At 43.6% G+C, this 144179-nt stretch overlaps 5 protein-coding genes and 1 pseudogene across 7 annotated transcripts; 2 read left to right on the forward strand and 4 right to left on the reverse strand.

Moving 5' to 3' along the window:
- Window positions 1–11848: 11848 nt before the first annotated feature.
- On the forward strand, window positions 11849–14358 carry LOC123402046 (myb family transcription factor IPN2). 2 transcript variants are annotated; one of them, XM_045095904.1, is made up of 6 exons: window positions 11849–12372; window positions 12460–12536; window positions 12657–12714; window positions 12830–12899; window positions 13025–13121; window positions 13409–14358. In XM_045095904.1, the coding sequence occupies exons 1-6, from the start codon at window positions 12174–12176 to the stop codon at window positions 14012–14014; spliced, it is 1107 nt and encodes a 368-aa protein (XP_044951839.1). In that variant the 5' UTR covers window positions 11849–12173; the 3' UTR covers window positions 14015–14358. The 2 variants fall into 2 exon arrangements, with proteins under 2 accessions (XP_044951839.1, XP_044951840.1); XM_045095905.1 differs by having other exon boundaries at window positions 11850–12372; window positions 13025–13097.
- A 21371-nt stretch (window positions 14359–35729) lies between these two features.
- Window positions 35730–44535, reverse strand: LOC123406071 (succinate-semialdehyde dehydrogenase, mitochondrial). The gene is made up of 19 exons (XM_045099563.1): window positions 44328–44535; window positions 43416–43515; window positions 42545–42593; window positions 42367–42454; window positions 42162–42272; window positions 41819–41881; window positions 41617–41727; window positions 41143–41208; window positions 40942–41019; window positions 40255–40332; window positions 39579–39645; window positions 39416–39501; window positions 38067–38099; window positions 37950–37982; window positions 37473–37573; window positions 37223–37308; window positions 36336–36442; window positions 36178–36255; window positions 35730–36106 (listed from the first exon to the last, which is right to left on the reverse strand). Exons 1-19 carry the CDS (start codon window positions 44442–44444, stop codon window positions 36074–36076), a joined length of 1485 nt encoding a protein of 494 aa, XP_044955498.1. The 5' UTR covers window positions 44445–44535; the 3' UTR covers window positions 35730–36073.
- A 7925-nt stretch (window positions 44536–52460) lies between these two features.
- LOC123405215 lies at window positions 52461–55268 on the reverse strand (annotated as a pseudogene).
- A 23760-nt stretch (window positions 55269–79028) lies between these two features.
- LOC123403189 (putative disease resistance RPP13-like protein 3) lies at window positions 79029–110056 on the reverse strand. Its single transcript, XM_045097142.1, has 3 exons — window positions 109618–110056; window positions 91044–91262; window positions 79029–81575 (listed from the first exon to the last, which is right to left on the reverse strand). Exons 1-3 carry the CDS (start codon window positions 110031–110033, stop codon window positions 79292–79294), a joined length of 2919 nt encoding a protein of 972 aa, XP_044953077.1. The 5' UTR covers window positions 110034–110056; the 3' UTR covers window positions 79029–79291.
- Window positions 110057–130967: 20911 nt separating this feature from the next.
- LOC123400983 (ALA-interacting subunit 3-like) lies at window positions 130968–134302 on the forward strand. Its single transcript, XM_045094701.1, has 8 exons — window positions 130968–131486; window positions 131782–131840; window positions 131928–132002; window positions 132085–132198; window positions 132386–132456; window positions 133093–133393; window positions 133617–133906; window positions 134008–134302. Exons 1-8 carry the CDS (start codon window positions 131402–131404, stop codon window positions 134060–134062), a joined length of 1050 nt encoding a protein of 349 aa, XP_044950636.1. The 5' UTR covers window positions 130968–131401; the 3' UTR covers window positions 134063–134302.
- Window positions 134303–134362: 60 nt separating this feature from the next.
- On the reverse strand, window positions 134363–138486 carry LOC123400982 (ribosomal RNA large subunit methyltransferase I). Of its 2 annotated transcripts, none has more exons than XM_045094699.1 (8): window positions 138296–138486; window positions 137211–137436; window positions 136996–137130; window positions 136467–136689; window positions 135923–136109; window positions 135546–135730; window positions 135040–135177; window positions 134363–134740 (listed from the first exon to the last, which is right to left on the reverse strand). In XM_045094699.1, exons 1-8 carry the CDS (start codon window positions 138435–138437, stop codon window positions 134612–134614), a joined length of 1365 nt encoding a protein of 454 aa, XP_044950634.1. In that variant the 5' UTR covers window positions 138438–138486; the 3' UTR covers window positions 134363–134611. The 2 variants fall into 2 exon arrangements, with proteins under 2 accessions (XP_044950634.1, XP_044950635.1); XM_045094700.1 differs by lacking the exon at window positions 138296–138486 and adding an exon at window positions 138108–138280.
- Window positions 138487–144179: the final 5693 nt, after the last annotated feature.

The raw sequence follows: 144179 nt of genomic DNA on the forward strand, positions 1-144179 counted from the left end.
CCGGTAATCAAATGAGGTCATCCTATATATCAATCTTCGTTTCCGGGCCATTCCGGAAACCCTCGTGACGTCCATGATCTCATCCGGGACTCCGAACAACATTCGGTAACCAACCATATAACTCAAATACGCATAAAACAACGTCGAACCTTAAGTGTGCAGACCCTGCGGGTTCGAGAACTATGTAGACATGACCCGAGAGACTCCTCGGTCAATATCCAATAGCGGGACCTGGATGCCCATATTGGATCCTACATATTCTACGAAGATCTTATCGTTTGAACCTCAGTGCCAAGGATTCATATAATCCCGTATGTCATTCCCTTTGTCCTTCGGTATGTTACTTGCCCGAGATTCGATCGTCAGTATCCGCATACCTATTTCAATCTCGTTTACCGGCAAGTCTCTTTACTCGTTCCGTAATACAAGATCCCGCAACTTACACTAAGTCACATTGCTTGCAAGGCTTGTGTGTGATGTTGTATTACCGAGTGGGCCCCGAGATACCTCTCCGTCACACGGAGTGACAAATCCCAGTCTTGATCCATAATAACTCAACGAACACCTTCGGAGATACCTGTAGAGCATCTTTATAGTCACCCAGTTACGTTGCGACGTTCGATACACATAAAGCATTCCTCCGGTGTCCGTGAGTTATATGATCTCATGGTCATAGGAACAAATACTTGACACGCAGAAAACAGTAGCAACAAAATGACACAATCAACATGCTACGTCTATTAGTTTGGGTCTAGTCCATCACATGATTCTCCTAATGATGTGATCCCGTTATCAAGTGACAACACTTGCCTATGGCCAGGAAACCTTGACCATCTTTGATCAACGAGGTAGTCAACTAGAGGCTTACTAGGGACAGTGTTTTGTCTATGTATCCACACAAGCATTGTGTTTCCAATCAATACAATTATAGCATGGATAATAAATGATTATCATGAACTAACAAATATAATAATAACTAATTTATTATTGCCTCTAGGGCATATTTCCAACAGTCTCCCACTTGCACTAGAGTCAATAATCTAGTTCACATCACCATGTGTTTCCAACGAATCCAACACCCATATAGTTATGGGGTCTGATCACGTCTTGCTCGTGAGAGAGGTTTTAGTCAACGGTTCTGAAACTTTCAGATCCGTGCGTTCTTTACAAATATTTATGTCATCTTATAGATGCTGCTACTACATGCTATTCGGAAATGCTCCAAATATCTACTCTACTATATGAATCCGTTTCACTACTCATAGTTATTCGGATTAGTGTCAAAGCTTGCATCGACGTAACCCTTTACGACGAACTCTTTAACCACCTCCATAATCGAGAAAAATTCCTTAGACCATTTGTTACTAAGGATAAATTTTGACCGCTGCTGGTGATTCAATCATGGATCACTCTCTGTACCTCTCAACAGACTTTGAGTCAAGGCACACATCAGGTGCGGTACACAGCATGGCATACTTTAGATTCTACGGCTAAGGCATAGAAGACGACCTTCGTCTATTCTCTTTATTCTGCCGTGGTCGGGTTTTGAGTCTTACTCAAATTCACACCTCACAACGCAACCAAGAACTCTTTCTTCGTTGATCTATTTTGAACTCCTTCAAAAACTTGTCAAGGCATGCATCTTGTTGAAACTTCTATTAAGCGCTTTCGATCTATCTCCATAGATCTTTGATGCTCAACGTTCAAGTAGCGCAATCCAGGTATTCCTTTGAAAAACTCCTTTCAAACAACCTTGTATGCTTTACAGAAATTCTACATTACTTCTGATCCACAATATGTCAACCACATATACTTATCAGAAATTCTATAGTTCTCCCACTCACTTCTTTGAAAATACAAGTTTCTCATAAACCTTGTACAAACCCAAAATCTTTGATCATCTCATCAAAGTATATATTCCAACTCCGTGATGCTTGCACCAGTCCATTGAAGGATCACTGGAGCTTGCATACTTGCTAGTATCTTTAGGATCGACAAAACCTTCTGGTTGTATCACATACAATGTTTGCTCAAGGAAACCGTCGAGAAAACAATGTTTTGACATCCTACGTGCAATATTTCATAAATAATGCATCAACAACTAACATAATTCTAACAGACCTTTAGCATCGCTACGAGTGAGAAAGTCTCATCATAGTCAACTGTTTGATCTTGTCGGAAACATCTTTGCGACAAGTCGAGCTTTTCTTAATAGTGACTTATCACCATCATCGTCTGTCTTCTTTTAAAGATCCATCTTTACTCAATAGTCCTATGACCATCAAGTAGTTCTTCCAAAGTCTACACTTTGTTTTCATACATGGATCCTCTCTCGGATTTCATGGCCTCCAGCCATTTGTCGGAATCTGGGCCCACCATCGCTTTCTCCATAACTCGTAGGTTCACTGTTGCTCAACAACATGACCTCCAAGACAGGGTTACCGTACCACTCTGTAGTAGTACGCGACCTTGTCAACCTACGAGGCTTGTAGTAACTTGATCAGATGCTTGATGATCACCATCATCAGCTTCCACTTCAATTGGTGTAGGCGCCACAGGAACAACTTCCTGCGCCCTGCTACACACTGGTTGAAGTGATGGTTCAATAACCTCATCAAGTTCTACTACCCTCCCACTCAATTCTTTCGAGAGAAACCTTTCCTCGAGAAAGGATCCGTTTCTAGAAACAAACACTTTGCTTTCGGATCTGAGATAGGAGATGTACCCAACTGTTTTGGAGATCCTATGAAGATGCATTTATCCGCTTTGGGTTCGAGCTTATCAGACTGAAACTTTTTCACATAAGTGTCGAAGCCCCAAACTTTCAAGAAACGACAGTTTAGATTTCTCTAAACCTCAGTCTATACTGTGTCATCTCAATCGGAAATACGTGGTGCCCTATTTAAAGTGAATGCGGCTGTCTCTAATGCTTAACCCATAAACGATAGTGGTATTTCGATAAGAGACATCACAGCATGCACCATACCAAATAGTGCATGGCTATGACGTTCAGACACATCATCACACTATGATGTTCCAGGGGGCATGAACTGCGGAACAATTTCCACATTGTCTTAACTGCGTACCAAAACTCGTAACTCAGATATTCATTTCTATGATCATATCGTAGACAGTTTATCCTCTTGTTATGACGAACTTAACTCCGAAACAGAATTGAACTTTTCAATATTTCAGACTTGTGATTCATTAAGTAAATACTCTAGTATCTACTCAAATCGTCATTGAAGTAAGAACATAATGATATCCACTGCGTGCCTCAGCACCCATTGGACTGCATACATCAAAATGTATCACTTCCAACAAGTTACTATCTTATTTCATCTCAATGAAAACAAGGCCTTGCTCATGTGGTATGATTTGCATGTCACTAGTGATTCGAAATCAGGTGAGTACAAAGATCCATCAGCATGGAGCCTCTTCATGCAATTTATACCAACATGACTCAAGCGGCAGTGCCACAAGTAAGTGGTACTATCATCATTAACTCGTATCTTTTGGCACCAATATCATGAACATGTGTAACACTACGATCGAGATTCAATAAACCATTGAAGGTGAATATTCAAGAAAATAGAGTAACCATTATTCTCTTTAAATGAATAATCGTATTGCAATAAACACGATCCAATCATGTTCATGCTTAACGCAAGCACCAAATAACAATTATTTAGGTTTAACACCAATCCCGATGGTAGAGGGAGCGTGCGGCGTTTGATCATATAAACCTTGGAAACACTTCCAACACGTATTGTCACCTCGCCTTTAGCTAGTCTCCGTTTATGCCGTAGCTTTCATTTCGTGTTACTAATCACTTAGCAACCGAACCGGTATCCAATACCCTCATGCTACTAGGAGTACTAGTAAAGTACACATCAACATCATGTATATCAAATACACTTCTTTCGACTTTTGCCAGCCTTCTTATCTACCAAGTATCTAGAGTTGCTCCGCCTCAGTGACTGTTCCCCTCATTACAGAAGCACTTAGTCTCGGGTTTGGGTTTAATCTTGGGTCTCTTCATTAGTGCAGCAACTGTTTTGCTGTTTCACGAAGTATCCCTTCTAGCCCTTGCCTTTTCTTGAAACTTAGTGGTTTTACAAACCATCAACTATTGATGCTCCTTCTTGATTTCTACTTTCGCAGTGTCAAACATCGCGAATCGCTCAAGGATCATTGTATCTATCCTTGATATGTTATAGTTCATCACGAAGCTCTCAAAGCTTGGTGGCAGTGACTTTTGGAGAACCATCACTATCTCATCTGGAAGATTAACTCCCACTTGATTCAAGTGATTGTCGTACTCAGACAATCTGAGCACACGCTCAACGATTGAGCTTTTCTCCTTTACTTTGTGGACAAAGAATCTTGTTGGAGGTCTCGTACCTCTTAACAAGGGCACAAGCATGAAATCACAATTTCATCTCTTTAGAACATCACTTATGTTCCGTGACGTTTTACAACGTTTTCGGGGCCTTGCTTCTAAGCCATTAAGTATTTTGCACTGAACTATCGTGTAGTCATCAGAAACGTGTATGTCGGATGTTCATAGCATCCACAGACGACGCTCGAGGTGCAGCACACCGAGTGGTTCATTAAGGACATAAGCCTTCTGCGTAGCAACGAGGACAATCCTTGGTTTTACAGACTCAGTCTGCAAAGTTTGCTACTATCAATTTTCAACTAAATTTTCTCTAGGAACATATAAAAACAGTAGAGCTATAGCGCAAGCTACATCGTAATTCGCAAAGACCATTAGACTATGTTCATGACAATTAGTTCAATTAATCATATTACTTAAGAACTCCCACTGAAAAAGTACATCTATCTAGTCATTTGAGTGGTACATGATCCAAATCCACTATCTCAAGTCCGATCATCACGTGAGTCGAGAATAGTTTCAGTGGTAAGCATCTCTATGCTAATCATATCAACTATATGATTCATGCTCGACCTTTCGGTCTCATGTGTTCCGAAGCCATGTCTGCACATGCTAGGCTCGTCAAGCTTAACCCGAGTGTTCCGCGTGCGCAACTGTTTTGCACCCGTTGTATGTGAACGTTGAGTCTATCACACCCGATCATCACGTGGTGTCTCGAAACGACGAACTGTAGCAACAGTGCACAGTCGGGGAGAACACAATTTCGTCTTGAAATTTTAGTGAGAGATCACCTCATAATGCTACCGTCGTTCTAAGAAAAATAAGGTGCATAAAAGGATTAACATCACATGCAATTCATAAGTGACATGATATGGCCATCATCACGTGCTTCTTGATCTCCATCACCAAAGCACCAGCACGATCTTCTTGTCACCGGCGTCACACCATGATCTCCATCATCATGATCTCCATCAACGTGTCGCCATCGGGGTTGTCGTGCTACTCATGCTATTACTACTAAAGCTACGTCCTAGCAAAATAGTAAACGCATCTGCAAGCACAAACGTTAGTTATAAAGACAACCCTATGGCTCCTGCCGGTTGTCGTACCATCGACGTGCAAGTCGATATTAACTATTACAACATGATCATCTCATACATCCAATATAACACATCACATCGTTGGCCATATCACATCACAAGCATACCCTGCAAAAACAAGTTAGACGTCCTCTAATTTTGTTGTTTGCATGTTTTACGTGGTGACCATGGGTATCTAGTAGAATCGCATCTTACTTACGCAAACACCACAACGGAGATATATGAATTGCTATTTAACCTCATCCAAGGACCTCCTCAGTCAATTCCGATTCAACTAAAGTTGGAGAAACTGACACCCGCCAGTCATCTTTGAGCAACGGAGTTACTCGTAGCGATGAAACCAGTCTCTCGTAAGCGTACGAGTAATGTTGGTCCGAGCCGCTTCGATCCAACAATACCGCGGAATCAAGAAAAGACTAAGGAGGGCAGCAAAACGCACATCACCGCCCACAAAAACTTTTGTGTTCTACTCGAGAAGACATCTACGCATGAACCTAGCTCATGATGCCACTGTTGGGGAACGTCGCATGGGAAACAAAAAATTTCCTACGCGCACGAAGACCTATCATGGTGATGTCCATCTACGAGAGGGGATGAGTGATCTACATACCCTTGCAGATCGTACAGCAGAAGCGTTAGTGAACGCGGTTGATGTAGTGGAACGTCCTCACGTCCCTCGATCCGCCCCGCGAACAATCCCGCGATCAGTCCCACGATCTAGTACCGAACGGACGGCACCTCCGCGTTCAGCACACGTACAGCTCGATGATGATCTCGGCCTTCTTGATCCAGCAAGAGAGACGGAGAGGTAGAAGAGTTCTCCGGCAGCATGACGGCGCTCCGGAGGTTGGTGATGACCTTGTCTCAGCAGGGCTCCGCCCGAGCTCCGCAGAAACGTGATCTAGAGGAAAAACCGTGGAGGTATGTGGTCGGGCTGCCGTGGAAAAGTCGTCTCAAATCAGCCCTAAAACCCCACTATATATAGGAGGAGGAGGGGGGAGACTTGCCTTGGGGTCCAAGGACTCCCAAGGGAGTCGGCCGAGCCAAGGGGGAAGGTCTCCCCCTCCCAAACCGAAATCCACTTGGTTTGGAAGGTGGAGTCCTTCTTCCCTTTCCCACCTCCTTCTTTTTTTTCCTTTCCTCTTTGATTTTCTTTCCTATGCGCATAGGCCTCTCTTGGGATGTCTCACCAGCCCACTAAGGGCTGGAGTGGCACCCCAAACACCCATGGGCTTCCCCGGGGTGGGTGCCCCCCCCCCCCCGGTGAACTCCCGGAACCCATTCGTCATTCCCGGTACATTCCCGGTAACTACGAAAACCTTCCGGTAATCAAATGAGGTCATCCTATATATCAATCTTTGTTTCCGGACCATTCCGGAAACCCCCGTGACGTCCATGATCTCATCCGGGACTCCGAACAACATTCGGTAACCAACCATATAACTCAAATACGCATAAAACAACGTCGAACCTTAAGTGTGCAGACCCTGCGGGTTCGAGAACTATGTAGACATGACCCGAGAGACTCCTCGGTCAATATCCAATAGCGGGACCTGGATGCCCATATTGGATCCTACATATTCTACGAAGATCTTATCGTTTGAACCTCAGTGCCAAGGATTCATATAATCCCGTATGTCATTCCCTTTGTCCTTTGGTATGTTACTTGCCCGAGATTCGATCGTCAGTATCCGCATACCTATTTCAATCTCGTTTACCGGCAAGTCTCTTTACTCGTTCCGTAATACAAGATCCCGCAACTTACACTAAGTCACATTGCTTGCAAGGCTTGTGTGTGATGTTGTATTACCGAGTGGGCCCCGAGATACCTCTCCGTCACACGGAGTGACAAATCCCAGTCTTGATCCATAATAACTCAACGAACACCTTCGGAGATACCTGTAGAGCATCTTTACAGTCACCCAGTTACGTTGCGACGTTTGATACACATAAAGCATTCCTCCGGTGTCCGTGAGTTATATGATCTCATGGTCATAGGAACAAATACTTGACACGCAGAAAACAGTAGCAACAAAATGACACGATCAACATGCTACGTCTATTAGTTTGGGTCTAGTCCATCACATGATTCTCCTAATGATGTGATCCCGTTATCAAGTGACAACACTTGCCTATGGCCAGGAAACCTTGACCATCTTTGATCAACGAGGTAGTCAACTAGAGGCTTACTAGGGACAGTGTTTTGTCTATGTATCCACACAAGCATTGTGTTTCCAATCAATACAATTATAGCATGGATAATAAACGACTATCATGAACTAAGAAATATAATAATAACTAATTTATTATTGCCTCTAGGGCATATTTCCAACAAAGAAGGCCCCGACCACGGTGCCGGCGCAGCCGGTGCGAGGGGGCACGAGTCCTCGGTGACGGGCGAGCCACCGCCGACACTTGGAACGGGCGCCGCCGCGGGGGATAGCCCGGGCGGCGCACCGGACCGCACCCGGCGAGAGGGAGAGCGTGGCACGCCGGCCAGAGAGGGCGGTTGTCGCAGGGCGCCGGCGGCCTAGTCACCACCGACCGTGCCCGCGACCGAGCCGGACGAGTCGTCGCCAGGAAAGCCCCCAGCTGCTACGGCGCGAGGGAGACCGGGAGCTCAACCGGGTCCAAATCATCATCTTCCTCCGCCCAGTCCGCCCAGGATTTCAGCGATCGCCGGAAGCAGAGGGACGGGCCGCAGCGAACGTCAGGGGCCGCCTCCGGCGCGGGAGCCCTCCCCGGCGACGAAAGAGGGACCACCATCAGGCACCCTGCCGGTGGCAGTCACCGTGGAGCCGTACGCCTAGGGGAATCGCCACTCAATCACGCTCTCATCAGTATTTCCTCTTCGGCACCACTTTTTCTTTGGACATAAAATAACTTACATGCATGTACCGAGAAACCTCTATAAGAGGCACAACACAATTTCATGAGCTCTCTATGGAACCAATACTCTTACTTCGAAAAGGCTACAACCAAATTCTGTGTATTTGTAGGACATCACTACTTTGATATGACTTAGTGCAGGTCCTAAGAGTCACTAGACTATATGTAGATGATTTGGTTCGCACACGCCCATAGGCTATGCCCCTCAAACTATGTAGCATCACACATCAACACCATCGCATGAATCGTCATTTTTCAGCCACTCTTGAGGATCTCCGCCATTGTCTGGCTTCTCTCTCTGTGACATCTAGGCCCCGCCTATGGGAATTCTTTCTTTCAGACATGTTACCCTCTAAAATCCATGGCCACTTATTGACATACTCCTCAACATATTGTCCACCTAATAAACTACTACGGCAGCCTTGATAGCTGGGTCCCACCAGTCATGAATGTTGTCAAACCATGCTTAGGCTGGTCATAGTGGGAAGTATCATATAGTAGTATCATGCATATGATACTATTGTATGATACTACCTCTATAATGCATAGTAGCATAAACTACTCCCTCCGTCACGGTTTAGAAGGCACAGTTAAACTTGCGTGCCTTTCCAAAATACACAAGGTTTAAGGCGCGATAGCAATTACTCTTATTAATTAGTAGTGGTACTACTTATGCATGCGCCCTTCCAATTTGCTCCTTACGCATTAGTAGTAGTATTTTCTCAGTTGATTAGGCGCATTAGCATCTACACCTGCTACATCTCACAACCAATCGGTGACTACCTTTGTCCCAGAGATTTTTCAAGCGTGCCTTCTAAACCGTGACGGAGGGAGTAGTATCATAGATGATCTCGTTTATTGACATGCATGACAAATTATTGCATAGCATTTAACATGTTATGGTATCTACCTATGTTACTCTAACCCCCTCTCTCTTCTTTAATTATCTGCCACATCAGCATGTTTGCTAGTCTCAAGTATATGTTACCATCTAAGTTACTTCCACTATTGCCAGCCTTAGACATGTGTCAATGCTAGTTTCTTACCACGGTTTCATAGGCATTTTGCTGGCGTGGAATAGTAGTTAATGAAGAAAGAGATTGATGTTGTATCTTAACTAACATACAACCCTTGTACGTCATGTTGCAAGCGGGACGGGAAGCGGCTGCTCGCCAAACTGTAAAGTGGGATAGTGTTGCGTCTGCGGGCGCTTGCGGCTGGCCGTCACACACCGCCAGAATCAACGCGGGCAGTGCGGCATCCCGCATCAGCCCGCATACACCCGCATAAGACAATTAGACACAGAAAAACATTATGCAGTTCGGCCAATGCTTGTCTAATTTGGCGAATCAAGCGGTCTGTCTCTAATATCAGCACACCAACATGAAGGTGCAGAAAGACAAGATAGTAGCTGCAGCGACTTCTCCAGATGAGTCATGCCCATGTTCTTTCCCTCCTTGCAAACTAAGGCACGCTAAGCTAGCTCAGCCGAGCGCTCCACCGGCTTTCCTGCCATGTCCAGTCGCTCAGCTAGCTCAGCCCTAAGCCATGCACGGTCTCTTTCCCTGGCACGCATCGTCCGCCCATCAAGCGTCGGTCGCCGGCAGCACGCAACGATGACGCGCGTCGACATCCGGAGCCCCTTGCCCCTGGCCGCACGCTCCCGCCGTGGAAGCCGCCGCCATCCTCCTCGAGAAGTGACACCCCGACGAAGACTCCTTTGGCAGCTCGCTCTTCCTCATCCATGCGCAGGAGCTTCTCGGCACGGCCATGCGGAGTCTCGAACACGAGCTCCCGAAACTCCTCACCTCCTCTCAACATGGCGTTGTGGGAACTTTCTTCGTCAGGAGATATTGGTATTTTTCTTCAGAGAATGGGCCTGAAAAGCGTTACACGGGATATGCGGGACGCCCAGCGGACAGAGCGGCGTGACCGCGTCAGCCTGCTGGAGACGACGCAGACAGCCCAACGGTGTTTTGCGAACCTATTTTGCGGGGCGGTGGGGTGGCTTAGTGGGAAGTCCCGCGCCGCTTGCATCCCTACTTGCACGTGGTCATAAGCAAAAAATGGTTCTAACCCAATTATATGCATGCATTACTCTAAATTATTAAATGTAGATACAACTCATAAAAAACAACACATTGATATGGTTGTATTTTAAATTATTAATGCTTTTATGATAACGTGATAAGAGACGATGCACTCACACACGCCTTAGCCTCCCATTATTGATACTAGTTGATATTTATGAAGAGCTGCCTCGGGACGGTGGTTTGTTGGAAAAAAATGGTTAAAACCAGCGGTTTATAAATACCTAACAATAATCGTCGAGGTTTTGTGTAACTTGCTCAGTTTGTATAATCCGGTTAATCTTACTACATGTATAAATAGCTAAATAACTATGTTTAAACCTAAATAAAATCCAAATAACTATCCCGTAAAAAATCTAAAATCTATAAATAAATAACTAAAAGCAAGGAAAAGTCTTCGAATTAACTGATGGATATCGCGAAAACGTCCACCATGCCGTATGCTCAACACGTATCCCACGGACCCAGTTTTGTCTCTGAAACGCCGCACCTCTTCTTATCCAGTCATTTATCACAAACCTCTTCGTCTTCGTCGCCTACCGCCAGGGCATCGCCGCTGCCATGCTCCTCCTTGCCTCGCTCGCCACCAAGGGGCTCACGCTGCGCCCCATGGTCGTCGGCCGCTCCGCCGGCTCGCCCCGCCTTGCCCTGGGTCGGCCCTCGCTCCGTAGCTGCCACTTCGCGTCTCTTCCCCTCTGCTTCATCTCCCTTTCCTCTAACCTTGCAGTCATTCATCCCCTCTTCAGTTTTTTGCAATGCGGTCGTTGTTTCTATAACGCGGCTGCTGTTTCAGGAGTTGGAGAAATTGTTTCTGCAACCCGTTCGTTGTTTCAAGAATCGTTTCTGCAATACGGCCGCTGTTGCAGAAAGGCGAACGGAAAAAAATCTGCAACAAAGCGATTGTTGGTGGAACTCGGCCTTTGTTTCAGGAATTAATGGATTCAAAGTTTATTTTTTGCAACAAAGTGGTTGTTTCTGCAACTCGACCGTCATTTTAGGAATCACTCGGTGCCAACCGGAGCCCCGCGCACGGATCGAACGGTTGTGCGTGTAGATCGGACGGACGTCAAGGTGACGCATGTTTAGACCCGTAGCAGCCCCCTAAAAGCAATATATAGCTAGTTTTTCTTCTGTCTTGCTCTGATATTATTAGCTTATATAGGTATCTGTGAACAGTGCGGATGCTCGACCGTATTGGACCCATGAAAATCATACTAGACGAATATCACTAATTAGCAAACTTCGAAAGACCCCACGACTCTCCTCTTTTGCCAAAGGCGGGAGGGGGAGCCTTGGAGCTGGTTGCTTTTCTGCGCCATGATAGAATATCACCCATGGGGGCTTTGTAGGTGAAGACTCCTCGCAAGAAAGAGGGGGGCGGAAAAAGAAAGCAAAAGCCACGCACCCCGACCAAGTAAGCGAAAGAAAGAAGACATCACCCCAACGCAAACCTAGCTATAGCTATAGCATAGCTAGCCCCACACACACACACACACACACCCCAGCGCCACGACCGCGAGGGCAACAAGAAGGGGTCTCTCGGCGTCGCCTCGTAGCGCGCGGGAGGCGGACGATCGAACCCTATTCCTTGTCCTTGAATCTCCAATCCACAATCCCCCTACCGGCTCAATCCGGGAGATCTAGGGAGAGAGGAGACTAGAGGCAGCGCAGGGGAGAGAATAGTACAAGACAAGAATGTTCTCTTCCAAGAAGGCCACTAGCAGCAGCGCTGGCGCGGTGGTGGCGGTGCAGGGCGAGAGGGGCGGGGCGCCCATGTGCGTGCAGGGCGACTCGGGCCTCGTCCTCACCACCGATCCCAAACCACGCCTCCGGTGGACGGTGGAGCTCCATGAGCGCTTCGTCGACGCCGTCGCCCAGCTCGGCGGCCCCGACAGTACGGCTCCAAAACCCTTCATGTGCTGGGTGCTAGCCACTTTTTCTTTTATTAGTTCCATCGCTGAGAACTTTGTGTTTGTTGTAGAGGCGACGCCGAAGACTATCATGAGGGTCATGGGGGTCAAGGGGCTCACTCTCTACCACCTCAAGAGCCACCTTCAGGTGCGTCCGGCCGTATGTGTGCTGTTGCACCCTCTAATTAGGGTTAGGTCTAATTCTTGTTGGTATGATGCGCTCACACATATGCATGCTGGCTAATCTGTTTGGCCTTTTCATGAGCAGAAATTCAGGCTGGGAAAGCAGCCACACAAGGACTTCAACGATCATGCGGTCAAGGATGGTACGTAAGAGCCAACTTGTCCGATTCAATTGTGAATACAGAATTTTGCATAACTACATCTACCAGTATATAGTTATGTCATAATTAATCTTCGTGTTTCTGAACCTTTTCGCAGCTGCCGCAGCAATGGAGATGCATAGAAACGCGGCCTCTTCTTCAGGCATACTGGGGAGAAACATGAACGAGTAGGTTAACCAGTTAATAAGAAGTAGAATATGCATGTTAACTACTTTGCGTTCACTCATGTCCCAATTATTAAGCTTTTCACTCGCTCCTCTTTTCCTTTACCGTTTGTGGATCCTATTTTCAGCCGCAACGTGCACATGAACGAGGCCATCAGGATGCAAATGGAGGTTCAAAGGAGGCTACATGAGCAACTAGAGGTGATTAATCAACCAAGAATCAAAGTACGCATGGGTGGCTGCTAAAAAGACCGTCAATTTCTCATGAAGTTTAATTTGCTCCCTTTTAAAAGCATTAGGAAGTTTACTCAACTCCCCTTTCTGACCCTTCCCATGCAGCTCATGATCCTCAACTTTTAGTTAGATCTTACATGCATGCATGCATGCATGCATAAACACTGTTATTAAGTTTAATTTGCTTACTCTATTATCACTAATTGTGTTGCTTAATTATGCTTAAATTAGTTAGCTCGTGCATGCATAAACATGAGTACATGACAATTGACACGCAGGTGCAGAAGCACCTCCAAATGAGGATTGAAGCCCAGGGAAAGTACATGCAGTCCATCCTGGAGAAAGCATACCAGACGCTTGCCACCGGGGACGTCGCGGCGAGCCCTACTGCCGGGTACAAATCCCTAGGCAGCCACGCCGGCGTCCTCGACGTGTGCTCCATAAAGGACATTGGCCCGGCTTCCATGGGCTTCCCTTCCCTGCAGGACCTGCACCTCTACGGAGGCGGTCACTTAGACCTGCAGCAGCAGCAGCCAATGGAGAGCTTCTTCGCGTGCAGCGATGGCGGCGGCATTGGGTCGTTGGGGAAGAAGAGGTCCAGCCAGTACGCTGGAGGCAAGAGCCCTATGATGTGGGGTGACGATGACGACGGCGACGAGGATGACAAGGGCGACCAGCTACTTCAGATGGCGCCGCCGATGATGGACGACATGGACTCCATCGCTGGCGTGTACGAGGCGAAGCCGATGATGACCATGTCCGGCGACTCAACTGGGAGCAGAGGCTTCGACGGTGGCATGGGTTCCAAGCTCGAGAGGCCGTCCCCCCGGCGGCCGCACATGGGAGCCCAGAGGATGGGCAGCCCGTCGGTGATCTACGGGTAAATCAATCCATCGATGGAGTTAAGTTAATACTAGAGCTTTTTGTTTAACCGGGTGCATGTGGCTAAATAAGTATAGCTTGAGTGCATGGAATCAATGGGAAATTATAGAAGAAATTATGCGTCGATCAGGTCATCAGGATGATCTTACAGATATAGTGATGCCCAAGGTCTAACAAAAATGATCTGTTGTGTAATTGTACGTCTTCCTAATTAATTATAACGGTTGTAAATTTGTAATCTAATTATTTGGTGATCTAGCATGCTGAGGTGGCAAGCTTCCATTGATCCTGGGACATATGTATATCGTCAAAAACATATTGTTAATTAATTCTTATTGGTTGGGTCTGGAACATGTGCATAATTTTGAATCCTTGCATTAGTGTGTGACTTATGGAGTTGTGGTGCAAATATAACTTCGGACACTTGCCTTCGTATCAACTAATAGAGCTAGTTATCAAAAAAAAACTAATAGAGCTGTATTTTTCTTGAATAAAGGAAGAATATCAGGATTCTTTTTCTGGTAGAATATCAGGGTATACAGAGAGAAAATCTTTTGATCGTCACTGGGGATCCCGACAACCAAATTATTGCAAAACTGAGGAACACGGGCACAACATATATGATATGTGCTCGCACGCACAGGGCTATAAAATGTATTGATGACGTGCTATCTCGTCGATTTAAAACAGTATACCTCTTTGGATGACTGAGGAATACACAATCCAATGCCTATGTTTATGTTCCAAAAGTTCGTAATCGTAACTCTAGCTAGGTAGTAATATAGTAGTTCTTATGTTTTTAAATATAAGTTTTTTTAAAGGTTTCACTAAAATACTAAATACGGATATATATAGACATACATTAGAGTTTAGATTCATTTATTTTGCTTCGTACGTAGTTTTCTATTAAAATCTATAGAAGTACCTTCAAGGCAAAGCTTGCAAGCATATGCATGCATGAGATAGTACTCCATCAATTGAATTTGTAAGGCTTGCATGGGCTTTTAGCCTTTTAGGTCTTCAGTTTGACTAACAAAGTTGTGGTATATGCCACTACAAATGTATTTACCACATGTTTCGTTAGTGAAGTTGAAAACCTAAAAACTCGTGCCCACCATACCTTGCAGACCCGAGTAGAAGGAGTAGTATGTATTAGGCTAGTCGTAATGGGAGTATCATAAGTAGTATCATACATGTCAATTACTAGACAATTTTGATGAGGTGAGATAGAATTAAATATAGAAAGTGATGGTTGAGTATCATATCATGATACCGTAACATATTAAATGTTGTCCTACTATGTGTCATGCATGTCAATAAATAACATATCCTATGATACTACTAGTAACATATGATACTATGCATTACGGATGTAGTATCATACACTAGTATCATATGCATGATACTAGTATATGATACTCTCCATTACAACCAGCTTTAGTATCCTTGTCGCAAAAAATATATCCTTGTCTTGAGAAAACACTAACATCCAAAAGAAAATCTACTCCCTCCGATTCAATCGGAGCGAATACTTCTACAATTACAACTGAACATGTGTTCGAAAACATGCATGTTTCGGAAAATACAATTCAGCATGCATTCTCGCGGGAAAAAACATGCAAAGTGTGCTGCTAATTTGTGGTATCATGAAAAGCCAGAGCAACTGCCTACGGTGACTTCGTAAATTTTAAAATGATATATCAGTTCAATCTCAATCTCTCGAAGATGCTCATAGGGATAGGGTATGTGTGTGTGCGTTTACAGAGATGAGTTGTATGCGCGTATATATAAGTGATTGTGTTTGTACTGTATTAAGAAAAATAGTGGTATCATGAAAAGCCAGAGCAACTGCACGCAATGTGTAGAACTCCTAAATGTGGATAATGTACAATCATGGAAATTGTTTCGAGCGAAGCTGGGTCGTGTAGATCGCGTTAATGCTACAATGTACACTTACGGAAAATCAAATTAAGTACATGCACTCAGTACCTGAGGTGTGGGCCAAACAGAAATGATGGTTCTACCGTATTTAAAGAGGAAAGGGTGAAAAAAGAAGGGAGAGAAAAAAGTTGTCAGGATGCTCCTACTTCATGCACGCAAGGGATGTGTGTATTTTGGAATTTGATTCGACCAATCCATTGAATGAGTATGAAAGTTGGCCTGTTAAAATTTCTATCGAATGAGTATGAAAGTTGGCCTGTTAAAAGTTGTCAGGATGTGTGTATTTTGGAATTTGATTCGACCAATCCATTGGAGTTTGATAGTAACTTCTATTTCAGCCAGAAGTGGTTTATATATACGGTGAATTGAAGCCCCCTCCCCTTCCCTCCCGAGCCCGTCCTAGCGCCGCCTCCCGGGAAGCTGCTCATACGTCCCAAACGTATATATAATTTATGTTTGCTTCATGCAAGATTTGGGTGATATTGCTATGTGTTTTATACACTTTCATACATTTTTCAACATATTTGAACTAACCTACTAATTCAGTGCACCCAGTGCCAGTTTCTGTCTACTGATGTCTGTGAATTGCACGTTTATACCCATATTTACAGTGCCCGAAAAATTCCACAAAAAATATATAAAAATCAGTGTTCTAGAAGACTCCACACGGCTGAAGGAGGTCAGAGGGGGATCACCAGGCCCCCAGGCGCCCTGGTGGCGCGGCCTGCCCCTGGCCACGCAGGGAGGCCGCCTGGGTGAGGCCCACCTGTTGGAAATATGCCCTAGAGGCAATGATAAATAGTTATTATTATATTTCCTGTTTAAAGATAACGTTTATTATCCATGCTATAATTGTACTGAATGAAAACATAGATACATGTGTGGATACATACACAAAAGAATGTCCCTAGCAAGCCTCTAAATGGCTAGCCAGTTGATCAAGGATAGTCAAGGTTTTCTGACTATATGCAAGTGTTGTTGCTTGATAACTGGATCACATCATTAGGAGAATCATGTGATGGACTAGACTCAAACTATGAACGTAGCATATTGATCGTGTCGTTTTATTGCTATTGTTTTCTGCGTGTCAAGTATTTATTCCTATGACCATGAGATCATATAACTCACTGGCACCGGAGAAATACCTTGTGTGCATCAAACGTCGCAACGTAACTGGGTGACTATAAAGGTGCTCTACAGATATCTCCGAAGGTGTCCGTTGAGTTAGTATGGATCAAGACTGGGATTTGTCACTCCGTGTGATGGAGAGGTATCTCGGGGCCCACTTGGTAATACAACATCACACACAAGCCTTGCAAGCAATATGACTAAGTGTAAGTCACGGGATCTTGTATTACGGAACGAGTAAAGAGACTTGCCCGTAACGAGATTGAAATAGGTATGCGGATACCGACGATCGAATCTCTGTCAAGTAACATACCGAAGGACAAAGGGAATGACATGCGGGATTATATGAATCCTTGACACTGAGGTTCAACTGATAAGATCTTCGAAGAATATGTAGGATCCAATATGGGCATCCAGGTCCCGCTATTGGATATTGACCGAGGAGTCTCTCGGATCATGTCTGCATAGTTCTCGAACCCGCAGGGTCTGCACACTTAAGGTTCAATGATGTTTTAGTATATTTGAGTTATATGTGTGGTTACCGAATGTTGTTCAGGGTACCAGATGAGATCACGGAGGTCGCGAGGGTTTCCGAAATGGTCCGGAAACGAAGATTGATATATAGGATGGTTTCATTTGGTTACCGGAAAGTTTCGGGCAATTCCCGCAGTGTACCGGGAGTGGCGAATGGGTTTCGGGTGTTTACCGGGAGGGGCCCATCTACCCGGAAGTGATCCCAAGGCCCTAGGGTGGCGCCACAGGTCCTTAGTGAGCTAGTGGAGTCAGCCCAAGAGGGCTATGGCGCCACATAAAAAAAATACCAAAAGAAAAAGGAAAGAGGGAGGTGGGAAGGAAGAGAAGGACTCCTCCTTCCCAAACCGAATTGGAGGAGGAGTCCTCCTCCTCCTGGCGGCCGGTGCACCTTGAGGGACTTGTCCCTCAAGGCTAGCCCCTCCCCCTCCCTCCTATATATAGTGGTGGTTTAGGGCTTTTTGAGACACAACTTTGCCACGTGGAACTCTAGCCTATAGCACACAGTTTTACCTCTAGATCGGATTTCAATAGAGCTCGGGCGGAGCCGTGTAGGAGTAGATCATCACCACCACCGGAGCGCCGTCACGCTGCTGGAGAACTCATCTACTTCTCCGTCTTGCTTGCTGGATCAAGAAGGCCGAGATCATCGTCAAGCTGTACGTGTGCTGAACGCGGAGGTGTCATCCGTTCGGCGCTAGATCGGAACGGATCGTGGGACGGATCGCGGGACGGTTCGTGGGACGGTTCGAGGGACGTGAAGACGTTCCACTACATCAACCGCGTTTCTTAACGCTTCCCGTTGTGCGATCTACAAGGGTACGTAGATCTAATCTCCACTCGTAGATGGACATCGCCATGATAGGTCTTCCTGTGCGTAGGAAAAATTTTGTTTCCCATGCAACGTTCTCCAACACCACCCCCTCTGGTGCCCTACCTTGGCTCCTATTTTTACCCCCGTGGAGGAAACCCTGATTTCGGAACCCTTTTCTCCAAAAGCAATTCCGATCTCCGCCGCCATCACCAACAACACCAGAATTCCTGTGTCGGCACCCTTGAAAGTGCAGTCATGCCCTTAATCGTGTTTTGGTGTTGCTCACAACACACATATAGATAAATAATCACTAATCCCCTTTAAGCTGTTGTTAATGATCATGTGTTGATAAGGACAAGCTCATGTGCTAACAAGGACAAGATCGAGATAAGCATTCCTGAGCACTACATGCTTGATTCTTGTGGATGTTCACATGGTGGACAAATGAAGATGAATACATAAGCTAGGCTTTCCACATTGTGTATGGGAGAGCTACTTGAAGACTTCATCATGTCTTGCTTTCAACTTGAGCCAAGAAGGAACAACAACATCAAGCTCAAGTGAAAGGGCTAACTCAAAGGTATCAGTTCCTTTGACGTTAGTGGTGCGGAGTGATGATCAGTGAATAAAAGTATACACTCAAGTATGGATCATCAGTACCCTTTTATGATTCTTGAGTCTTTAGGGATCCCTCACTATTAAGAGGGTATCACAGGTTTTGCGATGAACTTGCTCAAACTACATCTCTACTTTTCTGCTCATACCACATCTCCACTGCTCTGCTTTTATCTGAAAACAGAACCAATGCCTCGGACATCCGGCTTCCTCCAGACGTCCGAGGGCCGGACGCCCAACCACTTAGGAAATCTGGAACCTTATACCAGAGAAATCCAGACTCAAATAACTCGGACTTCCGGCTCCCTCCGGACGTCCGAGGGCCGGACGCCCGACCACTTCGGAAAACTGGAACCTTGCACCACAGAAATCCAGAGTCAAATAACTCGGACTTCCGGCCTCCCCCTGCTGTCCGAGGGCCGGACGTCCGACCGCTTTCGAAAAACCGGTGCCCGTGAACACAGCCAAAGTCTCGGACATCTCGCTCCCTCCGGACGTCCGGTCCCTCTTCATCTATAAAGTGGTTCCTGATATATATACATCTCTCGGACGACGGACCGCTGTCGGACGCCCGACCCCTTGTGGGCGTCCGGACATCCGAGAACTGTCGGACGTCCGACCACTATCAGACTTAAGTGACCCCAACGGTCATTTTCCCCTCTCCACTATAAATACCCCCCCTCCCACTTCGTGAGAGGGTGCCCAACACAGCCATATCCTCATAAGAACACATTTCTACCTCACACACATTTGCTCACACCAAATCTTAGATCCCAAGAGCATTTGTGAGCCCCTTTGAGAGTTATTCCAATCAAAAGATAGATCGTCTCCCTCTCCTCCTCTCAACGCAAGCTATTTGAGATTTGAGCAAGTTTTGAGCATTCCCCGTGATCTTGTTACTCTTGGAGGTTGGAGACTCCTAGGCGGTAGGAGTTCTTCGGAGAGGAATCAATCCGTGTGATTACCCCCGGAAAAGTTTGTGAGGGTTTGGAAGCCACCTCAAAGGCTTACCACTAGTGGTTGAGAAACGCCTTCGTGGTGTTATCTCAAAAGGAGAATAGGGTGAGCCTTCGTGGCGTTGGTGTGCCTTCGTGGTAACATCCACCTCTCTAACGGTGACTAGCTTCCCTCCAAGGAAGTGAACATCGGGATACATCTTTGTCTCAGTGACCTTGGTTATCCTTAACCCTAACTCCTTACTTGTGGTTTACTTGTGTTACTTGAGCATACATACATTGCATATTGTTTGTGCTCATTATATTGTGTTGGCTATTTCTTTGTACAAGATTAATCGTTCAAGCATACCCTCTATATCCACACGTTCACACTTGCAGCTTTTGATATATCGTGTGCTATAGTGTGATCTAGTATCTTGTGTCGTTCACCTACTTGTCGTGTGATATAGCTCAAGTAAGTTTGTGTAACTTACTTTTGCTTGTTAGTAACCGTGGTGTGTCCATCTTGGTAGATCGTGTTGTTGGTACACGTTGCGGTGCCTATTGCATTTAGGATTTGTGCCTGAAAAGTATCCTCTTAGTTTATTTCCGCATTAGGTTTAAGCCAAATCCAAAGAAGTTTTTAAATAGCCTATTCACACACCCCCCCTCTAGGCGTCATCGTGGTCCTTTCAATTGGTATCAGAGCAAGGTCTCTCTTTAATTGGGTTTCACAACCTAGAGAGTATCGATGTCGACTTTTGGATTAGTGCACAATGACACCTTTGACTTTGATGGCACAAATTATACCCTATGGAGAATTCGTATGCTTCATCACTTTCGGACCATGGGCCCAAATATTTTACGAATTGTTCTTGTAGGGATTGCCGACAAAAAGGATGATGCATCTTCATCTACTAATGAAATGTATCTTGATTGTGAGGCTTTTCTTGCCATTCATCGAACCATAAGTCCTGAGGTGTTTAAGTCTATCTCGACTTGCAAGTCAGCTCATGAAGTTTGGACTAAACTTGAAGATTTATATGGTGGGTCCAATCTTGATGAAGACGATATTATGATGAAGGAGTTGGTGCATGAGCTCCTCACTCTTTTCGATCATAAAGAGTCCACCACTACTTCCATATCCGATTGCTTGCACACCTCAACATCTTCAATCTCACAAGGTAATGACATGGTGAGTGAAGAAATATATGTTGATGAAAGTGTCATAGCCTCTATGGACACGAGCATATCTAGCACCACACATAGTGTAAACTATTGTGCTGATAGGCCATGCATTTCACCTAAAGATCCCTCGACAAATGTTTGTGGTGATATGCCTGCTTTCCCGTGTCCTCTTGATCAAATATCTTGTTTCTCCCTAGTTGCTCTATGACTAATCATTTAGGGGAAATCAAGAAATATGAAGTACTTTTGACTAATGAAGAATCTGATTCACCAAAAGAATCATCATCAACTCCTCCGGTTCACATGTGCCTCATGGCAAGAGGTAATAATGAGGTATCATCTTCCCTGTGCAATAACGATGATATTTGCGATAAGGATGATGATGATGACTTGACTGAAAATATCTATGTGATCAGTAAAATTCTTCATAAAGCTAAAAATAACGTCTTCAAAGATTCCAAGATGTTCTTGCATACTTTGAAAATTGTAATGATTCACTTAATCATGAACAAGCTAAAAGTGAACAACTTGAACATGAACTTGAGAAGAGTCATCAAGCATGTAGAGACTTAAGATCTTCAAAAGAAGAGATTTAAGTTGCTCATGATAAACTTAAAAAGGATTTTTAGGTCCTTCTCCTTGAATGCAATAGTGTCAAGGGAGAGCTCATCAAAACCTCTAAGATCTATGAGGAGCTTCAATCTACTCATGAGAAGTCTCTAATTGCTACTTACTCCTCTCATATTGTTGATGATACTTGTACATCTAACTCTACCTCATTTGAAGTATCAACATTGAAGGAGAATGTTGAGCTACGTGCTCAACTTGATTTACTAACTAGCAATTATGGGAAGTTGGAAGAAAACCATGTAATGCTCACAAGCTCTCATGCCGATCTTCTAACATCCCATAATGTGCAAAAGTTAGCTCATGAGGCTATCATCACCAAGGTAACATCAACTGAGCCTCATGTGGACAATGGCACTACTTCTAGTCAAAGTACTATATTTCCATGTGCTAGTCATCGTAATTCGTCTACTCATAATGTTGCTACCTCGTGTGATGAATTACTTTCCTTGCCTGCTCTAACATTGAAGCTTACACTTCCTCTAGTACTTGCGTTGATACTAACCGTGCAGAGGAAATCAAAGAGCTCAAGGCCCAAGTCACTTCTTTGAAGAAAGACTTGGAACAGTGTCATGAAGGGATGTCCACACCCAACAACGTCATGCATGAGCAAACATCTCCGAATGACAAAAATGATGTTGGAGTAAACTCAAACAAGAACAAGAGTGGCCTAGAACAAGTCAATAATTCGGCCAAAATCATTTGCTTCAAGTGCAAAGTTAAAGGGCACCATGTTAGATCTTGCCCTCGGAAGACGAAGTCTCAAAGTCACAAGCAACAAGGGAAGCGGCCACAAACTCAATCACATACTCGGCTACAAGTTGAAGTAAGGCCTCTTCCCAATAAGACCCAAGCCAACACTCCCCGAGGTGAGAAATCAACTAGGAAGAAAGCAAAGGGTAGATGTTGCTACTTATGTTGTGAGAAGGGTCACGTCGCTTCGTCTTGCACGAGAGGTAACTTATCCAACCCAATCGCTATTGATGATAGCTATTCCCTTGGGAAGGATAAGGTTGGCAATGTGTTTGCCAAGTTTGTTGGTACTCAAAATGGTGTCAAGAAAAGAACCATTTGGGTTGCCAAGCCTATTGTGACTAACCTCTTAGGACCCAACGTAGTTGGGGACCAACAAGCTCAAACTTGATCAATAGGTCATTTTGGAGGACATTGGAGACTTGGATACACAATGAAGATTTGAGGACTCTTCATCATTTGTATTATCTCAAGCCAAGTCATTTGGATTATCGAGCCCATATCCCATATCTAATGTGCCTCTTTGCGGTAACTTGTACTTAAATTGTTTACATTGAAAGTTGCCTGCCCCACTCCTTCTCATGTCTAGGTTTGGTACCTAGCATGTACTTTGACATGTTGCGCCTACTAGTATGATTGTTATATGTTATCTATCATGTGTAGGTCGTTATGTATGTCATATAGTTGTGTGTAGTCCTGATCATTACATGCATCCTAGTTGCACCGTTGTGTGGGTCTTTTGAGACGTTAATAGCTCATCACATTAAGGGGGGGTGTTCTGCTCTACGCACATCACTAACCCAAAATGTATATATATATATGTATTGGATTCCATCTAGTATTCACGGTGCAAGATTATCCAATCAATTCGTTTGATGTCAAAGCCATCCGAAGTTCAAATTGGCATCCACTTATCAGCTTAGTTGGATGATTGATTGCCTTGTATGATAAATACATGGATTATCACATTAACGGAGTGTGATATGCTTTGTGCACGTCACATCCCCTGGTAAGATAAAACATCCGATGTATGCCACTCAGAATCTACCACATGGGGTTATTCTATAACTGTGTGGCGTGTCATGCTCCACATGTCTTAATTCGCATAATAACCCTGTTGGTGTCTAAATCCCTTAGATGTGCGTGAGTATGACGTCCTACACCAATACTCATGGCTTAGCCGCTATATCGTACCTAAAAGAAGGGCATAGTTGGTGCATGCCTTTCGAATTATTTCTCTACACTATGATCTAACTAATTGGGATGTTAACATATGACATCTAAACATTATGCTTATGGTTGAACTCCCATATCACACTTGTGTGAGTATAAAATGATCTTTGTGCTCGTTTGGCATCTACCACCACTGATAATTCTAAATACCATTGTGTTCTCTCACACATGGTATCTCTGGCTTGGTAGTGTTTTTCATGGTCATTTTATTTCGGCTTTGTCTTCATTTGACCTACATAACTTGCCGAGAAATTCATGTGTCCCCAGTAATCTCCCATGCATGTCTTTGAGCTCGTACTATTTATTTCATAATGTTGTGGGAGTTATAATCATATTACCTACACTTATACATGTACTGGGGTGAGACATGCATGTAAGGTTGTGCAAAATGCATACCTTACATGGTTTGATGCTTTGACCGGTTCATGTGTTGAACTTGGGGTGCTATCATATGTTGATTTGTCACCCTGATCCATTTTGGACGACATGAATGTTCTGTAATTGACAATTATGTGTTCATTTGTCCAAATTGTATATCCTTGGATTTTGATAGGCTTGTGTAGGCATATCTACTATGTGTAGATGCACATGCCGTGTCTATCGTATCTTTGATCCAATATATGTATATGGTAAATCAGACGTATCCATTAAAAGGTTAAGGTGTGCTTGAAAGTAAAACTTATATCTATATGCACATAATTGAGTGATCTTACCCTATATATTGTAGTTGGACTAACTACTTCGGACCCAATAAGTTTGGGGACCATATTGTGCTTAATTGGTGGTTTAGGTACTTTGGAGAAACATTGCTATCTTGACTTATTCTCAGAAGAAGATGGTACTGGTCACGAAGAAATTAGAGTCAAGACAGGACTCGGCTACTTCTACGCCATACCAATGCTTTTCCGGTAACAAGTATTTACTTCATGCATGTATAACATTAGAGTCAACCCTGTGTAGGTTGCATCATTGCATGAACATAATACTTTTTCCACTTTGTAATTTCATGCATGTCCTTGTCAATCACACTGATGAAATGCTTAGTGTTGGTGTTCTCTTAGCACTTCATGGTCATATGAATGAGACAAATTTGTGCCATGGCCCTTGTGTCATGTGCCTTGCTCTTATAATAGGATAACTTGTGCATGATTCTATGCACTCATGCATTTGACCGTATTTGGACCCACACTTATCATAGTAATCGAATTAGAAGATTTACATCATACCATGTCCAAAATATGTTAGTTGAGAGGCCCTTGGTTGCTACACATGCGAGAATACTCCTTATCACCTCACCATCATGAGCGAGACAGAAAATGCTTAAGTGTCCCTGTCTCGAGGTAGCACTCGAACTTGGTGGTTAAACCCACCACACACTCCATTGTTCGAGCGTTGGGAAGGTATAGTCACCATATGAAATAATGTTGGATGTTACCTCCACTCTATTCACTTGAACCATCTCACCATCATGATTCAGCCCTGTATGCCTCCCTCTCGGACGTCCGACACGGCTCGGTCGTCCGATCGTTGACAGCTTCTGGACGTCCGACCGCTGACGGCTTCCGGACGTCCGACGCCCGTCGGACGTCCGACACATCGGGAGCCTCTATAAATAGAGGGACGCGGGCTGGGCCTTGCCCTATCCCCCACGCGCCCCCTTTTTCACAGCCGCCTCCACAGCCGCCGCCAGCTGCCTGAGGAGCTCAGCCCTGCGACCTCGCTACCACAGGGGCCCTGCCCCGCGATCTGGTTGTATGTCCTCCTCCGTGGGATCCTTCTTCCATTCCTCTCCTCTTTCGATCTGCAGGTATTCTCTCGCTTTTCTCTCGTGATTGGTTCCCCTTCTCACTAGTTCATGTGTTCGTTCATGTGTTTTGACCGTGACCGTTCCCACTCGGTTTCCAATCATGTAGGCATTTTTCCATCATGCCCAAGATTAAGCACACTGCCCGGAAGAACTCTGTTGGCTCATCCGCTCGTGCCACTCCTGGCATGGGGTCGGATGACTCCGATGTACCACGCCATCCCTTCAAACGGCTCGCCCGACGTCCTCCTCCACAGCCCCGCTCCTCGTCTGATGGCTCTGACTTCGATGATGAGCTTGCAGCTGAGGAACGTGCTGAATACGTTGCCGTTCGGAAGACTATCCCGAAGCCGGGGACTCGTAGGCCCTCATATATGCCACCGCCTCCTCCTGGACAGCCCGAAGGTGATGCTCGTCGCATCTCCCTTGAACCTCCTCCTGCTTTAGGTCGTGAAGTCAAGGACTTCACCAAGGTTCCTAAGTCTTCCTACTTTACATTCCGCCGCGATGTTAACCAATTTTCTGTTGAAAGTGACTCTATGGACTCACGTTTCCGCACACACGTCCAAGCGGACATCTTTTCTACTGTCATCGTTCCTAAGGGTCTCTCGGTACATCATTATATTGATCTTGAGCATATTCGCACTCACCCGGCGAAATACCCGGGTGCCATTGAGCTCATTGAGTCATCGGGGCTCGCTGCCGCGGCTATTCATCAATTTTATGCCACGTGTTTCTTTGGCTCAAACAACACTGTTAGCTGGATGACTTCTGATGTTGAGTTCACAACCTCTTATGCTGAGTTTGTTGCCGCACTCGGTTTCCCGACTCCGGCACCAAAATCCATAAGAATGATCCTAACCATGCACATAAGCCAATTGAGGCGTGTGGCCTTCTCCTCAAACCGCTTCGTGAACTTGATGCAGATGAACGGATGAAGGATCTTAACCAAGTATCCATCTAGCGCTCTCCCTTCTTTATCATATTTCAGTGTCTTATCCGCACCATCTATCCCAAGATGGGTGACAGGGGAACCTGCAGCGGCTACTGTATTGATATCATGTCACATTTACACGAGTTCCCCAAGCGCAAGATTAATGTGCCTTACTTTCTCTGGCATGAGATTTGGCTCGCTAGTCTTCAATACAAGCGAGCCTTCCCACATGCCCCCTTCATCCAGGCCTTTATTCACCATGTTGCTGAATTCACTGTTGCTCCCACTCACACGCATCACAAATGGGCCATTCCCAATCACATGGCGGATGACTATGCTCCTAAGAAAACCTCATCCACCTCCACTCACCGCACTGCTGCTCGGTCAGCAACCCCTTCATCCAGCTCAGCTCCTCTCAGTCGCTTTGCCAAATTCATTGGCAAGGCACATTCTGCCATGATGAAGGCTTTCTCTTTCCAGTGCGGTCAAACTCATGATGTGGTTTCTCGCCTCATCTCCTCCAAGAATGCCCTCAAGGCTCGTCTGAGAGACTCGGGCGCTCTTGATGTGAGTGACGATGAGGATCTTCCTGCTGCTCCTCCTTCTGACTTTGGCTTCCCATCTGGCCCTGAGTGGGCTGACTTCCTTCACGAGGCTGGTGGCAGTGGCCTGCCTGATGATGATGATGTTGATGAGGGTGATATTTGAGTATGTGGTAGAATTGCCGGGTTCCTTCCTTTTTGGTCCTTGATGCCAAAGGGGGAGGACATTATCTTATCTTTTTGGTTTCTCTCATAATATATGGTATGATGTAGTATGTCAAACTTAATGATGTGTCATCATGTAATGATACTTATGGATGATGTGATATGCCATCACTTATGGATGATGTATTGTTAAACTATCATGTGGTGATGAGATATCATGATATTATCGTTGTGTCATATAGGATGATGAGTTTTATGCTATCATATTGGTTCATATGATATGCTTTGATTCATATGATATGCTATGAATTATTGATTCATATGATATGCTATGTATTGTTGAACTATTATGGTGTAATGTTATATCATGCTATTATCTTCAAAGCATGCATTAAGGCGGAGCTCCCGCACTTACCTATTTTACTATGCATATAATCAGGGGAGCTTCATAAGCATCGTAACAAATCTCTCCTAAGCCACACATGTTTATTACTATTTTTGAGAGCTATATGTATGTTGTCATCAACTACCAAAAAGGGGGAGATTGAAAGTGCAGTCATGCCCTTAATCATGTTTTGGTGTTGCTGACAACACACATATAGATAACTAATCACTAATCTCCTTTAAGCTGTTGTTAATGATCATGTGTTGATAAGGACAAGCTCATGTGCGAACAAGGACAAGATCAAGATAAGCATTCCTCAGCACTACATGCTTGATTCTTGTGGATGTTCACATGGTGGACAAATGAAGATGAATACATAAGCTAGGCTTTCCAAATTGTGTATGCGAGAGCTACTTGAAGACTTCATCATGTCTTGCTTTCAACTTGAGCCAAGAAGGAACAACAACATCAAGCTCAAGTGAAAGGGCTAACTCAAAGGTATCAGTTCCTTTGACGTTAGTGGTGCGGAGTGATGATCAGCGAATAAAAGTATACACTCAAGTATGGATCATCAGTACCCTTTTATGATTCTTGAGTCTTTAGGGATCCCACACTATTAAGAAGGGATCACAGGTTTTGCGATGAACTTGCTCAAACTACATCTCTACTTTTCTGCTCATACCACATCTCCATTGCTCTGCTTTTATCTGGAAACAGAACCAATGCCTTGGACATCCGGCTTCCTCCGGACGTCCGAGGGCCGGACGCCCGACCACTTCGGAAATCCGGAACCTTATACCAGAGAAATCCAGAGTCAAATAACTCAGACTTCCGGCTCCCTCCGGACGTCCGAGGGCCGGACGCCCGACCACTTTGGAAAACCGGAACCTTGCACCAGAGAAATCCATAGTCAAATAACTCGGACTTTCGGCCTCCCCCTGCCGTCCGAGGGCCGGACGTGCGACCGCTTTCGAAAAACCGGTGCCCGTGAATAGAGCCAAAGTCTCGGACATCCGGCTCCCTCCGGACGTCCGGTCCCTGTTCATCTATACAGTGGTTCCTGATATATATACATCTCTCGGACGACCGACCACTATCGGACGTCCGACCCCTTGTGGGCGTCCGGACATCCGAGAACTACCGGACGTCCGACCACTGTCAGACTTAAGTGACCCCAACGGTCACTTTCCCCTCTCCACTATAAATACCCCCCTCCCTCCCACTTCGTGAGAGGGTGCCCAACACAGCCATATCCTCATAAGAACACATTTCTACCTCACACACATTTGCTCACACCAAATCTTAGATCCCAAGAGCATTTGTGATCCCCTTTGAGAGTTATTCCAATCAAAAGATAGATCGTCTCCCTCTCCTCCTCTCAACGCAAGCTATTTGAGATTTGAGCAAGTTTTGAGCATTCCCCGTGATCTTGTTACTCTTGGAGGTTGGAGACTCCTAGGCGGTAGGAGTTCTTCGGAGAGGAATCAATCCGTGTGATTACCCCCGGAAAAGTTTGTGAGGGTTTGGAAGCCACCTCAAAGGCTTACCACTAGTGGTTGAGAAACGCCTTCGTGGTGTTATCTCAAAGGGAGAATAGGGTGAGCCTTCGTGGCGTTGGTGTGCCTTCGTGGTAACATCCACCTCTCTAACGGTGACTAGCTTCCCTCCAAGGAAGTGAACATCGGGATACATCTTTGTCTCAGTGACCTTGGTTATCCTTAACCCTAACTCCTTACTTGTGGTTTACTTGTGTTACTTGAGCATACATACATTGCATATTGTTTGTGCTCATTATATTGTGTTGGCTATTTCTTTGTACAAGATTAATCGCTCAAGCATACCCTCTATATCCACACGTTCACACTTGCAGCTTTTGATATATCATGTGCTATAGTGTGATCTAGTATCTTGTGTCATTCACCTACTTGTCGTGTGATATAGCTCAAGTAAGTTTGTGTAACTTACTTTTGCTTGTTAGTAACCGTGTTGTGTCCATCTTGGTAGATCGTGTTGTTGGTACATGTTGCGGTGCCTATTGCATTTAGGATTTGTGCCTGAAAAGTATCCTCTTAGTTTACTTCCGCATTTGGTTTAAGCAAAATCCGAAGAAGTTTTTAAATAGCCTATTCACCCCCCCCCCTCTAGGCGTCATCGTGGTCCTTTCAACCCTGCCGGGACAGGGAAGTGCCCCCGGATTCATCTCCATCGACGTTGCTTCCTCCCTTCATGAAGCGGGAGTAGTTCCCCCTCGGGGCTGAGGTCTTCTACAGTAGTTATGTGGTTAATTCTCTCTCCCATGGTGTGATCTTGATTGTGATCATAGGCTATGTAAATCTAGGGTGATCCCATGATGTTTCCCCTTCTTGTGTGTATTGGGTTGATGTACTCACTTGATCTTATCTAGTATAATCCCCGAGACCATGGTGACATCGGTCTATTGGACATGGATTAGAAGAATATTTTCATCAGTGATTTCCTCTTTTGTGAATTGATTGAAGATTGAGAGTCTCTTGGTGCTTGTCTTTGACTATCCTTGAGATACATTGTGGTGATTGTGGTACTTTCCTTGGATGGTCGCGGTGACATTGGGAAATCCATAGATGAGAACTACGAACTCTAAGGTATGCTTTCGTAGCCCTACATAATTCTTGTCCTCTCTTGATCACAAAGGAATGACCTCCGAGTACGTCTCCATTGCATGTTTTAGTGGAAATATCATGTGATTAGACTATGTTAATGTTGTTGGGAGTTGCCACTAGTGAAAGTATGTAGCCTAGGCCTTGTTTCTCACCATTGTTATACCGTTTATGCTCACTTTTGTCACTTGCTACCTTGATGTAATTTTTATTACAGATTTATATTACCTTGCTTTGCCACACCTATCACCCATATTTTACCATCTCTTCGTTGAACTAGTGCACGTATACAATTTACGATTGTATTAGGTGTGTTGGGGACATAAGAGACTTCTTGTTTCTTAATTGCACGGTTGCTTGAGAGAGACCATCTTCAACCTCTACTTCCCTGAGTTCGATAAACCTTAGGTCATCCACTTGAGGGAAATTGTTGTTGTCCTACAAACCTCTGTGCTTGGAGGCCCAACATAGTCTACAAAAATAGAAGTGTGCGTAGACATCAGCTGTTGGGGCAGCGCACATCCTCCCTCCCTTCGACCCCTCCTCCTCCCAACACCCCCCCCCCCCCGCCACCATCGGCGGGCATCCCCGAATCTGGCTCGGGTGGTGTCGACGGCAATGGGACCTTCTGTACCCGCACACGGCTCTCCTTCCCGAGGCAGGGGACGGCGGCGGTGAGGCTCGGCTTGGTGATGGCCCGGTGACCTGGAGGCGGTAGCCGGCGGCGGGCGAGGTGACGGCGGGGGCAGATTGGTGGTGCAGGGTGACCGGCGACGCGCCCTCGGCCCAGATCTAGGCCCTTCGGGGCCCATCTGGGTCCTACGAGCCGACTCCAGCGTGGATTTGCCGCCTACTACGTGGTGAGGACGAGGAGCAGCATGGGGCGGCAGCGTTGATGGTGTACCTTCTGCAGTGCGACGGCAGGAGCTTTACAAGCATCTGAGGGCCTGGTCGGGCCTATGGGCCCGCGAACGTGGTATGCTCCTGTTGTTGTGTCCGATTGGTTGCCGTCATTGACGGTGGAGGTTAGCCCCCCCCCCCCCCCCCCCCGCATGCCAACCGTGCTCTTGCCCCTAGTCCCGACTCCTTTTCTTCATTGTGCAGGCCCCACTTCGCGGTATCATGGTGAGACAATGTGGGAAGCTTCAAGACCGTGTTGGTGCAGGGTGGTGGTCGGTATGGTGGCGAGATCTGGAGCGCCCGAGGTGAAGGTTGGGATCGGGAGAAATCCATGTCGGACTGGTCGACACCATCGCGGTGGCGCCTGAGGGTGCCACCAGGCCTTCCTCGAGGACGTCGGGGGCTACTCTTCCCTTCTCCTTGCTGCGTACCAGGGGAAACCCTTGGCAGCAGCGCCGTCATCATCGTGTCTCTTCTTGGAGGTGTTGATTGGTATCGGCGCTTCGGAGTCTAGGAGCTTGTTGGGAGATCTCTCGTGGGCGCAACGGTCGCGAGGCTTCTTTGTTTTTATTCATCCGCCATTGTTAGCATTTGTTTTTTGTATTTTATTTTTCATTTCTTTTGGGCGTGACCGTGCTGCTTTCGTACCAGCACCTACCGTTGGCTGTATCGGTGTTGGTTGCTTTATAATGCAAAGCGGGGGAAACCATTTTTCATAATATATGGTAAAAACGAAGGAATGTGTACCAGTATGTCTGAACATATGTATGCTGAGATCTTGTACATAGAAGTAGTTTTTACAACAAATTTATGCATATATACTTGAAGTGCCTAATTTATTTTATTTTTGAGAAAAAACTTCTGATCTATTCATCTTCAATCATGGCGGTACGATGAAAATTAGAAATGATTAAAATTACATTTGGATCCGTAGACCACCTAGTGTCGACTACAAACACTAAAACAAGCCAAAGGTGTGCCACTATCATTGCCCCTCCCTCACCGGAGTCGGGTAAACATTATTATAGGCACTCGAGAAGTCATCATGCTAAGTCCTCATAGGACCAGCCCACCAAAACAACAACCGGCGCCGGCAAAGCGTAGTGTAGATCGGAAGGATCCAACTTAAAGACACATGAAACATAGACGAGCGACGATCAGATCTAAGAAAATCCACCAAAGACGGATCCATCGGAGACATACCTCCACACGTCCATTAACAATGCTAGAAGCGCGATCGGGAAAGCCGGGGAAAACCTTATTCCATTTGCAAGGAGTCACCATAGTTTTGCCTTCCTGGGCAGAATACAAACCCTAACAAAACTCAAATAAACATCTAAGCGGAGCCCTCTCACCAGAAAGGGTCGGGATCCACCACGCCTCCATGGCCCTAAGGCCACGGGAGACGATGCGGACCAACGACAGTGTCGACGGGAGGAGGAACCCAAACATTTCTTGGGATAGGAGGCGACGGCTCTGGACATGACAAGGTTTCGACTTGTTTTTGATGATGATGATGAAAGTGCGTAGTTTGGGTTCCTTACTTGAAGTGTCTAATTAATCTGAACATTTTAAAATATATTGATAGTAAAGTTTTAAAAAAAAACAAATATGCCCATGTCCACAACATAAGTTTAGAAAATTGAATGCAATATATAAAATCAATACAATGAATACAAATCTGAGGTTTGCAACTTCAAATCTGTGGACACCCTACAATAAAACAAGAGAGAATACAGTCTCATTAGTTTTCACAAAACTCATCAGTGTTATTTTTTATTAAATTAAGTAGAGTGATAGAATTCACATAGGATCATATATGTTCACGTGCAAACGCAAAAACAAAACAAAAAAGACATGTTCATGTCCAAATGTTACGTACTGTATGCAAATCTTCAGGGCAAAGCCAGCCTATGCCAAAAAAAAAAGAAGTTGAGTGTCAAATGTTTGGCATATAGGCCACTGAACTTTGGTCTTTTTTCGATGAAATACAACTGTTCTTTTCCGCATGAAAATTTCCAAGCATCTCTTTCGCACAGAACATTTTGAATTTGTTTGACATTCGTTGGTGGGAGCCAAAACGGCGCCGGAACCCAAGTAGTATCGCATTAGAGCATGGTTAATAGTATAGCCAATTGTTGGCTATATGATGATGACACGTTATTTATAGCCAAATTTATAGTCAACAAATACAATAACTAAATATACATATGTATTATTTTGTTGATACATGACCAACCTCACTCTCACATAAAGTGTTTAGAAGCACATGGTGTAGCCGGCCGTTAACTAATAGCATGTTTATTTTTCTCTTCTTTTATTTTTATATAAAATACAGTATTTAAAGTTTTACAACTCGTCTACATCATATCATCTTATTGTACTTGTTCTTGCTTAGGCTGGTTGTAATGGGTAGCATCATATGTTAGTATCATGCATATGATACTAGTCTATGATACCGCATCCGTAATGCATAGTATCATATGTTCATATCAAGGATAGTTTATTTATTGTCATGCAAGGCACATAGTAACACATCATTTAATATGATACGGTATCATGATATGATACTCAACTCTCTCTTTTTCTTCATTTAATTCTATGACACCTCATCAAAATTGCCCCGTTAATATGCATGATACTACCTATGATACTTACATTACGGGCAGCCTTATATGTTGCCAAAGAGAAGTTTCCCGTTAGTGGTTCCAAGTATACTCCCTGCATTGCAGTCAGCACGTAGATCACCGCATCTCCTACTTAGGGCATCTCCAATGGTTGTAAGATAGTTGTTGGTAATTTTAACACATAGGATTTTTAATGATGTGTCATGCAATAAATGAAGAAAAAGAGCAAGGTTGTATGTAAATTAACCAACACCCTTGCACAAACTCTAATGTAGAATGAGAGAGCACCTTATTTATTATCTCACATCTTATTGGACAAACTAGATACAATCCATTAAAGTAGTTGTATGTTAAGGTGTTGACTGATGACATGGCATATTTTACCAAAAAGCTAACCAACAAACTGTTGGAGATGCCCTTACTGTCCTGTAAGTGCATTTCAGCCTATGCGCATCCCCCTGCCTTTAGCAAACATAAAAAGGGTAAGCAACGGAAGCAGATGCAGGTTAATTAATTAGCTACTGAAGCCCAGTACCCTAGGGTTGCCCTTTATTTGGCGAACGAACGACGAGACGCAGAGACTTCAAAGGAAGCTTCTTCCTGAGCCATACACTGAAGCAGGAGCAAGTTCCAAAAGCTCGTGCATGCTGCTGCTGCTACGCAAGAGAGAGATAGAGAGCGCGCGCGCTCAACTCCCGAGGCAAATCATCTTGGGTTTCACCAAAGCAAAGCGGCCCGCGGGCCAGGCCCCTGGTGGCCCGGGCCGGCTCGCCTCGGGTTCGCCCCCGGTCTGTGGGCCCCACCCCTCTGCAAGAGACAAGCGCCCTTTTGCTGCCGCCCTTTGGATTTTGGTCTTTGGAGGAGGAGAGCGGGGCGAACCAAAAGGTAAAGGTGCGTGCCTACTGCCTAGCCATGGCCAGCCAGCCGGCCATTGCTTGTTTGACGAGGGAGATCGAGGGAGGAAGCTTCGTTTATTCCTTCCTTCCTTCCACCTGTTGCTGGTGAAGCAGATAGATCTACTGTAGTGCTACTAGTAGTGGTAGGTAGGTAGCTGTTCGATGAAAAATGTACATATAGATATTTTAGAACAAATTATAAAATGAAGTAAAAAACACATTGAAAATGTGCAAGCCACCATCTCTCTACTCTTTAATTATCTAACCCCCAATGAGCTAAATGCATATAGAAATTAAAGAGACAATGTATAGAATGTTATTGGTCTTCATTGCCGTATAATGAGAGAGAATCATTTCTTTTTTACTTTAAAGTGTATCGGAAAGATAAAAATACACTTTTTTAGAACAAATTATAAGACCAAATCTGAGTACACCATACGTTCGTGCTGCCGCTGGCCCGGCCCATTCTTACTGCCTGCCCAGGGTCTGCACTCATCACTCGATCTAGCTGCTGCTGCCGCCTCGGTAAGCGGGAAAGAGGAGATACCAGCCAGATCTTCTCAGCTTTTTTGTTTGTTCAGAATGTGAGAGATCTCGTTGGCTCATGCGGCATGTGGAAGTGGTTTCTGCGAAATTCCTGCTTGCCAAACAGGCGTTTAGGAGCAGTATTTCCCTCGCAAAAAAAAAAAGGAGCAGTACTTACTATATGGCCACTACCCACTCCGTCTTACTATACTACCAAGTACCAACGTACGTGTTCCGGTTCGACCACCAGTTTAGCCCGAATAGCAACATTGACAGTACTACCAAATTGTTACTACTACTAAATGCAGTCTTCAGTTCCGTGTTCATGGTACAGAATAGTTTTTGTTTCAAACACCACAATTGGAGGCATCGATGGTTGAAATATCACGTGGACCAACTGCTACTTGCAGGATATATACGCTACTCATGATCTGTTACACTTTGGTGATACAGGGGTACAACTGACTTCCAGGAACAACAGTCGCCAGAAACACAGAATGCAGCATCACTATATAACCATCTGAGAGGACCTGCTCTCTGCACCAAGTGAACGACGTGATGATTATTAGTAGGAGAGTACCAAAGTTCAGAGACGAAGCCGTGCTTCACGTTTCATTCATTTACAACTCATTACAACCCGTTTATTCGGACACGGCCTATTCTCTTTATTCCAAGCAAACTGTGTTCCCTCTTCACTCGAACTTATACCTTTTATTAGGACACGGCCTACTCCCTTTATTCCAAGCTTCTAAAACTGTCCTCCCTCTTCGTTCCATCTTACACCTTACGCCTGCAGAGCTATCCGCGCTTATCAGCGTACTTGGCCCCGGTAGGTTCTCGATCCTTCTTCATTCAGGTGGAAGCGAAGGCCAACTTCAAGCATCAACCCAGGTTGCCCATGCATACATACTTAATCTGCAACCACGGTCAAGCAAATGAGCATCGATTAAAGTCGGGAAACGGTTTAGAGAGTTGTGTGTGCCAACCTCCAGGAAGTCATCCATGCCATATTTTGATCCTTCCCGCCCAAGGCCAGACTGCTTAACCCCACCGAATGGCGCCACCTGGAAATTACGTGAAATGTATCAAAACATTGCAGGCCAGAAAGTAGGGATTCGGTAAATTCAGTTTGGCGTTTTCTTACCTCTGTGGAAATCAATCCCTCATTCACACCGACAAGCCCGTACTCAAGAGCTTCGGAAACACGCCATGACCGGGCTATGCTCTTTGTAAACATGTATGCAGCTAAGCCTGTAACATCGTGGATAATGAGGTTACTATAATGAGTTGTCAACATAAATAGCCTTAAGCCAAGACTAGGGAATTACTGAAACAAAATTCATTACCATGGTTATATACTTAATACAAATAATTCAGACATCGCAGATTTTAGTTACCACTATCCAGAAATATCTCAATGTTGTATCATTCTGGCCGAAATCACTGTTCTGACCTTTTCAGCAATCTTTGTCACAAACTGAACTCGACATGAAAGTATTTCACGATCTGACCCTTTTGGCAACGTCATAGCCCGTGGCGTTTCTGTCTGACATAGAAAGGCCCAGCTAGGTAGTGTTTCTGCCCGCCCACTGCCAGGCCGAGCACGCGTACTTGACAGGCCAGAAACGCCGAGGTAGATGCCGTTTCTGGAAACGCCATTGACCCTAGAGCTTCTATGTAGGGCAGCAACGCCAAAGCCTACAGAGAAACGTCAGGGTCAATGGCGTTTCTAGAAACGGCATCTAGCTCGGCGTTTCTGGCCTGTCACGTACGCATGCTCGGCCTGGCAATGGACAAGGGCAGAAAAACGCTATCTAGCTCGATGTTTCTATGTTGGGAAGTAACTTCACGGGCTATGGCATTGCCAAAAGGATCAGATTGTGAAATACTTCGATGTCGAGTTCAATTTGTGACAAAGATCGCTGAGAAGATCGGAATAGTAATTTCGTCATATCATTCTCTACTAACGGTTTCAGTCTACAGAAAGAAACTCCTAAAACGTTACAAGTGATCTTGGGCCACATAATGAACCTGCATTGGTGTCGTTTGCTAGATGGATTGCTTCCTCCTCAGTTTTGAATGGTATAAGTGGTGCAACTGGACCAAAAACTTCTTCCCTGGAGCAAAATGTATTGGCCTCATTACATCATGAAGAGTTCAAAAATCTGAAGATGGTTACAAATTTGCAGAGGACTGGACGAACGGTTTCATGATCTGTGCACATAAAAGCAAAGCTATGCAGTGAAACAAGTTGGATGTGATGTAGAAATTCATACTTTACCTGAAAAGAAGCATATCATTGCTTACGTTCCCTACCACAGTTGGCTCATAAAAGGTCATCCCGAGGCTGTGTCTTTTACCACCGAGCATGACGTTGGCTCCCTACAGGACCAAGGAGATAAGGAGATAATTTACAGTTTACATGCAGTTGCAGGTTATGTTGCAGATTTGGTATAGAATTATCAGACAAGCATCTTGGTATAGAATTGTTGCTTGTTAGTGTGTGGGTGATAAACCAGAGTCAAGATTCAGGAAAACTGTGGTTCCTCAACCAGTTAATTTACAGTTAGGTGGGATGAACCAGAGTCAAGATTCAGGAAAACTGTGGTTCCTCAACCACTTAACTTTCTGATTCACCTTTTAGGAAATGTTACCAACAATCCAGCTGGGCCCAGGAAATGGTCCAGCCATAGATTCTGTAACCTAACATCTAATTCCAATAGAGATAATGTACGCCGTTACGGTCATTTGAAATTACCTTTGAAGTAGCATCACCTACAAACTTCTCTACCTACAGGAGAACAGACCAAAAAGTAAAACATGTGAGGATTGCTACATAAAATATTTCGGGACATTGCAAGTGCAAAATATGAACCTTTTGAACGGCAGCTTCATTGATTAGAGGACCCTGCATGTGAAAGAAACTGTAAAACCTGACATGAGGTACCAAAAAGAAAAGAACATAGCAGATCACAAGTATTATCCATTATGATGCAGCACGAAGTTCAATCATGATTCACAAGGGTCTCTTTGAAAGACAGAATTCTATAAATTAAATTAAGGAATAGAAAACACGTAGGATTGAGATCCCATGGCTTGTGGCATCTGTCAGGTTTTGAGTTGAGTCAACTAAAACAGCAAATATCTCCCAGGGCAAGCCGGCACGCTACCGGATGCAACTGACGACTGGCAGGCATACCTTGTTGACCATTTCAAGAGGGTTGTACCCACAACTTACGGAACCTACAAGGACCCTTCAGGAAGACAGCCATGACCCATGTTGAAGTGGCTTTGTTAGATTTTTATCAGCATTTCTAGGATTTGATCAGTGAGGACTCACTTTCCCTGCTTCATGATTTTTACAATGTTAGACTGGACATGGCTAGACTTAATTATGGCATGATTTCTTTCTTGCCTAAGTGTCCAGATGCTGATAGAATTCAAACCTGTTGTCCAAATGAGCTGAAATATCCCACATAAGTAGTGAAATAATTATAATTTACTGATTTTTTTAGCATTTTTGTAGAAATGACGAATTCTGAACCAAACTTGAATTAATCAAACTAAAACTGCAAATATCTTCAAAACCTGTCGTCCAGCCTGGGTTTCTTCCATGTGTGCACTTATGAGCGGGGCCCCCAGGGATCATGTCAACAGAGCCAAACGATGGATTAGATCTACCTGCAACAGATTACACTAATAGGTGGTGTTTCGTACAATAAACCTGTAGAGTAGGTGTTGCGCAAAATCAACCTCAATAGTTGGTGGTTTCGGCAACTTCTTTGTCAGGGAACAAAAACACATGAATCTAGAAAAGTGGCTCTCAGGGTGCTCCACAAGAATTTTGTAGGAATTTGGAGGAGGAGAGAGAAGGTTGATGCAAGTAATTTTCCATGTGGTCTAACCTCTTGCTAGATATCAGATAGAATTGGAGCGTATGAAGGCAAGCTTGGGACTGGGGAGTGCGAAAGCAAGCCTTACAAATTTTGGTGATCTCATTCATTTGATCCGGAGGGATTTCATGAGAAAAAATCCTATTGACTGACATCCTACAGAATCCTATGAAAATCCTTTAATCTAAAGAGACCCCAAGTACTGTCAAATTAGGTATTCTTATAACTCATACAGCATGAGAAAACAGTGTCCAAGCAACTAACACAAGAAACACATAGCTCAAATTTTGTAGCTCAATATATAACACAGGGGATTAAACACTTTATATACCTGTGATGTACTCTCTTCTAGCCCATTACCGACTTGCAAGCTCTGAACAGCCTTGACAAATGCACTTGCGAATTTTTCGTAGATACCTACAGATGCAACTTGCATTCTTAACAGAACAAAAGAGGCACCGATAACACATATATGACATAAATGATCAGTATACCTTCTTGCACCAATATCCTGTTTGCACATACACATGTCTGTCCACTGTTCCGAAACTTGGCAGCAAGCTAAATAAGAATGGAGTAGGTGAATATGCATCATATTATGATCAAAATGATAGAATTTACACATTTCAATAGTCTGTTAGCTGAAATGGGAAAGTACAAAATATGTTAGTGATACATATGAAATGAACTTCATTAGCTGATTCAGCCATTATCATGTTTGTTTTTGCCATATGGTGGTGTTATCCTCTAGAAAAGTAACAGGGATATGTGCATTCCCTGGCAAAGCAGCTGCACAACCTGGATACCAACCCAACACTAAATTTCTATCATACTATATGTTGGGAAAGAGTGAGAAAGCGACATGTGTTTAGCCCACATTATGTTTCTAAGTTGCAGCTCAGGAAAAAAAAGGAAGTCAAGAGACAGACATACATATGCATGCATTGACCTAAGAAAACTGAGCGTTTTCAAGATCGCTCTTTAAAACCACGAAACAGGCCCCAGTAATCAATTAGCTAAAGTCTTAGAAATAAGGTACAAGCTCATCATATCAATTATGATGTTCGTCTCCACCTAGAGATAATCATGATCTTTTTGGTATGTATGTTAGTGGAAATACAAGACCCGAAAATAGTTCTAGAAGTGAGGAAAAGCAATATTTTTACTTACACTGCCTTTAACGGCAACATCAATATCTGCATCATCGAAAACAATGCAAGGTGCATTCCCACCAAGCTCCAAAGAAACCTACATGAGAATTTTTCTTGCGAATATCAACATTGATGGTATCACACTGAAATGAAACAATAAAAGCTTTTTGTAGAAACATTCTAACTAAAATAAAGGAAGTTAACCCTAAAGAATTAGATGATATCCATGCTGAATTGACTGAATAGCAAGTTTTGAAACTGGCACAGGACCAGAAAAACACAACCAGGGTAGTTCAAGAGATCTGGTAGTTTTTGGACCATTTATTTGGTAAGGTTTGAGACCTTCTAGATTGACGTTTGGGGCATATCTAATACTGAGATATATATATATATATATTCCAGGCTGAATTGCATGCAGTATGGTATTAGGGCCTAAACCAGACAGACAAATTTTATGAAAAGTAGATAAGGGCTAGTGTGACCAGAAGCACTGAGCCACTCCTGGTATGCTGAGCCCTTCTGCACAGATATCTTACATGTTCATCTGAAACAAGGTTAGTTATTGCAATATGTCACCAAACGAAATCGATACAACAGCTTGCGAATATTGGATGTGTTCTTGGGAGTAGAAAGCTCTAAAGATGCACAAGAACTTTAAACTTCAGAGGTACAGTAATTTCTCCTCAAGTAGTATCTCAGTACATACCTTTTTCACGGTGTTTGCTGATCCAGCCATCAGTTTTTTGCCAACAGCTGTTGAACCCGTGAACGTAATCTTTCTGACCTATAAATAGGAAAACATGTGATCATGTACACCACAATTTATATGATTTAACATATCTAAAAAAATACTTGCAGAAAAACATACTAGATAATTAATACTGAAAGAAAGGGAAGGAAATAAAACCTGTGTGCTCTGCATTAGTTCATCACCTATCTCAGGAGCATTACCCATCACAACATTTAGTACACCCTAGATGAAGAATATGATTGAAGCAGGTGTCATGAATATACTCACAGAAATAGACGATGAAAAATTAACTGTGATGAATAAAACCTTCCGTTAACAATGAAACAACTTGGCAGGTGCAAGTAAAAGATGGGAAAATATGATTTGGTTCAACAATACCCAAAACCTGATCTTTCCCCTGGTGTCTTTTGCAGGATTGCAGTTATGACTAGTTTAACAGTTATACTTCTCAAAACGAGTAAAGCATCCCAGAAATCTAGTAACAGAATTTTCTCGGTAACTGTACCCATACCATGAATATGGAGATTTCGTTACAGAAATTTAGTGATCTTCGACAAGTACATATGGAAACAGAATAAATACACTCGTACACAAATAATACTGGAATAATAGAGAACCCGAGAGAATTACAGCTGGTATTCCAGCTTGAAGAGCAAGGTCTGCTGCAGCTAATGCTGTCAGAGGTGTGAACTCTGATGGCTTGACAACAACTGTGCATCCACAAGCCAATGCTGGTCCAACCTGCGGGAAGGCATATATAAGAAAATGTACAAACATAGCTGATTTTATTTTGGACATTTTAACCAATGGAGAAGTGTGTTTTGCTTAAGACCTTTCTGGTTATCATTGCTAAAGGAAAATTCCATGGTGTAATAGCTCCAACTACCCCAATAGGCTGCAAAATATCGATAATAAACTAATATTAGAAAAATAAAAGCACAGGTTTACTGCACTTGAACAAGAAAATGAACTGAGAAACTAGAGTAGCATTCCAAGAGAATGTCAGTACCTAACATGACATTTTGCTTGATGAAATGAAAGGTGAGAAGTGTACAGTGTGATTATGAAATAATGTAAACAAATATAAAAGTAATGAGGTAATGAGGGATTGAGGGGCAAAGTGACTACCAGAAGGAACAGGCATAATAAATGTTTAGAGGGTATTAACATATTACCTGCTTCAGAACCAATAGTCTGCGATCAGCTAGAGTTGGGGGAATAATATCACCATACACACGCTTTGCTTCCTCAGCAAAAAATTCTATGAAACTTGCACCATAGTTCACCTGAATATATGATTAGCAACAAATTAGTCTACCATAACCCTAGATAATTACAAGCTCCAACTAACTATTGTCAGTGCATGACTTCAGCAAGTACCTCCCCAAGGGCTTCTTTCATAGGCTTCCCCTGTTCCAGTGTCATAAGAAGCGCAAGTTCTTCCTTGTGTGACATAAGTAGGTCATGCCTTTTGTGGAAATACATAGTGAGAAGAAATGTCCAGGTAATACTACAAGAAATTCATGCTACTATTAACACTTCAATCCATGCAAACTACCATTTTCTTAGTGCCTTGCTCCTTTCACTTGCAGTGAGTTTGCTCCAAGCTACAAAAACGTAAAGGACAATAAACAAACAAAGAAAATTGCAAGTGGTAAATGGAAAATCAACTATAATGAAGTATGCAAAGAAAAATATTATTAGACATACAAATATTTAGCAAAGGCAAACAACAACAGGAAACGCACAATTCCATATAGGACTCATATTTTTGTTATGAGGTGAAGATGAGTATTCTACTAGGTATTGAAAATCATAATTAAACTTGATTAAGATAAGGTTTGCACCAAAAGAGGGCATGCATTAGATATTTTTAAACAAGCATTTCCAAAACAAGAAAGTTGCCAATGCTTTAGCAAAATAAGCTTTTAGAGACCAATCTGTGTCTCCTAATTTTCTTTGCCTAAGTGCTAATCATGTATTCTCTTGTTGCCTTTAGAGCTTGTAGTAATAAACTAGAGGATTACCTTTGGGATTCTACAAGATGTACTTGGTCTACTACGAAGTACAACTCCTCTGTTCTACCAGAAACAAAACAACCATCACACATTCACCTAATATGGAGACAGTATAGTAGTTCCGATTTTTATTATTAAATTACTATATATGGTAATAGAACAACTAAGCCAGAATGGAAGCATTTTCTGATACACAGAAGATATTAGTTGATTGTGGTATGTGACATGTGAACGGAAGTTCACTTGATTCATGGTGTTCCAATGCTGATCTTCCGCTGACACGGAAGCAGTTTAATTTGCATATATTAATATCATAAGCATGTCAAATCATTTTAACTATGGCACTTGCAAAACATTATTTGGTCAGTATTCAAGTATTAAAAGTGAATACACTAATGTGTTTTTACATACTATAAAATGTAGTGTGAGCAGAAGCTATTGCATCAGCTGTTTCTCTGTTGCCCATGCAGGCTACATTTGCAAGGACCTCGCCAGTTGCTGGATTTTGCACCTACAAGGAAAAGAATGTTGTTCCAATGATAAATATTGACAATCAACATTGGCAACTTAGCATAGGTTAGAGAATTGAGATATAAAAAGTGAGTAGAGTTGCAGTAGCAACACTTAATTGATTATTCATACTGTTCAGCGCTCTTTACAGAAATAACCTAAACAGCAAACTTACAAGCTTAAGACCAGCTAAGTTCCGACGTTATTTTCATGACTATTACAGTGGCATCAAGGCGTGCGGTAGCTAAGACAGAACACAACCATACCAAAGAATTACTCATAGCTCCAAACTATATCAAGCAGGAGGAAAGTTTCAATGGCGCTAACGTCCTAGGAAAGTAGGAATGGGATCAAAGTCCAAGCAACATTGCCAGAGCTCATAGATGAAGCACTAACCGTATGCTGACACTCGTGCGACAGCCTAGTTTGTGTACTCCCCTCGACAGACACACACCTGTCGTGCGGCATAAAACCTCCCCAACGACCAAAACATGCCACGAAGTACACAATTCTGGTTAGCACACTCCACTAAGCAGTCTGACACTGTCGCCCACAGACAGTCTGTGGGCAGATGGTGTGTTCACAACCTAAGAACACACGACTAATAATAACTACACCAACAAAACTGCAATTCAACAAAACGAACTAAGAAATTCGGCACAAAATTTCCAACTCCCACGCGTTTTCCACAAAGTAACAGCTGGACTGGGCACAGCAGTAATCCCTAATTTCCCCCACGAAATCCAACCGCGCCAATCCACAAGGATCTCGAAGGCACCACTACAGTGAGACGGACGGAGGGAGGGACGGTACCTCGATGGTCTTCCCGTCGTAGGCGTCGACCCACTTGCCGCCGATGAGGCCGCGCGTCCTGAGCAGCCCCGCCGCCCGGATCTTCTCCATCGCCGCGCCCGCGTCCACGCTGCCCATCTGCGCACCCACCCAGCAATTATAACAGAAAAAACACGACCCACCGAGCACCACCGCCGGGGGGGCGCGAGGGGTATGAAGGAGCGCAGGCGAGTGGGGTGGGGGGAGAGAGGGCGTACGTGGCGGCGGCTGGCGACGCGGGAGGAGGCGGAGCCGGAGGCGGCTAGGATGTGGCGGGCGCCGAGCGCCGCCGCGCGTCGCATCGCCATCGCCATCTGAAGGAAGGGACGAGTGACACGAACACCTGCACCTGTTGTGTGGCCGGGTCTCTGTGTCTTATTTGCACGAGCGCTTTACACGTGGCCTGTTGAGCTGGTTTAGGAAAATTTGTGCGATGGCGACCTCCCAACCTCCCCGACGTCGGCCAAAATTCGCGGGCCGGCGTGGACCGCACGGACGGCCAGGTCGCTCCAGATCATGGCACAAAGAATGAACTTCCCCTTTTTACCCTCGTAAAATAAAATAAAATAAAATATCTATGCAGCGCCATGCAGACAAGCAAGGAAATCAATTTCGACTGAACATGCTCAACCATTTTATTAGTTAATTAACTCGGGCATTAGCAAGCAGTTTGCCACTTTGGCTTGGGAAACGCTTACTATCAGTGGTCTGAAACGAAGCCATCGTGAGACCGTTGGTGAGCCATTGATCCTTCTTTTAATCTCACGGCTGAGATTTCAGTCTCCAAGATTGCCGCACATGCTACCATAATTCCAGTCATCAATTTATATCCCTAATTAACTGCCCCTACCCAAGCACCCATGTTTCCGATCTCGCCGCACCAGTCCAAGCTCTTGCCCTTGCTCGCCGGTGCCCTCGCTCCCGTCTCCGTCCTCAGGGTTCTTCCCAGCCCCACTACGGCCTCCGACGCATCTTACCTGTGCGTCATCCCATCCATGTGCCCGAAGTTAACCGTGACATTGCTCACCGACGTGCTCGCAACCTTCCTCGTCGTCCTGGTTATCTTCGTCGCAATTGAACCCCTCTGCACTTGTCGTTCTTTTCTCTTGTCCCGCTCATCAGAGCAGCATGGCGTATCACACGATTCTCCCACATGGCCCATCCTCATCCCATTTAGGGTTTGACTCCTCTCTCCTCTTGGTACTTCTCAATCTTGCAATGCTAGTTCTTTTTGAAACTTATTTTGCAGTGCTAGGTGACTGCTAACATAATTGTGTTTCGATTTTTACTTGATATCGTGGTGTCAATACGTTGGTCTATGCATCATTTTGTGGTTGTGAATTTCTTCCATACTGTATGTATTGGATCACTAAATTATCTATATTTTTATGGATTAGGTAGGTACATCACACACATAGGCCTACCCGGTTATTATTATTAGTTCCATTTTTCAAATTTTGTCGCTTCCCAATGGCAATACAAATGTACCCGACGGACTTTTTTGTGCTTCTTTGGGCAAGCAAATTGCTTACATTGGCCAACAAAAATTGGTTAAATTTGTGTATAGGCAACCGAAAATATGCATCCTCGCATTGACAGTAATCCTAATTGTTCCCATTATTAATGTTCCATGCTAGCGGCCAAGACTAATGTTGGGTTGTCATATATTCATGCTTCTTAGAAATTGACATACTATGGTTATAACAGATAAGCTTGCTAATGTCGTGCTTCCATACACCTATTTTGACTAACATCTTCCTGTCTCGATTTATTCCTTCAATTCACATATTTTGACACACGGCAATGAAACATGTCGAAACAGATTGTATGTCCAGAAGTCTGATGTGCGACACTTCAGAACGCAACCATAGTCTGTAGGATTTTTCCCTCCTCACACGCATCATCCTCATTGATCTGACCTTGGTATTGAGTCCTCTCAACCAGATATGGTGCGAGTTGATTTCCATACATATTTATGTTCTCAAGAATTGTTTGATATCTCTATGTGCATATTTTTCTCTATTCCCTTTTTGGGGGCTAATTTTGATACATATATTATGTAGTGGATCACAAAATCATCAACGACTACATGTCTATTTGGTACGTTCATGACATAAATATGCTTACCCATGTTGACCGCAGGTTTTTTTGGTATTGATTCTTTTTTCAAATACCTATGCTTCAAAGTAATACTACTTATGTATCCAGCAATATTTTCATGCTTCTTACCCATTGTGCTTCCACATTGTAATACACATGCTTCTTCGGCCCATAGTATGCTTCAATTTGTTAATTGCAGGTGGTTGAATAGCACACAAATTGGTGTTTCTTGTTAATCATGCTTCCTTGATTTTTACCAGATGCTTCTACTGTAGACATGTAAATCCATAACACAACAATGTTCCGTGAACGTTAAAATTGTGCATCTAGATCTTGTGTGTCAAGCGTGTAGATTTCTCAAATCAAATCTCCACTATTTTAGTGTGTGATAGCATCAACATCATTTGCTTGTGTTAGCCATGCTTCCTATGTTAAGTGCTCTCACACATGTTTGTATGCAACAAGGAGCGCTAGGGGATCAAGGTTGGATGTGTCTACTTGAAAGATGATGAGTCGAGTTCATAAAATACCCCCAAGGTTCAAATATTTGGGCTATCAAGAGGTATACAATCTCGAGGACAACACCTTGGATAATGAATTCCATCAGATGATGGCTATGCCACATTCGAATTAGCGAAATTTGATGCATGGAAGCAATTTTGACTTTGCCTTCAAGCATACTCTCCATTTGAATGTAGCATTTTGCTCTCTCTTTGCATCAAATCCCTAATTTGAATTGGAATCATGTGTAATTATGACTGAAAATATTTTTCTATCTAATGGAAGCAATATAATATTTTGTTGGAAGCAACTCTCTAGTCGATGGAAACAAGATTGTGATGTTTCTCAAACACGTACAATGATTTCTTTTTCGATGGATGAAGGTTCAAACCAATTCTCTAGTTTGTGGAAGCAAGATAGCGATGCTTTGGAAACAAAATTTCAGGTTACAAAGGACATAAAATTTCAAATAAAGGGCGATGCTAAGGATCATTTCCTCGCAGCGGTTGGATTTACACTCAAAAAACAAACACGAGTCACCGCGGAAGGAGCGCCACCCAGCTTCGCAAGCAGGGGCCGCACACCCTCGTCGTTGGGGCTGGGCGTTCGTCAGCGTGGTGATGCACCATTGCAACAATAACACTGGCACGACGGTGCTCCAAGGCAACGCCGGCGGCCTGTCGCAACTCCGGCCATGTTTCATTGCAGCAGCAACAGCAGCACGCGGTGCTCCAACGCAGCACCGACAGCTCGTGGCAGCTCTGGTCTTGTTTCATTGTAGCCGTGCCACAAGTGCGCAGTGCTCCAATGCAGCGCCGACCATGCTTCATTGCAGCCACGAAATCGAAACGCGGTGCTCCAACACAATGCCGGCTACCCGTCGCAGCTCCGGCATGTTGCGTTGCAGCTCCGCCTCTCCGGCGCGCATCACCACCCCGATGCACTGCAGATCCGCCGCCACACCTTCATGTTCCACTGCAGCTCTGCTGCCGACGCATGGCACCACGTTTGTTATGCAGCTCTACTTCTCCATTCTGCGGCAATGGCGGAGATCCCACTCTCCCATGGATTGCAGCTAGGGAGCAACATGTACGGGCCACATCAGATGGCATGGCTAGCGGCGGTGGCTCACATCAGCTCGCAGCTCGGCAATTGCGGCCATGGCGAATGGGCAGCAGCGGTGCTGAAGGAGAGCGGGTGTGCTGCCGAGAGAGGTGAAGGGAAAAATGAGGAAGAAGACGAGCGGTGAGGAAAGAGATAAGGCAAGATGGGAGTGCGAGGTGGATGGGCCCTACACGAGGACGTGTCAATCGGGGGAGGCGGCTTACAGAGTAGAGAAATCAGTTGGTTGATTATAAATAATTTCCTCAAATAGATCAAACCATATTTTATTTACAACAAAAACAAATTCTTGAATGAAGACAAAAATTAACTAAAATGCCTCCGTACAGAAATATAGAAGCATGTAGATAACTAAAGTAGTGATCTAAACATTATTATATTTGTTTACGGAAAGAGTAGTAAAGAAAACAAACTGATGCACAACATTACAAACAAGGTGGATACATGGATACACGTATTAGTTGTGTCGGATGCAAATTTTGGTACATAAGAAAGCAACCTACGGATATGATTTGTATGATTTGTTCCCTAAAACTAAGTACCAACTCATATCCAAGGGAAGCAAGCTGCCAGATTTGATTTGTTTCCTAAGACTATGGACGACTACATATAGTAAGGAAGCAAGCTGCCGTTTTTGATTTTTTTTCTAAAACTATGGACCAATGCACATATGGTAAGGAAGCATGCTGTCGTATTTAATTTGTTTCCTAAAACTAAGGTCTAACTCTTATAGGCAGTTAATCCCGCGTAATCAGGGATCCACATGATTTACGGAAGCAGTCCCAGGTTTGTTTTAGTGGGTCCTAAACAAGAGATCGAACGTACGTTCTGCTTTCAATCTAACGGCATGCGACTGGTCTGATAGATGCAATATATCAATAGTCTGATGCGTAGCAGTGCCTTACACATAGTCAACACATATTTGAAATGGCGGCTGGAGAAATGGGGCAAACATCAATCATCTCTCGGAACATCAACACCATTGTTACATGCATAGTCTCAGTTGTTATACATACTGGACCAGTTATTAGAGCCCCCGCACGCCAATTGAATTATCAGGTATTTTCGTTTTTTGAAAATTCTTTTAATGTTTATGAACATATGATGTTGTTTAAGTTAGATACTTTTGTTGTACTTATGAATGGAGGACCTAGCATGGACAAGAAGGATATCCGTTGGAGCGAGATCAAGCATGGAGTAAAAGGTGCACGCATGGGAAAGAATAATGAAGGTTTCACTGGTGATTTTCGCAATTTGAAGCCACCGTAAGGTGAGTATGAAGGCTTGGACGAAATATTAAGACACCACTTTATAAATTTCGTCCATATGCTATTATAGGTGTTGTGCCACCTTATTTTTGGGTCAGGCCAAGGTAATTTCGAAATACCACATTATAGGCTATTTTTAGAGTCTCTGTGTGTGTAGAAACTGAGTTAGGGTCGGTTTCGAACCCTTCTCCAAGGGGTCACAAAATCCCTCCACTATTCTCCCATATATACACCCCTTAGGACACCATTTAGACTTGAATTTTGTTTAGATTACAAGTTCGACATAGCTGCAACTTTGTGTTCTTCGTTTGTGTTCCACGGTTAGACAAAGGCGTCACAGAACCCCACTTTCATCAATAAAGCTTTCCTCTTATATTCACAATATCCATATTGCAATCTTGGTTTCTTTCTTGTTCTTCGTTTGCGTGCAGGAAAAAACCCTCGTGGTCAGGTTGATCGTGCTCCGGCATGGTCAATAACCTCTCGGAGTTGATTTAGCGATTGCTAAGGTGCGACGTCCTCACACGTTCGTAGTCGGATCGTCAAAGTCTACTCTTCCAAAAACGATAACAACCATCTCATCAAAAGACAGGGACAATTTTGCCTCTATCAAGATGGTATCAGATTTTCAGGTTGCTCGACGAGATTTTACCAATTTTTCATAGCTAGATCGCTTTTGTTCTTCATACCTATGGTCCATGGAAAAGCCAGAAAAAATTAGGGTTAGATCATCATATCTTAATCAATTTGAGCCTTTGCATAGTATTTTCAGTATTTTTCTTTGTTGAATATGCGGTTACATCGTCGTATCGAGTTACTTGTCTTAGTGTCTAGTCCTTTAGAGTTTTGAGTTCTGTTCACAGGCTGTCACACCGCCACCGTTCCATCTTTCATCACTGCCATATAGCACCACCACGCTACCATCATTGTTGCTGCCATATACCACCACCATGCCACCATTATCCTTGCTGCCATATAGCACCACCACATATCCACCACCAATCCTAGTCCAAGTCCTTTATGTCATAGGTTAATTTTGAGATCCTCTTGTTTTTTATTTCACGTTTCCTTACTTGAGTAGGTTTGGGGAAAAAAAGTGTGGCACGCTTTTGAGAGCACTTTTTAGGCCAAAATTTTGGAGGGTCAACTTTTTTTCCCAATAATTTTGTTAGGCTTTTTAGAGAGTTCTGAGACACTCACCACCATAGTGATTTTGTCGTAATTTTTGGTTGTCACAGCCCCGAATTTCTCCAGGAAAAAAAATTGTCAAAAAAATCATGTCTATCGTGTTTTTGGTCCTTCGGAAGAGTTTTGAGACACTCGCCATTATAGTGATTTTCTGAAAAGAAAAGAAAAAGAGCGCAAAAAAATAGAGAGAGAAAGAAAATCAGAGTGGCTCTTCCCTTAATTATGTGTAGTGTCGTGATTTTGTTAGTGTTCTAGGCTCACGTCTCTAGTACGGTCTAGCCCAGGACCAGCATGGTACCGTCGTTGAGCGTCCTTTCGACTTTGCATCTCTGAACTGATTATTGCTGACCTTTTTGCAACCATATTATAAGCCTTTCCAGCTCCACATATATCTACATCGTGTGTTTTACACCACCTAGCAATCGCTATATCCAAGCTTTGAGAGTTTTGACTACATCGGTTGGCGATCACCACCTCCTCCTAGGTAAGAACTAGTAAGAATTTGAGATTTGCTTGACGGATTTGTGACCCACCACCACCACCACCACCATCACCACCAACATCACTTCCTAGTAGTTTGTAGGTTCATATTCTTCTATGTTCCTATTGTTGCTAACCATGCCAGGATCACAAGATGACAAGGTCGACTAGGAGAGCCTGACCAACAGGGAGCTCCATGATAAATTTCAGCAAATGATGGTTGACCGGGTACACGACTTCGTGACTAGCCTTGGAGAGGCCATGGAGAAGCTAGACAGTTTAGAGAAGACATTCGACACCAAGATGGACGTCAAGTTCAATGAGGTGCTTGCCCGTCTACCACCACCAGTTGCAGCTTCCATCCCTCTCCAACAACAACAACGACGACAACAACGAGGCCCGGATTTTGTCGGACAAACGCGACGTATGCCTTCTGGACAGGCATAGAATTATGGTGTTGTTGCTCCTGCTGCTACTCCTACTGCTACTAGTGAGGTTTCTGTGGGTGACCAGAATGAGGATTATGATGCTGATGATGATGATGAGGGAGAGGTTGCTCCAAATCAACACCAGGGACAACAACCACAACCACACACACTGGGTCGTCCACATGGATACAATCTCAATGGTACGGTTGCACCACCCCATGTGGTACGGGATCATGACCATCTCCCTAAACTTAAATTGAATATTCCAACTTTTGATGGTCGGTATGTTCCTGATATATATCTTACTTGGGAGTTAGAAACATAGCAACGTTTTACATGCTTACAATTTCCTGAGGATAGACGTGTTGTTGCTACTGTTTGTTCATTCACTAGTTTTGCTTGTGTTTGGTGGTCTGGACATTGTCGAATACATCATGCTAATATTCCAACTACTTGGGTTGCTTTGAAAACTGCTATGCGTACTCGTTGGGTTCCACCATATTATCAACGTGAATTGCTTCAAAAATTGCAGCGTTTAGACAAGGAAAAAATTCTATAGAAGAATATTATTAGGAATTACAAACTAGCATGATTAGATGTGGTATTGTTGAGGACAATGAAGCTATGCTTGCATGTTTTATGGGTGGATTAAATAGAGATATTGAGACTATTCTAGAATATACACTACAAGAAATATGCTCATACATGACGTTTCTTAAGAAGTCGTTGATGAATTCGTCATAAATCTATGACGATTTCATCCGAGATTGTCGTAAACCGTTTGAGGGGATCAAATCTACATATAAATTATGACGATGTGAGTCAAAAACGTCGTAACCGCATAAGATGAAATCGTCATAACTTTTACGATGATTATAAAAATGTCGTAACATGTTCTAACTATCTCCCTCGGATCGATGACATGGCGCACATCCATCCATCCATCTCACCATCTCACATCCATCCATCCATGTATCTACAAGAAAAAAAATGTAAAAAAGATAACCCACCCGCAGCCAAACCCTAGCTCAGACCCCTCCCGCATCGCACCCTTTCTCCCTCGTCCCCATCTCCTCGCCGCCACCACCTCCTCCTTGTCCCCCCTCACCGCCGCTCCCACCATTCGCCGACCTCGTCGTCCTCCTCACCCACCGCCGCCGACCTCGTCCCTCCCTCCCCTCAACATCCCACGTGCCGTCGGGGCCCAGATCCGCACCATCGGTGGCGGGGTGCCGTGGGCGGAGGGTGGTCCGCACCGTCGAGGCCCACATCCGCAACTGCCGCTGGCTCTGGCGCCGCCCCGAGTCGACCTCAAGTCCGGCAAGTCCCGGCTGTCCGGCCTGTTGTGGCACGGCAGGTCGGCGTACGACGCGTGGTTCAGCTGCGCGTCGAACCAGGTGGCCCAGGTCCTACTCACCCTCCCCTACTCCTTCGCGCAGCTGGGCATGGTGAGCCGCATCCTCTTCCAGTTCTTCTACGGCCTCCTCGGCAACTGGACCGCCTACCTCATCAGCATCCTCTACCTCGAGTACCGCACCCGCAAGGAGAAGGACAAGGTCGACTTCCGCAACCACGTCATCCAGGTACTACATCCTCCATTGTTGCATGCAGCCTCGATGCCAACATCGATCCCACCCAAGCTCGCTCCATCTCTAACAAGCTTGTAAGTAACAACCACCATTGTTGGCAGTGGTTCGAGGTGCTGGACGGGCTGCTGGGGCGGCACTGGAGGAATACGAGGCTGGCCTTCAACTGCACGTTCCTGCTGTTCGGGTCGGTGATCCAGCTCATCGGCTGCGCCAGCAACATCTACTACGTGAACGACCACCTGGACAAGCGGACGTGGACCTACATCTTCGGCGCCTGCTGCGCCACCATCGTCTTCATCCCTCCTTCCACAACTACCGCGTCTGGTCCTTCCTCGGCCTCCTCATGACCACCTATACCTTGGAGATCATCAACTCCAAGGTGTGCACCAGTCCATTCCTTGTTTCCTTACCTTTGACTTACTCTTATATACCGATCAAATCCAACATATTGTTATCCTCTTCTGACAAATATGTTGTTCTACTATAAAAGGTGTGTATGCTGATTTCACCGTATGATATTATTTGATTGCTGGTGCACTAGTGAGTAGGTACACTAGTCTGGTAACCTATCAAAACTTTCTTGACCAAATACAAACCAGAATGCAAACAGCTCCATTATTCAATATCGTCTGCTAAAATTTGATTGGTTTATTGATGTCCTATCTGTACCCTTTGGGCATTTCTTGCATACGTACCTGTTTCCCTATACGAACAGATCCTGCTCTGCGAATATTATGTTTTCGTGTTTATTGAAAAACGTTTCTTCTCATTCTTGGTTGCAATTACCACTAATTCATATTTCAGAAGCTTAACATCATATTGGATATATTTATGTTTGAAAAAATGGTTTGTGAGTTACCATTTCGATTGAAAACGTCGATAGCTATTACAATTTACTTCTCTTCATGATGTAGATATTGCAGCTTACTGTCTGTCTAATGATGTAGGAGTAGTTGTCTTTCTTAGCTTACTGTTTGTCTAATGATGTAGGAGTAGTTGTCTTTCTCAGCTTGTTGTTCTTGCATGATGTCAAAGCTATGTTTTGTCAATGTATTTCCCTAGTAGACACTACTATTTCATCAAATTTAGTGCATTTTCATATATCTATTAAATTTCCCCATTAAGTTATTTTCACTTGTTCAAAACTTGTTTCCTTTCAACTTCATGTGAGATGGATGGTCTCCCTGTTCCTGACTATGCTTTGCTTGTTTGAAACTCACTGCAAAAATGATACAGGGAAAATTAATTAGCGTGCATGTCTAGATGTTTACTTCCAACCAATTACTTGGAAATGTTGAAATAATGTATCTGTATCCCTGCATGCTTGCACCTACATTTGACAAATTAGTAGCCGACTGTTGTCCTAGCTTGTTAGTGTATTGTTAGAAAAGAGTTCAATTTTGAAGTGGAACATACCATAGTGGGATTATGTTTTCTACAGATTAAGGGGAATCTTGTTCTGTAGTCCTTGTCGATATAAAGCCAACAGTGAAAACAAATAATCAACTAGAGAAACGTTTGAGGCTACAAAAAAAATTAGTTTTGCAAATTCAGCTCTTGGTTGGAATGGGATGATGTGACTCTTTGCATGGAAATGTAAGAGCTTTGCTACACCTACGTAATTTGCTTACATACACTTACATATCTAGCCGCGCTGATTCAGTGCCTCGGTTGTGCAGAACACGCTGCAGGGATTGGTGGCCCGACACAAGGTCAGGAAGCGGGTCAAGGCACTCACGGAGATCCAGGTGTAACTCCAGAGGTTCCACTACACGGTGCTTTTGACATGCGTTCCTTCTGGCATAGATTTGGTTACTACTTAGGTGATTTGTGTCAGCGTATATCATCAATAATAAGTGCGATTTCTGTGTTTCTCTGATGCCACCTGCTAGAGATGGTATAGCTTGGTAGGTACTGGCTTGCGTAACGGTACAGCTTGGTTTGTAGTCGTACTACCATGATTGATTGTTGTCGTGACTGAGCAAGGATAGGTTGCATGGTTGCTTAGTAGCGGACCCTTCAGGCTATGCTGCTGATTCCTACCATCATTCTAGGGAAATGATAGCAGCTATCTATATTATTTTCCCCTGATAACTGTTTTAACTTTTGAACTCTGAACAATGAAACATTCGTGTTGGGTAGGACAAGCTAGATAACAGCGTGATAGAGAGGTCATAGACATTTATATCTTCCAAACTGACCTTGCATCAGCTTGTCTTTGACTTGTAAGTTTGTATTTTTGTTCATGTTTAGTTTCCTTTAGCCAATGCTACTAGTACTACATATAGAATGAGCCAAATTCTAGCAAGAATAAATAGGAAGCATAATTATATCTAGCTCCCTCGCATGATCACTCGGACATATATAATTTGAGATCATAATTTCTAGATTCTCTGTAATTTTTAAAAAAGCAACAATTTCTGGATTCGCACTAATTTGAGACCATCTTGAATATCTCTGTTATGAATCTTTGTACTAAGTAGATAACTGTTGTGTTGACCATCTCGCACTGTGATACTAGTAGACATAACTTACATTCTACTGACATTTCACTCTCGTGATTCTGAGAGTGTCGCTGCAAAAACCAAAACAACACTTGCTCTAAATATGGTCAACAGACCTGAGAAGACAATACCAAACAACAATAAATCATACTAGCAGTTATCCTGCACGGTACCTACATGTGGTCCAATTGTTTTGTAAATCATACTCTTGTTATTTTTTACCTTGCAACCATTCGAATTTTAACGCATCCAGAACAGAGTATTTGAATTCCGTCACTGTAATCTGCAAACCTCTTACTATTTTTTGCTCTTGTTTACAGGGTTCCACCAATGCATGTGGGGATACCATAACCTTTCAGTGGTCGAGGATGTCGTGGAGAACTACCCGAGCGCGCAGATACCCCTCAACGTGATCTGGAACGACGACGGCCATATGGACGCAAGGAAGGACTTCACGCTCAGCCCGGTGAACTACCTGCGCCCCAAGCTGTTGGCGTTCCTCGACATGCTGCAGTTCCATTGATATATTTGTGTGGCTTGCTGGTTTGGTGTCATATAATGTGTTCGTACCATTTCATTAACATTTCATCTTCACCGTCGGTTCGAACGGAAGCCTATGATCATTTGGGAAATGGATCCCTGTTGATAGTCAGTAGTGAATCTCCTGTCAAGTATTTCGACAATAAGTTCAACCTGATCTATCATCTGGAATGCTTGTTAATATGCTAGAGGGCCGAGTGCTCAGTAAGAACTTTGGTCATGGTTCCATGATTTTGGAGATGGTTGTCATAGATGTATTCACAGCCCGTGCGCTGTGTGTATTCTGCTTTCTTTTTGCTGTCGCTCTTTAGGTGGTCCATCAAACCTCTAGGTATGTTCCCGCTAGCAATGTGTAGTAGACTGGACATCTTATTTACTTGTTTTCCTTTTCGAATAAAATCTGGAATGCTCATTCACAAACAAAAGCATGTTGTACTGTGATACATAGTTCTGCCATTGTCATTACTCTTAGATGTGTTGCATGAGAGACCAGTTTGAAGGAATTCAGTCAGCACTGTTGAAACGCGGGAAGTCTTACTTGTGAATCCCACTAGCTGAACTACGGTTTCCAAGCCTAGTCAATGAACAGAAACTAGTTACTAACTAGGTTAACTGAACATCATTTTCAGAAGGGAGAAAAAAAATTAGAGAAGTAGATTGCAAATTGAGCGCTATAGTCTGGTCTTTCCTAAATGACAGGAACTAACACAAAATGAAAATAGTAGTATATTCCATTAACAACATTCCTTACGTATAGGAGCGAAGGAAGCAACATTTAGTAACCTGCGTTCAGTTAACTCTATTTTTTCCTAAATGGTCTACAGTTGACTCTGTAGATGTGAAATATTTGTACAGTATTTTCCATTGTCTCGATTGAATAGCATTCTGCCTCTATAAGTATTATTTATAGCCTTACTTCTGGAACTTTGTGTGACTATAGGAATTCTTGATAGACTTTTATACATTATTTATCGACTTTTCCTAGTTTTTCCTGAAGCTTCCCTGAAACGGAACTTCAGACCCCTTCTTTTCTTCTAGAAAATGGAAGATGTGCCTCAGGCCTCTGTGTCATGGATGGACAATGTATATACTTTATTACCTCACCTTTGTCCGTGTACCTGTAATGTGTATGCTATTATTATTTTTCCTATACACAACATATGACATGTATATTGTTTGAATGAGTCGTCATGCATTATTTAGCTATTCATGTATGCTTACCATCATTCAATAATCTGCAGCTTGTTTACCACTATTTATCGGAAACTGAGAATCATGAGAGGCTCTGATGCAACTTGTTTTTATCCTTGATTAGTATCAATTCTTGTATTGTAGACTTAAAATTGTGTTGGTTCCTCTTTTACAGAAGCTCAAGCGTGAAGTGTGAAGCCGTGAAGTGTGAACCCAAGTGTGAAGCTGTGAAGTCTTACTCAGTTTAGAGTAGCATATTGTAGCACATCTGTGTTGTAAAGATTGTAATAGATTTATTTAGTCGTATATTTTATCAATTTTATGTGTTCTTAGTTCTATTTGAAATTCATTCTTGAATTGAAAGTGGTCAAAAAGACAATATATTAGTATTAAATTTAGGTTGATTCTAAGTTTGTGCTGTCACCTGTATTGGATCAGATATATTTGTGCCTTCATAATGCTACAGATCAAAATGTAAAAATCTCGAGGTCCAAAATTTGACAAAATTTTAAGATCAGCATGACATGTTGGACGAGTACAAAAATAAAATGGCCAAAAAAGAAAATCAATAGAAAGTAAAAGGCCACAAACCAAAATTCTAAAAAAATAAAATTAAAAGTGGTTATAAATAGGCTAAGGCCCAAAAAGAAGCCCAATAAGAAAAAACCCCAAAAAATAAAATCAGCCCATGTGATCAATTGAAATGGGTTGGCTGATTTCAACCATGACGTTTTGATTTCGTCGTAATTTTGCCACGTAGGAGTGGTTTTGATTGTCAACGACGATTTAGGATCGTCGTAAAGGTTACGACAATCCAGGAATCGTCGTAAAAGTTACGACGATTTTGATCAAAACGTCGCTGTTGTTCATTTGTGACGCTCCGTTTTGGGCGCTTGGTTTTTCGTCGTGAGATCGTTGTAAATTAAAAACCGTGACGATGTAGCAACGAAAAAATAGCGTCGTGTATTAGCATATTCCTTGTAGTGATAAGGATTATAGCATTATCACTCATTTATTCCATCTTGCTTCCAAAGCTGAACGTGAAGTGCAGGATCGACATGCATTGGCGAGAACTAAATTTTCTGTAGGTCGCACTTCCTCATGGATGCCATGGACCTCATCTACTTCCACACGTCCTCCTGCTTCAGCACTGCCTACTCCAGCCAACAACTCCAACAGAGATACCAGGAAACAGGCCCCTGCCGCACCTTCTACCAAGAGCACACCTTCTGGGCCAGCACAGAGCTCTTCTTCATCCATGGCATCCACAGGGCAAACACGTGAGGTTATTTGTCGCTGTTGCAAGGGTGGAGGTCATTATATGAGAGAGTTCCCATCCAAGCGTGTGATGATTGTTACCGAGGATGGTGGATATGACTGCACTAGTGATTATGACGAGGAGACTATGGGCTCTTATTGCAAGTGAAGAACAGGGTCTAGATGATATTGAACAAGAGACACAATACATGGCTGCTGACTATGCTGACAAGTATGAAAGCTTAGTTGCTTAATGTGTTTTAAGTGTGCAGGTAACACATGCTGAGAAAAATTAGAGGCAGAACTTGTTCCATACAAAGGGAGTTGCGAAGGAACGTTCTGTTTGTGTAATCATCGATGGAGGAAGTTGCAACAACTTAGCTAGCATGGAGATGGTGGAGAAGTTGTCTCTCACCACCAGACCACATCCTCATCCTTATTACATCCAATGGTTCAATAACAATGGGAAGGTTAAGGTAACACGTATTGTTCGTGTGCATTTTAGCATTGCTACATTCTGATTTTGTTGATTGTGATGTGGTACCGATGCAAGCATGCTCCGTTTTACTTGGTAGACCATGGCAATTTGATAAAATTCTGTACACCATGGTAGGACAAATCAGTATACTCTTGTTCATAAGGATCAAAATATAACTTTGATTCCTATGTCTGCTGAACATATTATGAAAGATGACATTGCTAGAGCTAGTAAAGCAAAACATGACCTACAAAAGAGTGAAAATCAGATTGTAGCAAAGGAGTTTGAGCAACACAATAAGCCTAATAAACCATCATCTAGTGTTGCATCTAAAATAAAACTGAAGAGTGGTTGTTTACTTGCCACTAAATCTGATATTACCGATCAGATATTACTACATCTGTTTACTATGCTTTCGTATGCAAAGAAGTATTATTTTCATTCAAGTACATGCCTCCCTCTTTTCCTCCTGTTGTCATTAACATTTTGTAGGAGTTCACTGACGTCTTTCCACAAGACATGCCACCGGGATTACCACCTATTGGAGGGATTGAGCATCAGATTGACTTAATTCTCGGTGAGTCACTACCCAACCGTGCATCATACCTCTCTAATCCAGAGTAGACGAAGGAGATCATGCGTTAAGTACAAGAGTTGCTCGACAAAGGTTATATACGCGAATCTATTAGTCCTTGTGTTGTTCCTATTATTCTAGTGCCAAAAAAGGATGGTACATCGTGTATGTGTGTTGATTGTAGAGGCATTAATAATATTACTATTCGTTATCGTCATCCTATTCCTAGGCTGGATGATATGCTTGATGAATTAAGTGGCTCCACAATTTTCTCCAAAGTTGATTTGCGTAGTGCATATCATCAAATTCACATGAAATTGGGAGATGCATGGAAAACAACATTTAAAACTAAGTTTGGATTATATGAGTGGTTAGTTATGCCTTTTGTGTTAACTAATGCACCTACCACTTTCATGAGATTAATGAATGAGGTTTTACGTGCTTTAATTGGACGATTCGCGGTAGTCTACTTTGATGATATACTGATTTATAGTAGATCTTTGGAGGAACACGTGGATCATTTGCGTGCTGTTTTTGCTGCTCTACGTGATGCACGTCTGTTTGGTAACCTTGCGAAGTTCACCTTTTGCACCGACCGACTATCTTTTCTTGGCTATGTTGTTACTCCAGAGGGAATTGAAGTTGATAAAGCCAAGATTGAAGCTAGTGAGAGTTGGCCGCAGCCCAAAACGGTCACACAAGTGAGGAGTTTTCTTGGACTCGTCGGGTTTTATAGGTGTTTTGTGAGAGATTTCAGCACCATTGCTACACCTCTCGATGAGCTAACAAAGAAGGATGTGCCTTGATGACCAGTTGATGATTATACTTCTCGCCCCTTGTTGGCTACCCCAAGTGGAAGGTGGAGATGTAGTCAGCAGCAAGTTTCCCTTACACGGAGACTGTAAGGTTTATTGAACTAGGAGGACTCCGAGGATCAACAAGTAGGTGTCCTCTGCCATGGCGCTAGCATAATACGTGGACCTGCACACACACAAATAACTTTGCTCCCAACGATTACAGAGAGGTTGTCAATCTCTCCGGCCTTGTAATTTGCAAAGGATCAAAACACAAGCGAGAATAGTGATAGTGATTGCAACGGAAAAGTAAATGAAAGCAGGTAATGATGGAGGTGTAAGAAATGGTGGTGATATGGACCGGAGTCACATGATGTTCACTAGTGATGTCTCTCTCCCAAAAGACGATAAACAACTATGCTTGGGTAAACAAATTACATCTGGGCAATTGACAGAATTATGAACGCACCGCAATGCTAATTATGCTACTTGAAAGTTAGAAGCTCAATAGTAATGGACAGTACGCCAATACAAGTAGACCGTTTATTCATCAACATCTACTTACTAATCATCCACTTTGATATATCTATCCAGAATATCTCGTTGGTATTAAGTTGCGAGCCCCACCCAAAGTGTAAACTCAAAGCAACGGACAACTGCATTAACAAACTATGTGTAAGGTAAACAATCCTTGCAACCGTGGTCACAAGCACCGTTGTTTTCTCCTTGGTGGCAACAACACATCCGCTAGTCTCATGTTTCTGTCACTCAAGCTAGATATCAGGGGCATGAACCCACAATCATGCATAACACTCCCTCTTGGAGTTACAATCTACTACTCGGCCAAAGCAATAATGAACAACGGAGAACATTCATGAATCACTAAAGAACATAATATAAAAGGATAATCAAATATATAACTCATAATAATCTGAACATAATCTCATAATCCATCGGATCCCAACAAACCGAGCATAGCAATAGCATGAAAATTACATAGATGCCTTGATCATGTAGGGCAGCTCACAAGGGCTAATCATTGAAGCAGAAGATTGGAGAGAAGACATCACATAGCTACTGGTCATGGACTCATGGTCCAAGGAGGACTACTCACGGCACGTTCGGGAAGCGTCCATGGCGGTGGAAAAGCTCCCAGAGGTCAATCCTCCCTCCGGTAGGGTGCCGGGAAGAGGTCTCTTGACGCAGCCGATCTCGGAAGCGCTGCGGCGGCGGAACAATGGAGAAATTCGCAATTCTGGTTATCCTGGAAGGGTTTCTGATTGGAGGGGTAAATATAGGCCAAAGGAGTGTGTCAGAGGAGGTGGGGCCCAACCAGGCGGCCTGTGGGTGCGGCCAAGGGCCAGGCCGCGCAGGGTGGCTACCTGGGCAGCCCCTGGCTCCCCTCTGGCCCATCTTTGGTGATCTGGAAGCTTCCGTTACACTGATTTTTATATATTTTTCTCGGGATTTTTGGGGCTCTAGAATTTTGGGAAAAAGCCGGTGCAAAAAAGACATCAATAGACAGAAACTGGCACTAGGTGCACTAAGTTAGTAGGTTAGTCCAAATATGTGTAAACAGATATAAAAGTGTAGAAAAATATATAACAATGTCACCCAAAAGATCATGGAGCAAGCATAAATTATAGATACGTTTGGGACGTATCAACATCCCCAAGCTTAATTCCTGCTCGTCCTCGAGTAGGTAAATGATAACACAAATAATTTCTATGGTGAAATGCTAACACACATATAAGAACTTAAAAGTAAAGTAAGTAAGATATGCAATTAAAGTCAAGACAATAACAAGCAAGAGTCTATATCTAGTATGGAAATTAGTAAGGTAAGAACATAAAGGTGCAAGAGCTCTCGCTGTCCGTGACTCGAATGTCTCCAAATGGTGTTTGCGTGCAAGAAAAGTGAGATGGGCTTAGAGTATAAAATATTTTTAATTGAGAACTCAATCTACTAGACTTCACACTTGGTTTACTTCAGAATCTTATTTTGACTCATCCGCAAACCACTAGTCAGGCACAAGTCAAAATGATCCTCTCTCTTTCGACTTTGAGAACTCATGCAATGGATGAGCGCAAGCAAGATATGTTGGCACTTAGGATGGCAAATAGAATAATGATGGGGAAGGAAGACAAAAATGTGTGAAAGGCTCACATCAATGAGGACAACCATAGGCGAGAGAAAGCCAAATGATAGATATGACGTGAGGAGTAGGGATTGCCATGCAACGGATGCACATATGAGATAAGGTAAGCTCTCCAATGAAACTAGTGGGGGTGCATCCAAGTTGCTTGCTCATGAAGACCTATAGCTCATTTGAGGAGGCTCATCATTGGAATATACAAGCCAAGTTCTATAGTGTAAGGGTCCCCACATAGTTATGCATGAATGATAATCTCTATGGAGTACAAATATAGCAATGGAGTATGAGTGTGGATCTTTCAAAAGGAATAGTAGTGTTGCCCCCCCTTTTTTCTCTTTTTTGTGGCCTCTTTGGCTCTTCCTATTTATCTCTCATTTGTCCTCCTTGAGATCTTTTCATTTGTCCTCTTTGGGATCTTTTCCTCACTTAAGGGCAACACTCTATGTTTTACAAGAATGAAAAGAAGATCTTCACACTTTATAAGAAGTACTCAACATAAAGACAAATGAAGACTATCATGATGTATGCAAAATGTATGCCTCTGTCAGTGTAACAGGATATGCAATGAATCTAGCACATCATGTAGCAATAATAAGGGCAAGGCCCAACTAGCATGCGACTCCTCGATCAAGCAAAAGCATGTATGACATGAAGATCAAGTCATGAGATGGTGGATGTTTCATGGCAATGTATCTTGGAAAGGCTATGGAAATGCCTTAATAGGTACGTATGGTGGCTGTTTTGAGGAAAGATATAATGAGGCTTATGATGACAGAGCGTACCATGCCAAGTGTTTTGATGCACCAGCAAAGTTTGCATCAACTCTCAAGATGAGAAAGGGCAATGCACGGTACCGAAGAGGTTAGCAAAATATGGATGGTGGAAGTGCCAACAATCGAATACTCGCATTAGTCCGAAGAACTCATACACTTATTATCGGTAGCTCTCTATCTAGATAGGAAATTCACAAAGAGACAAGTACCTCGAGGAGGAGTGTTTGGGGGTTTGTTATCCTTGTGCCTCCTCGACCCATGGTAACGTGAGGGTACTCTATATATTCCAACCCCTACAGAGGTTAGCGATCATTCTAGTAGCTAGAGTTCTCAACTAATTTGTAGTTTTTGAAAAAAACACGGATTTCCCAAAATACGACACCTATCACTAATAGGCTCAAGCTCTTGTCACCAATAGTCCAAACATTACTCAAATCAATACCTCAAAACTATTGAAGTTACTACTATACTTAAAATAGCAACCTCCATTACCTACTCATGCAAGATACACAACTCAGTGCAATGAGCCAACTCTCTAAACAAGATAAGCATGATAACTCAATAGAGTTCCAAAAGCAACCAAAATAAAAGCTCTTTAAAAGATATAGCATGAAAACTAAGAGCTAAGCATGACAACAGCTATGTAAAGATAGAGAACACACAAAAAGGATAAGCATGAAAACCTATGTTGTGTTCTAAGTGGAATGGAGCGTGTTTCTCTCCCAAACAAGGAAGGCTAGGTTCCGACTTGTTATGACCAGCAATCAAAACTAAAACAAACTAAAAACTAAAGAGCGGGACGCTCCAAGTATGGCACATAACATATGAAGTGCTAAAAATATAGCATGGAGATGGACGAACTGATGATTGTTGATAGAGAAGGGGATGCACGGGGGCATCCCCAAGCTTAGACGCTTGAGTCTCCTTGAATATTTCTTGGGGGTGCATGGGGGCATCCCCAAGCTTGAGCGCTTGACACTCCTGGATCTTCTTTCATCACCTTCCATCGCATACTTGAAAGCTCCCTTCATACGAAACTCATCATAAGCTGATTAGAGTGGTTAGTACCCATAATAAAATAATTCATTACCTACTGGAAATAATGATATTCATGAAAAAATACTGTTTCTCATGATTTCCAAAAGGTTTTGCAAAGGAAAAGCAAGCTTAAGATTTGCAAAATGATGAAAACGCAAAACGTGGCAGAATCTGTCAAAAACAAAACAACAGGTAGTAAATAATTTTTTCAGGGCACTTCTGCAACTCAAATAAAAAAACTCAGAAGAGATGCCAGAAAGACAATTATATAGGGCATGCTATCAAAACATTTCAGATCAAAAACATTGTCTGGTGATTTTTGGCGACTTTTTCCGTCAAGCACACAGAATCTGTTTCTGGACAACATGTCAAAACTTTTGAAGTTTCTTGCAATCGGAGGCTAAAACTTGGCACAAAGCTTGAAAATAAAGATACAATGATGTTGCTACAGTAGTAAAAAGCATCAAGACCACTAAAACTGAAAGTAAAAACAAACTGGGTTGCCTCCCAACAAGCGCTTTCTTTTATGCCTTTGACCTAGTCATGATACAACAAGATCAAGTGTTATCAACTCCATAAGAATAACTTGCCCGAATAACGGACTCATAAGGTAACTTAATATTATTTCTATGGAAGTGTTCCATTCCCTTTTTAAGGGGAAATTGGAATCTAATGGTCCCTTCTTTCATGTCAATAATAGCACCAACGGTGCGGAGAAAAGGACGTCCCAAAATAATTGGACATGAAGGGTCACACTCAATGTCCATAATAATAAAATCAACGGGCACATAATTATCATTGACAACAATAAGAACATCATCAATTCTCCCTAAAGGTTTCTTTATGGAAGAATCAACAAGACGAACACCAAAAGAACATTGATCATAAGGTTTCAAATCAAGCATATCATACATTCTTTTGGGCATAACAGAGGCACTAGCTCCAACATCACAAGAGATATTATTAATTTTAATCTTGACCATAGGATCCCAACCATATTCTAGTTTCCTAGGAATAGAAGTCTCTATCTTGAGCTTCTCCTCCCTAGCTTTAAAAAGAGCATTGGTAATATGCTCGGTGAAGGCAATATTGAGTGTACTAGTGTGGGGGTCTTTAGCTATTCTTTGCAAAAAAGTGATAACTTCGGAAAGACTACAATTATCAAAATCAATATCATCGCTATTAAGTAAAATTGTAGTGTCATCCTCTATATTTGATTTTCTCTCTATTATAAGAGTTTGGATGTCTTCCCAAGTTTGGGAACATTTAGGAGCAAATTCAAACCAAAGATCCGGTTCCTTCCCGGGGAGACCATGCCAAGGGTATAATTCTCCATAAAGACTAACATGGTCACAAGGTCTATTACTTTTATAAATACCCAAAGTGGCAATAGGAGCAATAGAAGTGAAGGTAAAATCATTATTGTTGTGACTAGTGGAGTCACACAACTTGGTGTTCTCAGTGGAACCCATAGCAGCAGCAACAAGCAAGAATAAATCAACTAATTTTTTTGTGGTTTTTGGTATAAGACTCTAAAGCAAAAACTAAAAAGCAAACTAACAAGACTAAAAAGCAAAGGTAAAGGATAGTGTGCAACTCCCCTATCTTGAAGACTGGAGTCCCCGGCAACGGCGCCAGAAACTTGCTTGATGTCGAGTTGATGAATATACTTCTTGCCCCTCGCTGGTTACCCCAAGTGGAAGGTGGAGATGTAGTCAGCAGCAAGTTTCCCTTACACGGAGACTGTAAGGTTTATCGAACCAGGAGGACTCCGAGGATCAACAAGTAGGTGTCTGCTGCCCTGGCGCTAGCAGAAGACGTGGACCTGCACACACACAGATAACTTTGCTCCCAACGAGTACACGGGGGTTGTCAATCTCTCCAGCCTTGTAGCTTGCAAAGGATCAAAACACAAGCGGGAATAGTGATAGTGATTGCAACGGAAAAGTAAATGAAAGCAGTAAATGATGGAGGTGTAAGAAATGGTGGTGATATGGTCCAGAGTCACATGATGTTCAGTAGTGATGTCTCTCTCCCAAAAGACGATAAACAACTATGCTTGGGTAAACAAATTACAGCTGGGCAATAGACATAATTATGAACGCACTGCAATGCTAATTATGCTACTTGAAAGTTAGAGACTCAATAGTAATGGGCAGTACGCCAAGACAAGTAGACTGTTTATTCATCAGCATCTACTTACTAATCATCCACCTTGAGATATCTATCCAGAACATCTCGCTGGTATTAAGTTGCGAGCCCCACCCAAGGTGTAAACTCAAAGCAACAGACAACTACATTAACGAACTATGCGTAAGGTAAACAATCCTTGCAACCGTGGTCACAAGCACCGTTGTTTCTCCCTGGTGGAAACAACACATGCCCTAGTCTCATGTTTCTGTCACTCAAGCTAGACATCAGGGGGCATGAACCCACAATCATGCATAACGCTCCCTCTTGGAGTTACAATCTAGTACTCGGCAAAGCAATAAAGAGCAACGGAGAACATGCATGAATCACTAAAGAAAATAATATAAAAGGATAATCAAATATATAACTCATAACAATATGAACATAATCTCATAATCCATCGGATCCCAACAAACCGAGCATAGCAATAGCATGAAAATTACATAGATGCCTTGATCATGTAAGGCACCTCACAAGGGATAATCATTGAAGCACAAGATTAGAGAGAAGACATCACATAACTACTGGTCATGGACTCATGGTCCAAGGATGACTACTCACGGCACGTACGGGAAGCGTCCATGGCGGTGGAGAAGCTCCCGGAGGTCAATCCTCCCTTCAGCAGGGTACCGGAAGAGGTCTTGTGACACTCCCGATCTCGGAAGTGTTGCAGTGGCGGAACGATGGGGAAATTCGCGATTATGGATATCCTAAAAGGGTTTTCTATCGGAGGGGTATATAGGCCAAAGGAGGGCGTCAGAGGAGGTGGGGCCCACCCAGGCGGCCAGTGGGCGCGGCGAGGGGCCAGGCAGCACAGGGTAGCCGCCTGGGCAGCCCTGGTTCCCCTGTGGCCCATCTTCGGTGATCTGGAAGCTTCCGTTACGCTGATATTTATATATTTTTCTCGGGATTTTTGGTGCTATGGAAATTTGGGAAAAAATCCCTGCAAAAAAGACATGAGTAGACACAAACTGGAACTGGGTGCACTCAGTTAGTAGGTTAGTCCAAATATGTGTAAAAATATATAAAAGTGTAGCGAAACATATAACAATGTCACCCAAAAGATCATGGAGCAAGGAGAAATTATAGATACGTTTGGGACGTATCATGCCTTATGCTTGGGGTATCGTACACGAAGAAGCCTTCACGGTTTTGAGAGATAAGTTAACACATCCTCCTTTACTCGAACTTCCTGATTTTAATAAGACTATCGAGCTTGAATGTGATGCTATTGGAATTGGATTAGGAGGTATGTTATTACAAGATGGTAAACCTCTTGCATACTTTTCTGAAAACTGAGTGGGCCTAGTTTGAATTATTCTACTTATGATAAGGAATTATATGCTCTCGTTCGGACTTTGGAAACATGGCAACATTATTTATGGCCCAAAGAATTTGTCATACATTCTGATCATGAATCTTTGAAACATATTAGAAGTCAAGCAAAACTGAACCATAGACATGCTAAATGGGTTGAATTCATTGAGACTTTCACATACGTCATTAAACACAAGAAGGGTAAATAAAATGTTATTGTTGAAGCATTGTCTCACCGTTATACTATGCTTTCACAACTTGACTTTAAAATATTTGGTATGGAGAAAATCAAAGATCAATATGTGCATGATGCTGATTTTAAATATGTGTTGGAGAATTGTAAAGAAGGGACATCATGGAATAAGTTCATCATTAATGATGGATTTGTGTTCCATGCTAACAAGCTATGCATTCCAGCTAGTTCTGTTCGTCTTTTGTTGTTACAGGAGGTGCATGGAGGAGGATTGATGGGACACCTTGGCGTAAAAAAGACGGAGGACATACTTGCTACACATTCCTTTTGTCCAAAGATGCGACGGGACGTTGAGCGTTTTGTTGCTCACTTCACGACATGTCAAAAAGCTAAGTCACGACTCAATCCTCATGGTTTATATATGCCTTTGCCTGTACCTAGTGTTCTTGGGAGGATATATCTATGGACTTTGTATTAGGTTTACCTCGAACAAAGAAGGGGAGGGATAGCATATTTGTTGTCGTGGACAGATTTTCAAAAGTGGCACACTTTATACCATGTCATAAAAGTGATGATACTGCTAATGTGGCTGATTTGTTCTATCGTGAAATTATTAGCTTGCATGGTTTGCCAAATACGATTGTTTCAGGTCGTGATGCTAAATTTCTTAGCCACTTTTGGAGATTTTTATGGGCTAAGTTGGGGACAAAACTGCTTTTTAGTACTACATGTCACCCCTAAACTGATGGATAAACTGAAGTAGTCAATAGATCATTGTCTACTATGCTTAGGGATGTTTTGAAGAAAAACCTGAACATGTGCGAAGAATGCTTGCCTCATATTGATTTTTCTTATAATCGTCCGCTGCATTCTACTACTAAGATGTGCCCTTTTGAAGTCGTGTATGGTTTCTTACCTCGTGCACCTATTGATTTGTTACCCCTTCCATCTTCGGAGAAGGTTAATTTTGATGCTAAAGAATGTGCTGATTTGATATTAAAGATGCATGGGTTAACTAAGGAAAACATTGAACGTATGAATGCTAAATATAAACTTGCTGGTGATAAGGGTAGAAAACATGTTGTCTTTGCAAAGGGAGATCTTGTTTGGTTGCATTTGCGTAAGGATAGGTTTCCTGATTTGCGCAAGTCAAAGATAATGCAACGTGTTGATGGTCCTTTCAAGGTGTTAGAGAAAAAAAATGATAATGCATATAGACTTTATCTGCCTACAGATTTTGGGGTTGGTCCCACTTTTAACATTGCAGATTTGATCTCTCAAAAAAACATTGCAGATTTGAAGCCATATTTGGTTTAGGAAGATGAGCTTCCGTCGAGGACGACTTCAGTTCAAGAAGGGGAGGATGATGAGGACATAAACACCATTGTTACACCCACAACCCCAACTGCTATACATACTGGACAAGTTACCAGAGCTCGGCATGCCAATTGAATTACGAGGTACTTTTGTTTCTTGCAAATCTTTCTAATGTTCATGAACATATGATGTTGCCTACGTTAGATACTTAAGTTGTACTTATGAATGAAGGACCTATCATGGACAAGAAGGATATCCGTTGGAGCAAGATGAAGCATGGAGTAGAAGGTACACTCATGTGAAAGAACAATGGAGCTTCCACCGGTGATTTTCGCACTTTTAAGCCACCTTAAGGAGAGCATGAAGGTTTGGACGAAATATTCAAGATGCCACTTTTTAAATTTCATCCATACGCTATTATAGGTGTCGCACCACCTTATTTTTGGGTCAAGCCCATGCAATTTCGAAATACCATATTATAGGCTATTTTTAGAGTTTGTATGTGTTGGGAAACTGAGATAGGGTCGGTTTCGGACCCCTCCTCCAAGGGGTCACGAAATTCCTCCTCTATTCCCCCATATATACAACCCTTAGGGCGCCGTTTAGACTTGGGTTTTGTTTAGATTACAAGTTTGCCATAGCTGCAACTTCGCGTTCTTCCTTTGTGTTTCACGACCAGACAAAGGCATCACAGAACCCCATTTTCGTCAATAAATATTTCCTATTATATTCACAATATCCAGATTGCAATCTTAGTTTCTTGCTTGTTCTTGGATTGCATGCAAGAAACAGACCCTCGTGGTCAGGTTGGTCGTGCTCAGGCGTGGTCAATAACCTCTCGGAGTTGGTTAGCGATTGCTAAGGCGCGACGTCCTCACATGTTCCTAGTCAGATCGTCAAAGTCTACTCCATGAAAAACGATAACCACAATCTCATCGAAATACATGGACAACTTTACCTCAATCACTTTGTCTCTCTCTTGAGATAGATTACCAGCAATCATATCTCTCAAGGATGCACACAAGCATATATACAGAGAGAAATGTCAAACTAATCTAATGGACGCAAAGTGATGTTCTGAAAGCTTATACATCAAACAAGAATAAAAACTATTTGTATTTTCTATTTTGTTATATGAATATTGTACATAGTATGAACTTCACATGGTTTATCTTCGGTGGAGCCTTGGTGATTGAGGCAAGGGTCCCGATCTTTCAATGAGATGGTGGTTATCGTTTTGGTGGAGTAGACTTTGACGATCCGACTATGAACGTGTGAGGACGTCGCGCCTTAGAAATCGCTAAACCAACTCGGGGAGGTTATTGACCACGCCGGAGTATGATCAACCTGACAACGAGGGTCTGTTTCCTGCACACAAATGAAGAACAAGCAAGAAACTAAGATTGCAATATGGATATTGCGAATATAAGAGGAAAACTTTATTGATGAAGGTGGGGTTCTCTGACACCTTTGTCTGGTCGTGGAACACAAAAGAAGGACGCGAAGTTGCACCTATGGAGAACTTGTAATCTAAACAAAACCCAAATCTAAACGGTGCCCTAAGGGTTGTATATATGAGGGAATAAAGAGGGAATTTTGTGACCCTTGGAGGAGGGGTCCGAAAACAACCCTAAACTCCGTTTCCCCACACATACGGACTCTAAAAACATCCTATAGTATGGTATTTCAAAATTACATGGGTCTGACCCAAAAATAAGGTGTTGCAACACCTATAATAGCATATGGACGAAATTTATAGTGGTGTATTGAATATTTCATTCAAGGCTTCATGCTCTCCTTATGGTGGCTTTAAAGTGCAAAAATCACCACTGGAAGCTCCTTTGTTCTTTCCTGCGCGTGCACCTTCTTCTCCATGCTTGATCCCGCTCCAACGAATATCCTTCTTGTCCATGCTAGGTCCTTCATTCATAAGTACAACAAAAGTATCTAACTTAGGTAGCATCATATGTTCATGAACATTAGAAGGATTTCCAAGAAACAAAAGTACCTCGTAATTCAATTAGCATGCCTGAGCTCTAGTAATTGGTCCGGTATGTATAGCAGTTGGGGCTGTGGGTGTAACAATGGTGTTGATGTCCTCATCATCCTCCCCTTCTTGAACTGAAGTCGTCCTCGACAGAAGCTCGTCTTCCTCGCCCAAATATGGCTTCAAATCTGCAATGTTAAAAGTGGGACTAACCCCAAAATTTGCAGGCGCCTCAAGTCTATATGCATTATCATTTATTTTCTCTAACACCTTGAAAGGACCATCAGCACACGGCATTAGCTTTGACTTGCGCAAATCAGGAAACCTATCCTTACGCAAATGCAACCAAACAAGATGGCCAGGTGCAAAGACAACATGTTTTCTACCCTTATCTCCAGCAAGTTTATAATTAGCATTCGTACGCTCAATGTTTTCCTTATTTAACTCATGCATCTTTAATATCAAATGAACACGTTCTTTAGCATCAAAATTAACCTTCTCCGAAGATGGAAGAGGTAAGAAATGATAGACAACTTCAAAAGGGCACATCTTAGTAGTAGAATGCAGCGAACAATTATAAGCAAATTCAATATGAGGCAAGCATTCTTCCCATAGTTTTAGGTTGTTCTTCAAAACTACCCTAAGCATAGTAGATCATTATTTATTGACTACTTCAGTTTGCCCATCACTTTGGGCGTGACATGTAGTACTAAAAAACAATTTTGTCCCCAACTTAGCCCATAAACATCACCAAAAGTGGCTAAGAAATTTAGCATCACGATCTAAAACAATCGTATTTGGCACACCATGCAAGCGAATAATTTCACGAAAGAACAAATCAACCACATTAGCAGCATCATCACTTTTATGACATGGTATAAAGTGTGCCATTTTTGAAAATCTGTCTACGAAAACAAATATGCTATCCCTCCCCTTCTCTATTCGAGGTAAACCTAAAACAAAGGCCATAGATATATCGTCCCAAGGAACACTAGGTACAGGTAAAGGCATATATAAACCAGGAGGATTGAGTCGTGACTTAGCTTTTTGACATGTCATGCAGCGAGCAACAAAATGCTCAACATCCCATCGTATCTTTGGCCAAAAGGAATGTGTAGCAAGTACGTCCTCCGTCTTCTTTACGCCAAAGTGTCCCATCAATCCTACTCCATGCGCCTCTTGTAACAACAAAAGACGAACGGAGCTAGCTGAAATGCATAGCTTGTTAGCATGGAACACAAATCCATCATTAATGATGAACTTGTTCCATGTTCTCCATTCTTTACAATTCTCCAACACATCTTTAAAATCAGCATCATGCACATATTGATCTTTGATGGTCTCCAAACCAAATACTTTAAAGTCAAGTTGTGAAAGCATAGTATAACAACGAGACAGAGCATCATCGATAACATTTTATTTACCCTTCTTTTGTTTAATGATGTACGGGAAAATCTCAATGAATTCAACCCATTTAGCATGTCTATGGTTCAGTTTTGCTTGACTTTTAATATGTTTCAAAGATTCATGATCCGAATGTAAGACAAATTCTTTGGGCCATAAATTATGTTGCCATGCCTCCAAAGTCCGAAAAAGAGCATACAATTCCTTATCATAAGTAGAATAATTCAAACTAGGCCCACATAATTTTTCAGAAAAGTATGCAACAGGTTTACAATCTTGTAATAAAACACTCTTAATGCAATTCCATTAGCATCACATTCAAGCTCGAAAGTCTTATTAAAATCAGGAAGTTGGAGTAAAGGAGCATGTGTTAACTTATCTTTCAAAACCACGAAGGCTTCTTCCTGTGCGGTACCCCAAGAATAAGGCACATCCTTCTTTTAAAGCTCATTGAGAGGTGCAACAATGGTGCTGAAATCTCTCACAAAACACCTATAAAACTCGGCGAGTCCAAGAAAACTCCTCACTTGTGTGACCGTTTTGGGATGCGGCTAACTCTCAATAGCTTCAATCTTGGCTTTATCAATTTCAATTTCCTATGGAGTAACAACATAGCCAAGAAAAGATACTCGATCGGTGCAAAAGGTGCACTTCCGAAGGTTACCAAACAAACGTGCATCACGTAGAGCAATAAAAACAGCACACAAATGATCCAAGTGTTCCTCTAGAGATCTACTATAAATCAGTATATCATCAAAGTATACTACCACAAATCATCCAATGAAAGCACGTAAAACCTCATTCGTTAATCTCATGAAAGTGCTAGGTGCATTAGTTAATCCAAAAGGCATAACTAACCACTCACATAATCCAAACTTAGTTTTAAATGTTGTTTTCCATTCATCTCCCAATTTCATGCGAATTTGATGGTACCCACTACGCAAATCAACTTTGGAGAAAATCGTAGAGCTAGTTAAATTCATCAAGCATATCATCTAGCCTAGGAATAGGATGACGATAATGAATAGTAATATTATTAATGCCTCTACAATCAACACACATATGCGATGTACCATCCTTTTTCGACACTAGAATAATAGGAACAACACAAGGACTAAGAGATTCGTGTATATAACCTTTGTCGAGCAGCTCGTGCACTTGACGCATAATGTCCTTCGTCTCCTCTGGATTGGTACGGCATGGTGCACGGTTGGGTAGCGATACACCGGGACTTAAGTCAATCTGATACTCAATCCCTCTAATAGGTGGTAATCCTAGTGGCACGTCTTGTGGAAAGACGTCAGTGAACTTCTGCAAAATGTTAATGAAGTAGGAGGCAAAGAGGGAGGCATGTCCTCGAATGAAAATAATACTTCTTTGCATACAAAAGCATAATAAACAGATGTAGTAATATCCAAATCAATAATATCAGATTTAGTGGCAAGTAAACAACCACTCTTCAGTTTTATTTCAGATGCAACACTAGATGATGGTTTATTAGGCTTATTGTGTTGCTCTAATTCCTTTGCTACAATCTGATTTTCACTCTTATGTAGGTCCTGTTTTGCTTTACTAGCTCTAGCAATGTCATCTTTCATAATATGTTCAGGAGACATAGGAAGCAAAGTTATACTTTTATCCTTATGAATAACAGTATACTCATTTGTCCTACCATTGTGTAGAGAATTTTTATCAAGTGGTCTACCAAGTAAAATGGAGCACGCTTGCATGGGTACCACACCACAATCAACAAAATCAGAATATGTAGCAATGCTAAAATGCACACGAACAGTATGTGTTACCTTAACCTTGCCACTGTTGTTGAACCACTCGATGTAATAAGGATGAGGATGTGGTCTGGTGGTGAGAGACAACTTCTCCACCATCTCCATGCTAGCTAAGTTGTTGCAACTCCCTCCATCAATGATCACGCGAACAGAACATTCCTTGACAACTCCCTTTGTATGGAACAAGTTGTGCCTCTGATTTTGCTCAGCATGTGTTTCCTGCACACTTAAAACACGTTTAGCAACTAAGATTTTATACCTGTCAGCGTAGTCAGCAGTCATGTATTGTGTCTCTTGTTCAGTACCATTTACACCCTATTCTTCACTTGCAATAAGAGCCAGAGTCTCCTCGTCATAATCACTAGTGGAGTCATATCCACCATCCTCAGTAATAATCATCACACACTTGGATGGGCACTCTCTCGCATAATGACCTTCACCCTTGCAACAACGACAGATAACCTCATGTGTTTGCCCTATGGATGCCATGGATGAAAAAGAGCTCTGTGCAGGCCCAGAAGGTGTGCTCTTGGCGAAGGGTGGGGCAGGGGCCTGTTTCCCGGTATCTCCGTTGGAATTGGTGGGTGAAGTAGGCGGTGGTGATGCAGGAGGACGTGTGGAAGTAGATGAGGTCTGTGGCGTTCATGAGGAAGTACGATGTTCAGAAAAAATAGTTCTGCCAATGCTTGTCAATCCTACACTTCACGTTCAGCTTTGCAAGCAAGATGGAATAAACGAATGATAGTGTGAAAATCCTTATATTCTAGAATAGTCTGAATATCTCTATTTAATCCACCCATAAAACATGCAAGCATAGCTTCATTGTCCTCAACAATACCACATCTAATCATGCCAGTTTGTAATTCCTGATAATATTCTTCTACATAATTTTTTTCTTGTCTTGAACACTGCAATTTTTGAAGTAATTCACGTTGATAATATGATGGAACTCAACGAGTACGCATAGCATTTTTCAAAGTAGTCCAAGTAGTTGGAATATTAGCATGATGTATTCGACAATGTTTAGACCACCAAACACAAGTAAAAGTAGTGAATGAACAAACAGCAGCAGCAACATGTCTATCTTCAGGAAATTGTAAACATGTAAAACATTGCTTTGTTTCTAACTCCCAAGTAAGATATATATCAGGAACATATCGATCAAAAAATGTAGGAATGTTCAATTTAAGTTTAGCGAGATGATCATGATCCGGTACCTCAAGGTGTGGTGCATCCCTACCACGATGATTGTATCCATGTGGATGACCTGTGGCTTGTGGTGGTGGTTGTTGTCCCTGGTTCTGATTTGGAGCAACCTCTCCCTCATCATCGTAATCACTATCATAATCCTCATTCTGCTCAGCCACAGAAACCTCGGTAGTTGCAACAGGAGCAGCAGTAGGAGAAACATCACCAAAATTCTGAACTTGGCCGGAAGGCACACGCCGCGCTCGTCCCACCATGTCCGAGCCTCGTTGGTGTCGTTGTTGTTGTTGTTGTTGTTGTTGTTGTTGAAGAGGGACATAAGCTGTAGCTGGGTGTGGTACACGGGCAAGCACTTCATTGAATTTCGTGTCCATCTTGGTATCGAATGTCTTCTCCAAACCTTCTAACTTCCCCATGGCCTCTTCATAGGTGATCACTAAATCGTGTACCTGGTTAGCCATCATTTGCTGAAATTTATCATGGAGCTCCCGGTTGGTCAGGCTCTCTCGGTCGATCTCATCGTTGTGTGATCCTGGCATGGTTAGCAACAATAGGAACATACAAGAATATGAACCTACAGACTACAAGGAAGTGGTGGTGGTGGTGGTGATGTTGGTGGTGTGTCACAAATCCATCAAGAAAATCTCAATTTCTTACTAGTTCTTACCAAGCAGCAGGTGGTGATCGGCAACCGGTGTAGCCAAACCTCACAAAGCTTGGATAGAGAGATTGGCAGGTAGTGTCAAACACACGATGTAGATGTATGTGAAGCTAGGAAGGCTTATAATATGGTAGCAAGAAGGGTCAGGAATAATCAGTTCAGAGATGCAAAGTTAAAAAGACGCTCAACGACGGTACCCTGGTGGTCCTAGGCTAGACCGTACTAGAGACGCGCGCCTAGAACACCAACAAAATCACGAGCTTCACGTAATCAAGGGAAGAGCCGCTCTGATTTTTTTCTTTTTTGTGTTTTTTTCTTTAGAAAATCACTATAATGGCAAGTGTCTCAAAACTCTTCCGAAGGACCAAAAACAGGATAGGCAAGAAATTTTTTGTTTGACAATTTATTTTTCTGGAGCAATTCGGGGCTGCGACTACCAAAAATTGTGACAAAAATCACTATGATGGCGAGTGCCTCAAAACTCTCTAAAAGCCTAACAAAACGGTCGGGAAAAAAATTCACCCTCTGAAATTTTGGCCTAAAAAGTACTCTAAAAAGCGTGCGAGACTCTTTTTTTTTCCGAAACCTACTCACGTAAAGAAACGAGAAACCGAAAACAAGAGGATCTCGAAATTAACCTAGGACGGAAAAGACGCAGATTAGGATTGTGGTGGATATGTTGTGTTGCTATATGGCAGCAAGGATAATGGTGGTGTGGTGGTGGTCTATGGCAGCAACGATGATGGTAGTGTGGTGGTGGTATATGGCAGTGATGAAAGGTGACGCGGTGGCGGCGTGACAACCTGTGAACATAACTCGAAACTCTAAAGGACCAGACACTAAGACCAGGAACTCGACACGACGATGTAACCGCAAATTCAACAAAGCAAAATACTGAAAAGACTATACAAATGCTCAGATTGGTTCGGATATGATGATCTAACCCTAATTTTTTTTGGCTTTTCCGTGGACTATAGGTATGAAGAATAGATGCGATCTAAGTACGAAAAACTGGTAAAATCTCATCGAGCAACCTGGAAATCTGATACCACTTGATAGCGGCGAGGGTCCCGATCTTTCGGTGAGATGATGGTTATCATTTTGGTGGAGTAGACTTTGACGATCCGAATATGAACGTGTGAGGACGTCGCGCCTTAGCAATCGCTAAAACAACGACGAGAGGTTATTGACCATGCCGGAGCACGATCAACCTGACCATGAGGGTATGTTTCCTGCAAGCAAACGAAGAACAAGCAAGAAACTAAGATTGCAATCTGCATTTTGCGAATATAAGAGGAAAGCTTTATTGATGAAGGTGGGGTTCTGTGACGCCTTTGTCTGGTCGTGGAACACAAACGAAGGACCCAAAGTTGCAGCTATGGAGAACTTATAATCTAGACAAAACCCAAATCTAAACGGTGCCCTAAGGGCTGTATATATGAGGGAATAGAGAGGGAATTTCGTGACCCTTGGAGGAGGGGTCCGAAAACAACCCTAAACTCCATTTCCTCACACATACAGACTCTAAAAACAACCCACAATATGGTATTTCGAAATTGTATGGGCCTGTCCCATAAATAGGGTGGCGTAACACCTATAATAGCCTATGGACGAAATTTATGAAGTGGCGTCTTGAATATTTCGTCCAAGCCTTCATGCTCTCCTTACGGTGGCTTTAAAATGCGAAAATCACCAGTGGAAGCTCCTTTGTTCTTTCCCACGCGTGCACCTTCTTCTCCATGCTTGATCCCGCTCCAACGGATATCCTTCTTGTCCATGCTAGGTCCTTTATTCATAAGTACAACAAAAGTATCTAACTTAGGCAGCATCATATGTTCATGAACATTAGAAGGATTTTCAAGAAACGAAAGTACCTGGTAATTCAACCGGCATGCGCGAGCTCTAGATGCGTATCTTTCGAAGAAATTCTATATGCAACCCTGTACCTTCGTAAGAAATTTTATACACAATCGTGTATCTTCGTAAGAAATTTCATATGCACCCGTGGAACCCTATGAGAAATCAGGCGACATTAATGTATGGGTTATTATGGGTCCTCGTCAACTTCACCCTGTGATCGACACACACGTTTGAATCATGGATGTCACTACCCCAATATGCCTTGCATAGCATCTCCAACAAACAATGCAAAATAGGGCAGTTGCACACAAAAAACGTTTCTAGAGCATTCTGACCCTAAATATCTATTTCTGAGTCTAGGATCATCTGCACCTGGTCAAGAAAAAATCATAAAAAAAATTGCATGGTAGATAATTTGTAATTGGTCCAGTATGTATAGTTGTTGAGGTTGTGGGTGTAACAATGGTGTTGATGTCCTCACCACTTGGCATAGGTGTAGGTGGGCTTGATCGCTTTGTGTGGAGTTAGTCTAGTCTTGTATTAGGTGTTGGTGTGCCAACGATCGATGTTCACATCTTTGGTTAGCGTCTTGTAATGCAACATCTTCAGCTATTTCTCCTTTCCTTGAGAACTTACTAAACTTTCGATTGGGTGAGATGAAGCTAAATACAATGGCAAAATCACAAACGGGCAAACTCGCCAATTGCAATGCAACATCAACATGACATGTTCCAAATATACTTATCCTTTTTATTCTCATAATACATACAACATGCTCAATCATTTTATTAAGTGTGGCATAATCAAGCAGTTTATGGCACTTTATTTTACATACTCAAATACATATTTTAAATGGTGACCAGGGTCTAATTCTCAGAGATATATGACAAGCAACAGTCATTTGGTTCTCAGGAACACGCACAAATGCTTAAAAAATTGACACAAGTAACACTCTCAAGCTTATGAGTCACATCGAATAAAACATATATACATTGTGTTGTATAAATATTGCACATAGTATGAACCTCACAAGGTTGATCTTTATTAGGAGCTTCGATCTTCATGAAACACCATGTCAACATCGCGTACTTTCATATTTTTCATCTTATTGTAGAGATAGTGATCTTGATGTTTGATTATTTTCTCAATATTGTGTCGGACCTTGAGATCAAGTCCCTTTGAGTAATTGGTAATCTCCAACTTCTCTAGACAAGGACATGCTGGGTCCACTATCATAATTTCCTCCACACACTTGTCTAGGTCTAGCTTTAGTTCCTTGAGACTCTGAAACCCATCAGTGAAGGCAAGACATCGCTCCTCATAGGACTCGGGGAGTAGAGCTAGAGAGGCAAGAAGAGGAAGCTCAACACTTAGTTTGTTGATGAAGTATTGCGACACCTTGGTCTTATTCAGAGTCAACTTTGTCAGAGTTGACAATTTCCGAAAGTATAAAGGGTCACTATCCTTTAATGGTGGCTCGATCTTCCCATTCAGAATCATCACCTGGAGGCGTGCAAAGTTGGAGAAAGTGAACAAATCCAAGGAAATTACCTTGCCTTGAATGCATAGGAGCATGAGGTACTTGACTTCATATATAGCCGCCAAGGCCACCTGAGCATTCTTTTCAGGGAGGTTCGAGATGTACAAGGACTGAAGGCGCTTCATGCAGGTGAAGGTTTTTGTATCCCAGACATCACTATCATCATCAGGCTTTACTTCTTGTAGTGTCTGCAGCTGCTCTAGGTTGCCGACTCGCCTGGGCAAGATGATGGATCCAAACACATGTCGCAGCGTTTGAATCCTCCAAAACTCCCGGGGAAGTCTGGTGACAGAGGTACCCCGAACATCTAGTGTTTGTAGACGTGTGAGGTTCCCAACTGATGATGGTATCTCATCGATGGAGCAGGAGGTGATGCCAAGGTAATGTAGGTGCTTCACATTACTAATTTCCGAGGGCAACTTTTTGCCGATCTCAAGGCCATCCAGAAAGATGACACGGAGGAACTTGGATCCTTGTAGGAGCTTCTGCATGACATCATTTGAGCGGGCCTGGGCCTTGTGAGGGAAGGGGATACAAGCCCCAACTTTTGTCTTGATATCTGTCTTGGTCTCCACACCACCTTGGGACTCTTTCTCGAAGTTGGACATGATGGACCGCAACTTGGGCAAAGGCTCGGCAAGAGCAGCATACTTGTCCATGTGATTCTGCAAGGAAAGCCGACGGGTAGTGGACAGTGTGGGCACATCATCACCACTATGGATCTCCATGAAGTTTGCCTCTTGTGCCTCGAGCACCAAGAAGTCATGGACTCTTGTTTGGACGGTTACACGTTCATCTCCAGGAGCGGCATTCTCCAATGGTGGAAGGTTCATGAGGCGCCTATGGATCAGCTCATGCAAGTAGCGCTCACCCACCTTCTCCATTGTCTTGCCCTCTTTTGGTCTCAAGAATCCCTCAGCCATCCACATGGACACCAAAGAGCGTGCCTTGACAAGTGTGCTCGCTGGGAAGCCGGCAAAGTATAGGAAGCAAGATTTGAGGTCATGTGGGAGATCATCGAAGCACATGGACAATATGTTGTCCAGGCGCTTCCGTTCATTGGAGTTGCCATCGAGGTGCTTGAACACCTTCACCCATTCTCCGGGGTACTCCTTGGTCCGCAAAAGGCCAGACAAGAGCACAACCGCCAGCGGTAGACCACCAGTGACGTCGAAGATGAACTTGGCATGGTTTGTTTTGACAGCCTCGATGACAAGATCGCCACAATGCTTCTCTTTTTCATTCATTAAGAGTGTTGCCAGGAACAACTCGACAGTTATGTTATGTTCTTGAAAATGATGAAGCTCAAACTTTTCCTCTCCAAAGCTAGGTGGCGGCGGTTCCAAATCGGTCGCCTGTGTGATTCTCACTACTCTGCTCTTGATGTTGCGTGTTGGGAGGTAATCTAGCATGATATTCCACTCCGTGTTGCTGACTTCAGCATCTATGACCAACAAGTACTTCTTGTTTTCCAACACCTTATGCAACATTGTCCTAATATCATCATCTGAGGTGCACTTAATAGAGCCCCCTATCAAGCGTGAAAGCATTAGCTTCATGAGGTTGGAGGCATTGAGATTGGGTGCACAAGTCACCCATGCCTTCACGTCAAAATAACGCTTTGTTGAGTGCCTCTCGTATCTCTCCTTCACTAGCTTTGTCTTGCCGACACCACTCTTTCCCATCACGGAGATCACCATTGGGCGCTTAGTTTTTTCCGAAACAAGAGCACGTCCGAGATACTCTAGTTGGGCACCTCGTCCCACTAAAGGTATAACAAAATCATCCCTGCAGTTCAATTTAAATATATGTTAGGATCCTTATTCTTAACTTACAATTCTATCATCTCTAAATTGTAGGTTTTATTGTTAACCAGCAGGAAGAAACTGCCAAAGTTTTGGATCCTCTCTTATTAATTAAAGAAGCTTGCAAACTACAATCACCTTATAATAGCCATAAGCAATTTTGCGGTCATGTTAAGACCATTTTTTTGGACCTCACATCAACGTAAATATTATAAGTATGAATCCACTTCACGCATGACACTTGGTGGTTCGATCCATGTACGATGAGTAATCCAGTGATGTGCTACCTTTATATGCTATCTATGTGCAATCTTATCTACAACACCGGACAAGAGTCATATGGAAGATGCCATATGTGTAGCACGATTCTTATAAATATGATGTAGTCAATTGACATTATTTGTACATAATTCTTGGGTTCACATCCAATATGTGCTTCGAAACCTACTCAATATCTCATAGTTGGGTGATCACGTTACTAGTGCAAGCCATGCTATACTAATCTTCGCATGAAGTTGATTTTCTTCATAACTATATTAAACGACACCATTAACCATCACAATGGGCGGGTTAAGGGACAAATAAACAATAAGTAAAATAACTGGTTGTAGTAGTATTACACTTCATTCGGTTTAGAAATAAATCGTCTCAAAGAAAATCCCGAGTTAGATTGAATTCAAATAAATTGGGATACAAAAAATATTGCACTAAGTTGCCCTAAAGAAGTAAGTTGCTCTAAAACAAGAACGACAACCCTAAAGCACTAACTCTTTTCAGATTGAATTAAGCTAGTCGTGAATCTCCAATATGTGATTTTCCTTGGTTGTAGGGTTTCATAAAAAATAGAGAGGTGGGAACAAAGCTAACAAAGTATGTATTTGTCGATGACATCAATGTATTTGGCACTTATTTTCATTGTGTTGCTCAATTGTTTATAGAAAATTCCACATCAAAGCGCACACACACACACCTATAAGTCACCCGGATTGCACTTCAATCCTGCGTGACTTCTTGAGAAATCATACTAACAACAAAATGTATTATGAACGATGTAATGATAGCAATGCATTGATGAGATGAATATGAATGTGTTCTTGTGATAGATCATGTGTTGATCAGTGACAGGTCATTTGTTGTGAGTTTAGATTGTAGGGTCGGATGGAAAAAACATAAATGATCTTAGCCATAGTTAACAACACAACCAATTTAACTTTGAAAACTGGTTAAAATATCAAAAATATTCAAGTTCTTTTGTCAACATAACGGATTGAGACACTTAAGTATCCTTGTTGGTTCTACACTAGTAAGCGACCGAGTGGAGCGAGGATCCCTCACTGCGCTGCCATATGAGCGGAGCGCCTAGCCGCCCACGTCTAGCTCTGCCGCATGCGTCCTAGTCCCGACGGGATCTACTGCAACCGGCAGCGATGCGACGACCATGCGGCAGCTGACCGCTGCGCCTGGCGCCTTGGCATTGGCGACGAGTGGAACAGATGCCGAGCCTCAGTTAGGATCTCGTTTCTCGCTGCTATCGGAGACGACATCGGATGTGGAGGGCGACCGGGAGGCCGAGGATCTAGTGGTTCAGGTCGCTACCGATGTGTTGTTTGAAGAGCGGCTTGTCTCGTCGGCTGATGTCCGGCGACCACCAAAGTCCGATGTTCAGATAGCCCAGGAATTCTGGAATGAGATCGGGTACCCAACACCTACGTCTCGGTTCTGGGAACGACGATCCATGACGGCTTATGGTGGGATCGAGGAAGCTATGTCGCCTGTTTCTTCTTGCAGGGATGACATTCCGTCACGGTCTTCGCCTTCATCGCTGGCGGCTGTGGACGAGTTTGTACCGTCTTCAGCAGGGCGCTTGCGCTCGCCATGGCTTGGCGGATTCAAGGTTCCGGTGGTGCGTTTGGGGTGGCGTGGTCCTCTACCCCGACCCGGATCACACCATCGTCGTGCGTAGGGTATTTCTTCCCCGACACTGGGTGTCTGGGGCGGTGGCACCCAACAAGGAAGAGGCGGGAGCAGCTGACACTGGCATCGCGACGCTGGTCGATGTGCGCATGGAGGCCAACAACGTCTATCGCGGCCAGGGGACTGCGCGGATCAACGATCCGGTTTCCTCACGAGCAGGAGTTGATCACGAGATTCAAACGACGGGTGGGTCCATAACAAATGCAGGTCGGACGTCGTCCTGCACACACTTGGGCCTTTGCCTAAGCGGGTTGTGGCGCCAGAAAGTCTACCCTCGGTCTCCTGCTGCACGACAAACCCAAGGACTCACACCGTCGCCCCCCCCCGATCTGCTCAGACATACGTGAACTCATCGCCGATCACGAAGCCTTCTGGAGACGAAGGTGCACGTCGAACTTTCGTCGAAGTTCTTCGATCACCGCCTCCAATGGCGGCCACGCCACAACCGTCGGGGCAGGTGAACTAGCTGCAGGGCCGTCAACCTACAGCCGCTGCCGTTGGTGCGGCGGCCATCGGGTTTGGGGCCGCGTGGGGGGTTGTGTCTTTCCCCATATTGCAGCCAACGATGCAGACCAACACTGCCACGACGACTTCTGCTATCCCGCCGCCTGGGTTTGGATTTGGCATGGCTTCAACCGATGCAGTCGTGCTGGGCAGAAATGCAAGAAAAAGAGCAAGAAGAAAAAGACTCTGATGGCTGGTGGGCAGAATCAGCATCAACATGGGGCTACTTCGTTGGTTACCACGGCAACGACACAGGGTGCTCTTGCCGTTGCTCCACATCCTAACCGACCTCAGGTAGCACCCATACCGGTGATGCTTCAAGTTTAGGCTGCTAAGAAGGCAAAAACCCGATGTTGGAAGTGTGAGGTGGACACTCATGCTACAAAGAATTGCATGGTACAACACTATTGCTATATTTGTGATTGTTTTTCCCATCCGATGAAGAAGTGCCCAACTCTCATGCTCCCAAGACCTTGCATATTCGTGGCTGGTATGGGTAGCAAGGAGACTATGTTCGCTCAGTTCTCGGACAACGTCCATAATGCTAAGCTCGTTCCAAGCTTGCATCTCATTGCACGTGTAAAGGTTGTTGGTGTGGCTGCAACAGCAAAACAGGTACAAGACCAGGTAGCACGTATGTGTCCGCTTCCGTCTTGGGTCTGGGAGGCTGTCCCTAATGGGGATAATGCTTTCACATCCGCTTTTCCGACAATGGAGGCGCTCTCGAGATTTGATGGCATTGACTTGTGCATTTCGACGCAGGATACTAGACTTGCTTTTAGTTGGTGGCAGCCAGAGGAGATCATCTCTAAGATGGAGCTACATCAAACTTGGGTACACGTCACGGGGGTTCCACACGCTATGAGACATTTTCTGGGCATTTGGGGTGTGGGGTCTCTAATCGGCACGACGATTGATGTAGGCCCTTTAGCCCTCCGGCGTAGAGGTGTGGTGCGTCTTCTCATGGGGATGGCACCTGGTGATTGCTTCAATAAGTTTGATGAGGCAGGTCCGTACATTCGGACGGACGGTATTTTAAAGCTCAAAGGTTATGAATTTACTTTCCATCCGGAGCCAGAAAGCTTTGTGCAGGAGCCCAATTATATGCCTATGGTTTGGGACTTCATAGCTAATGATGGAGCAATGGACACGCACACGCAAGATAATTCTGGGGATCAGCCCAGATCTGGTAGTGCTACTACACAAGATGATGGTGGGGTTACTGGTATGTCCGTCGACCACAACACGGCGGCTCAGGAGGGACTATCTCAGCGATCATCATTGGCTCACATTCTCATTGGAGTTTATCTTACTCCATTTACCCAAGACCACAAACTCCTCGATTGTCCCAGGCAGCTGCATGGTTGGGCGTTCGTCTCCACAGCAGGTGTCGGCGTTTGGAGCGACAACAATGAATACCGAGAAGACTCCACTCATCGGGGTGCAAGATGGGTGTGTCACGGTGTCAACCACCACAACTTTGATGCAGCTGGAGGCATCAATCTCGACGGTTCCAATGGTGGCTGAGGAGGCTGCGACATCATCTATGCCTCCTCCCGCTGTACAACCGGTGATGGAGTTTGTTTCATCGGATGCGGCCACACTAAGGGAAGGTATGGTGGTTGAGGGGGCTACTACATCAACTTTGCCTCCTACCGTTGTACAACAGATGGTGGGGGCTCGTCCATAGCCGGAGATGATACCTAGGAGCAGCGAACAACACCTTACCACAGCGGACGGAGCCTCATCCATGGACGAGGGCGCGCTAGCCAAGGCCATGCGGTGTAAGGCGGCAATGTATACATCTTATCTTGCTGGTACGTCCATCGCTAACAAATCATTTCTTCCCTATTCCAGTTCTAAAATTTCATCCAAGTTAAGTAATGTTGGAGTTTATTTAGGAATAAAGGAAAATGAAATTATTGTCTCGGCTAACGTGTTGAAACACATGGAGTATGACTGTATAAAGGTCTCTCCAAGTGCGTCCACTAAGCCGATGGTCACACTAGAAGATGATGAAGCGAATGTCTCTATTGATGGACAACTTCTATCTCATCTTGTGGGTGTGGTCATGGAGGTGGGAATGGATGAGGACGATCTAGGATCTATATACGATTTGTATGCTTCCGGCCGTAAATCGAAATCCGCCAAAGGCAAAAAAGCAAAACCCGCGGAATAACCATGAAAAAGTCAAAGTCCCCAAATGTTTCCTAATGAAAGGCATGTTCATGAATAGTAGAGGTCTGGGTGACTTGTCTAAGCATCTAAATATTGCACAACTTGTTGTGGATCATAGTTTGGAGTTTTTGGCTATTTTCAAAACGGGGAGACGTGATTTCCCAGTAAGTGTCCTAAACCACTTGTCTGGCGGGAAGGACTTTACTTGGCACTCTATCCCCTCGTGTAGTAGGTTGGGCGACATCTTACTTGGCGTCCAATCAGATTCAATGGAGATTTTTAACTTTCTCGGTTGATGAATTTCATATAAAATTTCACATCTGTAATAAAGTTGTTAACTTCGTATGGATTTTGGTTGCTGTCTACGGTGCGGCTCAGGAGGCTCTCAAGGCTGCTTTTCTCAGTGAATTGGTTAACTTAGCTAATAATAATCCACATCCTATTTTAATAGGTGGTGATTTGAATATGCGAGATTGGCCTTTTTTATTGAATATGATGTTGTCATTGATATGGATTTAAGAGAGGTCCACATGATGGAAAGGCAATTCACTTAGGCGAATAGTCTTCCTGAGCCCACATACGAAAAGCTAGATCGCGTACTAATGAGCACTAATTGGGAAGACAAATTCCCCATGGTAACGACACCTGCTCTTGAACGTATTGAAGCACTATCTGACCATGCCCCCATATTAGTATCTAGTGGCACATTGAATTCAAATACAAAACAACCCTTCAAATTTGAATTGCGGTGGTTGGAACGTGATGGGTTTGATGAGCTAGTTAAAAAAGTGTGGTCAAAGCTAGTTAGTGCTCATTCGCCTATTCAAAGTTGGAATAAAATATGTGTAATCTATGCGTTCATCTTCGAGATTGGGCTAGACATATTGCTAGCATTTTCAAAAAAGAAAAAGAGCGCCTTTGTACCATTATTGACGAGCTCGACCGTCAGGAAGAATTACATGTTCTTTCACCGCAAGAGATCGAGCTTAAAAGCCAATCTAATGTGCAAGTAGCACGTATGTTGCGTGAGGAATAAATCAAATGGTACGAGAGATCCAAGGCACTACACTTACTGAAAGGGGACTCGAATACGAGATATTTCCACAGTGTCGCCAATGACAGATACAGGAAAAAAGTATTCACTCCCTTCACTAGGAAGAAGGCCGGATCGAAGGCCAAGAACAACTCAAGTCGTACATCACGAAGTACTATAAAGGTTTGTTCGGATCTCCGGAGAATGGAAATATTTCCATGGATGAGTCACGAACAGATGATATCCCCCAGGTTTCCGCTGAGGAAAATTCCTTACTACATGCTCCCTTCACCGAAGAGGAGATTAGAAAGGCGGTCTTCTAATTAAATGGAACATAACAAGACACCTGGTCCAGATGGCTACCCCGCGGAGTTTTACCAACACTTCTGGGAAGTCATCAAGCCTGATCTTCTAGAACTATTCGGATGCTTGCATTCCGGGCAACTAGAATTGTTTCGCCTAAATTTTGGGGAGATCATTTTTTGCCTAAAGTTTCGGAGGTAGAAAGGATACAACAATATAGACCTATTTTCCTCCTTAATGTTAGTTTCAAAATCTTTACGAAAACTGCAACCATAAGATTAAATTCCGTGGCTGATCATGTGGTTAAACCTACACAAGCTGCTCTCATGCAAGGTAGGAATATCCTTGATGGGGTTGTTGTTTTACACAAAACCGTGCATGAGATGCACACTCAAAAACTTAATGGTGTAATTTTCAAGATAGACTTCAAAAAGGCCTATGATAAGGTTAAATGGTCGTTCCTCCAACAGACTCTGAGAATGAAAGGGTTCTCACGAGAATGGTGTGGCTTGATCCATAGCTTTGTTTCTGGGGGTAGCGTTTCCATAAAAGTCAATGATGACATTGGACGCTATTTTCAAACAAAGAATGGATTAAGACAAGGGGACTCTATATCTCCACTACTATTCAATTTAATGGCGGATATGCTCGCGATCATGATTGATCGGGCTAAACAAGATGGTCAGATTGAGGGGATGGTCCCACATCTGGTTAATGGGGGATTATCAATCCTTAAATATGCAAACGATACGATTCTATTTATGGAACACGGCCTGGATAAAGCAGAGAATCTAAAATTAATATTACCAGCTTTCGAACAGCTATCAGGATTCAAACTTAATTTCCATAAAAGCAAATTATTCTGTTTTGGCGAGGCTCAAAACGCAGTTGCTCAATATGCCAAGTTATTCAGATGTAAGCAAGGACAATTTCCTATTAAGTATTTGGGCATACCAATACATTATAGGAGATTAACAAATGCCGAAAGGAAGCGCGTCGAAGAATGTTTGCAGAAAAGATTCACGAGTTGTAAAGGAAAATTGCTATCCCTGGGAGGAAGACCGGTTCTCATAAATTCAGTACTAACTAATATGGTACTTTATATGATATATTTCTTCCAACTACCCAAAGGAGTCTTACAAAGATTGGATTATTTTCGATCGAGATTCTTTTAGCAAGGGGATAGTGAGAAAAATAAGTATCGACTGGCTAAATGGAATGTCGTATGCCGACCAAAGGACCAGGGAGGACTGGGGATCCATGACCTACAAGTCAAGAACTCAACCCTCTTGGGTAAGTGGCCTTTTAGTTACTTACGGAGGATGGTGCCTGGCAAACACTCCTTAAACGAAAATACATTGTCACAAAACCGTTATCACAGGTCCTATGGAAACCCGATGACTCACATTTTTGGGTTGGTCTAATGGCGACTAAGAAACTCTTCTTTCGCTTTGGGGTATTTAAGATTAAAGATGGTTCAAAAATTAGATTCTGGGAGGACAAGTGGTTAGGGAATACCCCCCTTCGAGAACGATATCCGGCTTGTACAATATTGTGCGACACAAAGGTGCTACGCTTGCTTCCGTTATGCAAGATTCGTCACCAGATGTGACATTCAGACGGGACCTACTTGGTACAAGACTACAGTCTTGGAATGCCTTGTTGGGACATCTGGCATCGGTTCAGCTGTCACAAGGTATCGATGGGTTCCGTTGGAATCTATGTAGGAATGGGAAATTCTCGGTGGATTCCATGTATAGGGCATTGACACAGACTGATGTACCAGTCGATAATAACAAAAAAATATGATGAATGAAGGTTTCATTAAAACTAAAGATATTAGCATGGTATCTTCGTAAAGGGGTCATATCAACTAAAGATAACCTAGTCAAACTGAACTGCATGACAACATGAAGTGTGTATTTTGTCCTCAAGAAAAGAAACAATTGTTCCTTGATTGCCAGTTCGCGCAGTCTATTTGGTCAACTATCCAAATGGCTTCCAACTTGTATCCACCAACTTCAGTTGCCAATGTTTTTGGCAACTGGTTATTCAGGATTGATACTAAGTTTACAACCACTTTAAGGGTAGTAGCGCTTGCTGTTATATGGTCGCTCTGACCGAGTAAAAATGACAAGGTTTTTAATGATAAAAGTTCTTCTCGTTTGCAGGTTATCTTCCGATGCACATGTATTCTCCGCTCGTGGTACACATTACAACGGACGGAGTTTCACGATCTTTTTATGGAGATTTCTGTGCGACTAGAGACAGTGGTGAGGGATATTTTTATCCCACATGGATGGCAGCGTAATCTCGGATAGGCCCTCCTTATGCGACGACGACTTAGTCTAAATGATTGTACTACATCTGTTGCTATTTTATTTTTAGTTTGTTCGGACTTTGGCTGTGTGCATTATAATTTTGCAGAGGCCGGGTGTAATGCTTAAAACTTTTTAAGTAATAAAAGCCCCTTATCATAAAAAGACCGAGTGGGAATTTCTTTCACAACCATCTCTAATTTGTTAGATTATTAGTTCTAATTTGGTAGGGTCGGTATGCAAAACTGACGAAAAACTATGTACCAAAAGTATGTCTAGAGCCCCAAACCAACCTGTGGTTAGATGGTTAGAGGGACAGTGATATCCCCAGCCCACGAGGCTTCAAGTCCAGGTGCTTGCATTATTCATGGATTTATTTCAGGATTTCCGGCGATATGCTTTTAGTGGGAGGAGACGTTCCCGTCGACGACGAGGCGCCTACGATGACTTCGTAAATCTTAAGATAACATACCAGCTCAGTCTCTCAAAAGTGCTCATAGGGATAGGATGTGCGTGTGTGCGTTCATAGGGGTGAGTGTATGTGGTGTATATAAACGCTTGCGTCTGTACTATGTTAGAAAAAAAATCTCTAAAGCCTTGAACTACTAGTGAGTTTTGAGTTTTCGACTTTCGACTAGACTTCAAATCCTAGCGTCTATGGCTTGGGGCTAACTTAGAGAGGTTGTCTTGGTGCTAATATTTCACCTCAGTCATCTTGAGTGCTCTGGTTATATATGCACGTACTTGTTCATTGTGTTGAGTAGTATTTCCTTCATCCTAAATAAGTGTCCCCGGTTTAGTATAAATTTAATAAAAAATTATACTAAAGCAGCGACACTCATCTAGGAACGGAGGGAGTATGTGTTATTCGGCTTACCTTGATCATATCAAGACGTTAGCGAACGTGGGAAGCAAAAACACTAATTCATATGGCAATTTGTACATACCCCCTTCCCAAAATAGTATGGTCGTCCTTGCCGCATTGACACTCTTATTCAAATTCATATAATGATGCATAATATACAAACATGTGAAATGATGGGATCATGTGAGTTCAATAACTACTTGGTTTACAATAATAATAATAATAATAATAATAATAATAATAATAATAATAGTAGTAGTAGAGTAAAGTACTCACAACTTTTCAGTAGTAGCTGAGATGGCAGTGGATGGTCTCCAAGTAGTGACTGACATGGTTTCACTTCCATCGCTGATTTTGTATTTGCCTTTGTTATCAATGATGCTCTCAAGCCTTGTGTTGATCAATTTGATCCTCTTTGAGAGGTCTCTACGCACGCGCACTTGTGTGAAGAAGTCGCGGAAGACCTTGACAACGGTATGGCTCCAACTTGGATACCTTCATTCACAAACAATGTATTCTTGATTATCTAGTTTTCCCTATTAATTGTTTCACCTTCTCCCACAAGATGAAGCTTATATCAAACTAATAAATTGTTCAAGCTAATTAACTATGATGTTATATGTACCTAAGTGTAAGATGTATAACACTACAAATCTACATCGACTTGAAACATTTTATGAGTGTGCCCTTTAGAAAAGCTCGACTTCTCAATGTGTTAAGCATTTTGTAAGATGCCAATTGGAACGTTGGAAAAAAGAACATATATTTTGTGGGAAGCAAATTTTCATGTGATGATTAACAACTGAACCTGACCATTGACAAAGAACCATTTGGAAAATAGTGTTTGTGAACTGCAAATTTAGTTTTGGAACTCAGAACAACACAACACATGCATCGTGGGAAGCTTAATGACTACTCCGATTCACCATGGTAATTATTGAATGATAGAAGAGTGTGTACTTATATCCATGTCACTATTTCTTGAAAGGAGTAAAAAGACCAAACGGTGTGAATGTCATATAACACAACTACATGACCATCACATTGTTGTAGAAAGCCTCTCTAACTAACTATGGACCCAAAACCATGACCAGTTAGGGGCTTTTCGGCCTATCACAACTTCTGGTCACTGGAGTCTTTCTACACAAGTGACAACTTCAGAGCACGTGTCAATTGAATGGTTTAAGAACCCTAAAATAGTGGGCCAAGTCTATAGGCTAGTCTCATTCAACCTGTTTAAGATGCCAACACAGTCACACAACGTCTCTATCACCAAAACAATATGGCCATCCTCACCTATGTGGAGTTGAGGAGCCATCCTCACCTATTTGGAGTCGATGTTGATGTTGATGTGGCCAAATCTATAGGCCCATCTCATTCAACCTGTTTAAGATGCCAACACAATGCACATCGTCTCCATCACCAAAACAATATGGCCATCCTCACCTATGTGGAGTTGAGGATCCATCCCACGTGCAAGTAGTCGACACATATGTCATCAATCGAGCGTGGAGTCGATGTTGATGTGGTTTGCGGTGCATGGATTCAATGTGAATTCTATGCTAAATTGAAGACGCGATTTGGACATTCTAGTGGATGAAACCACTGCCATGACTTAGGAGCCGCACCACGGGCTCAGAGCTACTTCCAAAAGAGGAAGGTCGAGCAGCGGTGGAGGGGGTCCAAAGGTGGAGGAACGAATAGGAAACACAATTTCTCGGATGAGAAAGAAGGACAATGGGGATATGGCATATAGGGGTGGCACACACACACACACACACACAGAGAGAGAGAGAGAGGGAGGGAGAGAGAGGGAGAGGGAAAGAGGGAGAGGGAAAGAGGGAGAGGGGAGTGGGAGAGGGAGGGGAGTGGGAGAGAGAGAGGTTGATGGAGAGAGAGGGGTTGATGAAGAGAGAGAGAGAGATTAATCGTGAGAGAGAGAGGTTGATGGTAGGGAGAAAGGGATTTAGTGGATAGGGTTGGGGATAGGCATCACGAAGGATCCTGTGGGCAGTAGGGATGATAGGGTCGATGTCCTTGGGTTGGAGTGGTGCACCTAGGCCTTGGAGCTGAAGAGGGAAGTAAGGCCACTAATTGGAGGTGGGTGTTGGATATATTCGCTAGAAGTTAATCATGAGGTGGTATATTTGCCTATGTATTCAGGAGTTATTTGTATTGTCTTTGAACATTTATCAACGATATGTGTTAATAAGTATGTGAAACTATATATCGTATGATGATTATTCTCATGGTTAGGTAGAACATACCCCTTGACTAGTATATGATTCTATTGATGACAATGCTTCAAAAGTCATGGGCATAGAAATGCTAAACCGATAGTATGGACTCGGGGATGGATATCAACAAGTTGGACAGACCCACTTTGGGTCGCAATGAGATATTGTCATATGTTACTCTCAAGTACGGTGTATATGCCATGTCCTAAACCCGAGGTCCTCGCATGTTCACGAGATGAGGATTAACTAACTTAGGGTCTATCGAGCGCTACTCCGTAACTCGATAGTTATAACGGTAGTTTTCAGATGAGTCATGATACATGCGCGAGACATTGTTGATCAAGATGGAATTCGCCCCTCCGATATAAGAGATATTCTTTGAGCCCTCTCGAGTGATCAGATTCGGAAAACATGTCCATGCGACTTGGGTTAAGAGTTAACCCAATTCAGGAATTTGTATCATGATTTCAAGAATAGAGGTCAAGCTACCATAAGGGTGACAAGCACTCTCCTTGAGTGCGACAACATACATCGTGAGGCAAAGATATGTTGCATATGACATATTGTTGAGGTTCATCAAATGAATTTACGCACACATGGGAATTGACATGTTTTGCTAGGAGCTGCTACCAACTATCAACTCGGGTCATGTCCATGTGTACGTGAACCTATAGGTTGCACACTTAAGGGGCTACAACTCAATCACATTAGATCCGGGTGGAAAATGGGGGTAGACTTCTAGTGGGCCTCAATAGTTGAACCCACTTGAGAGGTCTGTATAAAGGTGAGGAGGGCACACCTTTTAGGGTTGATCGTTTTCATCTCACCACAGCCGCTGCCGCCACTCCCCACACCCATATGCCACATGACCGGACCTATGAGTTCGTCAGATAGGTTCGTCACCTGACGTTGGTCACCGCATGTGAGCATACCTTAGAGGCATCACATTTGCAGTACTCTGATGAACCATTCGAGGGATCCATGAGGAACATTTGAGGGCGATCGGCTACACGGGGAGGAGACAAATCAGCTCATCGGCTATGCGTATCATAAGTTCTATTTTTGTGGAGAGAGAGAGAGAGGTTTATACACACACTATCAATCCAGTTTTTATGTGCATGTATTTTATTTCCTCTTTGGTTTAGGGGAACATAGGGGAGCTTGTCACAGGTGGATTATGCTCCCCATTGTGTGTCTATATGCTTAATTTGTTGTGATCCGTGCCTAGGCTTCACACAACAGGTTGAAAGAGGACGATGATGCAAGGCATATTTCTAGCAGCTGATCAACACTGTCGACTACTGCCATAGCACAGATGTGTCTATCACCACGATTTGAAGGTATTGTGGGGTGCTGGTTACTGGTGTGCTCTATGGGAAGAAAAGTGGGTTGATAGCATTTATCTTCTTATATCATCCTGAAAATCCCCTGCTTGATGCTAACGACACCCTCAAGGTGATTTTGGATTGAGCTCCCTGTCACAGGCTCATGGCAGAGTACGTAAATTGTCTGAATCATGATGCAAAATTCAGTGCTTTTTCCAGTGCTTTTGGCTTTGTTTTGTGTTTTGATATTTATCTAACAGCAATGGCTATCTCGAATCAGCCAATAGAATATGCTGCTTATTTTTTCAAATCTTTCTACTATCTTTTAGGAACCACACGGCACCCTCTCCGTCAACCTTATCTTTTTTCTTCAGCCAAGTGTTCTCTTCTTGTCCCGTTCTTACCACCTCAAGCCATTGACACCATCTTCCCTCCCAGCTCTAACGTGTCGGTGTTGCATGGGGTGTTGCAAGGACTGCGGAGTGTGGCGATAGATGCTGGGAGGCCATGCTCTGTGGCCACGATCATGGGTGTTGCTACGACCGGATCACGAGCGTTGTTGTGAGCGCCCCGTCGTCCCGCTAAGGGAGGCAGGGCGGCGCTGCATAGGAGCTACTGCTGATGTTGATTACCGTTAGTCGACGCTGGGGATGGTGAGCTACGACGACAATAAGATGCGTTAAAGGCAAGGTGCAACGGGTCCGGAGAATGCTATGACCTGGTGTTGCAATCCTCAACGACAAAGCTACATCTCTCAATGCGGGGAGCTGCAACCATAATGGTCGGGTGCACCACGTGCTACGATGGGCAGCGACGTCATGCTGCAACTACGATGACTGGGTGTTGCAACAATAGTGACCGCATGCTACGAGCCTTGATGAGAGGTGATTCGAGCGTGAACGAGGAGGTGACTAGAAAACGAGGTGTTACACGCTAGACACGAGCTGCTGCAGGGGACATTGTTGGTGCGACGGGGAACCGTGCTAGTAGCTAGTTCTGATGGTGTCGGAGGGGGGAGGGGCGCTCGTGCAAGGTGGAGGGGTGCAACTTGTTGCGACGGGATCTGGTCCTGCTGCTTTGCGGCGAGTTGACGGTGCTCACTTATCCACTAAGGCCCCGTTCGGAGTCCATCCGCTCCGCGGCTCTGCACCCAGAGCGGACGAAATTGTAGCGAAAATTCATGGAGTGGCTGTAGAAGTGCTTTGTGGATTCTTAAATTTTAAGGAGCTGGTGGATTACCAAACGATTCCTAAGCCTAAGTTGATTACATTTTAGCACAAGTTGCCCCTGTCGAACGTGATTATGGGCTGAGCAAACTATGTAGTGGCTTCTTTTTTGTCGGGGAGGGGTGGGGGCGAATACTAGCTGATCTAGGCCCAGTTCTTTTGGCCGATTCTCTCATAATCTTGAGAATCGATCCTCCACCCAGCTTCTTCCAGAATCTTGAATCCATATTTTTGTATAATCCTAACTAGTTAGGATGTGAACAACTAGGACTGTATAAAACATAGAGATACAAGATTCTGAAAGAAGCTGGGTGAAGGATTGATTCTCAAGATTCTGAGAGAATCGACAAAAAACTGGGCCCTAATCTAGTACAGAATAAAAGCAAGTCTAGCTCGGGTAGCTTGATAGGATTCTATCCACCGTTTGTGACCATGCTGCCCTAGGTGGCTATTCATGTTTTGACACTTTTATTGAAGTTGATTAATATCTAATCCTAGTTTGTAAAAAAATAGGATATGACCCTTTCCTACCGCGAGGGTCCATGGAGGTAGGGTATAATAGCCTACCGTCAAGAACCCTCGCGATAGGGGTACACGTCTTACTGCAAAAAAATTTAAGTATCACATACAACACCTATCATCGGTAGTGGCGTAGCCAGATCCGTATATCAGGATGGTCCAATAATAGGAATATTTACATACATTTATTTATTTTTAAAGAAATACATTTTTACTATACTATATACATGCTATGGGGAAATTTCAGGATGGTTCGTGGACCAGCCTATCTACCCCTAGCTACGCCACTCACCGCCGAGCACCTTGGTGATAGGGCTGTTGGAAATATGCCCTAGAGGCAATAATAAATTAGTTATTATTATATTTCTTAGTTCATGATAATCGTTTATTATCCATGCTATAATTGTATTGATTGGAAACACAATACTTGTGTGGATACATAGACAAAACACTGTCCCTAGTAAGCCTCTAGTTGACTAGCTCGTTGATCAAAGATGGTCAAGGTTTCCTGGCCATAGGCAAGTGTTGTCACTTGATAACGGGATCACATCATTAGGAGAATCATGTGATGGACTAGACCCAAACTAATAGACGTAGCATGTTGATCGTGTCATTTTGTTGCTACTGTTTTCTGCGTGTCAAGTATTTGTTCCTATGACCATGAGATCATATAACTCACGGACACCGGAGGAATGCTTTGTGTGTATCAAACGTCGCAATGTAACTGGGTGACTATAAAGATGCTCTACAGGTATCTCCGAAGGTGTTCGTTGAGTTAGTATAGATCGAGACTGGGATTTGTCACTCCGTGTGACGGAGAGGTATCTCGGGGCCCACTCAGTAATACAACATCACACACAAGCCTTGCAAGCAATGTAACTTAATGTAAGTTGCGGGATCTTGTATTACGGAACGAGTAAAGAGACTTGCCGGTAAACAAGATTGAAATAGGTATGCGGATACTAACGATCGAATCTCGGGCAAGTAACATACCGAAGGACAAAGGGAATGACATACGGGATTATATGAATCCTTGGCACTGAGGTTCAAATGATAAGATCTTCATAGAATATGTAGGATCCAATATGGGCATCCAGGTCCCGCTATTGGATATTGACCGAGGAGTCTCTCGGGTCATGTCTACATAGTTCTCGAACCCGCAGGGTCTGCACACTTAAGGTTCGACGTTGTTTTATGCGTATTTGAGTTATATGGTTGGTTACCGAATGTTGTTCGGAGTCCCGGATGAGATCACGGACGTCACGAGGGTTTCCGGAATGGTCCGGAAACGAAGATTGATATATAGGATGACCTCATTTGGTTACCGGAAGGTTTTCGTGCATTACCGGAAAAGTTTCGGGCTCATCGGTAGTGTACCGGGAGTGCCGGGAGGGGTGCCGGGGACCATCGGGAGGGGTGTCACGCCCCAAGGGGTCTCATGGGCTATGGGAAGAGATAAACCAGCCCCTAGTGGGCTGGAATAAGTTCCCACTAAAGCCCATAAGGTTTGAGAAGGAAAAAACACAAGGTGGAAAGAGTTTCCAAGTGGGAAGGTGGAATCCTACTCCAAGTAGGATTGGAGTAGGACTCCTCCACCTCCAATTTCGGCCAAACCTTTAGGTTTTGAGGCTGCCTCCTCCCCTCCCTCCCACCTATATATACGGAGGTTTTAGGGCTGATTTGAGACGACTTTCTCACGGCTGCCCGACCACATACCTCCATAGTTTTTCCTCTAGATCGCGTTTCTGCGGAGCTCGGGCGGAGCCCTGCTGAGACAAGGTCATCACCAACCTTCGGAGCGCCGTCACGCTGCCGGAGAACTCTTCTACCTCTCCGTTTCTCTTGCTGGATCAAGAAGGCCGAGATCATCGTCGAGCTGTACGTGTGCTGAACGCGGAGGTGCCGTCTGTTCGGTACTAGATCGTGGGACTGATCGCGGGATTGTTCGCGGGGCGGATCGAGGGACGTGAGGACGTTCCACTGCATCAACCGCGTTCTCTAACGCTTCTGCTGTACGATCTACAAGGGTACGTAGATCACTCATCCCATCTCGTAGATGGACATCACCATGATAGGTCTTCGTGCGCGTAGGAAAATTTTTGTTTCCCATGCGACGTTCCCCAACAGTGGTATCATGAGCTAGGTTCATGCGTAGATGTCTTCTCGAGTAGAACACAAAAGGTTTTGTGGGCGGCGATGTGCGTTTTGCTGCCCTCCTTAGTCTTTTCTTGATTCCGCGGTATTGTTGGATTGAAGCGGCTTGGACCGACATTACTCGTACGCTTACGAGAGACTGGTTTCATCGTTACGAGTAACCCCCTTTGCTCAAAGATGACTGGCAAGTGACGGTTTCTCCAACTTTAGTTGAATCGGATTTGACCGAGGAGGTCCTTGGATGAGGTTAAATAGCAACTCATATATCTCCGTTGTGGTGTTTGCGTAAGTAAGATGCGATCCTACTAGATACCCATGGTCACCACGTAAAACATGCAAACAACAAAATTAGAGGACGTCTAACTTGTTTTTGCAGGGTATGCTTGTGATGTGATATGGCCAACGATGTGATGTGATATATTGGATGTATGAGATGATCATGTTGTAATAGTTAATGTCGACTTGCACGTCGATGGTACGGCAACCGGCAGGAGCCATAGGGTTGTCTTTATAACTAACGTTTGTGCTTGCAGATGCGTTTACTATTTTGCTAGGACGTAGCTTTAGTAGTAATAGCATGAGTAGCACGACAACCCCGATGGCGACACGTTGATGGAGATCATGGTGTGACGCCGGTGACAAGAAGATCGTGCCGGTGCTTTGGTGATGGAGATCAAGAAGCACGTGATGATGGCCATATCATGTCACTTATGAATTGCATGTGATGTTAATCCTTTTATGCACCTTATTTTGCTTAGAACGACGGTAGCATTATGAGGTGATCTCTCACTAAAATTTCAAGACGAAATTGTGTTCTCCCCGACTGTGCACCGTTGCTACAGTTCGTCGTTTCGAGACACCACGTGATGATCGGGTGTGATAGACTCAACGTTCACATACAACGGGTGCAAAACAGTTGCGCACGCGGAACACTCGGGTTAAGCTTGACGAGCCTAGCATGTGCAGACATGGCCTCGGAACACATGAGACCGAAAGGTCGAGCATGAATCGTATAGTTGATATGATTAGCATAGAGATGCTTACCACTGAAACTATTCTCGACTCACGTGATGATCGGACTTGAGATAGTGGATTTGGATCATGTACCACTCAAATGACTAGAGAGATGTACTTTTTGAGTGGGAGTTCTTAAGTAATATGATTAATTGAACTAATTGTCATGAACACAGTCTAATGGTCTTTGCGAATTACGATGTAGCTTGCGTTATAGCTCTACTGTTTTATATGTTCCTAGAGAAAATTTAGTTGAAAGTTGATAGTAGCAAACTTTGCAGACTGAGTCTGTCAAACCGAGGATTGTCCTCGTTGCTGCACAGAAGGCTCATGTCCTTAATGCACCACTCGGTGTGCTGCACCTCGAGCGTCGTCTGTGGATGCTGTGAACATCCGACATACACGTTTCTGATGACTACACGATAGTTCAGTACAAAAATACTTAATGGCTTAGAAGCAAGGCGCCTAAAACGTTGTAAAACGTCACGGAACATAAGTGATGTTCTAAAGAGATGAAATTGTGATTTCATTCTTGTGCCCTTGTTAAGAGGTACGAAACCTCCGACAAGATTCTTTGTCCACAAAGCACAGGAGAAAAGGCTCAATCGTTGAGCATGTGCTCAGATTGTCTGAGTACGACAATCGCTTGAATCAAGTGGGAGTTAATCTTCCAGATAAGATAGTGATAGTTCTCCAAAGTCACTGCCACCAAGCTGTGAGAGCTTCGTGATGAACTATAACATATCAAGGATACATACAATGATCCTTGAGCGATTCGCGATGTTTGACACTGCGAAAGTAGAAATCAAGAAGGAGCATCAATAGTTGATGGTTTGTAAAACCACTAAGTTTCAAGAAAGGCAAGGGCTAGAAGGGATACTTCGTGAAACGGCAAAACAGTTGCTGCACTAATGAAGAGACCCAAGATTAAACCCAAACCCGAGACTAAGTGCTTCTGCAATGAGGGGAACAATCACTGAGGCGGAGCAACTCAAGATACTTGGTGGATAAGAAGGCTGGCAAAAGTCGAAAGAAGTGTATTTGATATACATGATGTTGATGTGTACTTTACTAGTACTCCTAGTAGCACGAGGGTATTGGATACCGGTTCGGTTGCTAAGTGATTAGTGACGCGAAATGAAAGCTACGGCATAAACGGAGACTAGCTAAAGGCGAGGTGACGATACGTGTTGGAAGTGTTTCCAAGATTGATATGATCAAACATCGCACGCTCCCTCTACCATCGGGATTGGTGTTAAACCTAAATAATTGTTATTTGGTGCTTGCGTTAAGCATGAACATGATTGGATCGTGTTTATTGCAATACATTATTCATTTAAAGAGAATAATGGTTACTCTATTTTCTTGAATAATCACCTTCAATGGTTTATTGAATCTCGATCGTAGTGTTACACATGTTCATGATATTGGTGCCAAAAGATACGAGTTGATAGTACCACTTACTTGTGGCACTGCCACTTGAGTCATGTTAGTATAAATTGCATGAAGAGGCTCCATGCTGATGGATCTTTGTACTCACCTGATTTCGAATCACTAGTGACATGTGAATCATACCACATGAGCAAGGCCTTGTTTTCATTGAGATGAAATAAAATAGTAACTTGTTGGAAGTGATCCATTTTGATGTATGCAGTCCAATGGGTACTGAGGCACGCAGTGGATATCATTATGTTCTTACTTCACTGACGATTTGAATAGATACAGGAGTATTTACTTAATGAATCACAAGTCTGAAATGTTGAAAAGTTCAAATCCGTTTCAGAGTGAAGTTCGTCGTAACAAGAGGATAAACTGTCTACGATATGATCATAGAAATGAATATCTGAGTTACGAGTTTTGGTACGCAGTTAAGACAATATGGAAATTGTTTCGCAGTTCATGCCACCTGGAACATCATAGTGTGATGATGTGTCTGAACGTCATAGCCACGCACTATTTGGTATGGTGCATACTATGATGTCTCTTATCGAATTACCACTATCGTTTATGGGTTATGCATTAGAGACAACCGCACTCACCTTAAATAGGGCACCGCGTATTTCCGTTGAGATGACACAGTATAGACTGAGGTTTAGAGAAATCTAAACTGTCGTTTCTTGAAAGTTTGGGGTTTCGACACTTATGTGAAAAAGTTTCAGTCTGATAAAGCTCGAACCCAAAGCGGATAAATGCTTCTTCATAGGGTATCCAAAACAGTTGGGTACATCTCCTATCTCAGATCCGAAAGCAAAGTGTTTGTTTCTAGAAACGGATCCTTTCTCGAGGAAAGGTTCCTCTCGAAAGAATTGAGTGGGAGGGTAGTAGAACTTGATGAGGTTATTGAACCATCACTTCAACCAGTGTGTAGCAGGGCGCAGGAAGTTGTTCCTGTGGCGCCTACACCAATTGAAGTGGAAGCTGATGATGGTGATCATTGAGCTTCGAATCAAGTTACTACAAACCTCGTAGGTCGACAAGGTCGCGTACTGCTGCAGAGTAGTACGGTTACCCTGTCTTGGAGGTCATGTTGTTGAGCAACAGTGAACCTACGAGTTATGGAGAAAGCGATGGTGGGCCCAGATTCCGACAAATGGCTGGAAGCCATGAAATCCGAGAGAGGATCCATGTGTGAAAACAAAGTGTAGACTTTGGTAGAACTACTTGATGGTCATAGGACTATTGAGTAAAAATGGATCTTTAAAAGAAGACAGACGATGATGGTGATAAGTCACTATTAAGAAAAGCTCGACTTGTCGCAAAGATGTTTTCGATAAGATCAAACAGTTGACTATGGTGAGACTTTCTCACTCGTAGCGATGCTAAAAGTCTGTTAGAATTATGTTAGTTGTTGATGCATTATTTATGAAATATTGCACGTAGGATGTCAAAACATTGTTTTCTCGACGGTTTCCTTGAGCAAGCATTGTATGTGATACAACCAGAAGGTTTTGTCGATCCTAAAGATACTAGCAAGTATGCAAGCTCCAGTGATCCTTCAATGGACTGGTGCAAGCATCTCGGAGTTGGAATATACACTTTGATGAGATGATCAAAGATTTTGGGTTTTGTACAAGGTTTATGAGAAACTTGTATTTCCAAAGAAGTGAGTGGGAGCACTATAGAATTTCTGATAAGTATATGTGGTTGACATATTGTGGATCAGAAGTAATGTAGAATTTCTGTAAAGCATACAAGGTTGTTTGAAAGGAGTTTTTCAAAGGAATACCTAGATTGTGCTACTTGAACGTTGAGCATCAAAGATCTATGGAGATAGATCGAAAGCGCTTAATAGAAGTTTCAACAAGATGCATGCCTTGACAAGTTTTTGAAATAGTTCAAAATAGACCAGCAAAGAAGGAGTTCTTGGCTGCGTTGTGAGGTGTGAATTTGAGTAAGACTCAAAACCCGACCACGGCAGAGTAAAGAGAATAGACGAAGGTCGTCTTCTATGCCTTAGCCGTAGAATCTAAAGTATGCCATGCTGTGTACCGCACCTGAAGTGTGCCTTGACTCAAAGTATGTTGAGAGGTACAGAGAGTGATCCATGATTGAATCACTAGCAGCGGTCGAAATTTATCCTTAGTAACTAATGGACTAAGGAATTTTTCTTGATTATGGAGGTGGTTAAAGAGTTCGTCATAAAGTGTTACGTCGATGCAAGCTTTGACACTAATCCGAATAACTATGAGTAGTGAAACGGATTCGTATAGTAGAGTAGATATTTGGAGCATTTCCGAATAGCACGTAGTAGCAGCGTCTATAAGATGACATAAATATTTGTAAAGAACGCACGGATCTGAAAGTTTCAGAACCGTTGACTAAAACCTCTCTCACGAGCAAGACGTGATCAGACCCCATAACTATATGGGTGTTGGATTCGTTGGAATCACATGGTGATGTGAACTAGATTATTGACTCTAGTGCAAGTGGGAGACTGTTGGAAATATGCCCTAGAGGCAATAATAAATTAGTTATTATTATATTTCTTAGTTCATGATAATCGTTTATTATCCATGCTATAATTGTATTGATTGGAAACACAATACTTGTGTGGATACATAGACAAAACACTGTCCCTAGTAAGCCTCTAGTTGACTAGCTCGTTGATCAAAGATGGTCAAGGTTTCCTGGCCATAGGCAAGTGTTGTCACTTGATAACGGGATCACATCATTAGGAGAATCATGTGATGGACTAGACCCAAACTAATAGACGTAGCATGTTGATCGTGTCATTTTGTTGCTACTGTTTTCTGCGTGTCAAGTATTTGTTCCTATGACCATGAGATCATATAACTCACGGACACCGGAGGAATGCTTTGTGTGTATCAAACGTCGCAATGTAACTGGGTGACTATAAAGATGCTCTACAGGTATCTCCGAAGGTGTTCGTTGAGTTAGTATAGATCGAGACTGGGATTTGTCACTCCGTGTGACGGAGAGGTATCTCGGGGCCCACTCAGTAATACAACATCACACACAAGCCTTGCAAGCAATGTAACTTAATGTAAGTTGCGGGATCTTGTATTACGGAACGAGTAAAGAGACTTGCCGGTAAACAAGATTGAAATAGGTATGCGGATACTAACGATCGAATCTCGGGCAAGTAACATACCGAAGGACAAAGGGAATGACATACGGGATTATATGAATCCTTGGCACTGAGGTTCAAACGATAAGATCTTCATAGAATATGTAGGATCCAATATGGGCATCCAGGTCCCGCTATTGGATATTGACCGAGGAGTCTCTCGGGTCATGTCTACATAGTTCTCGAACCCGCAGGGTCTGCACACTTAAGGTTCGACGTTGTTTTATGCGTATTTGAGTTATATGGTTGGTTACCGAATGTTGTTCGGAGTCCCGGATGAGATCACGGACGTCACGAGGGTTTCCGGAATGGTCCGGAAACGAAGATTGATATATAGGATGACCTCATTTGGTTACCGGAAGGTTTTCGTGCATTACCGGAAAAGTTTCGGGCTCATCGGTAGTGTACCGGGAGTGCCGGGAGGGGTGCCGGGGACCATCGGGAGGGGTGTCACGCCCCAAGGGGTCTCATGGGCTATGGGAAGAGATAAACCAGCCCCTAGTGGGCTGGAATAAGTTCCCACTAAAGCCCATAAGGTTTGAGAAGGAAAAAACACAAGGTGGAAAGAGTTTCCAAGTGGGAAGGTGGAATCCTACTCCAAGTAGGATTGGAGTAGGACTCCTCCACCTCCAATTTCGGCCAAACCTTTAGGTTTTGAGGCTGCCTCCTCCCCTCCCTCCCACCTATATATACGGAGGTTTTAGGGCTGATTTGAGACGACTTTCTCACGGCTGCCCGACCACATACCTCCATAGTTTTTCCTCTAGATCGCGTTTCTGCGGAGCTCGGGCGGAGCCCTGCTGAGACAAGGTCATCACCAACCTTCGGAGCGCCGTCACGCTGCCGGAGAACTCTTCTACCTCTCCGTCTCTCTTGCTGGATCAAGAAGGCCGAGATCATCGTCGAGCTGTACGTGTGCTGAACGCGGAGGTGCCGTCCGTTCGGTACTAGATCGTGGGACTGATCGCGGGATTGTTCGCGGGGCGGATCGAGGGACGTGAGGACGTTCCACTACATCAACCGCATTCTCTAACGCTTCTGCTGTACGATCTACAAGGGTACGTAGATCACTCATCCCATCTCGTAGATGGACATCACCATGATAGCTCTTCGTGCGCGTAGGAAATTTTTTGTTTCCCATGCGACGTTCCCCAACAAGGGCATAGTCTACTGCCAGCTTGTTTGATGGTAGCAGTGCGTTGCGCTCATGTGGATAAGTTTGTTACTGTCAAGGACGTTGGCAGTAGGCTGTTATACCCTACCGTCATGAATCCCGACAGTAGGAATGGTCAGATCCCAAAATTTTCACAAACCAGGGTTAGGTATCAATTAACTTTCGAAAAAGGTCAAAACACGAAATTTGGTAACCTAGGATAGCTTAGGAATAGGAAAACCGAGAGGGGTCAATTCCAGCGATGTCACACTCAGGTTAAAGGGGAGACACTGCTTAAAAGCGAGGGGAAAGGATCAAGGATGCGTAGTATGCTTCTTACCCTCTTTAGAGCATCTACAACCACGGTTGGTAAATATGACCGCTTAAACATCCGGACACGTCTCAAATTAGCACCACTCCAGCCGGACATCTCATATTAGATTCTTATATCCATAAAAGCATGCAAAATAAAAATCTACGTACTATGTAGCTATTCCTCGTCGGAGATGTCGACTATCTCCGTCTCCTCTGGCGGATACATGCGTGTCAGTTGCAGCTCCAGCCCTCCGGCATCTCCATCTACTCCACTCCGGCCTCCTCATCTTCCTCCATGTACGCCTCATGTTCGGCGAAGAGCGCGTCGATCTCCACCTGCTTCTGCCAGAGGAGCTCCCAATTAGCCTCCACCTCAGCTGCATCCTGCATAGACTCTAGGATGGCCTGCTGCTTCGCCATCTCCTCGCCTCGGGCGACGTCGTACTCCGCCTTTGCCTCCGTCATGTTGAACCTCAGAGCAGGCTGCTCCGCCTCGTCCTCCTTCGAATTTTCCACCTACATCAGCTCAACCAGTTGATCTCCCTCTTCCTCCTCCGTCTGCTCCTCCTCCTCCTCATCTGGCTCCAGCGAGTCCGGAGGCAAGCCCGTAGCGATGTGGGCCGCGCACCTAGCCTGGATCTCCGCCTCGATCTGCATCTGACGCTCCAGCGTGAGCACCGCATAGGTGGTAATCTTACGTCGGACCATGTCAATGCCGAAGAGCATGAGAAAGCAGGGGAGAGGAGGCGGACGGGCTCGGGTGGCGGCGTAGATAGGGCGAAGGTGGATGTGCTAGGGTTGGGGACGCTATGTGGCGTTCACACCGTGACGACACACAAGGACGAGGCGTTTGTCGGACTGTCTGGTTTTCGAACAATTCCACGTGGGACTTCATCGTCAGGCCGACGTGACGGACATGCCCCGACGTTTGATATTCGCTTCGTATTTAAATTAAATATGAGGGATGCCGGTCATCCCGAGCGTTTAAGGCCGTTTGAAACGCCCGGCTGGATCAATATTTTGTATTGGTTAGTGACAAGATTGTTTGTCCGAATGATTGAAAGGATTTTAAGACACCCGACTGTAGATGCTCATATCTGCCAGATCTAGGGTTGATTTTGTCAACTAGAGATTTTTTGCTTCGCATTTCACGTGCGTGCTATGTATCTCACTATTTGCTTCGCGTTTCGCCTTGGGTGACGGTCTAGACTCGTGTTGTTTGCTATTTGTGACTCTGTCTGGTGGCTTTATTTATAAAGTCAGGTTCATGCCTTTTCTCTAAAAAAAATAACTAGAGATTTTTTACATTTTTTTGAGGGGTAAGGCCAACTTTATTCATCAAAAACCACAAACAGTGCGATACAATGTAGATCATGGGGTTGACCCAGCCAAATGTGGCGGCCCGGACCCAAAGCAAGTGAATACTTGGCTAATTTATGTGCTTCAGTATTAGCAGCACGGCCTTCAAAAGAAAAATTACAATGAAAAAGGGAAGCTCTTAGTGAGATTTCATGAACTATGGAACCGTTTCGCCCTCCTGCACCCTTCTTAATATCTGCAACTGTTTGCTTGGAATCAGAGGCTATGGCGACATTTGTTATGTTGAGATCATCTGCTAGCGCCAAGGCCTCACGGCAAGCGATGGTTTCTAGTATTGCTGGGTCCTCCAAGCCTGCAATCACAAGCGTCGAGCTCCCCATGTAGTTTCCTTGCCTATCCCAACAAACAGCAGCAGCTGAGCCTCCCCTCCCCTTTTTGACAACAGCATGGACATGTATCTTGGCCAGGAACATCGTCCCGCTACCACACCACCAAGGAGCCACTAAATGTCACGACTTTAATCAAATCCACGACCCCAACAGCCTCTGAAACCGCCAGCGAACACCGTGCCTCGAGAAGAACCACGACCTGATGTCGACCGGGGGAAGGGGAGGGGAGGAGTGGCACACGGCAACGACCGGCACCCCTGTGTCAGTGACGAGGCACTCGATGGTGCACCCGTCCCTCATACTAGCCTCCCCATGAAACCACCCTGTTTCGCCCCCGAAGACGAAGGCTAGGACGCGCAGGAGAGCACCATGTGCCGCCCGATGCCAAAGAGGTGGGAGGGCAGAACAGTCGTTGTCGCAGCCATGAGAGGACACTAGGGAGGACCTCCCGCATTGAGCATCGCCTTCTAGCCGCAACGGCACGACTGGATGGGCCCACCCACATCCACCACTGTTGCGTCGCCCTTCCACCAGCGATCCACATCGAGAGAGGCCGCATTCCACCCGCAACGCCAAAAGCGGCTCCAGTGCGTTGTCGCGGAGCAGCCGCCGCTTCCATCACCCACTAGCAGCACCACCATCATGACGCTAGTCACACAAGCGTCACACTTCCATCGCCGGCCCACTTCGGAGTGCCGCTTCGCCATCGTGCCCGACAATTTGCCCCGCTCCCGGCACGCGAGATCCAGCCCACGCCGCATCCCGAGTGCTAGGAGACAAAAAGGGGCTCGGCCGCCGGCGACGACAACCGGGCTTCGCCCGCTTGCGCCCTCTGGGGGCGGCGAGGGAGGGGGGAACAGGGAAGGAGGGAAAGCGGTGGCGTTAGGGTTAGCCTCCCGAACACTTGCGGGAGGGTCGCGGAAGGGCGAGAAAGAGAGGTTGGTGTGTCCTTTTGAATTTCTAAACGTACATCAAGTTTTGAGATGATTTTTTTCAAAGTTATAGAGACACCCTTTATGGATGTTGTTAAATAATTTTAGTTTTTAAATGTTTTAATTTTTTAGAGATGATCTTACTATCTTATTTAAATGTGTGATCTTATTGAAGTCTCCCCAACTTGTGATGGGACGGTACTGATGCGACACGATGAAGTAGGAGAGTAAGAGCATCTCCAGCCGTTCGCCCCCCAGGGGCTCGAAATAGCTCCACCTGGGGCACGCCGGCAGGAAAAATGGCTGGGGGGGGGGGGCGCTCGGACTCCAATCGGCCCCCCAAGGTCGCCCTGAGACGTCATTTTTTTAAAAATCAAACTTGGCCAAAATTCGGCCAAACACGGCACAAATTTGGAGGAAATTCATCCTTTTCATTGATATTCAGCCAAACACGGCACAAACTAAACTAAAAATATAAGTCAAAATGGAAATTAAAAACTATAAAGCCACCGTCGCCTTGAACCTTCTACATGTCGTCGTCGACGTTGTTGTCCTCCACTCCACCGCCATCCTTGCTACACCCCTGCTCTGGGTCGCCGTGGCGGACGGGGTTGGACGGCCCGAAAGCCCCGAATGCGCCAGGTTCGGCCTGGGTCCGCCGATGATAGGGCCAGTTCTTTTTCAGCTTATTTCAGCTTATTGTCAAAATAAGCCAGAAGCCCAAAAGAACTCGATTTGTATAAGCTAGCTTAACTTATTTTCACCGGAGTCCCCTTTGCAATGAAAAAAAAGCTGGGGGTGAGCAGCTTCCTGCAGAAGCTCACTTAGAAGTGAAGGGGTATAGCCCATTGCCCCTGGTTTTCGCACATATTACAATTAGTTTGCCACTGAGCCCAACCCCTCGTTCCACCGCAGAAAACCGAATCGAGGCGCTCCCGATTCCCTCCGCCGTCGCCGCTCCCGGACCTTCCCTCTGTTGTCGCCGCCCTTCCCTCCGTCGCTGCTGCTCCCGTTCCTTCCCTCCACCACTGCCCTTCCATCCACCGCCGCAGCTCCCGGCCCTTCTCTTTGTTGTTGCCGCTCACAGCCCTTCCCTCGCTCACCGTCCGTCGATTCTCTAGCTATCCGCCGCCGCCGGGCCACAGCTCCTTGACGTGGCCGTCTCCGTTGACATGTCCGGTGGATAGGCCTCCTGCCGCTGCTCCTCTCCTCCCTCAGGTGCGACCCCTCCCTCCCTGTGGAGTGACACCGCCCTTCTCCGCGACCTAGCAGCAACAGCTCCACTCCGGCGGACGGATGGGGTATTATAGACTTTTCACTACTCATACCATATATAAGCTGGAAAAGAGGAGCCGGAAAGAACTGGCTAGCTTATTATCTATAGCTTATTTTTACATGAGCTTTTTTAGAGCTTATTTCCACAGGGGTGTTCAAAAGAACTGACCCTGAATTCGGTCCCAACCGGCAAAAAACAGGTTTTGGAAACGTGACTGGACCTTTTTTTTTCACGACATCGATAGAAAAGACTTTGGGGGCTATTGAGGACGCGGCTGCTCTAATAGGTGTGAGAGAGAGGAGGTCACGTGGATCATCAATCATGTATGCTTAAATAAGTTTATTATGAAGTATTAGTCCTAGATAGTACGGTTTGTTTTGTTTCGTTGAATAAGAGGGATACCTGGAGAGGTCGATTTGGAAGAAATACTGGTCGACGGCGTCCTCGCTGTCGAAGACAGCGTCCCGGGTCTGCTGCAGGCAGACCCTGATGAGCTCGTCGTTGTTGGCGCGCCGCCGCGGCTCGGCGTCACGGAGGAAGGCCTGCATCCACATGAGCTTGTCGCGGAGGCTCCGGATGTCGTCGTTCACCGCCACCATCGCCCGCGCCTCGCTTATCGCCAGCTCCTGCAGCCTCCCCACCAGCGGCCCCAACACCGCCTCCGCCATCTTGACTAATTGCCGTCTCTCCCTAGGTAGCAGCTTGATCCTGCAGGCCGACAGGGTTTTATATATAGTTAGGCTCGCGTAGCTGCCGTGCATGAGACTACCAACTCGCTCGCTGCCTAAGCTACTTTGAGTAGCAATAGAGGGAGGCATGGAATCATTTTGCGGTGACGAAAGGGAAGGACATCTATCAGCTATATGTTGCTTGCTGCCTTATACGTATGCTTTTCTTCCCACAAAACATGATGCTTTACGTATTTATATATGTATGTACTAGCAAAAGGCCCGTGCGTTGCAATGGAAGATAAAATACCACACGCTTTTAATTTTTATAATCATTTTAATTTATTAAAATAATAAGCTAACTAACTAATGTAGTAAGTCCTATCCTATTTTGTTATAAAATTAACCCGTCCATTGTTAATTCCATCATGATGAGAAATTGAGCGGGACAAGCAAAGCAAAACAAAAAGGCTACCTGAATTGATCAATGAACTGTTATCTTATTTCACTCATGGGGTAGAGAATGTGAGATCAGATGACAAACTGAAGGTGGTGTTCCATTTTCTTTCTCTACAACAATGCAATCTTACATTAAATACATTCATTCATCAGCAAACAAATTCCCACAAAACAAAATTTGTTGCCGGTGCTTGGCACACGGTTGGAGGCATGGGGAGGGGATCTCGCCAGATGATGAGTTCCTGCCGGAGGAGGGGATACATTGAGGGGAGCAAGGGTTAGGCGCCTCTATCTGGCCATAAGGAGTCGCCGTTGTCGCGCCATAACCTCGGAGTTCCCCGTGTGAGCCATGGAGGCCCGCCTCCACCTGCAAGTACTTCGCTCCGTCGTGCCTTATCCGCACGCCACCGCCGTTCTGCATCGAGCGGACGCATCATCCCAAGTCGCTGTAGCTATCGCGTTGATTTGATCCAGAAGCTGTGCTCGAGCGCCGAAACAGGGGCAGCAAGCAGGCAGAGGTACGACCGCGGAGGCGGGTGGGTTGAGATCGACAACAGTGGTGGTTGAGGTCGGCAGCGGCGGCGAGTGGTGTGGCAGCGGCCTGGGCACAGGCCAGGGTGGACCAGGGTCGACGCGATGCGCTCGAGCGCCGCAACGGGGGCAGTGAGCGGGGAGAGGTACATCCGCGGAGGCGGGTGGGTTGAGATCGGCAGCGGTGGCGGTTGAGGTCGGCCGCGGCGGCGAGTGGTGTGACGGCGCCTGGGCACAGGCCAGGGTGGCCCAGGGTCGACGGGAGGAGGCGATGCGTACGGATATAATTTTTGCAGCGAATCTTTTTTCCTTTTGCGTTGCAGATAAATGATGGAGCGCGGGTTGAATAACAAAAATTACAGGGGCTTTTTTATAAAAATATCGTGGTGGGTTTTCTGACGGAAGCAATAGCCGCTTTTTTATTAGGTATAGATATTTCTTGTCCATCAAGATTTTTCTTTAGTTTGAGAGTGTCCATGGAGATGCGAAAATTCGCAAGGACATGCACTAGCAAAAAATAGGCCTTTGAACCGAAGCATTAGTACCGGTTGATTTTTAGACCGTGACCATTAGTTCTGATTCATGAGGCTAGCCTTTAGTTCCGGTTTATGAGGAACCACTAGTCCCGGCTGGTGTTATCAATCGAAACTAAAGAGTGATGACAGGCTGGTGTCAGGTTGGGCCCCCCTGCGAGCCACTTTAGTCCCGGTTTGTAACACCAACCGGTACTAGAGATCATCTCTAGTCCCGATTTGTAGCACGAGCTGGGACTAAATATATCCCTATATATAGATGCTTCTTCCAGCCCGAGCTCATCCTGCCCGTTCTCTGTTTTCTCTTTCCCTTCTCGAGCTCATTCCTCCACTTTTGTCAAAATTTGTCAAGATTTGAGGCACCCTATCTATTCAAATGTTCACAAAGGTTAGCAACTTTGTTCTTTCATCTCTCATTGCTAGATTAGCTCGTTCAATGCTTTATAAATATAGTGATTTATGGGTTCTAGTTTGGAAGTAATTATGTGGGAGTTTATTTCATTTATATGCAATTTGAGCTTAAATTAACTCCTTAGTTTGCATCTCTGTAGGTGTGGTTTACTTAGTGCCTTCCCGTCCCCGTCCTAACCACCGTCGTTCGCCTGCACCGTCTCGTCGACGGCACCACTTTGGTGATCCTCTTGCTCTTATCCTTTTTATACAAGAAAAATCTCATGTGTATGATCTAGATAGTTTTCTTATGTGTATGATTGTCTGTTATACGTAGTGTCATGGTCTTGATATTCGTCCCCGTCGGCCCTCGTCCGGTTTATGGTTCTGATGTGGTATATTCTCTTTTGTAACTATTTGTTGCATTTCTCGTTTATGAAAATTATGCCCATCAAATTGACATAGATATTTTTATCTAGGAGGTATGTGAACTGGAAATTGCAACCGACCCTCTTGTCGAGAAGTTAAATTTAGTTCAAAAAGAAAATGAGTATTTGAAAGAAAAATTGAAAAGAATTAAAGAAGAGAAGATGAAATTGGAGTTGTATGTCGCCGATGTCGTCGATGATCACAAGATCAAGATGGATGTAATGCGCTTGGAGATTAGAAAGATTAGAAAATATGCCGTTAATAAAGAGGCTTGGCATCAATATGTTGTCGGATCAATTGTTACCTTAGTTGCGATCTTCATCGCATTTGTTGTTGCATTTAAATGATTTAGCACCTAGGTACTCTTGTATGTTGTTTTATGAGAATAAGTGTGTATGAACCTTATGTATGAACTTGTATTAATTTGATCTTTTCAGTGTTGTTTAATGAAGATGAACCGGCAATGGATGTACGATGACTAACGCTCTCCCTAGTTCATTGATGGCGTGCAGAATTTTCTGCATGTGGCTGAGGCAAACCAACAGGATGGTTTCATGTGTTGTCCATGTGATGTCTCTAAGAATGATAGCACTTACTCTAAGTCAAAGAGTCATTCACGTCCACGTGTTTACGTCCGATTTCATGCCCGACTATAACTGTTGGACCAAGCATGGAGAAAGATGGGTTCTAATGAAAGAGAACGAAGAAGAATAGGATGATGACATCTATCATGTGTTCCATCAATACGATGGTACTACAATGGGGGAAGAAGGTGAAGAAGAGGCACCGGATGAGCCTGCTGATGATCTTGATCGGGCCATTGCTGATGCAAAGAGAAACTACGCAAGTGAAAAAGAGAAGTCAAAGTTGCAGCACACGTTAGAGAATCACAAGAAGTTGTTGTACCCAAATTGTGAAGATGACAAGAAGAAGTTGGGTACCACACTGGAATTGCTGCAATGGAAGGCAGAGAATGGTGTATCTGACAAAGGATTGGAAAAGTTGCTGAAAAATGTTAAAGAAGATGTTTCTAAAGGACAACGAATTGACCGAAAGTACGTACGAAGCAAAGAAGGCTATCTGCCCTCTAGGACTAGAGGTGCAGAAGATACGTGCATGCCCTAATGACTGCATCCTCTACCACGGTGAGGAGTACTAGAATTTGAATGCATGCCCGATATGTGGTGCGTTGCGCTATAAGATCGGTCGCGATGACCCTGGTGACGGTGTTGAGGGCCAGCACCCGAGGAAGAGGATTCCTGCCAAGGTGATGTGGTATGCTCCTATAGTACCACGGTTGAAACGCTTGTTCCAAAACAAAGAGCATGCCAAGTTAATGTGATGGCACAAATAAGACCGTAAGAAAGACGGGAAGTTGAGAGTACCCGTTGATGGTTTGCAGTGGAGGAAAGTCGAGAGGAAGTGAGGGGACTTTGTAGATGATGCAAGGAATGTATGGTTTGGTTTAAGTGCAGATGGCATTAATCCTTTTGGGGAGCAGAGTAGAAATCATAGCACGTGGCCTGTGACTCTATGCATCCATAACCTTCCTCCTTGGTTGTGCATGAAGTGGAAGTTCATTATGATGCCAGTGCTCATCCAATCGTCCAAGCAACCCGGTAATTACATTGATGTGTACCTAAGGCCATTAGTTGAAGAACTTTTACAACTGTGTGATAAAAAGGTGTAAGTGTGTGAGATGAGCACAAACAACAGGAATTTGACCTACGAGCGTTGCTGTTTGTAACCATCGATGATTGGCATGCTCTTAGTAACCTTACAGGACAGACAAATAAGGGATAGCACACATGCACGCACTGTTTAGATGATACCGAAAGTATATATTTGGATAAATGTAAGAAGAATGTGTACGTGGGACATCGTCGATATCTTCCGATCAAGAATCTCTTAAGAAAGTAGGCAAGAATTTCAAAGCTGAGGCAGATCACCGGAAGAAGCTTGACCACCGTACTGGTGATCGTATACTTCATATGGTCAAGGATTTAATAGTAATATTTGGAAAGGGTCCTCGTGGACAATCTGTTCTGAATGACGGTGATGGACATGCACCCATGTGGAAGAAAATCTATATTTTGGGACCTACCTTATTGGACAGACCTAGAGGTCTGCTCTGCAATCAACGTGATGCATGCGACAAAGAATGTTTGCGTGAACCTGCTAGGATTCTTGGGAGTGTACTGGAAGACAAAAATACACCGGAGGCACGGGAGGACCAGCAACGTATGCACAAAAAATACAGTATGCATACAAAGCAATATGATGGTCCTGCGAGCTACAATCTTACCAAAGAAGAGAAGGAAATGTTCTTTGAATGCCTGTTCAGTATGAAGGTCCCGTCTGGCTACTCGTCGAATATAAAGGGAATAATAATTATGGTAGAGTAAAAATTTCAGAACCTAAAGTCTCATGACTGCCACGTGATTATGACGCAATTGCTTCCGGTTGCATTGAGGGGGCTTCTACTGGAAAACGTTCGATCAGCCATTGTGAAGCTATGTGCATTCCTCAATGCAATCTCTCAGAACGTAATTGATCCCGAAATCCTACCAAGGTTACAAAATTATTTGGTGCAATGTCTTGTCAGTTTCGAGTTGGTGTTCCCACCATCCTTTTTCAATATCATAACACACGTCCTAGTTCACCTAGTCGAAGAGATTGCCATTCTGGGCCCTGTATTTTTACACAATATGATCCCCTTTTAGAGGTTCATGGGAGTCTTAAAGAAATATGTTCATAACCATGCTAGGTCAGAAGGAAGCATCTCCAAGGGCCATGAAACACAAGAGGTCATTGAGTTTTGTGTTGACTTTATTCCTGATCTTAAGCCAATTGGTGTTCCTCAATCGCCACATGAGGGCAGACTCGATGGAAAAGGCATGCTAGGAAAGGATTCAGTAAAATGTAGGGACGGGCATTCTTGGGCGCAAGCACACTACACAGTTCTAAAAAATTCCACCTTTATGGCTCCGTATATCGAGGAATACATGGATATTGTATGCTCCAAGAACACAGAGCAGTGTGAGACATGGATCAAACGTACACACATGACGTCATTCGGCGGTTGGTTGCAAACACATCTCATTCTTGACGATGAAGTTGGAGATGACCTATACTTGCTGGCCAAGTCACCATCTTCGACTATATTGACTTTCAAAGGGTACGAGATAAATGGGAATACATTTTACATGATCTCCCAAGATAAAAAGAGCACCAACCAAAACAGTGGTGTCCGCTTTGATGCAGCAAACACCAATAGTCAAAAAGACACATATTATGGTTACATAGAGGAGATATGGGAACTTAACTATGGAAAACAAAATTGAAGGTCCCTTTGTTTCGATGCAAATGGGTCAATCTGAAAGGAGGCGGGGTAAAGGAAGACCCACGGTACGGAATGACAACAATGGATCTCAACAATCTTGGTTACACAGATGAACCATTCGTCCTAGCCAATGATGTGGCGCAGGTTTTCTATGTGAAGGACATGTCTACCAATCCGAGAAAAAGAAAAGGTAAGAAAGTGAATACATCATACGATGAGCCAAAGCGCCACATAGTTCTTTGAGGGAAAAGAAACATCGTGGGAGTGGAGGACAAGACAGACATGTCACAATAATATGAAAAGTTTCATGAAATTCCTCCCTTCAATGTGAATACTAACCCAAGCATCCTGTTAAATGATCAAGATTATCCATGGTTATGGCGCAAAGGGACACACACGAAGAAAAAGTTTTATACCCCAAGATCCCAATCTCGGATGGGATCAACTTCACCTTCATCACTTTCTTCTATAGTGAGTTTTCGGGCTTATCTGGAAAGTACCACTTCGGACAAACCGGAGGGAATCTTTGTGTAAGAGTTAGGGTATATATATGTGTTTTGAAATTTTAAACGCAAAGAAACATTATGTAGGAGTTAATCAATGCAATCATGTGCAAACACAGTGTTCTCATGCATTTTATGATTTTTTGAGCTAAATGACCCTGAAATTGAAAAGCACTACAAATGAACTCTGAAAAGGCTGAACTTGTCATGGTATCATCATTTCACTCACATAGCATGTGCTAAAAAATTGAGAGGGTTACGGCAAAAACCGGATGCACTTCGTGTACAAACTGGATAATCTCTTTCGAAATATCAAAGTTTCACACGAAGACTCATCTCTTACAAATACATTTCATTTTTAAAACTTATTTCAAGTCCAGACTTTTGTGCGTTCAATATGCACCATTCAAATCCACGTCATCAATTTTCAACCCTTTCTCACATCATTTGCTATTTTTCATGCATTCAATGATTTTCTCAGCCAAATGACCCTTAAATTGAAAAGCACTACAACTAAAATCTGAAAAGGCTTAAACTTGGCATTGTATCATCATTTCACCCACATAGCATGTACTAAAAAGTTGACAGGGTTACGACAAAAACTAGATGCACTTTGTGTACAAACTAGACAATCTCTTTCGAAGTATGAGGGTTTCGGATGAATACTCATCTCTTACAAAGGCATTTCATTTTTTAGAACTTATTTCAACTCCACAATTTTTGTGTGTTAAATATGCACCATTCAAAGCAACATCATCAATTTTCAACCCTTTCTCACTTCATTTGCTATTTTTCATGCATTTAATATTTTTTTGAGCCAAATGACCCTAAAATTGAAAAGCACTACAAATGAACTCTGAAAAGGATGAAACTTGGCATGGTATCACCATTTCATCCACATAGCATGTAATAAAAAGTTGAGAGGGTTACGGCAAAAATCAGATGCACTTCGTGTACAAACTAGACAATCTCTTTCGAAGTATGAGGTTTCGAACGAATTATTCATCTCTTACAAAGACATTTCATTTTAAAACTTATTTCAGCTCCAGACTTTTTGTGCGTTCAATATGCATCATTCAAAGCCACGTCATCAATTTTCAACCATTTCTCACTTCATTTGCTATTTTCATGCATTTAATGATTTTTTTAGCCAAATGACCATGAAATTGAAAAGCACTACAAATGAACTCTGAAAAGGATGGGAGATCACTGTCTCTCGCGGGTCACGGCTAAAAGAAAAGGCGGAGAAGGAGAAAGGAAGAGATCCCGTTAGGTGGCTCAGCGTCGGAGGATTGCGATGGACCGCGTGCGTGCGTGATGGCAAGGCAAGGCAAGGAAGGTGCTTTCCGTGTCCATGTTTATGGCGTGCGGGGGGTGGCTGCGTTGGATTCGGAGCTCCGCCCGGCCTCGTGGGTTGCATGGTCTACGTAGTCTTTTGCGACTGCGAACGCAGGATTGTTGTGCTACTGTGCATCAGTAGACGGCGGTCGTCGGGTCGTGCTGCCATTGTGCTAAACCCGGGGGAATCGTATTGTGTCTTGTGAATAGTGCGCAGGTTGCTTCAGTGCCCCGCCTGTTGGGAAGGGACGTGCGTGGCTGGGCCTGAACGTAGTTTTGGTGGTGTTTTTTTTTACGTTCCGCTCGGGTTTGAGCTTGAGAGCTCGGTGTTATTATTTAGGCGGTTTAAGAAATAAGTTGTCTTTTCCTAATTTAAAAAAATAAATTATCCTTAAATTTATTGGAACTTCTAAATTAGTTATCGCATAACTAGTTTATAAGCCCAAATTTATAAGAGGACGGCTTATGTTGGCTTATTTTTTAATCTGCCAAAAGAATTGACCTTTATAGTTGCAATATACCACCTCGTACAATTGCCCGTCGGGATGGGAATGGCCCGGCACGGACTTGGTCCCTGACCTCGTGACCCCTCTGTTCTGTTCAAGCCTTGTACAATGCAAGGTGTTTAGAAGAGGTGATTAGAAAAATAAATCAGGCTTTTCTTAAGCATCGATGCTTATTTATACAAGGTAGATGTTTAGTTAGGCGTCTCTATAGGGTCGAAAGTACGTCTAGAGGGGTGATTGGACTACTTGACCAATAAAAACTTAGCATTTTTCCAATTTTAGTTATGGGCCACTTTTAGCAATTATGACAAGTCTAGAGGGTTGATTTTCTTATTATGGACAATGAATGTGATCCTTCATGTCCAATTATTATGGGACGCCTTTTTCTCCGCACCGTTGGTGCTATCATTGACATGAAAGAGGGAATCATTAAATTCCAATTCCCCCTTAAAAAGGTAATAGAACACTTCCCTAGAAAGATTATTAAGTTACCTTATGAGTCCATTACTCGGGCAAGTTATTCTTTCGGAGTTGATAACACTTGATCTTCTTGCATTATGACTAGCTCAAAGGCATAAAAGAAAGCGCTTGTTGGGAGGCAACCCAATTTGTTTTTAATTTCAGTTTTAGTGGTCTTGATGCTTGTTACTACTGTAGCAACATCAATGTATCTTTATTTTTAAGCTTTGTGCCAAGTTATAGCCTTCGAGTGGAAGAAAGTTCAAAAACTGTGACATGTTGTCCAGAAACAGATTATGTCTGTTTGATGGAAAAATTCGCCAAAAATCACCAGATCATCTTTTTGATCTGAATTTTTTTGAAAGCATGATCTATATAATTTCATTTCTGGCATTTGTTCCGAATTTTTTGATTTGAGTTGAAGAAGTGCCGCGAATAAATTATTTACTACTCTATGTTCTGTTTTTCACAAATTCTACCATGTTTTTCGTTTTCATCATTTTGCAAATCCTAAGCTTAGTTTTTATTTGCAAAAACCTTTTGGCAATAATTAGAAACAGTATCTTTTCATGAAAATCTTTATTTCCAGCGGGTAATGAATTATTTTATTAAGGGTACTAACGACTCTAATCAGCTTATGTTGAGTTTCGTATGAGAAGGGAGTTTTCAAGTATGCTGTGGGAGATGATGAAAGAAGATACACGAGTGTCAAGTGCTCAAGCTTGGGGATGCCCTCATGCACCCCAAGAAATATTCAAGGAGACTCAAGCGTCTAAGCTTGGGGATGCCCCCGTGCATCCCGTTCTCTATCAACAATCATCGATTCGTCCATCTCCATGTTATATTTTTATCACTTCATATGTTATGTGCTATGCTTGGAGCGTCCCTCTCTTTACCTTTTAGTTTGTTTCAGTTTTTCTTGCTGTTCATAACAAGTCGGAACCTAGACTACCTTGTTTGGGAGAGAAACACGCTCCATTCCACTCTAGAACACAACATATGTTTTCATGCTTATCTTTTTTGTGTGTTCTTTATCTTTCCATAGCTATTGTCATGCTTAGCTCTTAGTTTTCATGCTTATCTTTTTAAGAGCTATTATTTAGGTTGACTTTGGAACTCTCTTGAGTTATCATGCTTATCTTGTTTAGAGAGTTGGCTCGTTGCACTGAGTTGTGTGTCTTGCATGAGTAGGTAATTAAGATTGCTATTTAAGTATAGTAGTAACCTGCAATAGTTTTGAGGTATTGATTTGAGTAATGTTTGGACTATTGGTGCCAAGAGCTTGAGCCTATTAGTGATAGGTGTCGTATTTTGGTAAATCCGTGTGTTTTTCAAAAACTAAAATTTTTGTTGAGAACTCTAGCTACTAAATTGATCGCTAACCTCTCAAGGGGTTGGAATATATAGAGTACCCTCACGTTACCATGAGTCGAGGATGCGCAAGGATAACCAAACCCCAAAACACTCCACCTCGGGGTACTTGTCTCCTTGTGAATTTCCTAACTAGATAGAGAGTTACCGATAATAAGTGTATGAGTTCTTCGGACTAATGTGAGTATTCGATTGTTGGCACTTCCACCATCCATATTTTGCTAGCCTCTTCGGTACCATGCATTGCCCTTTCTCACATTAAGAGTTGGTGCAAACTCCGCCGGTGTATCCAAACCCATGACATGATACGCTCTGTCATACATAAGCCTCATTATATATTTCCTCAAAACAGCCACCATACCTACCTATTAAGGCATTTCCATAGCCTTTCTGAGATACATTGCCATGCAACATCCACCATCTCATAACTTGATCTTCATGTCATACATGTTTTTGCTTGATCGTAGAGCCGCATGATAGTTGGGCCTTGCCCCAATTATTGCTACATGACGCGCTAGTATCATTGCATATCCTGCTACACTCGCAGAGGCATACATTTGCATACATCATGATAGTTTTCACTTGTCTTTATGTTGAGTACTTCTTATAAAGTGTGATGATCTTCTTTTTATTCATGTAAAACATAGAGTGTTGCCCTTAAGCGAGGAAAAGATCCTAAAGAGGACAAACAAAAGATCCCAAAGAGGACAAATGAGAGATAAATAGAAAGAGCCAAAGAGGCCACCAAAAAAAGAAATAAAAAGAGAGAAGGGGGCAACACTACTATTCCTTTTGAAAGATCCACACTCGTACTCCATTGCTATATTTGTACTACATAGAGATTATCATTCATGCATAACTATGTGGGGACCCTTACACTATAGAACTTGGTTTGCATATTCCAATGACGAGCCTCCTCAAATGAGCTATAGGTCTTCATGAGCAAAAAAGTTGGATGCACCCCCACTAGTTCCATTAGAGAGCTTACCTTAGCTCATATGTGCATCTGTTACATGGCAATCCCTACTCCTCACATCATATCTATCATTTGGCTTTCTCTCACCTATGGTTGTCCTCATTGATGTGAGCCTTTCACACCTTTTTTTTTCTTCCCCGTCATTATTCTATTTGCCATCCTAAGTGCCAACATATCTTGCTTACGATCATCCATTGCATAAGTGCTCAAAGTCGAAAGGGAGAGGATCATTTTGACTTGTGCCTGACTAGTGGTCTGGGGATGAGTCAAAATAAGATTCCGAAGGAGACCAAGTGTGAGGTTTAGTAGATTGAGTTCTCAATTAAAAATATTTTATGATCTCAACCCATCTCCCACTTCTTGCATGCAAACACCATTTGGAGACATTCGAGTCATGGACAACGAGAGCTCTTGCACCTTTATGTTCTTACTTTGCTAATTTCAATACTAGATATAAACTCTTGTTTGTTATTGTCTTGACTTGAATTGCATATCTCGCTTGCTTTACTTTGAAGTTCTTATATGTGTGTTAGCATGTCACCACAGAAATTATTGTGTTATCATTTATCTACTCGAGGACGAGCAGAAATTAAGCTTGGGGATGTTGATACGTCCCAAACGTATCTATATTTTTTGCTTGTTCCATGATCTTTTGGGTGACAATGTTATATGTTTTGCTACACTTTTATATTATTTTACACATATTTGTACTAACCTACTAACTCACTGCTCCCAGTGCCAGTTCCTGTCTGCTGATGTCTATTTTACAGGGGCTTTTACCCAATTTTCCAGAGCCCGAAAAATTCCAGGAAAATATATAAAATATCAACATAATGGAAGCTTCCAAATCACCGAAGGTGGGCCAGAGGGGGGCCAGGGGACGTCCAGGCGACCCCCTGGCGCGGCCTACCCCCTAGCCGCGCCACGAGGCCGCCCGGGTGGGTCCTGATACGTCTCAAACGTATCTATAATTTTTTATGGTTTCATGCTGTTATCTTGTCATCTTTGGATGTTTTATGTACCTTTTATATATTTTTTGGGACTAACTTACTAATTCAGTGCCAAGTGCCAGTTCCTGTTTTTTCTGTGTTTTTGGCTCTTTTCAGATCTGATTTTGGAACGGAGTCCAAACGGAATAAAATCCCTGAAATGATTTTTTCCCGAACGGAAGAAGATCAGGGGGCATGTGGGCCAAGCCAGGAGGGCTCCTGGGAGCCCACAAGCCCCCACTCCGCCACCAGGGGGAGGCGGCGGTGGCAGGGCTTGTGGCCTCCCTGGCCGCCCCCTGACCTAGATCTTTGGCCTATATATTCCCTAAAATACAACAAAAAATCAGAGGAGCCTCGAAAATACTTTTCCGCCGCCGCAAGCTTCCGTTTCCGCAAGATCTCATCTCGAGACCCTTCCCGGCGCCCTGCCGGAGGGGACTTTGGAGTTGGAGGGCTTCTTCATCATCATCATCGCCCCTCCAATGACTCGTGAGTAGTTCACTTCAGACCCACGGGTCCGTAGTTAGTAGCTAGATGGCTTCTTCTCTCTCTTGGATCTTCAATACAAAGTTCTCCATGATCTTCATGGAGATCTATCCGATGTAATCTTCTTTGGCGGTGTGTTTGTAGAGATCCGATGAATTGTGGATTTGTGATCAGATTATCTATGATATATATTTGAGTCTTTGCTGATTTCTTATATGCATGATTTGATATCCTTGTAATTCTCTCCGAGTCTTGGGTTTTGTTTGGCCAACTAGATCTATGATTCTTGCAATGGGAGAAGTGCTTGGTTTTGAGTTCTACCATGTGGTGACCTTTCCCAGTGACAGTAGGGGCAGCAAGGCACACATTAAGTAGTTGCCATCAAGGGTAACAAGATGGGCTCTGTCGTTGATATGAGATTGTCCATCTACATCATGTCATCTTTCTTAAGGCGTTACTCTGTTCTTTTGGACTTAATACACTAGATGCATGCTGGATAGCGGTCGACGTGTGGAGTAATAGTAGTAGATGTAGACAGTATCGGTCTACTTGTTTTGGACGTGATGCCTATAGATATAATCATTGCCATAGATGACGTCACGACTTTGCGCGGTTCTATCAATTCCTCGACAGTAATTTATTCACCCACCGTCTACTTGCTTTCATGAGAGAAGCCACTAGTAAACACTATGGCTCCTAGGTCTATTCACATCTATCGTTTTCACCTCTGCTTTTACTTTGGTTTGTTACTTTGTTGCTTTCAGTTCTCACTTGGCGAACAATCTATAAGGGATTGACAACCCCTTCATAGCGTTGGGAGCAAGCTTTTTGTGTTTGTGCAGGATCTTGTGATACTCCTCCACTGGATTGATACCTTGGTTCTCAAACTAAGGGAAATACTTACCACCGCTGTGCTACGTCACCCTTTCCGCTTCGAGGGAACACCAACGCAAGGCTCCGTAGCCGTAGCAGAAGGATTCCTGATGCCGTCGACACGACTATTCCTGTCGCCGTTGCCGGGGAAGCACAGCTGACATCAGGTCCCACCTCCTTCGGTGCCCTCCTTTGGCCTATATTTACTCCTCCGCGAGAAAACCCTTCCATCACATCCAGAATCGCGAATTTCTCCATCGTTCCGCTGCCGCAGCGCTTCCGAGATCGGGAGCATCAGCAGACCTCTTCCCGGCACCCTGCCGGAGGGAGGATTGACCTCCGGGATCTTCTCCACCGCCATGGACGCTTCCCTGACGTGTCGTGAGTAGTCCTCCTTGGACCATGGGTCCATGACCAGTAGCTATGTGATGTCTTCTCTCCAATCTTGTGCTTCAATGGTTAGTCCTTGTGAGCTGCCCTACATGATCAAGGCATCTATGTAATTCTCTTGCTATTGCTATGCTCGGTTTGTTGGGATCCGATGGATTATGGGATTATGTTCAGATTGTTATGAGTTGTATATTTGATTATCCTTTCATATTATGTTACTTAGTGATTCATGCATGTTCTCCATTGCTATTTATTGCTTTGGCCGAGTAGTAGATTGCAGCTCCAAGAGGGAGCGGTATGCATGATTGTGGGTTCATGCCCCTCGATGTCTAGCTTGAGTGACAGAAACATGAGACTAGGGGATGTGTTGTTGCCACCAGGGAGAAAACAACGGTGCTTGTGACCACGGTTGCAAGGATTGTTTACCTTACGCATAGTTCGTTAATGCAGTTGTCCGTTGCTTTGAGTTTACACTTTGGGTGGGGCTCACAACTTAATACCGGCGAGATGTCCTGGATAGATATCTCAAGGTGGATGATTAGTAAGTAGATGTTGATGAATAAACGGTCTACTTGCCTTGGCGTACTGCCATTACTATTGAACCTCTAACTATCAAGAAGCATAATTAGCATTGCGGTGCGTTCATAATTTTGTCAATTGCCCAAATGTGATTTGTTTACCCAGGCATAGTTGTTTATTCTTTTTTTCGGAGAGAGACATCACTAGTGAACATCATGTGACTTAGGTCCATATCACCATCATTGTTTACACCTCCATCATTTACCATTTTCATTTACTTTTCCGTTGCAATCACTATTACTTTCCCGCTTGTGTTTTGATCCTTTGCAAACTACAAGGCCGGAGAGATTGACAACCTCTATGTACTCGTTGGGAGCAAAGTTATTTGTGTGTGTGTGCAGGTCCACGTCTTCTGCCAGCGTCAGGATGGAAGACACGTACTTGTTGGTCCTAGGAGTCCTCCTGGTTCGATAAACCTTGCAGTTCCTTGTAAGGGAAAACTTGCTGCTGACGACATCTCAACCTTCCACTTGGGGTAACCAACGAGGTGCGAGAAGTATATACATCATCTCGTCATCAACAACCTCATGGTTGGCTACTTAATTAATGAATCATCTGGGTGGTGCTTCGGTATTGCTTTGGTGTCCGCGTGTTTTGTGGGTGACCGCTCAGGCTCAAAGAGATTATACGAGTTAAAAGTTGAGTAGCTTACATGTGTGACCATGAGACAATATGGCCTCTATCTGGACCAAGTAAGTTGTGAGAACCCTCCTGCAGCAGACCAGCTTATGGAGTAATCGCATGTAGGATTGGACTAGGTCTCTCATTTTTAGGGGGCGACTACTTCTCAATAGTCTTGTCTTGATTTACCTAGCTACTTCATGAGTGAAGTTTAGTAGCATAAGGGTGTGATCGGGAATCATGGGGAAAGTACACAAACCTCTGCAGAGTGTATAAAACTGATCATGATTAGTCGTGTCCGTGGTTAGGGACAACTTTTTGAGAAACTCATCAGAGAATAGTCAACTTGATCTCATCACCTATTCCTTCTAAAAGTAATGGGTTGAACCAACAGTGAGTTGTAGTGTTGTTCCTCGGAGGAATGGGACTGAACCAGAGTGATACTTGTGATCTGCTTTGGATTTTCCGTGAAGATGAACGGGTGATGCAGCATAATGTAGGTAAGTATTTCCCTCAGTAGAGAACTAAGGTTTATTGAACCAATAAGAGTAACAAGCAGCCCCCATCTTGAGCGACTGCACACAAAGAAGCAAACACTTGCACCAAACGCGGGCAAGAGGGTTGTCAATCCCTTTGGACTCGTTATTTGCAAGCAAGTAAAGTATGTAGATGAAAGTTCATAATTGCAAAGTAAATAAAGGCAGCAAGGTAATTGTAGTGTTTGTAAACTTATAAGGGAATAGACTCGGGGCCATAGTTTTCCCTAATGGCATCTCTCATGTAGTAGGCATAAGTGGATAAACAAATTAATGTTGGGCAATTGATAGAAAAGCGCATAGTTATGTGATATTCACGGTAGTGATCATGTATATATAGGCATCACGTCCGTAAGCAAATAGGCCGATTCCTGTCTACACCTATTACTATTACTCCACCCATCGACCGCTATCCGGGATGCATCTAGAGTATTAAGTAAAAAACAGTAATGCTTGGAGAATAATGACATGATGTGGACAAAGAGAATTCAATCAATACGAATTAACCCCATCGTTTTATCCTTAGCGGTAACAATACAAAGAAATATCTTGTCCCTCTCTATCACTAGGATATAGAAACCCATCAGATTGAACCCACTACAATGCATCCCTCTCAGTGAAGAAATATCAATCTAGTTGGCCAAACTATTTCAGTCGACCGGAGAGATTTACGAAGCTATGATAATCATGCAAATAAGAATCATAATAGAATTTAGAGAAGACTCAACTCTTTATCATGAATAATCTGAACATAAACCCACAATTCATAGGATCCCAACAAACGCATTGCAAAAAAGGATTACATCTAATATATCAAAGTGAAGATGCGATGATCGTTGTATTGAAGATCAAGAGAGAGAGAGATCCATTTAGATACTAAATACGTACTCGTAGGTCTGTGATTAACTACTCACACATCACCATGAGAGCAGCAAGGTTGAGTAGAGGTCCACCATGATCGACCCCCCCCTCCGACAGGACACCGAAAAAGGGCTCCAAATGGGCACACGACGGAACAAAGACTTGCGGTGATGGAAAAAATGTTTCTAGTGGATCTCTAGGGTTTTGGGGATATATGAGGATTTATAGAACAAAGAGGGACGTCGGGAAGCGCCTGGGGGGCCAACACACATCACAGCGCGGCCACCCCCCTGGGCGCGCCCTGTTGTGTGGAGACTCCCTCATGTGGCCTCCAATCTCCTTCCTACGCTTCCAGGTCTTCTTTTGGTCCAGAAAAAACATAAAAAGGTTTCGGGGTAATTGGACTTCGTTTGGTAGTATAAACCTGAAAAGCCAAAAACATGTAGAAAACAACAATTAGCACTGGGGAGTGGGTTAATAGGTTAGTGCTCAAAAATAATATTAATTGGTAAATAAATACCCAAAAAGTATCCTAGAATGATAATATTATAGCATGGAACAATAAAAATTATAGATACGTTGGAGACGTATCAACATCCCCAAGCTTAATTCTTCCTTGTCCTCAAGTAGGTAAATGATAAAAATAGAATTTTTGATGTGACAAGCTACCCAACATGTAATCTATTGCAGGTTTTATCATTGAGGAACGATAAATGAATAAATATTAACATAGTAATATTCATAAACATAAGCAACATAATCATCAAGTTTCAAAATATACGATCCTTAAAGAATGTTCACCCCCTATTCATTTTATCATATAAGTATAGCATGGCTCCGTCTTCACCACTTAAATACAAGTGTTAAGCACCATGGCGTCAAGTCGGGTAATTGGATCGTACTCTTTAACGCGCTTTAGCTTTTTATTACTCACTAAATATATGAGTGTGAACCATGGATATAGCATAAAGGTGGAATAGAATATGGTGGTAGGTTTCAAAAGGGTGAAAGTGGAGAACAAAGTTTTGCATCAACCTAGGCGTATCAATGGGCTATGGACATGTCCATCAATAGATATCAATGTGAGGAGTAGGGATTGCCATACAACGGGTGCACTAGAGCTATAAGTGTATGAAAGCTCGACTGAAGCTAAGTGGGTGTGCATTTAACTTGTTTGCCCATGAAGACATCAGACATTTGAGGAAGCCCGTCATCAGAATATACAAGCCAAGTTCTATAATGAAAAATTCCCACTATCATATGGAAGTGACAAAACATGAGACTCTCTATATGAAGAACATGGTGTCACTTTGAGGCACAAGTGTGGAGAAGGAGGTACTAGCACTATCCCTTCTATATTTTTTCTCATTTATTTCTTATTTTCTCCCTTTTTCTTTTTTCTTTATTCTTTTTTTTCAATTTTTCGTCCGGATTCTCATCCCGACTTGTGGGGGAATCATTGTAACCATCATCCTTTCCTCACTGAAACAGTGCCCTAATAACGATGATCATCACACTTTTATTTACTGACAACTCAACATGAAAAATTGTAGTATGACTCCATATGAATGCCTCTGGCAGTGTACCAGGATGTGCAATGATCAAGCATAACATGTATAAAAATGATGAACGGTGGCTTTGCCACAAATACAATGTCGGCTTATATGATCATGCAAAGCAATATGACAATGGAAGTACAAGTCATATGACGTGACGGTGAAAGTTGCATGGCAATATATCTCGGAATGGCTATGGAAATGCCATGGTAGGTAGGTATGATGGTTATTTTGAGAAAGATATAATGAGGTTTATGTGCAACAGAGTGTATCATGTCACGGGGTTTGGATGGACCGGTGAAGGTTGCACCGATCCTCAAGGTGAGAATGGGCAATGCACGGTACCGAAGAGGCTTGTAAATATGTGGAGGTGAGAGCGTGTATATCCATGGATTCACATTAGTCATGAAGAACTCACATACTTATTACAAGATTTTATTAGCTCTCTCGAAGCAAATCACTACTCGCATGCCCCTAGGGAGAAGGTTGGTAGGAGTTAATCATCACGTGCTCCCGACTTAAACAACACTAGAATTTCAACCAGGAATAAGTATGCTCACACACCATCACCATGCCATAAAAATATCTGAATGAACAAGAAGTTAACAACCTCTAATTCATGCTAATTATATTAACCAGTGATCATGCACTCATGCTTTATCACATTACTACATTAATATCATTAACCATGATTTCTCTTTTATGTGCTACATGTGATTTTGATTATGCACTCATTGAATACCTATTATTTTTGGGCTGGTCTTATAACCCATGCAAATTACCTTACTGTTTATTAACTCTCAAACAAATATAAGTGAAGAACAAGAGTGCAATTATTTCTTTAAAATCTATGTGCCATCGTGTTTTAAAAGATATAAGTGAAGCACTAGAGCAACTGCTAAGCTCATACGATATAAGTGAAGCACACAGAGTATTCTAATAAATCATGGTGATCTCGTGTCTCTCTCAAGTGGGTGTATTCAGAGAACAATGATTGTGGAAAACTAAAACAAAAGCAAAGTAAAGCAAATGATGCTCCAAGCAAAACTCATACCATGTGATGAATAAAAATACAGTTCCAAGTGACATACCGATGGATTGAGACGAAAGAGGGGATACCTTCCGGGGCATCCCCAAACTTTGACGCTTGAGTCTTCCTACAATATTGCTTGGGGTTCCTTGGGCATCCCCAATCTTAGGCTCTTGGTGCTCCTTATTCCTTCATCCATCGTGATAACAGCCTAAACTTGGAAACTTCAGCACACAAAACTCAAGAAACTTCGTGAGATCCGTTAGTATAATAAACATAACAAATACTTTAGATACTTTTATAAATTGATTAATATTTTATTATTGCAAAATATATTGTATTATAACTTCTCTACGACTTATAACCCCCAATACAATCCATGGCATCATCAAAACAAGCAAACTATGCAAGCAAAAAACAGAATCCGACTAAAACAGAATAGTATGTAATGATATTATTAAGTACCATACTTATGTAACACCAAACAGTCTGAAAAATTAGGACGGCCTAGGGAATTTGTATAAAAATAATGTTTAAAAAATTCAGATAAAAATACATTCCAGTAAAATCACAAAAAATATGCACTCGACGCTAAAGTTTTTATTTTTGCACCGTAGCAATTCTACTATCATTCAAATCATCCCAAAGGCTTTACTTGACACAAACATTAATTTATAAAACACAATCATTACAGCGGAACCAATCATGTTACCACACAAACATTAATTTATAATGCATATGATTCAACTGTTGTCATCTTTGACACTCCACCCATAAGTAGTCTTCATGATAGATTCATAAAGTAGTTTGGTTCTCTTTCTAGGGAAGTGTTTCATCCCTTTGTTTAATGAGAATTGGAATCGTATGGTTCCCTCTTTCATATCAATTAATGCACCAATAGTTTGTAGAAAAGGTCTCCCAATTATTATTGAATAAAATGGGTTGCATTCAATATCAAGAACTATAAAATCTACAGGCACATAATTTCTATTAGCAATTATTATAACACCATTTATTCTTCTCATATGTTTCTTGAAGTAGAGTCGACAAGATGAATTAAGGAAACACTCATGGATATTGGTGAGACCAAGTACATCACATAAAGATTTAGGTATAGTTGAAACACTAGCACCTAGGTCACACAAGGCATTGCATTCATATTCTTTGATTTTAATTTTAATAATGGGTTCCCACTCATCATGCAACTTTCTAGGAATAGAGACTTCTAACTCAAGTTTTCCAGCACAGACTTTTACCATAGCTTCTACTATATGTTGGGTAAAAACTTCATTTTGTTCATAAGCATTGGGTGAGCTAATGATGGATTGTAGCAAGGATATACATTCTACTAAAGAACAACTATCATAATTAAAATCCTTGTGATCCAAGATAGTGGGCATATCACTAGTTAAAGCTGTAACCTCTCCAAACCAACTTTTTCAATTTTATCACTATAGTTATCACCCTCCAAGCAATTGGGATGCTCTCTAGTTAGAGTTGACTCAGCTCTAGTCCCTATATTATTCATTTTTAGATTAGTAAACAAAGATTCAATAGAAGAAGTGCCAAGCACTTTAAGATCTTCATCATGATTCCGGTAAAAACCAGGTGCAATATCAAGTCTCGGGGATGAAGGTGGGAAGAAACGAGGGTAATCACACATTTCCGTTCTTTGATTATTTTTTCCAGGTTGTAGATTTGTATATCGTTTCCTTCAGTTTTCAACCTCTAATGGCGTAGCCATTGCAAGGATCGAACAGGGGGGAGGGATTAACTGCCGTCCTCCTTCCTTGCGTGAGAAGAAGAAGGGCGGGTGGGGAGAGGAGGGAAGGGACCAATGGGCGCAGAAACGACACATGATCGAGATTTGGGAGGAGAAAAATATGAGGATGATGCGACATCGAGAAAAAATGTGGGTGAACGGGGCAGACGGACGAAAGGTGGGACGCGCGAGACGATGGATCCTCTACTTTACATAGAAGGGGAGGCTGGCTCGGGCTGCTAGCTGGTAAACTTTTGCCCGCTAGACGCGTCCAAATAAAATTGTCCCATGGATTGCTTTTCGACGGCCCTAACTTGTAAGAATAATACTACTATTACTTGTATTCTTCCTGCAGCACATCCAGTAAACACTTTTCATCACGCCTGTTATGCTGATATGCTCTCCGTGTCGTTCTAGTCCCATAGACGCGTCACCATGGCCCCTCGAAAGATCCACGAAGCACACAGCCAATCCAGGCAGCCGCCAAACCCCTCCAACCACTCCATCCAACCCACCCCCACCCGTTACACTACGCATCCACACCCCGGGCCGAAAACCGGAAACCATCAATCAAGCTTAAAAAAAGAGACGCCGAGGAGCAAAAATTAGAACCATCTTCTTGACCAGTTCGGCCTCCCCATTGGTCGCGTCCGCCGGCTGGGCGGGCTCAACGCGGACGCCACGACCGCCAACTCTTCTCCCCCAACTCACGAGTCAAACCGCCCCGTCTCCCTCTCCCTCCCTTTCCTTGTAACCTTCGCAAGAGGAACAGCGGCAGCAACAAGAGCGCCAGACCAGACCAGGCCAGCAGAGCTGCCCCCCTCCCCCATTGCCGCCCTCCTCCCCATCTCCTCGCCCGCGAAACCTCGAGCGTGGAGCACGTACGCGCAAGACAAGGCGCGTGCATTTCGGTTTGCCCGGGGAGCCGGCTGTCGGCGGGGAGGCTTGTTCGCCGGCGGGCGGCGTTTCTTGGCGGCCGGACCGGTCGTTCGGCGGGATGAACAGCGGCGACGCCGCCGGGTCGAGCTCCGGCGGATCCGGGGACGGGGGCGCGCCCAGGAGGGCCTCCAGGAAGCCCAAGTGTGAGATCTCTTTCTTTCTTCCTTTTGCTTGGGGTTTGGCAAAATCGCCTTTTCTCTGTGCACAAGATGCAATCCTGTGAGGTTTGATTTGGCTAGTCACCATGCTTGCCCCCATGTGTTAACACCAGGAGTTGACTTTAGCCATTAGAGCCCGAGCTTGAGCTTGGGCTCATCAAACCAAGCCATGGCTGCAATCTAATTTAGAATCACATGCTATGCTTGGCCAAATAAAGTTTGGGTGCAACTGCCAAACTTGCCATGAAGTTTATTCATCGGTTCCCTTTCGTGTAAGCAGATTCCAAGTTCACGCAGCAGGAGCTCCCGGCTTGCAAACCGATTCTCACCCCAAAATGGGTAGGTCGACAGCACATCCTGTCTGGTCTGAATAAGATTTAGCTCGAGAGGACCGCCTCACAAACGATTGCGCTTATGTTTATACAGGTCATTTCTGTGTTTATTCTTGTTGGCGCCATTTTTGTCCCCATAGGCGTCGCTTCTTTGCTATCTTCACAAAAGGTATGCTGAATATGCCCTATGCTGATTCGACGATATGTTCGCCATCTTTGTTAGCTAATGATTGTTGTTTTCTTTGCTGTAGGTCGTTGAGATTGTTGATCGATACGATGATGCATGCGTCCCGTCTAATGTTACCGACAAACTTGCCTACATCCAGAACTCAACGATACCTAAAACCTGCCAAAGGACGCTGACGGTAATGAGCTTAGCTGCATGCTTCTATAGGTGTAATCTTTGGGAATGGCATAACAATGATCACTGGAACATTATCTAGTAGCAGAGTGTATGATATGCCAGTTAATTCACAAATATGCATCTTCGTTTAAGAATCAAAGTAACCCTTGTCTGAAACATTTCTTCATTGTTTGTATGTTGGTCTCCAGGTCCCTAAGGATATGAAGCAGCCGATTTTTGTGTATTACCAGTTGAATAACTTCTACCAGAATCATAGGAGGTATGCACTGTGCTTTCCGAGGTTACCAATATGTCAAAGGCGTTGAAGTAAATACAATGGATCTTTGGCTCAAATATGTGCGCCAAGTTTTTGCAGCAGTAGCATTGAAATGAATAAAATGAAGAAAAGGGAAAAGCATTGTTGATAATCTTTAGTTCACAAAGGGGTAACGGTTATGCAGAGGAAGGCTTGAACAACATAGCTTGAAGTGGGGGTGGGATTTTCGAAGGAAGAAGAGTGGACTAAAAACTGGAATGAGGGGGTATAGATGAGAGAGTAATTAATTAATCGTGTTTATTAGACTTCTTTTTGCCAGAAATTGCTTGTATGACTTGACCCTAAAAAACTTGTCTAAACTACTACAATAAACCCAACTATCAAGGAAATTATTTAATATTATGTCCACTTTCCGACTAATGTTGCATAGGCATCGCACATAATTACATGAAGTGCCTAGCCACGATAATAACACCTACTGATTGTTGTCCAGATGGCTAAAATGTTGGATATTGACACATCAACATGTCATTTTAGCAGTTAAAGCTCATTTTTATTTGCTCAAACAATTGTTTTATACTAAGTTCTTTTAGGAGCCTTATACTTTCCCTGCTTACATATCACATTTTCCACATTCAGATATGTTAAGAGCCGGAATGACCAGCAGCTAAGAGATGCTAGTAAGGCAAACGAGACCACTCTTTGTGACCCCGAGAAGACCACAAAAGATGGATTGGCTATTGTTCCATGTGGTCTGATTGCATGGAGCACATTCAATGATACATATTCCTTCCAACACAAGAGTAGGAACTTATCAGTCGACAAGAATGACATCTCTTGGAAGAGTGACAGGGATCACAAATTTGGAAGTGATGTCTTCCCAAAGAACTTTCAGAAAGGTCCTCTTATAGGTGGAAAAACACTCAACGAATCTATACCGGTATGCTTTTGGGTTTCAATTTCACCCTGTACCGTAAGATTATTGCAATATGTAGTTGACAAGCAATAATTACTTGGGTATATTCTGGCCGTCCAATTTAAAGATAAATTGACTTCAGCACAATCATTTTCCATTAGTTAAACCAATACAGGTTCTTTGAGCAGCCAGAAAGATAACATTTTGTGCCCCTGAAAGTTACTTATTTTACTTGCTTTCTGTGCAGCTGAGTGAGCAAGAGGACCTTATTGTTTGGATGAGAACTGCCGCGCTTCCTACATTCAGAAAACTGTATGGTAGGATATATGTTGACCTCAAAGAAAATGACACCATTACTGTTACGCTGGACAACAATTACAACACGTACAGCTTTGGTGGCAAAAAGAGTTTGGTGCTTTCTACTTCAACCTGGCTTGGTGGAAAGAATGATTTTCTTGGGCTTGCATACCTCACTGTTGGTGGACTCTGTTTCTTCCTGGCATTTGCATTCACCTTACTCTACTTGATAAAACCAAGGTTAGTGGCGCATAAGCTCTTGTATACCGGTCATATTAAGTTAACATCTTTCTCGCTGATCTGAAGGCACTGCTGATTTATTTTTTCTGGTCTCAATGCAGAAAATTAGGAGACAACAATTACTTGTCATGGAACAAAAACTCTGCAGGCCATTGATACACTCTGAAAGTTGATTTCCGCATTCAACATCAAACGATGGCCTTATGGTTAAATTGTATCTTGTACGAAAATAGCAATTTTTGTTTTCAAGCTGTTGTCATGTACGTGTATCAAGTAGACTTGATTTTTTTTTTACAAGCTGTTGTCAAGTACGTCTAGTAGACTTGTGTGTATGAGCAACACAAAAGGATGTACATTATATACTGAAATATAGATACATGGTTCTTTTGTTGAAAATTGCATTCCCCATGAGTGAAATTGAATCTCTATGGAATGATCTAATCTCTGCTCATAATGTCAGTTTTAAACTGGTGCATTCTGTTATTCCACTTAACATATTTTTGGAAGTACACTCCATAAAGAATAATGATCTGCAAAAGTTGATAAGCTAATCTTTGAAGGGTTACAAGATACACATGTTCTTGTTCAGACAATTTCTAGACCTAACCTTATGACTAAAATATAACATCAACTGGAGGTAAAACTTCAGAAATCAGCTCTTCAGAAATGGTTACTGGTCAGTAAATTGTTTTGACTGTTCCTTTTTCACATTACTCGGAGTAGGTAATTGCTGAGATATTGGCCTTCAGGATATGAAGGATCGATGGGATGATCGCAAGCTGCTCCTGCTTGACGTAAAACTGTAACCTTTCGACCGGCCATTGATGCAGCACCCTTTAAGTTGGAAGCAAGTTGAATGATCATCAATGTGGATAAACAAAAGAGATTTGGAATGGAGTAGTATGCATGCCAATATGAAAAGAAACTAAAAGGGCCATGAATATTCATCGCAGACCTTCTACAAATTTTCAGTTTGACATGCTGGAAAACATTAAATTGAATCAATAATACAAACTCCAACTGGCACAGCAATAAAATTCTAGATTTGGGTAAATAGGACCCAAGAATCCATGTGACAAGGTCAGGTCCAGGTGTACGCTGAATAGTTCTGCAAGACGGGCAACACAAAATACCTGAATGGTTTTAAGGAAGAGACCACTTTGGGTCATAGCTCCAGAACAAGAGCATGTCATGAGCAACCCCCCTGGCTTTACCACTTGCATTGCAAGAGCGTTCAGGCTTCTGTACATACCGGATGCACTTTGTAGCACCTACAAATACAACAGAGAATCCTCCTTCACTTACATAGAGCAATTGTTTGTTCAAGACTTGAAGTGTACAGACAGTCTGTGAGTGGGATAAAGGGTTTTGCTGATGTTCAGGGCAAGTGCAAAAGAGCAAGTTTAGTTAGATGCGTACTGAGGCATGTACAAATGATCCATTAACTTTTTTATGCATAACATGCTTCAGAACTTCACATGATCACATCAAAGATGAAATGATAATCAAGCCAAATTAGCAACTACTCCCTCTGTCCCATAATATAAGAGCGATTTTGACACGACACTAGTTAGTGTCAAAATCACTCTTATATTATGGGATGGAGGGAGTACACGCAAATGCTTCATGTGATGTATACCTTCTTCCGGGGTGCCAACTTTGGAGGATCGAGGATTACCAAGTCCCACAGCTCATTTCTTGAGATAGCACCTTTCATGAATGCAGTTGCATCTTCTTTTAAGAACGAAATTCTCTCAGCATCAAGCTTATTCAGAAGAATATTCTCATTGGCAAGATCTAGTGCAGATCCTGATGAATCAATGCCTGAAAATGGTACTAGTCAGATTGTCGTTTTTACAAGCCAAACCTGTAGAGTGTCATAAAGTGATACTAAAAAGGACACACTGTTGTGGGTTTTCCATATTAATGATACAACTAAGCTATAATTCAACTATGATGAACTTTCAGAGCATCTGAATGGAGGACTAAAAGGTCCACTAGCTTACAGTACTATACCAGTAACATTAGTTGCACCACCCTTGGCTGCACTAAGAGCAAAACCACCACTGTAACAGCAAAGGTCAAGAACCCTCTGGCCCTTCGAGAGTGTGGATATGAAGTGGCGATTTTCCCGTTGATCTGCATAAAAACCTGTCTTCTGCCCCTCCATGGAGACTAGATAGACAATGCCATTTTCCATAACCTGTACATAAGAAAAGAACACAAGTGTTGGAACTACGAGCAACACAAGTATGCAACATAGCGGGTAGAGAAGATTGACAAATACTATAAGTGAAGCTATTGCAATGCTACATTCAGTCCCACACAACCGCACACACCATCAGTCTCTTTACACCAGCTGTAGTTGCTAGCTTGCTATATTAATTGAATATATGACAAACCCGGTTCAAAAAAATATGGCAAAGGCAAAAATATACATGAATTGAAGCTAAACCTCCTCGCATTTTTTTAAGCTGAACCATATGTACCGTTACTTGCTAAAAATTTGTAAAATATTAAAATCAAATTTCCTTAAAAACATTTAAGTCAGCAGACTCACCTTCACAGTTCCAGAGTATGAAGAGGGTGCAGGTTCTGTTTGCTCTGACATATCTAATCCTTCTTCTTTTAGAATATCACTTGATGACCTCCACTTTATATGGTTAACATCACTAACTTTGCTAACAAGGGACTGGATTTGTTGCCTATATTTCTCAACCCAAGCAGCAGATGAAGCAATCACGGCAACATCAGCAAATATATCCACTATCAGACCAGATAATCTGCATTTCAAACCATTGAATATTAATAGTTGCACTACTATGCATGAATACAAGAATGAGACAACAGGCAAGGTTCCGGAGAGAGAAAAAATGCAAGTCATTCAATGCTCAAGATCAGTATTCTCTGCTGCACATGTTGAAAATATACAGGGCAATATAACTACTTATTGTTTACACAAAGATATTAAGATACAAAGTTGAACTAAAAATGGTGCTGAATGATGAACTAACCATGCTCCTTTCAGTGATGGATATCAAGGTGGTTTCTTTGCTAACTAAAGTATAGGAATGGAGAACAGTACATACCTGTCGCCTTCACTATTGACGAGACGGTAAGCATTTGTATTAGTTGAGGGGAAACCCAAACTACGCCGTAAATCCACCGCAGAACAAAGTCTTTCTTCGAGCAGCCTTTCCATATTTAATGCAGAGGCTGGATCTCTGAGCAAAACAAGAATATGGGATATTCAGCACAAGCTCACAAAATTTCAATAACCATAGAACCTCAACAACTGTGTCACCTTTTTGCCTCTTCTTCTAGTTGCATTAGCCGAACACAAAACATAGACACGGAGTTATAGACACCCCACCCGATAGGTTTCTCTGACCCATCAGCTACCAAAACAACATCACCCGTTTTGGGAGGAGGCCGGCCAATTATTCTATCAACAGCACCACTGTACACCATTGGACTCCCACCTCGGAATATCTGAGTCTTGCCCTTCTTTAGTACCACTCTCGCCAAACCTAAAAAGGGTGCTTAGTTGTTAGTGTATACTCCCTCCGTCCCAAAATAAGTGTCGCTGCTTTAGTACAAAATTTGTACTAACTTAGTATTAAATTTGTGTCACTTAGTATTAAATTTGTGTCACTTGTTTTGGGACAGAGGGAGTACTTCGATTCGAGCGAAGGAAAGAAAGAAGTGCCTACTGGACATAACCTATGCTTAACCCAAACAAGCAAAATGGGCGATGCTTGATTTATTGATTTCAGCGTTGTGAATGGAATCTAGCCAACTTTTTGGACAAGGCCCATCATTCCACTTTGTGGTGATGCATACCACTCATTCGTGACACTAATTTAAATGAATGATGAACCGTTTTTAGGAGACTGTAATTATCATCGTTTCAAGCTGTTGTTACCATAAATGATCTCCGGGGGTAGTAGAACTTTTAACAATTGACAACCTCTGACTTGGAGGGTTATGAGCAAGTAAAAGTAGCAATATAGGTCCTCATAACTGCAGGCCATGAAACAATGACCAGGCATCTCTCTACACATACATTTACAGTTATTTACCACTCACTACAACTGTATATCAAGCAATGAGCGTCCAAGCTCAGGAAATGGACGCACTGGCAAACGGCCGACCCATAACCAGATCGAAACGCAACACGGGGAACAAATGCGCAGCTCACTTGGTCGTTTCAACAAACAGCTCGTCGCCATGGCGCTCCCACTCGCCCCCCGCACGTAGGACAGAAGTGACGGTCACAAACCTCGCTGCGCGGGACTGGAAACGAGGGCCGCGGCGGAGAGAAGGGCGACAGCGAAGCCGCTCGACAGAATGCCGGCAGAAGACTAGGCGAGAGTAAAGGGCGTGGACCTTTGCGGTCGGCGGCGAGCTCCTCCAGGGCGGAGGAGGAGGCGACTGCGGAGGCTGCGACGGAGGAGGAGGGCTTCGCGAGGCGCGCCCTGACGAGGGCGGGCACAGACGCCGGAGCCGCGGCGCCGCAGGCGCGGAGCATCGCGTAGCTCTGCGTTGGCGCTGGCACTGACTATAGCTGCCGAAGTTCGCCACCAGGTAACGAGGCTTGTGGATTGGTACTTCAAGTTGCGCATCTGTGTGTCACTGCGACGTGGGGCCTTCATCAAAGCCAGGCCGTAGGCCCAAAGCGCTCGTATCACTTTTATATTAGAGCATCTCCACCCATTCCGCCCTCAGCGTCATGTTGCGCGAGCGCTTTTTTATCCGACGCGAGCGAGTTTTCAGTCGCGTCCCCAGATTTCGATCCCAGATGTCAACGTTTTTTTTTCTTTTCTGCTGTCAAAAAAACGTCACGAGTTCGACGATCATCATGTCACAAGTCGACGATCAGCATTCCATAGTTCGACAATCAAACACACCAATAGTTCGACGATAAAAAAGAAAGGATAAAAACCGGATCAAACGGCCGGCTCAGCGTGGTGCGGCTCCTCTGCCGCAGGACTGGTCGGGCTCGTCGGCGGCGTAGTCGCGCTGTTCGTCGTCAACGTAGTAGGGCTCGTCGTCGACGTGGTTTCTGCGCTCGGTTCCGGTTCCACCTCCACCGCTTCTTCCTCTCCCTCCTCCTAGGCGTCGTCGAGCTCGTCGTCAATGTCATTGGCGATGTCCATTGTTTCATCATGCACGACGAACTTCGGGTGCGACACGGCGGCGACGGAACCGCTCGTGATGACCTCGTCCATGTCGGCATCGGTGTAGTTAAACTACAACGGCGAAGGGGGCACGAATGAAAGGACACCACGACGTAGAGATGGAGCAGGCGAGGATGCTGACGAGTACGCCAGCGGGGAGTAGCTATAGTGGGTGTTGAGGCCGGCGTTGAACGCGGGTGAGAAAGTGCGCCGGTCGTGGCCGAAATCGGTGAAGGAGGAACGTTGCGGCGCGCCATGCGGGAAGGTGGTGTTGGGATTGAAGTCGCCATGCGCGTCGACGTCGAAGTAGCCAGACAAGGGCACGTACCCCGAGGGCGGCATCGTCAGCGAGAGGGTGGCCGACGCAACATCCTGGCGACCCCTCCATGCGGCCTGTGGGTTGCGGCTGGGCGGATTCATCATCCCCGCGCGGAACGCCTCTTCCTGATCGACCGCGGCCGCGACCGCCGCCGTCCCCGCCTTCGTGGCGCCACTGATCTTCTTGGCGTCGAGCATCCTCCACCGGTGTAACGACTAAGATGCGACCCTTTCCTATTTTTTGGGCGATGCCCAAAAAGGGAAAGAGGCGCATCTAAACGTTTCGCAAGCGAGATAATCATAACATTACATAACTGAAGAATGACAAGTAGGGCATACACTTGCCATCTGACATAGTATAACATAAGGTTTACAGCCACACAATTATTCAGAGCAAAGTTTAGTCCCGCTACGGACAATATGAAACAAGTAAAAGACTATGACATCCCGCATGCTCGCCCACGATCAGGGCCACGGCCTCAGTCCTTCGGATAGTTCACGTACAGTCGGTCAGACTCCTCATTGTACTGCCACGCCAGCTGGGTGCTATCAGGATCTCCTGCGTCGGGCGTACCTGTAGGTGTTGGGGTGTTGTAGTAAACTGTGAGCCACGGGGACTCAGCAATCGGATGACCTTGGTACCAAATCTAGTCAAGTTATTAGGTGAGGAAGGTTTAGTGTAGAGGTTTGCAGCAAACTAAGCATATATGATGGCTAACTTACGATGATTAGAGTGTTTGATCTGGTGGTCTATGCGAGCGATCGAAGACTAGGTGATCACTAAGTGATCTTGAACACCTACTTACGTCAAACATAACCCCACCGTGTTCCCGATTGAAGAGAGGTCTTCGAAGGAGACAGTCACGGTTACGCACGCAGTTGGCAGTTTTTTAGAGTTACTTCAAGTTATCTAGAACCGGATATTAACAAATTATCCAAGTTTGCCACATAACCGCGGGCATGGCTTTCCGAAAGATTAAACCCTGCACGGGTGCTCCAACTAGTCCATGACAAACTGCCACGTACCGCAAAGTAATCCTCTATCACGAATCTCGTGATCTCGTCGGATTCCTTAGAGGAAAACCTCAACTTTGTGGAGACCCAAAGTTTCACCGGGATTCCTATACGCAAGACATATCGCTAAGGTAAGACAAATCTAGCAGGACCTCCCGTCGTGTCGACGACCCCGATAAGAGCCGCGTATCTCAGTCTCAGGACACGACGGATGGAACTAGCTATGGGAACCAAACCTCAAGTTTCCTTGCGGTGGCCCCGCAGGCAGACCAGTTTGGACCAACACTCATGAGGAGCACTCGCCCGGGTTGTTGATTAATTCCTCGGGGTAGCTATTCCCTATGCAAATTATTATTAGGTGATTAGCAAATTAAAACCAATGTTGGGTCCTGCCGGACAAGCGTTAACACTACACAATTTATCAAGGGGATCCCCATAACAACCCCGAACGTGTTAGGAGCGATCAGTTATGGAATCAAACACCGGTATCCAAAACTAAGGCGGCAACAACGGAACAAATCACCTGCCAAAAGGCTAGGCCTTCCGTCATTTACCAAGTATATAGGTGCATTAATTAAATAGCAGTTTAAACATAATGATATCAAAATACTCATATTATCACATGAGACAGCTGGCACCTGCAACTAGCAAGCTAATCACTAGAGTTGAGCAAGCCTACTTAGCCAAACACCATTAGCTGGGAGGGGAAGGTGTTTGGATTTCATGGCAATGACATGTGGCATTTTTATCAAGTGGTAGGTAGCGAGCATATATCGAAGGAAACGTGATTCTAAGAATAACAAAGCTAGATACGGTATCAAGGTCACGGTCATCTTGCCTGTGATGTCTTCAGCTTGGAACTTATCGTGATCTTCCTGCACGTACTCTCCAGAATCCACGTACTCACTCTCCAATCCCGATGCTACCCAAGATAAAAATAACAACCAATGAACACCAACACAACACGATGCAACAAACAATATGATGCATGAGATGAGTTGATAAACTCCTCGACAGAACTTCTTACTAAGTTATCTTGACATGCATGATGATGGCATGAACATGTGCATCACGAGAAAACGAAGCAAAAACATATAAATAACGTAGAGAACGGAGCTACGGATCAACCGGAAACTACAAAACAAGATATGGAGTCCTATGGTTCAAATCCACCACAAGCACACTCCAATGGCACTCTCCTGGTGTTACCAGGTTTCCACATGATCAAGCAATCAAATACAAGTGGGGTGGTGCATGGAATCACACACACCATCAACAATGCCCACACAAGCTTCAAAACTACTAAAACATGCACTCTGTTTTTAACAGCATCATAGCAGTTTGTCTACAACATTCAAAGTACCTACACCCACTCAAATGAGCCAAACAAGATATGAGGCAAAAGCCATTGAAAAGCTCTACAAGTCTGTGCAAGAAGTTTATACAAAGGAGTCACACATGAGTAGATCTACAGGCACTAACTTGGACAAAAATAACAGATTCTGGGACTTAGTGAAAATCTCAGATTTTCACCAACTGCTTATGCTCTAGAGCATTTTGGCAGCCTCCAAAATGATATCTACAGGAAGTGAAAGAGCATGAAATTTAACAGGGAGCTAGACAAACACAAAAACTCACAAACCTTAGTTTGTTGCATGGGCTGATTCCCAACACATGAGCTTGTGCAACCAAATCAACAAGGGAAGAAAATAACAGCAGATTCTCAGACTTAGTGAAAATCACAGATTTTCACCAAGCTGTCAGTTTCAGCCAAGTGTCAACTTTGACAAGGCACAACAAGTGCATACAAATTCCTATGAACAAAACAAAGACCCCATGTTGTAGAGGGGTTCACCCACTACTGCCACATCAAGGATTCATCCTCATAGGGTCAAAGCACTACACAATACAAAGCTCTAGACATGGCATCAAGACAGAAAAATGACAGTTTATTAAGTTGCTCTAAAGTGAAATATGATTTCACAAGTGGATTCCTGGGATGATTCTACCCCAAAAGCATATATAATACATGGGTACTTGCATGTAACATGTAGGCACAAAGCTAGCTCGAAAAACAACCTAGAAATCAATATGAGCATATAGGAGCATTATCACATGTATCTTAGCACTTGTAGTATCCACTACTCCTACACATGCACACACACAAGGTTCATACACCACCACATCACCATAGTGTCAAGCATGAGGGGTTAGCCCTCATGCACAAGTGCATATGTGCACTCATGCCCACACACACACACTCACATATGTGCACATGACACTCATGTGCACACACACACACTACACCCAATCACACACTCATGAGCACATACACATAATCATGCACTCATGTGCACACATACACTACACACCATCACACACTCATGTGTTTGTGCAAACTTGCACAAGTATGTGTGTGTAACACACACACACACATACACACACATCTCCATCTACACACACACACACACACTCACAAGTGCACACCTACACTCACAAGGGAACACACATACACACATGCCACTGGTTTTGCTAAAAACCCAAGGCCTACTTGTTGCCCAAATAAGGAATAGGAAAAAAATAAAATACATGGCAGCAAAATAAAAGGGGAGCTCACTGGGATCGAACCCAGGACCCCGTGGTCACACTACCCTTCGGCTACCATCCTGCTAGCATAGTTGTCTGCTCTATAAGGAGCAACAGAACAGGTAAGCTATCACCCGTCGATGCTCCACTGAAATAAAAGAAACAGCAAGCAAAAAGGGGGGCCTTCGGGGATTGGAACCCTCGATCACCCTGTCGCAAAACCACCCCACTACCACTCGGCTACGAAGCGACACTTAACAGAGAGGGGGCGTTGCTCTTTTGAGCACCCCCCTTGCATCTACTGCACCCGCACACATACATGAAACAGGGGATCTCTAACGGCGCTCCGGCGAACTACGCGACGGCTACACACTACGGCGCGAAGAAACTAGGAAGAGGGAAGAGGGTGCGCTCGACCAGGAAGCCTATGGGGCCGTCGAAGAGGAAGGAGATGCTTGGGGATGCCCTCGGAGAAGAAGCGGAACGGCCCCGGTGGAGCAGCACGACGGCGAGGAAGAAGGGGAGGTGGCCGTCGTTGTGGTGGTTCTCCGGGGCTGCTAACACCGGGAATGGAACACGGGGACTCCCCCCGAGCTCACGGACATCTTCGTTGGCGCCGGAAATGATGGAGACGCGGCGTAGAAGGCAGCGCCCTTCTCTCTCTTAGTGCTATTCTCTCTGATCTCTCCTACACAGCGGTCTTACCTGAGAGGAAGAAAGGAGATAGATGGAGGAGAGGGTGGCGGCGCGAGGGAGGAACCCTAGGCACGGATGCCAAGGGAGTTTATAGAGGAGGAGGAGGAGGAGGGTGTGGCGCCTAGCGCATGTGCTTGCACGAGCGGGGAGGAGGTGCTGCGGGAGGAAAAAGGTGGAGGAGAGGAGATGCTGGCGAGTGGGGCCTCGCAACCTCGCTGGAAAGGGGAAGAAGACGGTCGCCGGATGGGCTTGCGCGCAAGGGAAACAACAGAGATGGGCCGGGGAAGGAGGGAGCCAGCCCAGGTGTGCCACTCCGATTAAAACAAAGGGTTTTCCCCTTTTTAAATATCTCCTGCACATAAAAATACACACAGCCTACCACGGGTTTGGAGAAACAAAAACAAAAATATCTAGGGCATAAGGGAATTATGCCCTATTTAAATAAAATCAAAACCAGAATTTTGGAGCAACTAAATTAA

The sequence above is a fragment of the Hordeum vulgare genome, chromosome 6H, assembly GCF_904849725.1.
Source record: "Hordeum vulgare subsp. vulgare chromosome 6H, MorexV3_pseudomolecules_assembly, whole genome shotgun sequence".
Classification (NCBI taxonomy): domain Eukaryota; kingdom Viridiplantae; phylum Streptophyta; class Magnoliopsida; order Poales; family Poaceae; genus Hordeum; species Hordeum vulgare.

What these genes read in the sequence shown, in the direction of transcription:
- LOC123402046 (XM_045095904.1), top strand. Translation starts at nt 12,174, where the DNA reads ATGTTCTCTTCCAAGAAGGCCACTAGCAGCAGCGCTGGCGCGGTGGTG. An exon ending in CTGGGGAGAAACATGAACGA is followed by an intron (nt 12,900 to 13,024) that starts GTAGGTTAACCA and finishes TCCTATTTTCAG; the next exon opens with CCGCAACGTGCACATGAACG. An exon ending in TTAATCAACCAAGAATCAAA is followed by an intron (nt 13,122 to 13,408) that starts GTACGCATGGGT and finishes ATTGACACGCAG; the next exon opens with GTGCAGAAGCACCTCCAAAT.
- LOC123403189 (XM_045097142.1), bottom strand. Translation starts at nt 110,033, where the DNA reads ATGCCTCCCTCTATTGCTACTCAAAGTAGCTTAGGCAGCGAGCGAGTT. An exon ending in TTCCAAATCGACCTCTCCAG is followed by an intron (nt 91,263 to 109,617) that starts GTATCCCTCTTA and finishes TTGTGAATGAAG; the next exon opens with GTATCCAAGTTGGAGCCATA. An exon ending in TCAGCTACTACTGAAAAGTT is followed by an intron (nt 81,576 to 91,043) that starts GTGAGTACTTTA and finishes ATTGAACTGCAG; the next exon opens with GGATGATTTTGTTATACCTT.
- LOC123406071 (XM_045099563.1), bottom strand. Translation starts at nt 44,444, where the DNA reads ATGGGCAGCGTGGACGCGGGCGCGGCGATGGAGAAGATCCGGGCGGCG. An exon ending in ACGACGGGAAGACCATCGAG is followed by an intron (nt 43,516 to 44,327) that starts GTACCGTCCCTC and finishes TTTTCCTTGTAG; the next exon opens with GTGCAAAATCCAGCAACTGG. An exon ending in GACTATTGGTTCTGAAGCAG is followed by an intron (nt 41,882 to 42,161) that starts GTAATATGTTAA and finishes GATATTTTGCAG; the next exon opens with CCTATTGGGGTAGTTGGAGC.
- LOC123400983 (XM_045094701.1), top strand. Translation starts at nt 131,402, where the DNA reads ATGAACAGCGGCGACGCCGCCGGGTCGAGCTCCGGCGGATCCGGGGAC. An exon ending in CGATTCTCACCCCAAAATGG is followed by an intron (nt 131,841 to 131,927) that starts GTAGGTCGACAG and finishes ATGTTTATACAG; the next exon opens with GTCATTTCTGTGTTTATTCT. An exon ending in CCTGCCAAAGGACGCTGACG is followed by an intron (nt 132,199 to 132,385) that starts GTAATGAGCTTA and finishes GTTGGTCTCCAG; the next exon opens with GTCCCTAAGGATATGAAGCA.
- LOC123400982 (XM_045094699.1), bottom strand. Translation starts at nt 138,437, where the DNA reads ATGCTCCGCGCCTGCGGCGCCGCGGCTCCGGCGTCTGTGCCCGCCCTC. An exon ending in GTCAATAGTGAAGGCGACAG is followed by an intron (nt 136,690 to 136,995) that starts GTATGTACTGTT and finishes TTTGAAATGCAG; the next exon opens with ATTATCTGGTCTGATAGTGG. An exon ending in TCTTCCTTAAAACCATTCAG is followed by an intron (nt 134,741 to 135,039) that starts GTATTTTGTGTT and finishes TCCAACTTAAAG; the next exon opens with GGTGCTGCATCAATGGCCGG.